Below are 144,179 nucleotides of genomic sequence, written 5' to 3'. Positions count from 1 at the left end.
CTAGCCATATTTTTCCTCTTAACAAATGACTTGCAAAACCCATGGTAGGGAAGGGAAGACTTAAAAGAGTATTTCTCAACATGGTTGGTTCCTCCATTTTTTGAGGCAGCAATATTAAAGGCAATGTTAAAAGCTATAAGCCCTTCTCTGCCTCACTAAATCTCCTCTCTCAGGACTGTGATCAAGTGTTGTCAACCACTCTTTAAATATTTCCCCTCTCTCCTTCCTAGGCAGAATTATTAAACTTTTGCAGTTGTTACATTTATAGTTTTATTCCTGCATGCTTCCCCTCTAAACTGTAAACAGCTTGAAAGAAGAAACACATTATCCTCTTTGTCACCCCAGAATTTATCACACTGCTAAAAGGCGGGGAGAGTGCAAATGTTGATTAGATAATCTATTCTAACTTTTCCCCACACCTATCCAAGGGACTCTTTAGAGCAGTTGTGTTCAAATTTAAGGAGGCACAACAATCACAGGGAAGACTGGTTAAAACACAGGTTCCTGGGCCCTTTCCAAGTTTCTGACTCAGAGAGTCTGGGGTGGGGCTCAAGAATTTGCATGTGTAACAAGTTCTCAGATGATACTGGTGCTGTGTTGGTCCAAGAGCTACACTTAACAGTGATTGAGAGCACCATTAGAAACAGAAATACACTGAGAAAATCCTCATAAACAAGAGATGAAAAAGGTTCAGATGATAAGCTTAAGCATACTTCTCAAACCATCTGAGAATGGGTTTCCCAGATGGCAGCCGGTGGTAAAGAATGTGCCTTCCAATGCAGGAGACGCAAGAGAGACATGGGTTTGATCCCTGAGTCGGGAAGATCCCTGGAGAAGGAAATGCCAACCCACTCCAGTATTCTTGCCTGGGAAACCCCATGGGCAGAGGAGCCTGGAGGGCCACAGAGACATGACCGAGCAGCCACGCCCGCCATGGGTAAGGCATAATGTATGCCTTACATCACAGGCCCAACATAAGCCCGAGTGTTGGAGCATGTGGTCCATGAAAGTGGAAGTCGCTCAGTCCTGTCCGACTCTTTGCAACCCCATGGACTATACAGTCCATGGAATTCTCTAGGCCAGAATACTGGAGTAGGTAGCCTTTCCCTTCCCCAGGGGAATCTTCCCAACTGAGGGATCAAACCCAGGTCTCCCACATTGCAGGCAGATTCTTTACCAACTGAGCTATCGGGAAAGCCCATAGCTTGGCCCGTAAGAAAACACATGACGTTTCACTTAATTTACTTAATCTTTCTTGATTCATTTTATCACTCATAAATAAGTACTCTAATCAGTGTTACTTACCAAGACTCCAACTATGCTGCTATAATTTAAATTATACTAACAATTCAATTCAGTGGTCAGGTAGGAATATAAATCCAGAGGAAACTCATGTACTTCAGACCAAATTCTCTCTCAGAATAAAACAATGATGATAATTTTAAAATACATTCTACTCTTACCCTCTTTTCTTGCGTTTTTCATTTTTTCAGCCTCCTTATCTCCCAGGCACACAAGATAGTTGTGGTTCTTATTTGTGCCAAGACTTTGCAAACCATCACTAGGTACACATTCCTTTCTATATCATCCACGACATTTAGCCAGTTAGTCCCTAGAGAAGATGGTCTGTGGTCCCAAGGCTTCTACAGCAAGCTCTAAGTGGTGATTTCTAATTTTTTTTTTAACTTTTATTGGAGTATAGTTGTTTTACAATGTTGCGTTAGTTTCTACTTTACAGCAAAGTGAATCAGACATACGTATACATACATCCACCCCTTTTTTAGATTCCCCTGCCATTTAGGTCCCCACAGAGCACCTCTAACTGGTGGTTTCTGTACTCCTTTCCTTACCAAGTTTTACTTCTCTGAACACTAAGTCTCCTGGTTTTCATGCTAACCGGCCCGGCAGTGCACCAACGCTGCGCTGCAGCGCCACCTAGCGTCTCCTGCCAGTAGAGACCCAGGGCTCACCAACCCTGGGTGCTCACCACCAGCCCGCTATAGTAAAGGAACTCTGGATTCAGATGAACCCTGCCTCTACAAGAAATTGTCCAGATAAAGTCAAGGAGACCTCCCATCCCACAACAGATTGTTAAACCATTATTTGAAAATGTCTTCAGCTCAAATGTTCACTTCACATTAGGATTTTAACACTGAAGGTTTGTATATAAAACATCTTGCTGGCAAGAGACATTCAACGGTGAGGGTGTGGAAAGAGGAAAACTGCAGGTTGTGGGCCTTTGGGTTCTGCTTCTCATGGCTGTGGCTGTGGCTGAGCTTCGTTGAGAGCTGCAGGATGAAAATCAGCTTGGCCTGGCCGGGGAGCTAGATTGAAATGGAGCCTTCATGCGCCGTGCATTAAGCAAGCAGCAGCCGCATTAGAGGCCGAGGGTCCATTAGCTCTCATTTAATGTTTCTTCTCAAGCAGATAAGTACAGGCGTCAAACACCCCAGGCCTTTTATGACACATAAATCACAGGTCAGTGCCTTCCATGGAGACTCCTGTTTGCTAAGTGAGTAGTTACACCAGGAGCAAGGAAGCAACGCACTTAGAGACCCAGAGGGATGAGTTGACTGCATGGGTCAAGGCCAGGAATTTCTCCCTGCAATTTAATGATTAAAACCTTTCTCCTGCTTGAGAACTGACACATCATTCAGGACCTTCCACAAGCAGCAGCTCACACCAAGAGCTTCCCTTGGTCCCAGTTCTACCATTAACTTATTTCTCCAAGAGTTGGTTTCCACAAGCCCTACTGAGTGGAAACCAGGCTATGAGACCCCATCTCTTGACACCCCACTAATTGGATGAAGGTGGATATTTTTCCATACCTAATCCACAGAATCTCTCTGTTTTCATAATGTACGCCATGAGGCACACAGACAAGAGTGAGGGTGAGGGGTCCATGTTAATGGTGGGTCTCTAAGTGAAGGTCTGTGAACCTGGGCTGCTGAGATCCTTGATCTGCCCTGACTTCTGCCCTTCCTGGGTCTGCCACTGCAGCTTTTCGGTGGATTCCATGAGTTCTGTACCTAAAAGCAACTTGAGTGGATTCAGCTCCTTCTGACTAAAACTGCTTCTGAGAAACCCTGAAGCTGAGGGAGAACACTGATCCAGCTTAGGCTGGGGCTTCTGCTCCCTCCTCCAGAGCCACACTCAGCCCGGCAGTGTACCTGTCATCCAGGCCAAGGCAGGAGATGGGTACCCCGCGGGAGGAGGCGGGGGAAAGGGGGGCTGTGGGGGCCAGAGTGTGGTCTGCAGACTGCTGTCAGCCCTCCTACCTGTTACTGGTCTACAACAAGAAAAGAACAGCAACTGAGAAAAACAGAACTTTTGTAGCAATTTTCCAGAGCAATTTGATGTCTATCGAATCTAATATTTTTCTTTTTTTTAATTTATTTTAATTGGAGGCTAATTACTTTACAATATTGTAGTGGTTTTTGTCATACATTGACATGAATCAGTCATAGGTGTACACGTGTCCCCCATCCTGAACCCCCCCTCCCATCTCCCTCCCCATCCCATCTCTCTGGGTCATCACAGTGCAGCAGCCCTGAGCACCCTGTCTCATGTATCGAACCTAGACTGGTGATCTATTTCACATATGGTAACATACATGTTTCACTGATATTCTCTCATATCATCCCACCCTGGCCTTCTCCCACAGAGTCTAAAAGTCTGTTCTTTATATCTGTGTCTCTTTTGCTGTCTCACATATAGGGTCATCGTTACCATCTTTCTAAATTCCATATATATGCGCTAATATGCTGTATTGGTGTTTTTCTTTCTGACTTACTTCACTCTGTATAATAGGCTCCAGTTTCACCCACCTCATTAGAACTGAATCGAATCTAATTTATATTTTTTAAAAAAGCTTGTATTTTTATTATCTTTGCTTTTTCTTTTTTTCCTAGTATTCTATTTTTATTGTATTTTACCAAAAAACATCAGTTCATAAATGATATGAAATAAAAATAAACAATCTTTCACTGCTGAGAGTCTGAAGGACACTTAAAAATCCCCTTCCATGCTCTGGTCCAGGCCCCCTGCCCATTCAGCTGCCAGCATCTTGCCTAGAGAAGACAGGATTACAATTGTGCCTTTCTCCAAGAAAAAGTGGCAAATTGCAGGCAGAGGCAAAGCCTACTGTTCACATCTGTTCATGAGGAGGGCCCGCCCCTGGATCAGCAGGTCAGAGGCAGGGCCCTAAACATGCTAAGCGCCCAAGACCCAAAGCACGCAGATGGAGTTTGGACAAAGTCTTCCAAGGGGCCCACAGGGCAGGCTGCCCAGCCGCCTCCTGAGCCCCCAGGGCTCTCACTGTTGTTCCGCAGGCCCCCAGGGGCAGCGGCAGGGCTGAGGGCTGCAGGCAAGGGGAAGGCGGCGCAAAATTCCTCACAGCTCTCCTGCTCCCGTTCTCTTTTCGCCTTACAAAAACATTGTTATGATGCAGAGAAAATTCATTGATTTCATTTGAAACTTTTCCCAAACAGGATATGGACGCTCAAACAGATCCTCAGCCCTTGGCAACTGTTGTACGCAGGTGTTTCTTGCAAGTGTCGGGTAGCACGTAGGGCGCTGTGATCCAGGGAGCACGGGGGGTGGCCCAAGACCCAAGGGGCTGATGGCATGGAGCCCTGAGCATCCCTGCGTTCCAGGAATTTGACTCCTTCCCACATGCCTCTCCCTGCCCCCTTGCTCACCTCACTTCCAGCCCTGTCTTCAGTATAATAGGAATTGAGTTTTCACTCTTGTTATTTCTGTAATTTATATGATGAAGACAAACCACAGTCCCAAAGAGAGAAGTTTAACATGCAGTGAACAAAATGGAAGTAAGGAAGCTCAAGTAGGACTGCTTGATAACAACGGGCAAAAACAGGATAGACTTTACCTACACAGGCAAAAACAAATACTTGAGCACTGATAGAGTTGAAGGAAAAGTTCATCAATAAAAATCAGTATACACACACCTTATTTGTTTTATTGAAGTATAGTCTATATGATACAGGATGAGATGGTTGGATAGGGAAAGGAGTACGTCAAGGCTGTACATTGTCACCCTGCTTATTTAACTTATATGCAGAGTACATCATGTGAAATGCCAGGCTGGATGAAGCATAAGCTGGAATCAAGATTGCCAGGAGAAATATCAATAACCTCAGATATGCAGATGACACCACCCTTATAGCAGAAAGCAAAGAAGAACTAAAGAGCCTTTTGATGAAAGTGCAAGAGGAGAGTGAAAAAGGTGGCTTAAAACTCAACTTTCAAAAAACTAAGATCATGGCATCAAGTCCCATCACTTCACAGCAAATTATGGGGAAACAATGGAAACAGTGACAGACTTTATTTTGGGGGGCTCCAAAATCACTGCAAATGGTGACTGCAGACGTGAAATTAAAAGACACTTGCTCCTTAAAAGAAAAGCTATGACAAACAAAGACAGCATATTAAAAAGGAGAGACATTACTTTACCAACAAAGGTCTGTCTAGTCAAAGCTATGGTTTTTCCAGTAGTCATGTATGAATGTGAAAGTTGGACTATAAAGAAAGCTGAGCGCCAAAGAACTGATGCTTTTGAACTGTGGTATTGTAGAAGACTCTGGAGAGTCTTGAACTGCAAGGAGATCAAACCAGTCCATCCTAAAGGAAATCAGTCCTGAATATTCATTGGAAGGACTGATGCTGAAGCAGAAGCTCCAATACTTTGGCCCTTATGTGAAGAACTGATTCATTGAAAAAGACCCTGAAAAAAAAAAAGAAAGAAAGAAAGAAAAAGACCCTGATGTTGGGAAAGATTGAAGGCAGGAGGAGAAGGGGGTGAGAGAGGATGAGATGGTTGGATGGTATCACCAACTCCACGTATGTGAGTTTGAGTGGACTCTGGGAGTTGGTGATGGACAGGGAGGCCTGGTGTGCTGCAGTCCATCGGGTTTCAAAGAGTCAGACACAACTTAGCAACTTAACAACAGATAGTTGATTTACAATGTTGTGTTAGTTTCTGTTGTATAGCAATGCATTTCAGTTATACAAATATATGCATATTCATTTTCATATTCTTTTCCATTATGGCTTATTACTAAATGTAGTTCCCTGCACATACACATCTTTTTAATCCAAGTTTCTAAAAGTAAAATGGAATCAAAGAGCATTGAAGCATGAAGGAATATCTCCAACAAGTAGGAATTTATAAGTAGCCCTGAATCAAAAGTTAAACATATGATCCAGCAATTCCACTGCTAGGTAGATTACATATCCAAGAGAAATGAAAACATGGATATCTACATGAAAATTTATACATGGATGCTTATAGCAGTATTATCCATAATAGCCAAGAAGTAGAAACAACCCAGATGTTCACTGGTAAATGAATAAATAAAGTGTGGTATCTCTATACATTGGTGTATTATTTGGCCATTAAAAGGACTGAAGGTCTTACATGCTACATTGTGGATGAAACTTGAAAATATTATGCAAAACACTAAGTGAAAGAATACAGTCACAAAGGATCACATATTGTATTGATTCCATTTATACAAAGTGTCCAGAATAGGTAAATCTACAGAGACAGAAAGTAGGTGGGTTGTTGCTGATAGCGGGGAAGGGTGAGGGGTGGCGGGATTGGGGGGTGGTCGCTAAGGGGAACAGGATTTCTTTTGAGGCTAACAAAAATACTCTAAAATTGTAATGATGATTGTTCGACTCCGAATACAATAAAAGCTACTGAGTCATACACTTTAAATGGGTGAATTGATGCAACATGTCCATATAAAGAAAGTTACAAAGGAAAAAAAAAATGGAGGTCATTTTCCAAGCAGAGATAAGAAAGGTGGGGTATATCTGGTGAATTTCATCAACCCCTTCTGGCAAGGAAAGGGTTCAGAGAAGACCCTACATCTTGAAGTAACCAGAGGAATTTCTTCACTTTCCTTTGGATCCTCACTGTCACCCCCAAGGCTCCTGCTCCAAGGATTCCCCCTGGGTGTTCTGGAAAGGAGCCCCTCTTTTTCCCCTGTTTTCATAATAGAAAGGTCTGGTAAGCACTTACAGGGTAACCCTCCTAGATATATTTATAATTTTGGATTACAGTAATAACTTAGAACCTTTGAGGCTTAGAAACAATCTCTTCTACTGACTTCTGAGTGTTCCGTGGAGCCCTTCAAGGCTATCCAGTTGGAACAGAGAGTAAGGGAGGGGTTGCCAGGGATGCTGGGTATGCCAAAGCTTTTCAAGAAATTCTGACTTCAAAAGGTTAAACACAATGTTTGGCAGTCTAAAAGATAAACCCTCAGCCATCACAAGGAAAAAATTATCCAGAAAAACTCAACTCTGAAGTTTTTGGTCAAATGACATTTGACTGAGCTCTCCCCAAACTTTACAGCACCACAAGGCCCCCATTCCCTTTCAGTGAGTTCCAGAGAGTGCTTCCAGGCTCTCAGCGGCCTCCCCCCGACCTCTGGACATTTCCCCTAGACCCTTCTCAAGGTCTTGCCAGATCTGATATCCCCCAAAAAGCTCTACAGTCCTGGCTAAGGCACAATCACCTGACCCAGGGCAACAAACAGCTGGTACCAAACAAATCCCCAGCACATGAGTCACCTGGAAAGTCTCCTGAGTCAGGCTCTAGATGAGACTCTCTCTCTACCTTGTAGTGACATAATCGGTGACAATATGTTTATAAAAACAGGCAAGGAAAGAGATCAGAAGAGAAATACAGCTGAGTTTGTCCATCACACCAGCCATATTTTCTTGTCTACAAAAAAAAATGGCACAGTTGAATCCCTAGACTTCCAACCAAAAAGCTGAAACTGTTACATAATGCTAGCTGCTCTAAACTACACCCAACACTACCTAGAAAAACATCTATCAGTTTTCTTGAAATTTACTAAGCCCCAGAGTGATGAAGTTGACCAAGGTAGCATCAAAAGTTCCAGAGGGTCAGTACCTGGGAGGTCTATGATATCTATTTACATTTTTTTCATTTGAATTCTCTCTCACCCAGAGGCCAGTTACTATAAAGCCCTTTCTCTGAGCCTACTTTACTAAATGGTATAACTGGTAACTCAGTGCCTTGCAGAGGTTTTTTACAAACAATAGGCACTTGGTAAATGCCTTGAGAAATTGATGAGTTAGTTCATGAGTTCATGAGTGAATCAATGACCTCAGAAGTAAAATTGCTTTAAAATCTAAACTATTATAGTTTAGTCATCCCAATTTTTATAATTTCTCCATCACCTTATTTAGCACCTTCTTAAAGTGAACATGGGCCCAGTAACATAGAACTTGGAAGGGATCTAGACACTGCCCACTCTGAATAATTCCAGACTTTTGCCTAAACAACATTCCAGAGGCCACGGAAAGAAACAAGTAGGAGGCCAAGAAGAAAGGCATCTGGGGTCTCTATTCCCATTTTTTGTTCACATATTAGGATAAGGCTGCTGCTGCTGCTGCTGCTGCTGCTGTTAAGTCGCTTCAGTCATGTCCAACTCTGTGCGACCCCATAGATGGCAGCCCACCAGGCTCCCCCATCCCTGGGATTCTCCAGGCATGAACACTGGAGTGGGTTGCCATTTCCTTCTCTACAGCATGAAAGTGAAAAGTGAAAGTGAAGTCGCTCAGTCGTGTCCGACTCTTCGAGATCCCATGGACTGCAGCCTACCAGGCTCCTCCATCCATGGGATTCTCCAGGCAAGAGTACTGGAGTGGGTTGCCATTGCCTTCTCTGAGCATAAGGCTACCTGCTATAATAAATAAACCTCAACATTTCAATGGCTTGTCAACAAATAACTTGATTTTTCACTCAAATAACAGTTTGATGAGGGGATTTCTGGAATGCAGGTGGCTCTCTTCCACAGGAACCCAGTCTCCTTTCATCTTACGGTTCCATTATCCCCTAGGGCCACATCCAGGAGACAGGGAAGGGAAGAGAGAGAAGCATCTCTCCTTCTTTATCACCTTGGCCTGTGTACTAGTCAGGGGATTTTCAGGAGTACAAAGTTCAGGCCAGGTAATCAGAAAAATAGGGCCCGGGCCAGGCAATCCAATAGAGACCATTAAAATGGGCAATTACAAGAACTTAAAAGCCAGATAGAGGACATAAGAAAATTCAGATGTTAGCATCAGCAGGAAGTCACTTCCACTCCTAGGACAAAAGGATCCAGTTCACTCACCACTTACCTATTTGAGCTTCAGAGAAGGCTGCTAGGCAACTGAGACATGAAAGAGGGGCTGTTAGTTAAGAGCTGAGACCACAGTGATGTCACCTGAAGCAAAGAGATCAGGGTTGAAATATCCTGTGGTCTCCCTGGCTCCCTCCCTCCAGTCTCCTGCCAGTGCCCAGGCTGGCTGAATCTAGTCAGAGCCAGGGCAGGAGGTCTGGGGAACTGCAGTTTGCAGGAACCAGTCCTCTGCAGAATGAGCAGATCACAGAAAGGAGGAGAAAGTGGATCTGAGAGCAAACAGACAAGTGACAAGCAAACATGCTCCATAAGTAACACAAACCACTGTCACTCCCATTTCATTCATAAGAAGTAACAGGACCACATCAAGAAGCAAGGGCTGCTGGGAAATGTCATCCTGGCTGAACATCCCTTACCAGTAACATAACATAGTGGGCAGTTGGCCATCTCTACCAGTTAGGTTTGAATAAATTTTCAACCCACTCAGCGGCTCCATTTTCACATGAGGTTCATGAGGGACAAAACCACAGGAAAAAGACCCTTGTGACTCTCTAGGCAGTATTATTATTTCTCCCTCCTCACACACCCCTTAGACCTAGAGCACTGGTAGGAAGAGGAGGAGGAGAAACCAGCAACAGTCTCTTGGTGCTCCTAAGGGGAAGGGGCAGAGAGTGTCCAGGCATTCCTGACTCTGTAAATAGGCTGCTGATGGATGCCCTCATGGAACTTTGGGGTGAACTAGGGTATTGAAGAAGTGTGAAGGAACTGGTACACAAGACAGCTTTGGCTCCTGCCCTGTGGAGCATATGGAGTTGCACAATAAGTGCTCTGGAGAAAAGAGATGGAGCCCCAGAATGAAGGAAAACAGATAATCTCGCTCTGGCAGTATCTCAGCCTCCCCGCTTAGACTTCAGCTCCAAACGCTTACTTTCAGGCCAAACTCCTTCTGTCATCATCTTACAGGGGTGCTTAGTTCCTATACTTATACTCCAACCAACATAGAGACTTCCTTGTCTTTAACCTTCAAACACTACAATCCATGCACAGAAACTGCATTTCTGCTGCACTCCTGAACCCCAAGTAGGTAGGCTGAGGCCTCCCTCCACATCAGCCAGCATGGTTCCACTCATTCCTGTATAAATTGGGCTGTTTATCTACTTCTGATTTTAAAAAGTTTGCAAACCTTGAATCTTGTTTAATTCTTCCCTTTGCATGTGAGAAAGCAGTTCAGTGAGAGAAGAGGGACTGCCCCAAGACTGCACAGCACACCAGGAGATAAGCTCAGATCTTCAGATCCTCAGAAAATCCTAGTAAGAATAGTTTCTCAAACACATGTTTCTTGTGAAAAGTTCCTAGAAATTCTCCACCCCTGAAGATTACATCATTGGAAATATTTTCAGTGCCTATTTCCTCATGAATTAAGAGTTCCTTTGGTTACAACAGAAATCCACTGAGATGACTTTGGCCAAAAAGAAGGGCTCCATTACAAGGGGCTAAGAGAACACAGAGCAGGAATGAATCACAGGCCAGGAATACAGCAGGAGCTAGGGATTCAAACAGCTTTAGAAATCTCTCTCCAAATCCTGCTTTGACTTTTCTGTATATCCACTCCATCCTCCATCCTCTTCAGATCAGATTTTTCTACTTTGCTATCCACATGGCAGAAGGCAAGAGTCTACCTCCTCCCAAGGTTCATGCTCCTAGACTGCTAGTTCCACACTTACTCACTTTTTTTAAAATCAGTTTTAACAATGCATCAGTTACATACAATAAAATTTATCCTTTGTTAAATACAGAATTCATGTGTGGGTGTGCGTGCTCAGCTTTGTCTGACTCTATGAGACCCCATGGACTTCAGCCCACCAGGCTCCCTGTCCTGGGGATGTTCCCAGCAAGAATACTGGAGTGGGTATTTCCTCCTCCAGGGGATCTTTCCAACCCAGAGATCAAACCTGCATCTCCTGCATTGGCAGCCGGACTCTTTCACCACTGAGCCACCTGCAAAGCCCACAGAACTCATGAGTTTTGACAAATGCATATAATTATGCAACCACCACCACAATTAAAATATATATATCCATATATATATCCATATCTATCACTCCAATAAGGTTTTTTTGTGCTATTTTCCTTAATATCCTCCCCCATTTTCAGCCCTGGAAATCACTGATCTGTTTTTCTAATATTTTGACTTTTCTAGAATTTTATATAAATACAGTCACTTAGTATATGACTTTTTTTTCACTCAGCATAATGTTTTTGAGATACTTTTCTATTATGAGTATTGGTGGTTAGTTCCTTTTGTTACTCAGCAGTATTATATACCACAATTTATTTATCCAATGTCAATGAAAATGGGTTGTTTCCAATTGGGAGCTGTTATGAATAAGGCCACTGTGAACACTCACATACAGGTCTTTCTGTGGACATATGTTTATATTTTCATTTCTCTTTGGGAAATACTCATGACTGGGACTGCTGGATCATATTTTAAGTGTATGTTACACTTTAAAGGAAAGTCTCAAACTATTTTCCAAAGTGACTGTACCATTCTGCATTTCACACAACAATATGTGAGCATTCCAGCTGCTTCACATCCTTTCAAACCCTTGGCAAGGTCAGTATTTTTCATTTTAAAAGGTATGCCATGGTATTTCATTGTGGCTTTAATTGGTATCTTCCTAAAAACTAATAATGTTTAGCATATTTTCATTGCTTATTTGCCATCTATATCTCTTCTTTGGTGAAGGGTTTAACTCTTTTGTCAATTTTTAGAGGGTTGCTGGTCTGAGTTGTAAGAGTTTTTATATGTTCTAGATATGAGTTCTTTATCAGATGTGTGTTTTGCTAAAACATTTTTTCCCAGTCTGTGGCTTGTCTTTTGACTTTCTTAACAGCATATTTCAAAAATTAATTTTTTATATAAAGTCCAATTTATGAATATTTTCTTATTGTTCTACTTACTGAGTCCCAGCAAAGAAATCTTTGCCTAATTCAAGGTCTTATTCTTTCTCATGTTTTCTTCTGGAGGTTTTAAAGCTTTATGTCAATGATCCACTTTGAGTTCAACTCTTTCTCTCCTCAAACCTAATTCTCTGTGGTGGGACTCTGTGAGCTTGGGTCTGATGTTCATTCCTAAACCAATCTATATGGCCAGAGCCAGGGACACTCTCTGACCTCCCCAGCCTGATCACATGCCTGATCTGGTTCAATCAACAGTGTCCAGGGCTGCAATGCAAAATATGGCTGCCACCAAGTCCCATGTGTTAAGAAAAGGGGTATATCAATAACCAGAGAACAGGGATTTATTAAGACAACCTAATGTGTCCATGTATACTGTAATCTGGCTCTACCCATTTAACATTTAGTATTTTAACCAATTAGCTTGGAATAGTACAAGATTGATTATTAAATGAACAGGTCTTACCAGTATTCAAACACAATTTTCCATATTGCCCAATAAAGTCCTAGTCATTCTTCCATGCCTAATCTACTAAAATATCATCCCCATTGTGAAGCCTTGGGAGACTCCTCAGACTTAAAACATATTTATCTTCCCCAACAAACTATTAGCTCCTCATGTGCAAGAATCTTATCTTGTTTGTCTCTCTCAAAGACTAGTTTAATTCCTGGCACATAATAATTTTTGGTACTTGTTGAATATTGAGTTTGTCCTATAACTCTGTCAAATATTGATTAAATAATGAAGAACCACTAGGAAGAATCTCAAATTACTTTGCAGAATTTTGTATAAGAAAATCGTCACTTGAGATTGATGGCCAATTTACACTCAATGGAGAAAAAAATTAAGGTAGACAATCTAAAATCAATCTCACTCTGACTTTTCACCCTTGCTGGGGAGAAACTTACTTCAAATGCTTCCTTGAAGTCATGATGTACAAGGTTGAGCTGAGGCCCACTGACTAGTTAGCTTTATCACTAAAGAGCCCTGTGATCAACAACAGACAACACTGAAATACAAAGGATCATAAGAGTCTACTACCAGCAGCTCTATGCCAATAAAATGGACAACTTGGAAGAAATGGACAAATTCTTAGAAAAGTATAACTTTCCAAAACTGAACCAGGAAGAAACAGAAGATCTTAACAGAGCCATCACAAGCAAGGAAATTGAAACTGTAATCAGAAATCTTCCAGCAAACAAAAGCCCAGGACCAGACGGCTTCACAGCTGAATTCTACCAAAAATTTAGAGAAGAGCTAACACCTATCTTACTCAAACTCTTCCAGAAAATTGCAGAAGAAGGTAAACTTCCAAACTCATTCTATGAGGCCACCATCACCCTAATTTCAAAACCAGACAAAGATGCCACAAAAAAAGAAAACTACAGGCCAATATCACTGATGAACATAGATGCAAAAATCCTTAACAAAATTCTAGCAAACAGAATCCAACAACATATTAAAAAAATCATACACCATGACCAAGTGGGCTTTATCCCAGGAATGCAAGGATTCTTTAATATCTGCAAATCAATCAATGTAATACACCACATTAACAAATTGAAAGATAAAAACCATATGATTATCTCAATAGATGCAGAGAAAGCCTTTGACAAAATTCAACACCCATTTATGATTAAAACTCTCCAGAAAGCAGGAATAGAAGGAACATACCTCAACATAATAAAAGCTATATATGACAAACCCACAGCAAGCATCACCCTCAATGGTGAAAAATTGAAAGCATTTCCCCTGAAATCAGGAACAAGACAAGGGTGCCCACTCTCACCACTACTATTCAACATAGTGTTGGAAGTTTTGGCCACAGCAATCAGAGCAGAAAAAGAAGTAAAAGGAATCCAGATAGGAAAAGAAGAAGTGAAACTCTCACTGTTTGCAGATGACATGATCCTCTACATAGAAAACCCTAAAGACTCTACCAGAAAATTACTAGAGCTAATCAATGAATATAGTAAAGTTGCAGGATATAAAATTAACACACAGAAATCCCTTGCATTCCTATACACTAACAATGAGAAAACAGAAAGAGAAATTAAGGAAACAATACCATTCACCATTGCAACAAAAAGAATAAAATACTTAGGAGTATATCTACCTAAAGAAACAAAAGACCTATACATAGAAAACTATAAAACACTGATGAAAGAAATCAAAGAGGACACAAACAGATGGAGAAACATACCGTGTTCATGGATTGGAAGAATCAATATTGTCAAAATGGCTATACTACCCAAAGCAATCTATAGATTCAATGCAATCCCTATCAAGCTACCAACGGTATTTTTCACAGAACTAGAACAAAGAATTTCACAATTTGTATGGAAATACAAAAAACCTCGAATAGCCAAAGTAATCTTGAGAAAGAAGAATGGAACTGGAGGAATCAACCTGCCTGACTTCAGACTCTACTACAAAGCCACAGTCATCAAGACAGTATGGTACTGGCACAAAGACAGAAATATAGATCAATGGAACAGAATAGAAAGCCCAGAGATAAATCCACGAACCTATGGACACCTTATCTTTGACAAAGGAGGCAAGGATATACAATGGAAAAAAGACAACCTCTTTAACAAGCGGTGCTGGGAAAACTGGTCAACCACTTGTAAAAGAATGAAACTAGAACACTTTCTAACACCATACACAAAAATAAACTCAAAATGGATTAAAGATCTAAATGTAAGACCAGAAACTATAAAACTCCTAGAGGAGAACATAGGCAAAACACTCTCCGACATAAATCACAGCAGATCCTCTATGACCCACCTCCCAGAATATTGGAAATAAAAGCAAAAATAAACAAATGGGACCTAATGAAACTTAAAAGCTTTTGCACTACAAAGGAAACTATAAGTAAGGTGAAAAGACAGCCCTCAGATTGGGAGAAAATAATAGCAAATGAAGCAACAGACAAAGGATTAATCTCAAAAATATACAAGCAACTCCTGCAGCTCAATTCCAGAAAAATAAATGACCCAATCAAAAAATGGGCCAAAGAACTAAACAGACATTTCTCCAAAGAAGACATACAGATGGCTAACAAACACATGAAAAGAGGCTCAACATCACTCATTATCAGAGAAATGCAAATCCAAACCACTATGAGGTACCATTACACGCCAGTCAGGATGGCTGCTATCCAAAAGTCTACAAGCAATAAATGCTGGAGAGGGGGTGGAGAAAAGGGAACCCTCTTACACTGTTGGTGGGAATGCAAACTAGTACAGCCACTATGGAGAACAGTGTGGAGATTCCTTAAAAAACTGGAAATAGAACTGCCATGTGACCCAGCAATCCCACTTCTGGGCATACACACTGAGGAAACCAGATCTGAAAGAGACACGTGCACCCCAATGTTCATCGCAGCACTGTTTATAATAGCCAGGACATGGAAGCAACCTAGATGCCCATCAGCAGATGAATGGATTAGGAAGCTGTGGTACATATACACCATGGAATATTACTCAGCCATTAAAAAGAATTCATTTGAATCAGTTCTAATGAGATGGATGAAACTGGAGCCCATTATACAGAGTGAAGTAAGCCAGAAAGATAAAGAACATTACAGCATACTAACACATATATATGGAATTTAGAAAGATGGTAATGATAACCCTATATGCAAAACAGAAAAAGAGACACAGATGTACAGAACAGACTTTTGGACTCTGTGGGAGAAGGCGAGGGTGGGATGTTTCGAGAGAACAGCATGTATATTATCTATAGTGAAACAGATCACCAGCCCAGGTAGGATGCATGAGACAAGTGCTCAGGCCTGGTGCACTGGGAAGACCCAGAGGAATCGGGTGGAGAGGGAGGTGAGGGGGGATCGGGATGGGGAATACATGTAACTCCATGGCTGATTCGTGTCAATGTATGACAAGACCCACTGCAATGTTGTGGGGTAATTAGCCTCCAACTAGTGAAAATAAATGAAAAAAAAATAAAATTAATAAAGCCAATGGAAGTTTGTGGGCCCTTAAAAAAAAAAAAAAAGAGCCCTGTGATCAGTAGAGTCCAATACATATAATCTCATGGTATTCTGATTAACAGTACAGGTGTTAGTTTGTTGGCACAGTTACCCAAAGAATAGCAAATATTAGAGGGAAAGTTTGTGGTAATGAACTATAGCAAATGAAACATTATTGAGAATTTACCCCCTCAAAAAGGTGTGGCCTTCAAATAGAAATTCCTGCATAGGACTCAGAGGCAGAAGTTGCCAAGAAGCAAGTAGGAGCTGATCAAGTCAGAGTAATAAGTTTAAATAAAAACTGTTGTTTAAGAAATTTATCTGGACTCTTCAGGTATTAAACATGGGCTAAGGCTATAGCTGTCACACATTCTTTGATTTTGAAACAAAACAATTTCTAAATGTTTAGCATATGTCCTTTAAATAAAAGAATGTGTACAAACATAGAGAAGAAACTTCCATCATAAAATCTTTACATGAATCTTAAGTAGCAGTGAAAGTGCGTATCCTGCCTTCATTTCAAGTGCTAAAGGAAGCTTTCTGAAGGATGCGTGCATGCTTAGTTGTTCAGTCATGTCCGACTCTGTGCAACCCTTTGGACTGTAGCCCACCAAGCTCCTCTGTCCATGGGATTTTTCAGGCAAGAATACTGGAGTGGGTTGCCATTTCCACCTCCAGAGGATCTTCCTGCTCTAAGTATCAAACCCATGTCTCCTACATTGCAGACAGATTCTTTACCTGCTGAGCCATCAGGGAAGCCCTTTGAAGGATATGAATGTGTGAAAGAGCAAGACTTCAGGGTTGTGGAAAGAACAGAGAGCCATCTCTTCCTTGGTTCCCATCATTCTGGAGTCCCTATGCCCCAGCCTTGGTTCCCACGGAGCCCATCCGAGCATACACATGTTTGGGTAATTCTAGAAGCCTTCCTGCATGGGCAATGTTGTGACTGGGTAAACAGGGTGGCCTCTGGATCTCTCCAGCAAAGGACAAATGACTTTGAATTTGAGAAAAACAGATCCATAGGTAACTCAAAAATCTCAAGAGGCAGAGGACAAGTAGAGAAAGGTTTTGTTTTCTTTTTAATTGGGGAGGTTTAGTTCAAATCCAAACTAGATGACTACAGGGAGGGACACTCGGTTTGAATTGGGATAGAAGCTGACAAGAGCCAAGTGCTGTTTCTTGGTGGGAGGAAGAGAGACTTCCTCAAGATTCTGGACTTAATTTTGGACTTTAAGCGTCATCCGAGATAGCAATGTGAACTAGGGCTTAACTCTTTTTTGTGCCCCTTTACGCATGAGTTATGAATTTGTATTTTGTTTCTGTTTCTTATAATTTTTTTTTGCCATTTTGGATTGGGAGGAGTGAAAGGAAATCAATTCTAAGCTAACCAGGCTCATATAACAAATTTTTTAAGAACAGAAAATTTTATACAATTGTTAATTGACTAACTTATCCACCTTCCCTTTTAAAATTTTTTTAGAATTTTTTAAAATGTAGATTCTTACTAGAACAACTGCTATTTTGGAAGTCCATGATGTTTACTAAAATTTTGTTTTAGGATCATTTGTGATTATGTTTTTGTTCTCTCTCATTTGTTTTATGATGTAGATAAATTACTTACAATAGTATTTCTCATACTGAGTTTGGTAGCTCTGAGAGATTTCTAGAAATCAGACCCACTGAACAATCAATAATTGTGTGATGCTGGTGACTATCTCTGAGCTATTTGAATGGGTAAATGGGCACTTCTGCTTCTAAATAAGAAATAGCTACCAACAGAGCTACCTTAAGCTTTCCAACTATCAAAAGTCTTGTTGTTATTCAGTCACTCAGTCATGTCCTACTCTTTGCAACCCCATGGACTGCAGCACACCAGGCCTCCCTGTCCCTGACCATCTCCCAGAGCCTGTTCAAACTCATGTCCATTGAGTTGGTGATGCCATCCAACCATCTCATCCTGTTATCCCCTTCTCCTCCTGCCTTCAATCTTTCCCAGCATCAGGGTCTTTTCCAATGATCTGGCTCTTCGCATCAGGGGGCCAAATATTGGAGCTTCAGTTTCAGTGTCAGTCCTTCCAGTAACATTCAGGGTTCAAAAGTCTTCTGTCTCACACCAAAAAAAAAAAAAAAAAAAAAAAATGTTATGGCTTGAAAAACCTGAGGGGGAGATGTATGCTCAGCCAGAAGCTCTCTTGTTTACTTGTGCAGGCTTTGCATCTGTCCTCTAAAACCCAACTGCAAGTGACTTAACCAAAAGTTTATTTGGTAGAAAGAAGCTTAGTCAAAAGTACTTTAGCTAAAAGAAAATTAATCAATGTGAAAGAGTTTAGTTGATAGAAAAATTCGATTAGAAAATACTGACACCAGTTAGCAATTTTTTATGTATTACTAACTTGGAAGCTACCCTCCATGGATCTCTTTCTTGAGAGTTTTTGAAGGGATTTCTTTTACCTTAAAAAAGTTTAAGTTCATTCTTTGTGAAGCATTCCTTCTCTGTCCTGTTTACGACAGTAAAAATTTGAAACAACCCATCTCTAATGACAAGAGATGAATCCCACATCTGAGCTGCTATTAAAATCCATGATCTCCATCTTTATCTAACAAACTTTCACCTTTTCTTCAACCTACTCCAACCCCACCTCCTATACCCTCACTTTCAACAGATGGCCTTACCTCCTTTTCTACAGAGCAACTAGAAGACACCAGAAGGAATGAAGCCTCACATTCCTCCTCGACCATCTGAGAACTTCATCCTTCTGTTTCAGCGATGGAGGAATCCTGTCTTTATTTGAAGCTAATCCTTCTGTGCTCTGGGACTTACAATCTGTGTTCCTGAGCTTTTTGCTCTCTCTCCTTCTACTCCCATCATTCTTTCTCTATCCTGTGCCATTAATCTCTTCTTTACTCAGTTCAGTTCAGTCACTCAGTCATGTCTGATTCTTTGTGACCCCATGGACTGCAGCACGCCAGGCCTCCCCATCCATTACCAACTCCCAGAGCCTACGCAAATTCATGTCCATTGCATCGGTGATATCATCCAACCATCTCATCCTCTGTCATCGTCTTCTCCTCCTGCCTTCATGCTTTCCCAGCATCAGGGTCTTTTCCAGTGAGTCAGCTCTTCACATCAAGTGGCCAAAATATTGGAGTTTCAGCTTCAGCATCAGTCCTTCCAATGATTCAGGACTGATTTCCTTTAGGATGGACTAGTTGGATCTCCTTGCAGTCCAAGGGACTTTCAAGAGTCTTCTCCAACACCACAATTCAAAAGCATCAGTTCTTTGGTGCTCAGTTTTCTTTATAATCCAACTCTCACATCCATACATGACTACTAGAAAAACCATGGCTTTGAATAAATGGACCTTTGTTGGCAAAGTAATGTCTCTGCTTTTTAAAATGCTATCTAGGTTGGTCATAACTTTCCTTCCAAGGAGTAAGCATCTTTTAATTTCATGGCTGCAGTCACCATCTGCAGTGATTTTGGAGCCCCCAAAAATAAAGTCTGTCACTGTTTCCATTGCTTCCCTATCTATTTGCCATGAAGTGATGGGACCAGATGCCATGATCTTAGTTTTCTGAATGTTGAGCTTTAAGCCAACTTTTTCACTCTCCTCTTTCACTTTCATCAAGAGGCTCTTTAGTTCTTATTCGCTTTCTGCCACAAGGGTGGTGTCATCTGCATATCTGAGGTTATTGATATTTCTCCCGGCAATCTCGATTCCAGCTGTGCTTCATCTAGCCCAGCATTTTGCATGATGTACTCTGCATATAAGTTAAATAAGTAGGGTGACAATATACAGCCTTGACATACTCCTTACCCGATTTGGATTTACTCAATCAGCCTGTAAACAATCACATCACAAGTCTCTTCATCTTCATTCTAAAAAACAATAAAGACTCTCACTCCACATTTCCCTGTCCTTTCAGTCCTCTACTTCATAGTCAAACTCCACAAAGAGTCATCAGCTCTTTCTGGTTCTACCTGCTCTCTTTGCAGTCTCTCCTTACCCTGCCCCAACCTGGCTTTGGCTAAGATCACTACTGCCAATGGCCATCAGATTGTCAACTTCAATGGACACACTTCTGTGTTTGCCTTGCTTGACCTCTCAGCAGTATTGGATACCAACTTTTCCCTTCTTAATAAAAATTCCATTCCCTTGGGTGCCATGACAACTCTCCTTTCTGACTTTTCTTTTCCTTCTATGGCCATACCTCAGTCTCATCTGAGGACTCTTATTTTCCCACCCACCTTTTGAAGACCACCATTTCCAAGCCCATTTGTTCAAACTTCTGCTCTATCTAGTTCCTTCACCTGCTCTCCCTGGGCCACCTCTATCATGAGGACCTTCAGTAGAGCATTGTGGTTAAAGATGTGAACTATGCATTCAAACTCCTAGTTCCATCACTGACTGGTCATTTTCCCTCCTCCAAACTACTCTCTAAGCCTCAGGTTCCTCATCTGTAAAATAGGAGTAACACCACCTTTGCCATAAAGTTATTGTGAGAATCAAATGTGATAATGCATATAAAACAATTAGCATAGTGCTTGGAAATTCACTAATAAATGACTTTCTTAGTATTATCTTGCCTTAAGCTCCAAAACATCTGATTAGATAAAAAGACTAACTCAATACCAGAAATAAGGCCATCTAGTAGTTGATCACAGTGACCGAAAGATAATGCATCTCTTTTCTCTTCAGCTTGCCTTCCGGTTGGTACACAGTCTACCTTGGATGTTTTTCTTTGAACACAGAGGATGTATTTTTTGCCTGATCTCCAGTCCTCTTCCCCTCTGTCCTCTGTCAGGGGTCCAGCTCCTCTCTGCTAGCATCACCTTCACGTGGTCTGGACTGTTGCTGCCTCTCTCCAAAGTGGGCACCTCCCTACAACCTTTCATAGGAGCAGGTCTGGGTTTTCAGAGTCTTCCAAGGGCTCCCACAAACTTATCTCTAATAATGACCACCTCTCATAGCGCAGTTTGATGCTCTGTCATGCTTTAAGATTCTCTCTGCATCTGGGTGAGGATCGGAAGGGATAAAAAGGGTAAAGGGGACAGAGAGGCTTATTCTGTCTCCAAACAATTTTTTCATAATAATAAATATTATAGTATATGTCCAAAGACATTTTATTTATTTTTTAGTTAGTTATGTATTTCCTTGCTGCATGTTAGCTACTCCCTAGTTGAGATGCATTGGCTTCTCATTGTGTGGCTTCCCTTATTATGGAGCACAGACTCTAGGTATGTGGGCTCAGTAGTTGTGGCGCAGAGGCTTAGTTTCCCCTTGGCATGTGGGATCTTCCCAAATCGGGGATTGAACCAGTGTGCATTAAATTGCAAGGCAGATTCTTAACCCCCGGACCACCAGGGAAGCTCCCAGAGACATATTTAGATCAGACATTAACTTGTACTAGACTGTATTCAAACTACAATATAAAATATTTAACAGGCACTGAAATGTCATTATGTCCTGAACTCAATATCCCTGACACTAAATTAAATATTTTTTCTCTCCAAACTATTTCTTCCACTGTGTTCATTTATCCAGAGGTACCTGGATACTGGGAGGTACCAGGAACCTGGGAACCATCCCAAACTCTTTCTTATCCTTTTTCCCCCTTTTCCATTTCTACCTCCTAAATATCACATCACCTATTCTGCATCACTCCTACAGCTACTCATAACCCAGATCCCACCTTGAATCACGCCCTGCATCATTCATTTCTGAATTACATGACCCTCCTCTGAGTCACTATAACAATCTGTGCTTCTCTTTATGCTGATACAATTAATAGCAGGCTGTGGGGGTAATTGTGGGGCCTCAAACACACCCACTTCTATGCTCTCAGTGCCAAGAAGAAGGCCTGACATCCAGTAAATGTGCAATGAATACCTAATGAGAGAAGGGAAAGGGCTTTCCTGGTGGCTCAGACGGTAAACAATCTGCCCACAATGTTGGAGGACCCAGGTTCAACCCCTGGGTCAGGAAGATTCTCTGGAGAAGGGAATGGCCACCTTCTCCAGTATTCCTGCCTGGAGGATTCCATAGACAGAGGAGCCTGACGGACCATGGGTTCACAAAGAATCAGACACGACTGAACAACTAACACACACACACACACACACACACACACTCTAAGGGAAAGATGGAAGGAAGGAAGGAGGGAGGATAGAAAAGGGAAATCAAAGTCAATTACTAATCTTACAACTTTCTCTTCTGAGGACTATTTACAAACTTACATTTTGGGTATCAAAGACTCAGACCTATACATACTCTGCCTCTTCTGTCAGGCTCAGCTTGTTCCGCAGATTAGGGCTTCAGAGTAGTGCGAAATCCCATAAATAGTCATTTACAACTTATGGAGAGAAGGTAATAATTGTCTCTTAATGTTTCTCCTTTACCCTAAGTATTTCCTACTCCAACATCTGTTTTAAGGCACCATGTTTAATTCTTTGGGGTTTTACTGGCCTTCTCCTAAGCTTCCAGACTTGACCATTTTCTTCCTCTTGATTTCTTATTTCTCCACAGGGAAGAATCTAAATGAAGGACAGGAGGCAGAAAGGGAGGGTAGTGTTTAGAATGATTTCACCTGGAATAGTGGAGCGAACACCATCATTGGAAAGATGTAAAGAGAGAACCTCCCTAAACGCTAGGGCAGGCACACAGTATGAATGCCCCTAGGAATTCTAACTCTTTGTCTCTACTTCTCGCTCCTCCTCCCAGCACATCTTTTTGCCTTTCATATTAAAACGATTTTTCATTGAACTGCTTAAAATTTCTCTAGTAAATATCCAACTGCTTTTAGACTATTTATTTAAGGAGCTTTACCACTTTCTTTTGAACATCTGAACAAGTCAAAATTTTTCTCTAAAAAAAAAAAGTCTACAGTGTTCATTCAGTGAGGTACATAAAACACCAATGACCACTTGTCAGAGATTTGGAAGGTAGATTTAGGTGAAATTTGGTATACATTATGATTTGTTCAGCATGAAATTTGCACAATGAGGATACCCTTATAAAAACTGAAACTTACAATGGTAAAGAGAGGCTTCATCACACACATAGCAATCACCTACTAAAGAAGAAAAGCCCTTTGCTTCCAAATATGCCAGCACAAGTAATATCACCATTTCAATACACACATTTTTGCGCCTCAGACACTATCTAAATATTTCCTCTGAGATTTCACAGATTCCCTTTTGCCCCTGGTGATTACAGAATGGTGATCTAGTTCGGATCTGTTCCTATTCTTACACACACACCACACACATACACAATGCTTTTTGCTCACAGACATTGAGGGCATTTTTTCTTTTTTTTTTTTGCTTGTTTGTTTTGTTTTTGGCCACCCCACATAGCTTTTGGAATCTTTGTTCCCTGATCAGGGATCAAACCCAGGCCCTTAGCAGTGAAAGTGTTGAGTCCTAACCACTGGACTGCCATGGAATTCCTGAGATATTTTATTACTAGAGATTTATCATCAATAGGATCTTGGGCACAGACTGCTTTTCAAAGATTTAGTTTATTCTAACAAGTATGAACTTACCCTAATGCAACTGCTGGATCAGATGTCGAACCCCATCACTCTATAGAAATCACCAGTCACCGCATGGCTGCCAGTTTTAATGGCCTCTTCCCAGTCCTCACCTTCATCAACCCCCACATAGCAGCTAAACAGCTGACAATTGCCTCTTTCTTGAAGGCCCTTTGATTTTTGTCTTGGGCAACACCATTCAGAGAGTCCTATTCCTACACAAGCCAAGAGGATATAAATGGTCTGGAGGTTCTTGAACCTAAAATTGCCCAGTTTGCATCCTTGAGCCTCTGTCAGAAAGCAGGTCACGATGGAGTCCTTCCCCATAGAAGAGTCACCCAGAAGGAGAGGGAAGGGTTAATATTCTCATTTTTCAGGAATGAGAGCAGAATGCAGGGATCAAAGGGAATTCCAATTACTATCTCAGCAAGGGAGTCAGGAACACAGATTGGGAATCAAAACCATATGAATTTTTTAAGATTCTCTAAATTTTATGGGTTTGTAAATTGTATTATTCCTATTATATTAAGCAGCAGTGATTAGGAGTAAAACGTATTTCAAAAATAAATAGATAACTAAGAGGAGCTAGTTGGTTGTCTTCAGGGATCTGAAGAGGAATTACAAGAAGCTGGGGACACCACCTCCCTCTGGGGACAGAACCTCTGGGGAGTCAGAATTGGCCATGCCAGCACCCAGGAGAGGAAGGAGGTTGCATGTCTAAGACCTACTGCAAGAAACACAGGAGAAAGCGACAAACCTGTCTGACCTGACAGGAGTGTGTGGGGCTTCTTTGTCTCCTCTGCAAGTTCCTTTTCCCTTACCTTCCCCTAAACGCTTAAGGTTATTAAATCCATAACCCCAGCCACACCCTCTCTCCTGACTCCAGACCCACATACCCTATACACCGCCACAGCCCCACCCCCAGCTCGGCATATGCAAAATGAATCACCACCCTTCCATCCCCAACCCTAACCTATCCCTTCTCCAGGATTCTTGATCTCAGTGGAGGACATTACCAATCTCCCAATCAGCAAGGCTCCCATCTTAAACTGTCCTCCCTTTCCATAAGCCATTGGCCATCAAATCCTATCAGTTAGATATCACGTGCCTCATTCTTTCGCTTCTCATCTCACAGTCCCTTCTTCTCAGGTCCTATAGTCTCTCATAACACTACTCCAATTGCCCCCTAACTGCAGCAGTTTTATCTCCAACCTGTGGCATGTAAGACTTTTACAGTGAATCCTCACCACTCCTGTGAATTTATTTCCATACTGAATTGTATACAGCTTGTGAGTCTGTATTTTTATTGATGATGAGAAGAGTTGAACTTGTCGATTTAAATTTATGGCGTCTAAATACACTAGCATGTGTGAGATAGATAACTAGTGGGAACCCACAGTATACCACAGGGAGCTCAGCTCATGCTCTGTAGTGACCTGTGGGGTGGAAATCCAAGAGGGAGGGGATGTATGTGTCCACGTGGCTGACTCACCTCATTGGACAGCAGAAACCAACTCAAAGTTATAAAGCAATTATAGGCCCCCCCAAAAAAGAATGAAACAATGTGAAGTTCAATGGGAAAAATAAATGTGATTCATTCAAGCAAAAATATGCCTATCCACCCATCATTTTACCGGCACAAACAGAGGCCTGGAATGACATTCACCAGATGTTAACCCTGTTTATTTTTGGGTGGCCAGTTTGGGAACATGTATTACTTTGCTTAACTATTTTACTTGAAAAATAAATAAATCAATCAACTTATGTCATCATCTCTGACCTAAAGCTCTTCTAAATCCCCCATTTCTAATCCCCATGAATCCTTCCCAAAATAAACTTCCCACATCCAAGCCCTCATCTAGGCCCTGCTTTCTGGGGCAACATAGGCTATGACACCATCCAGGCCAGGCCTATGGTCTAAAAAGCCTCAAAGTTACATTTCCCTCCTAGGCACCTAACATGTGATGTGTGATCTAGGGTACCCCAAGCATCCTATAGACTCTAAGGGCCGAAAGGGGCCATATGGGTGGTGTGATCCTAGAAGACAGGCCCTTGTGTCTGCCGAGGCTCTGTTCTGTGGTGGCTATGGCTGAGGTTCCACTGTCCCCTCCCCAGCTCACAGGTGCCAAGCAGTGGGCAGGGGCTCCAGCGGGTCTTCACAAGGCCCCTCACCTGCTGTGGCTGGAGCTTCTCCAGACCTGCTCCTCCTGGCTGGTTATCTTCCAACCTCAGTTCTCTAGTCTTCCTAGAAATCCCAGAAGCCACAGCTGTAACAAGTTCCTTTTTACTAAAATTAGCCTCTGTGATTCTGTTTTCTGAGACTAGGAGTCCAGACCCAAAGCAGTTATTCAGTCTTATTCAATGATATTTGTTTTTGTTCTCATACACAGAGGAAGTCATCCCTTTATACCTAGTGTTGAGCAAAAATATCATATATCTAAAATTTTTCCACTAGGAGATTTTGTTTATAGCTCTTATATTTCTACCTATGAGAGTTCATTTAGATAGCATGAATCAATGCCTTGCCATTCATTATAAAAGCAAGAGTTTTACAAGCCTTGTATATGTAAAGTCCTATTAATACTTAATGTGTTTTAATAATAATAGTTACATTTTTAGTGCCTATTAAATATCAGTTACTTATTTATTCTCAGTATATCTAACTAATCCTGACAACCACAGAAACTGAAGTTCAAATCACACAAATAGTAAATGACAGATTGGGGGTTTTAACTCAAGTCTTTCTGACCCCAAGCCCACGCTCTTTCTCCGGTGCTATGTTCCTCCCTGACCAACAACTCACTATAATCTGAGCCATACATTTCTGATCAGAGCTCTGGCCTCCAGTTCTCACTACATTATCAGTTGAGCTCCCAGGGAAAGTGCTGGGCTCAAGGAACATATGTGCTAAGTCCCCAGAGACAGAGTTGAAGTAAATCAGCAAAATATTCCCCTCAGCTAAGTTGCTGTATTAGTCAGAATTAGGTTCTGCTATAACAGAATAATCCAAAACAATTATAGCTTAAATGAGTTTCTCTCTCTTTCAAAAGGTATAGAGGTTGGCTAGCCAGGGGCTGGAATAGGGCTTCTTCACATTCAGAAACCTCCTTCACATTCAGGGCTTCTTCACATTCAGGTTTCTCTTATCTTGCTTTTCCACTGCAGGTGGCTCCCATTCCCAAGGTGACTTCATGGCCCAAAAAGGCTGCCAACAGGAAGATAAGCATGCAGTCCCTTAAATTGTACTCACCACTTCTTCTAACATCCACCAGCCAGAACTCAGCTAATATGAGTTCCATAGCTGTAAGTAAAGCTGAGAGGTATAGTCTTGGGGAGGGGGTGGTGATAATCCATGTACCAAGCCAAAAATCTAGATTTCTGCTATCGTAGAAAAAGGAGGGGACAGGGATCAAGGCACAGCTGTCAATTCTGTGACCAGAGTCTATGATATAAATGGTCCATTTTGGTTCCTTAAACAATTTTGCCTTTGTTTTGTGAAGGAAATAAGAAATGCCAGTTTGTTTCCTGGAAGAAAAAGGGGAAGGGGTCAATAGGGTTAATGAAGGAGGAATAGGAATAGGAATGAATGGAGGAATAGGGTTAATGAAGACTTGTATTTTAATAATAGATCAGGAGATAAAGATCTAGCAGTTTGTCTGTCACCAACTCAACTTTCCCCATTACCTATTCATTACATTTTCAACTTTTCAGGATATCCTCTCTTTAAAAATGACTCCAACCTCTGTGTAGGACTTGCACTGAAGATTTCCACCAAATCTTAGATGCAGCCTTCCTGCTGAGAGCATGGCACAAACAGGGTGGTTATCTCAGGGACAGAAGCTAAGTACAGGGCATGTGTAATAAACATCTCAGAGAGCCATCATTTCATCTCCATGAAACCATTTCCCTTGACCTTTCCCTTCCTTGTTCTCCACCCTTTATACAATAGAGTCATTCCACTCTTTATGACATAGCTCTTTCATTCATTTATCCATTCATTCTTAATAAACAAGAAGCATATTCTAGGGACTCCCTTAGGGAACTTCACCATCCACCAGATGGGATGAAACCCTGAACAAATCACTGCAGCTAAGTGCTATATAGAGGAATTTCTAAAGCTCTGCAGGAACCTAGAGGATATCTAGGAGATGCTATATCTTATGAGTGGTGGCATATGAGGTGGTTTTTTATTCATCTCTGAAGCCCTCCTCATCCCCACTTCCTTAGCAAGGTGCTGGAAACACAATATTTTCTGAATAAAAAATGTCACTATCCTTGGACATTTGGTTCGCATAATCTTTATGATGAGAATGCAACTGTTCCAGTGTTCTACAGGAGCGCTCAGCCAGAAACGCTGCAACCCTTTCCGGGGATGTTCAGGCAGATGAACGGTAAGTTATTACCTCACCCTACCCACTACACGCTAGTGGTAGAGAACCCACCTGCCAATTCAGGAGACATAAGAGACGTGGGTTCAATCCCTGGGTCAGGAAGAGCCCCTGGAGAAGGAAATGGCAACTCACTCCAGTATTCTTGCCTAGGAAATCCCATGGACAGAGAAGCCTGGCAGGCTATAGTTCATAGAGTCACAAAGAGTCAGACACGACTGAAGTGACTAAGTGTGCATGCATACCCCCTATATACACAAATGTTTCTTTATCTATGCTATTTAAAGATTCTGTAAAGTCATGTACTATTGTGCTTGATCATCCTTACAGTAAATAAGAATAGCTGTCTAAAATGAACTGTCTCTCGTACTATAACTACAATTCATGTCTGATTTTAAAACCTACTAAAATACAAAAACAAAAAGTACAATAAAGACTTCTTTGTAAGTGGCTGCAGTACTTGACATAGGTTCTTTTCTTCCCATTCCTTTGTTAAGATCATAATCTGGTTAAAAAATAACTGGGTTGGAAATGAATAAAATTTCTCAGAAAGGAATTTTTACTACTTTTTCAATATTGGGGAGGCAGGGGGCAGGATGTTTCTACTTGATTTCAATTCATTTTAGCCAATTGTGTTTGTTCTAGCTTTTCTTACAATAATGATTAGTTGAAAAAGTAGATATCTAACAGAAAGGACTTGATTGAAGAAAGCATAATAATATATACAATATGCATATATACAAAAGTTACAAATTAAACTGATTATTATAAATTGACTTTTCTAGTATTTAGTAAAAATATTTTATTTCATGAAAATAAAACAGGTAGAACATCCTAAAAATAAACTAGAAATTTTTTTAAAACCCTGGAATCTTTTCTTTTGATTTACTATTTTAGGGATTTTTTTTCTTTAATACAAAACAACACATACTCATTTCTATAATTTACAAGAGGATAAAAAATGTAAAGATAACCTATAATTATACATAGCAAAAATAACCACTACTAACAAATTGGCATATATCATTTTTTCATGTATATATGCAAAAATGAAATGACTTCAAACTTATTGTTTTATAACTCTCCGAAAATTACAGACTTCCCAGGTGGCTTAATGGTAAAGAATCTGCCTGCTAATGTAGGAGACACAGATTTGATCCCTGGGTGGGGAAGATCCCCTGGAGAAGGAAACGGCAACTCACTCCAGTATTCTTGTCTGGAAAACCCCATGGACAGGGAACCTGGCAGGTTACAGTCCATGGGGTCACAAAGAGTCAGACACAACTTAGTGACTGAACAACAAAAATTACTTTTACCACTTTTCCCTCCAAAAAAGACACTAACATGGTGACATAATTAATGTAATAGCTTATCTTCAGAAGGAGCTTGAAGAAGGCCAGAGGAAGATGTGAGCTCCTGGACTCCTGTGACAGGTCAAGGCTTCATCCTCCAATCAGAGTCCTATATTGTTCTGCGTGGTACATGCTAGAAACAAAGGTTCAGTTCTTCTGAGACTCCACTTCCTTGCCCACAACATGAGGATAATGAGTGTCTCACAAGTAATCTAACAAATGGGGTCAACTTCTAAATGAGCTTTGAGTGGTGGAAAAATATCACAGTATTTTATTACGCTGTCAGCTGCTCTTTATTAGTATTATCATTATTCTATTACCTGGTTTTGAATTTTAAGCTTTCTTTTTTAAAATATCTCTGTTGATTAGCCCTATGACATTCTAATCACTCGTGGACTCTGCTGTTGTTTGTTTCGAAGTTTATCAATTCTAACATACTTGAATAAACATTCTTAAGCCTTTTCAATGGGTGAATTCTCATATGGACAGTACAGTACTTGAGGGCAGGGGTTGAGTTTTACACTGTATTGATACTTCTTGCACAATCTCTCTGCTACCCTGCAAGCCCACATCACAGTGATATTTGCAATGTCCAAGTCCATGGTGGCTTCATAGAGGAATGGGAGGTACAGGCCACTCAGACTCTTGTGGGAAGTTGTCCCAGTGGGAATTGCCAATTCTGGGAAGTACATTTTGCTGCCAGGAAAGATTGCTAAAGCCAGTAAGCCCCTGCTGAAAGTTGCCTGAGGCCATTTCTTCAGTAACCCCTGTTGTTACACAGGACTGAGAAAAAGTCAAAAAATTTACACTACATCACCCTATCCTTGACCTCAGCCTTTATAATGTTGGGTTCTCAGAGCCCACAAACATGGGAACCTTTACTAAAAACATGTCTATGTAATTAAGACGTTTGACTCTTTTTCTACTTTACTAAAAACACGGTTATGCCCTTGTGTAATTATGCCTTGTGTAATTGTTAAGCACGGCAAAAACCAACATGACATTGTAAAGCAATTATTCTCCAATTAAAAACAAATTAAGAAAAAAAAAACAGTGAAATATATGCTAAAAAAAAAGACTCACTGTCAAAAAAAAAAAAAAGAATCATTGTTTTTACCAAGCACCAAGCAATCTACTCATGTATATACAGGATAACCTTCTATAATACAGGCACTGGTCTCCTAAGGATATAAAACTAAACAAGATTTTTTTTCCTCCTGCAACTTTGTATACGTTTCTTTTTTCTTCTAATTCTGATTTTCTTCTTCAAAATTTTTCTTTTCTCCTTCTCCATGAATTCCTCTTCAAAATGAACAGAAGTCACCTTTACTAAGAAAAAATTCTATGAACCATGTGTAGCCTCACTTGGGAATTCACAAGCAGGCCCTGAGATGATGGGGATCTTTCACCCACACTTAGTGATTTTGTGCTTCACAGGGCAGGCAGCTTGACCTTCCGGCCCCCATCTCCTCACTCACAACTATTCAGGACCAGTCAGGGATCCAAGCTTTGAAAACAACAGGCGAGAAAACAGGTGTCTTCCAGAGAGCCTGGTGCTTCCCAGATGGGAGAAGCGATTAAGGAGAACAGGAAGTGTTCTTTGCAAAGCTGGGGACAGACAGAATTGTGCTGTTCTGCTCAAAGTGCCAAGGTCATTATTAAATGGTTGGAAACTATTGTTCATGAAAGTCACTTGCACAAACGTGAAACTCTCTTAATAGCCCTGTTTAAATTTATCTCAAAACAAACGGTTGTCAGTGAAGAGTTGGACTGCTTCCCCACCCTGTTTTAACCACACACAGACACGTCGTTAATCTTCCAGCTCTTATTCTGGGTGCTCCTGAGTGGCAGTGACGTCTCCTCCCTGCCCTGCCCTCAAGTGCGCCCTGAGCCCCCAGAGACCCCGCTTCAAAATACACAAAGGCTGCAAAGGATCCCCACCTTGGAAACTAGTCCCTAAGTCTCCACTATGGAAATTTAGGAACAATGATAAAAACAAAGTTACTAAATTTATTTCTCTCTGGGGTTCTGTGATGGTCCAACACATTTTATTGTAAACTAGCACTTTCCAGTTACCTTCCTGCTCCGCCTTTTTCAGGGTGGAACCTTTAGCGCACTGACCTCATCACCTCCTGCTGGCAAGAGAGTTCTGGATTCCCTAGGTCATAGCAGGGCCCTGTGCAAGAAGCTCCCAAGGTGCTGCCTGTGTAAGGCCTGGTCCGTTATTCACATTCCCTCTCACAGGCTGCATGCTACCGGAGAGCGGTTCCAGAGCCTGGGCCTCCCGGCGACTCCCACCACCAATACCTGGGTCATGTGCAAGGCTCCCAGGGGCAGGAAGCAGAGGGAGGCAAGAGTTTGTGCTTTAAAAAGATCAAAGAGACAACAAAGCCCAAAAATGGCCAAGTGTTCTGATGCCAAAATTTATGACTGTATGCATCATCTGACATTTATAGTCTCCACATACTGGGAGGATTGATGTGTGCTCCCACTCACAGGCTGGAGAGGAACTGGTTCCAAAGTTCCCAAACCCAGTTGCCCAGTGAAACCCACCGGGGTGCTTTCTTTAACCATAAACTCCTAGGTCCTCAGAATGATTAAGTCAGAATTTCCATAAGTGGGCCCTAAGAACTGAATCTTTCAAGCCCTAGCGGGGCCTAGTTGCAGAGTCAGGTCTGAGAATGGCCACACAAGATGGCCTTCTATGTCCCTTTCCCCAAGCCTGAAGACCTGGGTGAGTTCCTGGGTTTCCTTAGAATGCATGGACTGCCCACATGCTCCAAGATACACACACTAAAATGCACTTCCTTGGAAAGAAACAAGAGAACATGAAAAACAGAAACACAAATTCATTCCTAGCATAAATTAAAAACACTGCAGCCTGGTCCTCCACTTCTGCCCAAAATGACTCTTCCCCAGCTCACAGGACATGACTTTGAAAGAAAGTGAGAGAGAGAGAGAAAAGCAGTTAGTTGCAAGGCTGGTACTTGAACCTTGAAATGAGTTCCATTCTATAAGGCTGTGTCACAGCCACGCACCCACTTTGCATGAGCCACTGTCTGCATGGGCATCCCACATAACTCTTGAGCTACTTAACTCTTAACTAAGTCCTCAAGAAATAGCACTGCCTTCTCATCTCCTGCAATGATGGAGAATCTATATGCTTCTCATTTCTCAGGCCCTCCGCCAAAAAGATACTCAAAAAACAAATGCTCTAAACATTAAAAGATTCTAGAAGGGAAGGTAGAGAACTCCACCTCCCTCTCCTCCAGGAGCATATCCTGACCCCACACACACTGTGCCGTGCTCAGTTGTGTATGACTCTGTGACTATAGCCCACGAGGCTCCTCTGTCCATGGGGTTCTCCAGGCAAGAATCCTGGAGTGGGTTGCCATGCCCTCCTCCAGGGGATCTTCCCAGCCCAGGGATCAAACCCAGGTCTCCTGCAATGCAGGTGGATTCTTCACCATCTGAGCCACCAGGGAAGCCCAAAATACTAGAGTGGGTAATCTACCCCTTCTCTAGGGGAACTTTCTGACCCAGGAATCAAACCGGGGTCTCCTGCATTGCAGGAGTATTCTTTTATCAGCTGAGCTACCAGGGAAGCCCAACACACACACTACCTTAAGGTAAATGTACAAAAGACATACGATCAGAAGTTATCTTCATGCCCCATTCCTTGAAGAAGAAATAGAGACAGTGAAATATTTACATTATCCAATTTGAACAATACAAATGGATATCCATCTACAAAACTGATTTTAACCAAAAGCTGTAATAATAGTCATTGTCTAGCCTCAAATGGGTCCATTGTTTTATTCTGTGATAACCACTTGAAAAACAAATTATTTTATAGGCACCTGGCTCATTATGTATAACAAATTAAATCTTCATTTATCTATACACTCCAAACAGTACCTATCCATCGCCATCACTTAAAAACCCATTGCCCTTCTTTCTAGCCTTGTTAATTTCCAAATGCTAATTAAATTTAAACTCATAAAAGTATCTGCTTAGCATGCATGACAAGATCATCCCTCAATATCCATTACCCACTGTATATTCCAGCATGTTTTCCCGCAGTTTCCTATTTGCTTTGCCATCTATATGCCCCAGTTTCTATAGACAGAATAGAGAAATAACCTGGAATTCAATCACTTTCCCATTTTGATCCTACCCAAGTCGTCCCCTTTGCTTGATGCCTTTGTAAGCAACTTTCTTTCTAATTATATCTGAGAAGAATGACTTCCTGATAATAGCACTTAAATATGGAACAGGAGGATGATAAAGAAATTATGGAGGAAAGCTGTATTTCAGCCCCTTTTCACCAGGCCACTACACAAAAAAAGAAGACTTCCAACCTCTGGAGACCTATAGTCACTTACTTATTGCTATAAGAAGGCTGACAGACAGTCTAAAAGTCACAGAGATGATAAATGGCATGTTCACAACCAGCACCTAACATAAAGCATGCAACCATCCCACAGGGGCCTCCCAAAGGCCTGGAGAGGATTCACAGTACCACCCAACAGAAATGATATTCACATTCTCTTTCCTCACTAACATAAGTCCTCACAGCATGCAAATAGCAGAAGAGAGAGAAGAGCTCTGCCTGAAGACGGCTGTGTTCTGCTCAGAGATGTCTCTGCTCTGACCTACCTTTATCAGCTGGAAGGATATTCTCATGAGGACTTACACTGGGCCTTCAGCTGCATCTGGCCCGTGTGAGGATGTCCATGTCTCCATGGTCATGTCAGCAGAGTAAGGGATGTGTTACCACAGGCCCAAAAATTACCCTTTGCATCAGGGTATAATTGAAGACTCTGCAAAGATAAAGACAGGCTGTGGTACCACCACACCTTCTTTCAGCCCAAGAAAAGGTAAAATAAACACTTGAAGTCACAGTTCCACCTGAGAGAGGCTTCCTTATTCCCTCCAGCGTTTTACACAGAGCTTGACAAACTTTTCTATAAAAAGTCAGATAGTAAATATTTTAGATTTGAGAGCCACACAAAACCTCAGCTGCATGTTCTTTTTCTTCTTCTTTTTTTTACAATATTTAAAAATGTAAATCCATTCTTAGCTGGTGGTCCATGCAAAAACAAGGCACAGGTCAGAGTTGGATTATGATCTCTAGTTTGATAACTCCTGTCTTATTATAAAATATAAAGTAAAAAATGTGTGAGTTCTTCAATTCATGTAAAACACAGATTCCTTTTAAAGAAAAAAGGAATCCTTATTGTCCTCTAAGTGCACATCCACAGATGCCTGGGTACCACAAATTTGAAACTGAGATCTTTCATTCCAGACTGGGAAAAAAGACTTTGAGTTGAGTCAAAATAAAGGAGAAAAGTTTGGAAAGGGGTTAAAGAGGACTAGAAAGTTAGACACGAGCATCAGAGGGGATCAGAGAGTTATGGAATCTAACTCAAATTTTGAAGATCCCAGGAAAGTTTATTTGCGCTTTGATTCCTGTTCAGAATTTTGAAAAGTAGCTGTATCATAGATGTGTCCTCACCATAAGTTCATGGGGTGAAGGCAATAGAAATAGACCCAGGGATAACACAGCTATCAAAATTAACCAACAAGGACTTTAAAACACCCACTACAAATGTGTTCAAGAATTTAAAGGTAAAGACTAACATGAAAAGTGAACTTGTGGATGATCTCAGTAGATAAATAGAAACTATTGGGTAAAACAATGTAAAGTCGAGAACTAGAAGATACAGTATTCGAAATGAATAATTCACTGGGTGAATTTTTTAGCATAATGGTCACTACAGAGGGAAAGATTAATGAACTTGAAGATGAGGCAGTAGAAACTACAAACTGAAACACAAAGAAAAGGAAAGCTGAAAAATATCAATGGAGCCTCAGTGACAATATCAAGTAGTCCAATATACTTGCTATTAGAGTCATGAAAAGAGAGGAAAGAAAATGGGGTGATATGATGAAATATATTTGAGTAATACAAAGATATGATATAATGAGTATATAATTCTCCAAATTTGATTTTTTTAAAAAACCAACATATCAACCCACAGATCCAATAAATTCTACAGACTCCAATCAGAATAAAAACAAAACAATACCTATTTACATCACAGAAAACTGTTGAAAAACCAAAGAGAAAGAGAAAAAAATAAAAGCAGCTAAAAAAAAGAAGATGCATCACAAATAAGAGAAAAACAACAAAGATTACTACAACTTATCATGAAACAATGGAATCTAGAAGACAATGGAATGACATCTTTAAAGTCTCAAAGAAACAACTGTGAACCTAGAATTCTATATACTGCAAAAACATTTTTCAAAAATGAAGGAAAAAAATTCAGTCTGAGAGAATTAGTATCCAGAAGCCACATGCTGCATTTAGAAATATTAAAATGATGTCCTTCAGGATGAAAGGAAATATATCAGATAAAAATTCAGTTCTGTATAAACAAACATAAAGTTCCACAAATTAAAAAAAAAGGTAAGTATACAAGGAGCAAATTTTTCTTGTTTCTTAATTTCCTTAAAAAATAAGCCATCAACAGGTGGATGGATAAATAAAATGTGTTTTATATATATAATGGAATATTATATATATATATATATATATATATACACACATACACACAATGGAGTATTACTTAGCTTTAAAAGGAAATGAAATGATCATATATACAACAGAGATGAATCTTAAAAACATTGTGCTACACCAGATAAGCCAGACACAAAAGGACAGATATTGTGTAATTCCTCTTATATAAGATACTTATAATAGGTAAATTCATAGAAACAGAAAGACTAGCATTACCAGGGGCTGTGGGAAGCAGGGTATAGGAAGTTACTGCTTAATAGCCACCGAGTTTCTGTTCAGAATAACAAAACAGTTTTGGAAATAGACGGTGGTTGCATAACATTTTTAAAGTAATTAATGCCACTGAAATGTATATTTAAAAAGTTAAAATGGCAAATTTTTTATATATGTTTTACCACAATTTTTTAAGTAATAATGTAATGCACCAAAAACCAATGAACTCTGTACTTAATATGGGTGAATGTTATAGTATGTGAATTTATATCTCAATAAAGTGGCTTTTTAAAAAAGACTTGTGTATAAAATAAAAGTAACAATGTACTGTGAAGTTTATAACAGGTATAGAAGTAAAAATGTAATACAATAAAAACACAAATGATGGGAGGGAGATAAATGGAAGCTTACTATTCTATGACTCTTGCATTTATGTAAAGTAGAATAATATTAATTGAAGGCAGACTGTGACAAGTTAAGGCGTTATATTGTAATCCTTGGTGCAATCATTAGCATACATACATACATACATAAGTCATGTTGTTGTTCTGTCGCTAAGTTGTGTCTGACTCTGCAATCCCATGGACTGTAGCATGCCAGGCTTTTTGACCTCCACTATATCCCAGAGTTCGCTCAAATTCATGTTCATTGAGTCAGTGATGAAATCCAATCATCTCATCCTCTGTCACCCTCTTCTCCTTCTGCCTTCAATCTTTCCCAGCATCAGGGTCTTTTCCAATAAGTCAGCTCTTAGTATCAGATGGCCAAAGTGTTGGAGCTTCAGCATCAGTCCTTCCAGTGAATAATCAGGGTTGATTTCCTTTGGGTTGACTGGTTGGATCTCTTTGCAGTCCAAGGGACTCTCAAGAGTCTTTTCTAGCACTGCAAATTAAAGCATCCATTTCTCGGCACTCCGCCTTCTTTATAAACCAACTCTTATATCTATACATGCCTCCTGGGAAAACTATAGCTTTGAATATATGACCCTTTGTCAGTGAAGTGACATCTCTGCTTTTTAACACACTGTCTAGGTTTGTCACAGATTTCATTTCAAGGAGTAAATGTCTTTTAATTATGTGACTAAGTGATTTTGGAGTCCAAGAAAATAAAATCTGTCATGGTTCCACTTTTTCCCCTGCTATTTGCCATGAAGTGATGGGACTGGATGCCATGATCTTAGTTTCTTTAAAGTTGAGTTTTAAGTCAGCTTTTTCACTATCCTCTTTCACCCTCCTCAAGAGGCTCTTTGGTTCCTCTTCACTTTCTGCCATTAGAATTATGTCATCTGCCTATTTGAGGTTGTAGATATTTCACCCAGCAATTTTGATTCTAGCTTATGATTCATCCAGCCCAGCATTTCACATGACGTACTCTGCATTTAAGTTAATAAGCAGGGTGACAATATACATCCTTAACGTACTCCCTTCCCAATTTTGAATCAGTCAGTTGTTCCATGTAAGGTTCTGTTAGGTTTTGACTTGTATACAGGTTTCTCAGGAGACAGGTAAGGTGTTCTGTTACTCCCTTCTCTTTAAGATTTCTCCACAGTTTTCTTGTGATCCACATAATCAAAGGCTTTAGCACAGTCAATGAAGCAGAAGTAGATATTTTTCTGGAACCCCCTTGCTTTCACCATGACCCAACGAATGTTGGTAATTTGATCTCTGGTTCCTCTGCCTGTTCGAAACCCAGCTGTACATCTGGAAGTTCTCAGTTCACGTATTGCTGAAGCCTAAAAATTGAAGGATTTTTAGCATAATCCTGCTAGCATGTGAAATGAGTGCAACTGCATAGTAGTTTGAACATTCTTTGGCACTGGAATGAAAACTGACCTTTTCATTTCATTGGAATGAAAACTAACATTTATATAAGTCTTTTATTTTATATCTTCCATAATATTTTTTCTTTTCCATATCATAATTATAAAAATATACAATAGATCTTTTCACCAAGCCCTATACAGACCCTCATAAATCCCTCTAGTTTATCTCAATGTGCTATACAAACAACATTTTCTGTTTGCCAGGAAGTGACAAAAGTTAGGAACCAGTGTAAAGTGAGACCTCAATTCTGAAATAGGAGAAGCTCTGGAAAAGGAATAAAGGATATAAAAGCTCACACACTAGAAGGCAGGTCAGGAGATGGAGAGAAGCCTAGATCAATTGAAAATGTTTGATAACGTTAATACATTTCTAATCCAAAAGAAAGTTTTCAAGTCAACACGAATGCACCATTAGAGCAGCCACACTGCAACTAGCTTCCACACAACCAAAAGGGCACTTTGGGTAGCATATTCTGTCCCTGGCAACCAAAAGTATTCTAAATGATCCATTCCATATAAGAAGGGGAATCTCATAACCTAGGCAGTGGACACACTTGAAAGTTATACTCTCAGGGGCAGCTACTATCAGTAGGAAAAGTTTATTGCTTAAATCAGAGATCAGTCAACTTTATACAAAAAGGGCCTGATCATGAATATTTTAAGCTTTGTGGGCCATGTGGCCTCTGTTGAAACAGTCAGCTCTGCCCTTAGATCATGAAAGTGGCCATAGACAATATATAAAAGAATGAGCTTGGTTGTGTTTCAGTAAAACTATGAATACTGAAATTTGAATTTTGTTTAATTTCCATGTCACTTAGTGTTATTCTTCATTTGGTTATTCTACTCAAGTTGGGCTTCCCAGGTGGCACTAGGGGTAAAGAACCCATCTACAATGCAGGAAACATAATGAAATGCAAGGGCTGGCAACCCACTCCAGTATTCTTACATAGAGAATCCCATAGACAGAAGAGACTGGTGGGACACAGTCAATAAGGTTGCATAAAGTCGGACACAACTGAAGTGACTTAGCACTCAAGCAAAATGTAAAACACATTCTTAACTCACAAGCTGTAGAAAAACAGCCAGTAAGGAGGATTTGCCCTACAATTTGTAATTTGCCAACCGCTTGCTTAGATTCTCATCCATAGATGAGATGCTAGCCCTCTATCACCCTCCTAGGGCAGAAAAGGTAACAGGTCTTCCTGGTTCATCTACAAAGAGGGCAAACCAAGTGGAAGAAAACTCTCTAGACTTCCTCCAAGGCTAACTATGAGTGGATGAGAGAATAACCCAAAAGGAAAAGTAAAGAAATGCTTACTCGTCTTCTGAACTTCAAGTATGTTTGTGATTGGCTACAAGTAAGGTTACGGTCTTTTCAATGACAGACTCTTCCTGGCTTGCCCCTCTAGGCGCTATAGTGTTTAGAGATAAGATTATGGTTGGTGGTTTAGTCACTAAGTTGTGTCCAACTCTTGCGAACCCATGAACTGCAGCCTGCCAGGCTCCTCTGTCCATGGGATTCTCTAGGCAAGAATACTGGAGTGGGTTGCCATTTCCTTCTCCAGGGGATCTTCCTGACTCAGGGATTGAACCCGGATCTCCTGCATTGCAGGCAGATTCTTTACCGACTTGAGCTATGAGGGTAGTGTTTAGAGATAAGATTATAATTCTTTCTTAATCTTGAATATTCTTGCATGATGAGATACATTCTAATCTCTCCACTGTGTGAAGATGTTGAAGGGAAAGAATTTCTTGACTAGTTCAGTTCAGTGCTTGGGGACGAGGAGCCGCGGGAGAAGGTTGGTGGCCCGTGGCATGCAGAGCTGGGGGTCGGGCTGGGAAAGGCCGCTCTCCGCCTTCCCGCCCCGCCCCGGCGGCCCCCCTCCGCGCCCTCCGTTCTCCCCGGTCGGGGGCGCCCCGCCACCCTGCCCCGCCGCGCCCAGTGGCGTCGTCTCCGGAGTGTGTGTCCCTCTTCCCGCCCGGCCCTCCCCGCCACGTCCCTCGAGATTGGGTTCGGGGTGGGGGTGCGCGGAGCGCCCCCTTCCCCCCACCCCACGGGCCTTCGCCCGTGGCGCCGGCCGCGACTGCCTTCCCCGCTCCGGCCGCGGACCGCACGGTGCGTATCCTCCGGTCGCGTCTCGCGGGCTGTGCAGCGTGACGGCTTGGCGGCTCCCCGTCGCGGTGCCGCTTGCCTTGCCCCGTCGCCTCCCGCCGCCGGCCCTAGACCGGTCCGCCTCGGCCGGTCGTCGGTCGTCCGCTGCTATGGGCCTGCCGCGCGGTCGCCAGGCGCCTCCCCACGCGCTCCGAGGCTCGGAGCTTTCTCCCACCCCGCCCCCAGCCACGCCTCCTGCGGCTGGCTGTCGGTTCTCTCGCCCTCTCGCCCCCTTACCTCTGTCGTGTGTCCCCTGCCAGCTTGGCGCCACGCTTCCCGTCGGAGCCCCTTTCCTCTGCCCTGGGTGGTGGGGGGGGTGGGGGGGTGGGTAAGGGTGCCTGGGAACGCGGGGGCGGGTAGGGGGCCCCGGTGGACGGGAAGGGGGCCGGTCGTACCGGTGTGCGACGGGGGGGGGGGGGGGGGGGGGGGGGGGGGCTCTGTCCCGTTTCTGGGGGACGTGTGGGGGTGGTCATCTGGCGTCGGCGCAGACCTCCTGGCGCGGGCTTCCCTGGTGGCTCAGAGGGTAAAGCGTCTGCGAGACCCAGGTTTGATCCCTGGGTCGGGAAGATCCCCTGGAGAAGGAAATGGCAACCCACTCCAGTACTCTTTGGAAAATCCCATGGATGGAGAAGCCTGGTAGGCTATAGTCTATAGTCCATGGGGTCGCAAAGAGGCTGGACACGACTGAGCGACTTCACTTCACTTTCACTTCAGTTCAGTTCAGTCACTCAGTCGTGTCGGACTCTTTGTGACCCCAGTCCTACTCTTTGCGACCCCATGAATCGCAGCACGCCAGGCCTCCCTGTCCATCACAAACTCCCGGGGTTTACTCAAACTCATGCCCATCGAGTAGGTGATGCCATCCAACCATCTCATCCTCTGTCGTCCCCTTCTCCTCCTGCCCCTCAACCCCTCCCAGCATCAGGGTCTTTTCCAATGAGTCAACTCCGCATCAGGTGGTCAAAGTATTGGAGTTTCAGCTTCAGCATCAGTCCTTCCAGTGAACACCCAGGACTGATCTCCTTTAGGATGGACTGGTTGGATCTCCTTGCAGTCCCAGGGACTCTCAAGAGTCTTCTTCAACACCATAGTTCAAAAGCATCAATTTTTCGGCACTCAGCTTTCTTCACCGTCCAACTCTCACATCCATACATGACCACTGGAAAAACCATAGCCTTGACTAGATGGACCTTTGTTGGCAAAGTAATGTCTCTGCTTTTTAAAATGCTATCTAGGTTGGTCATAACTTTCCTTCCAAGGAGTAAACGTCTTTTAATTTCATAACTGCAGTCACCATCTGCAGTGATGTTGGAGCCCAAAAAAATAAAGTATGACACTATTTCCACTGTTTCCCCATCTCTTTTCCATGAAGTGATGGGACCAGATGCCATGATCTTAGTTTTCTGAATGTTGAGCTTTAAGCCAACTTTTTCACTCTCCTCTTTCATTTTCATCAAGGGGCTTTTTAGTTCCTCTTCACTCTTTGCCATAAGGGTGGTGTCATATGCATATCTGAGATTATTGATATTTCTCCCAGCAATCTTGATTCCAGCTTGTGCTTCTTCCAGCCCAGCGTTTCTCATGATGTACTCTGCATATAAGTTAAATAAGCAAGGTGACAGTATACAGCCTTGACGTACTCCTTTTCCTATTTGGAACCAGTCTGTTGTACCACGTCCAGTTCTAACTGTTGCTTCCTGACCTGCATACAGGTTTCTCAAGAGGCAGGTCAGGTGGTCTGGTATTCCCATCTCCTTCAGAATTTTCCATAGTTTATTGTGATCCACACAGTCAAAGTCTTTGGCATAGTCAATAAAGCAGACATAGATGTTTTTCTGGAACTCTCTAGCTGTTTCGATGATCTAGCAGATATTGGCAATTTGATCTTTGTTTCCTCTGCCTTTTCTAAAGCCAGCTTGAACATCTGGAAGTTCTCGGTTCAAGTATTGCTAAAGCCTGGCTTGGAGAATTTTGAGCATTACTTTACTAGCATGTGAGATGAGTGCAATTGTGCGGTAGTTTGAGCATCCTTTGGCATTGCCTTTCTTAGGGATTGGAATGAAAACGTACCTTTTCCAGTCCTGTGGCCACTGCTGAGTTTTCCAAATTTGCTGGCATATTGAGTGCAGCACTTTCACAGCATCTTCTTTCAGGATTTGAAAGAGCTCAACTGGAATTCCATCACATCCACTAGCTTTGTTCGTAGTGATGCTTTCTAAGGCCCACTTGACTTCACATTCCAGGATGTCTGGCTCTAGGTGAGTGATCACACCATCGTGATTATCTGGGTCATGAAGATCTTTTTTGTACAGTTCTTCTGTGTATTCTTGCCACCTCTTCTTAATATCTTCTGCTTCTGTTAGGTCCATACCATTTCTGTCCTTTATTGAGCCCATCTTTGCATGAAATGTTCCCTTGGTAGGTCTAATTTTCTTGAAGAGATCTCTAGTCTTTCCCATTCTGTTGTTTTCCTCTCCTTCTTTGCATTTCTTGACTGGTAGGCAGTAGTAATTCTCTGAAATGGTGGGGTAATCTTCAAGCACAAGGGGGAAAAGTCTCAGGGAAGGTGGAAATAGGAGCTGTACACTCTTTCCCTCCTTAGAATGAGAGTATGGGTCCTGAAGAAGGAAAATTACAAGCCCATCTGAAGCAGTCAGGGGTCTCTGAGGGATGGAGAACTTTTTTGATCATAATTAGAAAAAGAATCAGGGAAGGAAAAAGGGCAAACATATTTCATGAACATAAAGTTGCCAGATTTAGAAAATAAAAATACATTCAGTTAAATTTGAATTTCAGATAAGCAATAAATCATTTTGCATGCAACTATGTTCCAAATTTTGCATCCTGAATCTATCTGGCAACTCTACAAGCTGCAGTGAGGGAAGGAGTTGAGGGCTCTAGCATTTCTGCAAAGAGAGAATTGGGACTTCAGGAAGCAATGGCTTCTCAGGGGCCCCAAATGGCTGTCAGGAGCTTCTGGGGACTCATTACTCATCCCTTTCTAGTTCTGATCTCTTACACCACCCAGCAATGTTCTAACCTTCATTTGGAATAAGTATCTGCCATTTTGAAGAGGCAGCATGTAAGGCTTCTATGCCATGTATACAAAAGCTCGTGGCCCCCAATACCTTAAAGAGCAGAGAAGACAAGACCGTGACCTTAAACTCCACCTGTCCCCTCCTCTGTTCTCCCCGCCCTCCTCTCCCTCCTTTCACACAAGTGTCTACGGAAGGGTGGAGGGACTCTCTCTCTTTCTTGCTCTCTCTCTGCATTTTGGATACAGTCTTAACCAGTTCTTACTTAAATTGCTTCTCAGATAAAGACTTAAAACCCTCAAAAATGTACTACTTAGATGGGTAAATTCCTTTTAAGTTCCCACTGAGTTCCAAAGAACATGGATTCTTTTATCAACTGAAACAAGACTCTCACTTCTACCAGCTCTGAACTAGCTATTCCCAAACTATAAATGTTCAATTACTTCTCAGACAGCAAATGCACATTTTGCTTCCTTATGCTATATTTCTTGTATGGTTTGCATTATCATTTGCTAAATACACTTGGATACTATTTATCTCTGGAAACATCTCTCAGAGCTTTGTGAGACTTCTTGCCCTCTAGAAGCAGCCCAAATAAATCACTGAGTATCCATTTAACACACAAAAAGAAAAAGATTCCAGTTTTCCAAATAGGGCCATTTGTTTAATCTGTTTGGCTGCTAGGTAGCTGTGGAAATGGTGCTGATGAAACTATCAAGCCCTTTAGGTTTTGTCTCTGATGGGAAAATCCAAAAGTTCTTACCATTTCCATTTTGAAAAATGCATGCCTTCTATTCCTTGAACTGAGCATAGCTTAATGAGTCTGTCTACTTAACACATGGGCTTTCCAGGTAGCTCAGTGGTAAAGAATCTGCCTACAGATTCTACAGAATCTGCCTACATCAAACAGATGAGTTTGATTCCTGGGTTGGAAAGATCCCCTGGAGAAGGAAATGGCAACCTACTCCAGTTCTCTGGCCTGGGAAATCCCATGGACAGAGGAGCCTATAGTCCATGAGATCACAAAGAGTCAGACATGACTTAGTGATGAAACAACAACAATAATACCTAATATATAAATTATAAATATTCTTGACATCTATTCATTTTTAAACTTTAAAATTTGCTTTAAATGAAAAATCTAGGACTTTCCTGGTGGTCCAGTGGTAAGATTCTATGCTCCCAATGAAGGGGGCACAGGTTCAGTCCCTAGTCAGGGAACTAAGATCCCACATGTCATGTGGCTCAGACAAAAAAAAAAAAAAAGGTAAAGAAAAATCTATTCCCCACAAAGATATAAATAAAATGCCTTAACTTTCATGCCAACTGGAAAAGATCTCACTGTGCAGAGAGCAAGTCAAATTAAATTTATCATACATCCAAGAGAGAAATCACTGCACTAGACAATTAGAGACCCAAGTTCTAATCCCAGCTTTGTCCACAGTCAAAGACAAGAATTTCTTTCTGTACACTGTTTCTCTCTAGTTAATTGTTAGAAATAAATTATAATTTTATATGATGTATTTGCCTAAAATATATAATATTACAAATATAAATGAAGTCCCCTAGATTTCTTCAATCCTTTCCCCGAAACCCAAGAGACAACCAAAACCCAAGAGATAACTTCTACTATAAACTAATACATATCTTTACTAGGCTGTTTAGCTATGCCATAGAAAATAGATAGTATTAATTTTTGTGGGTCTTTTCACATAAATGTTCATAAAATACATGCAACTCTATAGCTCGCTCTTTTCACTCTATGATACATTTTTGAGATCGATCCATGTTGATGTGGATAGCTCTTTTTTCTCTGAATAATATTTCACCATCTAATAGACCATGTCCTATCTATCCACTCTAGGGACAGTTACATTGTTTCCGATTGTTCTCTATAGAAACAATTTTAATAGATACTAAATTGCCCTCCAAAGCCAGGGATCATTTACCATTCCCACTAGAAGCACAGGAAGCACCTCTTTTTCCACAACTCAACAACACTGAATATTAATAAACTTCATTTTTGTCATACTAGTAGGTAAAAATAAAATAATATCTTGTGCTGATTTTAGTTTGCTTTTCCTCCCTAGCTTAGTGAAGGTGAACGTCTTCTCAAATGTTCTTTAGCCTCTTATATTTTTCTCTTCTGTGAATCCCATGTTTATGTCACTTACTTATTTTTTGTTGGTTTATTTGTCCTTACTGATTTGCAGAGCTCTTAATAAATTCAAGTTATTAATTCATTGTTATACATGTTGCTTTTTGTAACTTCAAAACATAGCAGAGTATCTAACTCTTATTAAGAGGTAATAATTATCTGTTGGTTACATGAATAAATGAATGTTGCATAAAAACCATGCATTGGGCAATCACTCTGTAGCTTACAACAGAGCTATGGCACTTTAACTATTTAGCTGTGAAGAACAGGCAAGTGGGTACATTAAGTATGAACCATTAAATGGAGTACCCTATCGTTTCTAAATCCCCAGTACTTAGGACAAGGCCTTCTATAAAATAGCAGCTCAGTAAATGTTGAATGCATTAAAGACCAGAATGGAAGAAACCAAAAGAAACTCCTCCTTGACCGGGGTAGGGGATTAAGAAGTACAAACTACTATGTACAAAATAAGCTACAAGGATATATTATGCAACACAAGGAACATATCCAATATTTTATAATAATGTAAATGGAATACAACCTTTAAAAATTCTGAATTACTATGTTGTACACCTGTAACTTATATAATATTGTACATCAACTATACCTCAATTTAAAAAAAAGAGCCTCCTTCCTCTTACATGCCTGAGAGATCAAATTTTCCATCCCATAATAAGCTAACAAAAAATTATAATAAAATATGTCATGCAGCCAGTACAGAAAAATGTATTAAATATCTGCTCTGTTCCAAATCTCTTGATCTCCACAGCAAAAATGGGAAATTAGAGCCAAGCAGACACCTCACAAGAAAAGCAAATAAAGACAAAATGAATGCTTCGAGTCACTAGACTCAACTTAGGGAATTCATGGTAAAATCTGACTGCTTCATCCACTGCTTCTTTCCCCTGGGGACCAGGGAAAGGACTGAGGGGCCAGGACTGTGCCTCCACCTTGCCTATCTCTTCCTCTTTCCTCCTCCCTCCTCCCCATCTCTCCATTTCAAATGCTTCCTTCTTTCTCTTTCCAGATTGTTGTTCTTTTCTACAGAGTGTTGATCCCTGGATTTTCCTGGATTGTCATGATTTCTGTTGAAAGACTCTCACAGCAGAAGCAACACCCACATTTATATATATATGTATGTATATATATGTTGCTTTTCTTCTGCTTTCTTGCTCCATCAGGGCTCTGTGGAGTTATTTGGTTTAATTACTTCTGGCAGTTTGCCCATCAAAATGTGCAGTTCTTCAAAGGGATGGAAATGACAGTGAATCTGCCTCCTCCCGAGCAATTGAGGTTTTCCTTTGAATCCTGTTGTCTTGGAAACAAGTGAGTTTCATTGAACATACACCTACCATAATGGTTAAAACATCAGCTAGAGGCATCACTCCCCCACAATCCATTCTCTGTTTTGCCCAACTCAGAGGATGATTGGCTGCTAGACTAGAAACGGGCTGTGAGTGAAGACATCTGGATTCTAGCCTTAGCTCTGAAACTATTCACATGGCTACAGGCAGGTCAAATAACCTTTTTGAGCCTCTATTTCCTTATTTAAAAATTGGAAAAAATAGAACCTCTTCTATCTATCTCAAATTCAATGGGAAGATTAAAAGTGGAAATAGACATGAAAAAGCACTTTGGAAACTACAAAAAGATAGGCAAATATAAGCACATACTTGAATTATTTTCCTCTTGCTCAAAATGAATCATGAAATTTTAGCTCAGATATGTATAAGTTCTGTTTATTATCTTATCCTAATGGTAAAACAGACCACCTTTAAAGACCTAAGCACCTGAGAGCTGAAAATGGTCATCAGTGACAGTAGTTACTCCCTTTGTGGTCCATTCTGCTAAATGAAAAGTAACTCCATGCAGACAGGAAAGCTGTGCCCACTACTGTTGACTACTCAGAGTATAGTACCAGGCACAGCCTAAAGTTACTTCTGTTTTAGTCATCCCTGGCTGCATAACAAGCCACTCAAATACATAGTGGCTTCAAGCAATCCTTTTCTTTTGCTCACAGTTTTATGGATCAGAAATTCAAGGTCTTGCCTGGGGCAGTTCATCTCTGCCATATCCAGGCAGTTGGGGCTAGATGACCCACTTCTCTACATGTCTGAAACCTCAGTGCTCCTTGGCAACTCTCTCTCTCCACTTGGTGTCCCAACCTCCAACACCTCTTCACATGTTTGAGGGCTCTCACCACTATGGTATCAGGGTAGGTCCTTTTATTACATGCTGTTTGACTTCCAAGAGACAGGAAGCAGAAGCTGTTGCGTTGGTTAATGGCTATACCTAGAAATGGCACAGCATCACTTCTGCCACGCTCTACTGGTCAAAGAAGAAACAGGACCTGTCCAGACCCAAGGGAATGGAGAAACAGATTGCATCTCCTGATGGAAGAAAGGCAAGGTAAACCTTGCAGAAGAGTGTAATGTTACAGCTGTCTCTAGGAGACTCTGATATCTCCTTTGGCATTTGTCATCCCTAGCAAGGTATCTCCTAGTTCTGCCACACCAGGATTAATGAAGATCAATAGGTAGAGAACAAGATGGCAGAGAAGTAGGTGAACGTGGAATACATCTTTCTCCACGGATACATCAGGAACACACCTTCAAACACAGAAGTGCATGCAGAACACCCGCTGAGAGCGGACAGGAGGACCTGACCAGCAGAAAAGAATATATAGACCCACGCAAAACTCAGTAGGATGAAGGAACTAGGGGGAAAAACAGGAGTGTTAGGACTGGACCTGCCCTCGACAGGTGGGGGAACTGAAGCAGGGGTCCAATCCCCACATCGGGGCAACGGTCTGAGTCAGAGGAGAAACATTTAAGGCTGAGAGTGAAACAGCGGACCTGTGGCAGCCTAACTGGAATGAGAATCAGACAGTCTTTGTCACAGCCATACATACCCCGGACAGGGATGCAGATCTCCTGGAAGGCACAGCAGCTCTAAGCTGGAGTTTAGGTATTGTGGAGCAATCCCAGGGCGAGGGCTGCTGTGAACTGTGGAGAGATGAATCGAGGGGATGTGAGGAGGAGATTGTGGTGGGAAATGCCTGTGGAGGAAAGCTGGGCAGCCATGGAAGCAAGGGGATACTGCTGCGACGGTGGAGCCATCACCATAGCCTCTCTCCCCCCACACGTCAGCGCTGGCAGCTGAACAATAGAGAGGCTGGCCCATCAGACGCCTGGCACTGAACTACAGAGTAGGACCCCACCCAGGGTGCCCCTTTAAGTGCCTGATGCACCAAACAACAGAGAAGGACCCCAGGCCAGGAAGCCTCTGAGTGCCTGAACGGGCAGAGCTACAGAGAAAGACTGGCCAAAGAGGCCCTCTGATGACCAGCTACAGAGGCTTGAAAAAGAACTCCTGCAGCAGAGGCAGTCGTGTCCCTGCGCACTTGGCGCCGCCAGGGTTCCCGCAAGCCAAGCAGCTGCGCCACCTTCATGCTCAACTCTCCCTGGGGCAGAGCTGCCAGAGGCAAAAAGAAGTCTTGCGCCTATGCATGCAGGGTCACTTTGGTCATGTCCAGCTCTTTGCGACCCTGTAGACTGTGGCCTGCCAGGCTTCTCTGTCAGGAAGGGAGGTTCTCCAGGCAAGAATACTGGAGCGTATTGGCCAATACTGGTTGCCATGCCCTTCTAGAGCACTCTATTTCCTGCTGCCCTAGACGCCAACCCCCCTGAGTACCTGGTGCTGCCAGAACCGCTGTGACCCAGGCAGCTGCACCACCTCCACACCTGGCCTCACAGGGGCAAACCCGAGTCTTCCAGGGCAGCCTCAGGAGCAAACCCCAGTGGACAACCCACGTGCAGAGGTGGAAATAAAACCACAACTGAAACCCAGGGGCAGTGGGCTAAGGAAGAAGACCCCAAACCTTCCCACCAGCTGTACAAACTGCAGATTAAATCCACACGATCAACTAGGCAGACTCTGTGTCTATGGAATATATAAAAGGCCACTGAGAGCTCCCACCAAAGAAGACACACTAGTTCTGCTAGCTGTGGACATTGGAGGCAAGAACACACAGGAGTACGAGCAGATTAGAATCTGAGCTGCCCCCACAGCAGGTCCAGAGATCAGCACGGTGTTGGAGGGCATCCTAGGGAGGTGAGGTGGACTGCAAGGTAAGGAAAGGAGTCTGACAGCAGTGATTCAAGAAAAACACATTTAATATTCTTATGTTTTGACTAGTTCTGTAGATTCTTTGGATTTTTTTTTCTTTTTTTCCCTCCTCTGTTGTAGTTGTCAATTTTACTGGCACTAAGATATCCAATTAGGCTTTTGAAAGTTTTTTTTTTTCTCACTCACATTTTTTATCATTGTCATAATCATTTTTATCATTATCATTGTCATAAACCTCTGCTTCTATGTTGGGCTTTTGCGGTTTTGTGCAGTTTCCCTTTTCTCTCTCTCTCTCTCTTTTTTCTTTTCTCTTTTTTTTAATTTTAATTTTTAAAACCTATTATCATTTTTTGTACATTTATTCTTTCGTTTGCTTTTCCTACTTTCTTTTCCCCTTGCAGTTAACCTTTAATGTATGTAAATTTTCTTCATCTACCTCTATTTAACTTTGCATATCTATTCTTTATTTTCTTTCCTTTCCTCTCAACATTTTGTTAGTTTTATTTTCATTGTTTTATTCCCCAATTGGCACCTTGCTTTTGTTTTGTTTTCCAGTTTGTGCTTTAGTTAGTTTTGTTCTGGTAGATATAATTTTTGGTTTCCTTTGTTTGCTGGGTCAATCTATTGTACTTTATTTTTGTTGGCCTGTTTTGATTTTGCTTATGGGTGTATATGTAGATATTCAGTCACACTTTTTATTGTTGTTATAAACCTCTGCCTCTACGTTGGGCTTTTGCAGTTCTTGGAGTTTTCCTTTTTCTTCCTTTTTTCTATCTTCTTCCATTTTTTTTTCTTTTCTCTTTTTTATAGTTTTAATTTTTAATTTTTTTAAACCTACTATATTTTTTCTACATTTATTCCTTTCTTTGCATTTCCTACTGTTCTTTTCCCCTTGCAGTTAACCTTTAATGTATATAAATCTTCTTCACCTACCTCTGTTTAACTGTGCATATCTATTCTTTCTTTCTTTTCTCTCTTTCCTTTCCTCTCAACATATTTGTTAGTTTTGTTTTCATTGCTTTATTTCCCACTTGGCACCTTGCTCTAGTTTTCTTTTCCAGTTTGTGCTTTAGTTTGTTTTGTTCTTAATGGGTAAGTGTAATTTTTTATTTCCTTTGTTTGGTGAGTCAATCTACTGTATATGTGTTGGACTCTTTTGACTTTGCTCATGGGTATATATGTATATGTATATATTCCATTATTTTAATTATTATTTGCCTGGTTTTGTAACTTCCATTTATCTGGGGGTCATCTTTGGCTTCTCATTTTTGGATATTTGTCTTAATCTCACTTAATGCCATAACAAACCACTTGTTCCTGGCCAGAGATCAAGCCCTTAGCCTTTGGAGTGGGAGCACTGACTCCAAGACCCTAGACTACCAAAGAACTAACCCTACGGAGTATCAAATAGTGAGAACTCACACAAAGGAAACCACTTGAATACAAACCCCGGCTTCACCCAATCACCAGTAGCACCCTGTGCAGGACGCCTCATCTAAACAACAAACAAAACAAAAATATAAACCCAATCATCAGCAGACAGGATTACCACCTCACTCACCCTTGCCCATCAGAGGAAAAACAAACAAAAACTTAGCACAAATCTCACCACAAACCAGTGGACCAACCTTCAGTTCAGTTCAGTTGCTCAGTCGTGTCCGACTCTTCAACCCATGAATCATAGCACGCCAGGCCTCCCTGTCCATCACCAACTCCCAGAGTTTACTCAAACTCATGTCCATCGAGTCAGTGATGCCATCCAGCCATCTCATCTTCTGTCGTCCCCTTCTCCTCCTGCCCCCAACCCCTCCCAGCATCAGGGTCTTCTCCAATGAGTCAACTCTTCACATCAGGTGGTCAAAGTATTGGAGTTTCAGCTTCAGCATCAGTCCTTCCAATGAACACCCAGGACTGATCTCCTTCAGGATCGACTGGTTGGATCTCCTTGCAGTGCAAGGGACTCTCAAGAGTCTTCTCCAACACCACAGTTCAAAAGCATCAATTCTTTGGCGCTCAGCTTTCTTCACCTTCCAACTCTCACATCCATACAAGACCACTGGAAAAACCATAGCCTTGACTAGACAGACCTCTGCTGGCAAAGTAATGTCTCTGCTTTTTAATATGCTGTCTAGGTTGGTCATAACTTGTCTTCCAAGGAGTAAGCATCTTTTAATTTCATGGCTGCAATCACCATCTGCAGTGATGTTGGAGCCCAAAAAAATAAAGTCTGACACTGTTTCCCCATCTATTTCCCATAAAGTGATGGGACCAGATGCCATGATCTTAGTTTTCTGAATGTTGAACTTTAAGCCAACTTTTTCACTCTCCTCTTTCACTTTCATCAAGAGGCTTTTTAGTTCCTCTTCACTCTTTGCCATAAGGGTGGTGTCATCTGCATATCTGAGGTTATTGATATTTCTCCCAGCAATCTTGATTCCAGCTTGTGCTTCTTCCAGCCCAGCATTTCTCATGATGTACTCTGCATATAAGTTAAATAAGCAGGGTGACAATATACAGCCTTGATGTACTCCTTTTCCTATTTGGAACCAGTCTGTTGTACCACGTCCAGTTCTAACTGTTGCTTCCTGACCTGCATACAGGTTTCTCAAGAGGCAGGTCACGTGGTCTGGTATTCCCATCTCTTGAAGAATTTTCCACAGTTTATTGTGATCCACACAGTCAAAGGATTTGGCATAGTCAATAAAGCAGAAATAGATGTTTTTCTGGAACTCTCTTGCTTTGTCAATGATCTAGCGGATGTTGGAAATTTGATTTTTGTTTCCTCTGCCTTTCCTAAAACCAGCTTGAACATCTGGAAGTTCACAGTTCATGTATTGCTGAAGCCTGGCTTGGAGAATTTTGAGCATTACTTTACTAGCATGTGAGATGAGTGCAGTTGTGTGGTAGTTTGAGCATTCTTTGGCATTGCCTTTCTTTGGCACTGGAATGAAAACTAACCTTTTCCAGTCCTGTGGCCACTGCTGAGTTTTCCAAATTTGCTGGCATATTGAGTGCAGCACTATCACAGCATCATCTTTTAGGATTTGAAAGAGCTCACCTGGAATTCCATCACCTCTACTAGCTTTGTTCGTAGTGATGCTTTCTAAGGCCCACTTGACTTCACATTCCAAGATGTCTGGCTCTAAGTGGGTGATCACACCATCGTGATTATCTGGGTCGTGAAGATCTTTTTTGTACAGTTCTTCTGTGTATTCTTGCCACCTCTTCTTAATATCTTCTGCTTCTGTTAGGTCCATGCCATTTCTGTCCTTTATCAGTCCCATCTTTGCATGAAATGTTCCCTTGGTATCTCTAATTTTCTTGAAGAGATCTCTAGTCTTTCCCATTCTGTTGTTTTCCTCTATTTCTTTGCATTGATCACTGAGGAAGGCTTTCTTATCTCTCCTGGCTATTCTTTGGAGCTCTGCATTCAATAGGGAATATCTTTCCTTTTCTCCTTTGCTTTTTGTTTCTCTTCTTTTCACAGCTATTTGTAAGGCCTCCTCAGACAACCATTTTGCCTTTTTGCATTTCTTTTCCATGGGGATGGTCTTGATCCCTGTCTCCTGTACAATGTGACAAACCTCCGTCCATAGTTCATCAGGCACTCTGTCTATCAGATCTAGTCCCTTAAATCTATTTCTCACTTCCACTGTATAGTCATAAAGGATTTGATGTAGGTCATACCTGAATGGTCTAGTGGTTTTCCCTACTTTCTCCAGTTTAAGTCTGAATTTGGCAATAAGGAGTTCATGATCTGAGCCACAGTCAGCTCCCGGTCTTGTTTTTGCTGACTGTATAGAGCTTCTCCATCTTTGGCTGCAAAGCATATAATCAATCTGATTTTGGTGTTGACGATCTGGTGATGTTCATGTGTAGAGTCTTCTCTTGTGTTGTTGGAAGAGGCTGTTTGCTTAGCAGGGCAGAAACCAAAAGGAAGAAAGAACACAACCTTGAAGCCTGGGAAAAGGAGACCTCAAGCACAAAGAGTCCCATACAGGATAAACCCAAGACATATGTTAATGAAACTAACAAAGGCTAAACACAAAGAATATTAAAAGCAGCAAGGGAGAAGAAACAAGTAACATACAAGGGAAACCCTGTACACTTAACAGCTGATCTTTCAGCTGAAACTCTACAGACCAGAAGGGAATGTCAGGACATATTTAAAGTACTGAAAGGGAAAAATCTACAACCAAGATTACCGTACCCAGCAAGGATCTCATTCAAAATTGATGGAGAAATAAAAAGCTTTTCAGACAAGCAAAAGTTAAGAAAATTCAGTACCACCAAACCAGCTTTACAACAAATGTTAAACAGACTTATATAGTCAAGAAATACAAGAGAAGAAAAAAGATCTACAAAATCAACCCCAAACAATTAACAAAATGGCAACAGGAACAAATATATCAATAATTGCTTTAAATGTTATTGGATTAAACGCTCCAACCAAAAGACACAGACTGGCTGAATGGATACAAAAACAAGACCCATATTTATGCTGTCTATAAGAAACCCACTTCATACCTTAAAACACATAAAAACTGAAAGTGAGAGGATAGAAAAAATATATTCCATGCAAATGGGAAGTAAAAGAAAGCTGGAGGAGCAATCCTCATATTAGAGAAAAGAGACCTTAAAATAAAGAAGATTACAAGAGATAAGGAAGGACACTACATAATCAAGGTATCAATCCAAGAGGAAGACATAACAATTGTAAATATCTATGCACCTAACATAGGAGCACTTTAATACATAAGACAAACACTAACAGATACAAAAGGAAAAATGACAGTAACACAATAATAGTAGGAGATTTGAACACCCCACTCACACCAATGGACAGATCATCAAAACAAAAAATTAATAAGGAAACACAAGTCTTAAATGATACATTAGATGAGATGGATCTCATTGATATCTTCAGGACATTCCATCCAAAGGCAGAAGAATACACCTTCTTCTCAAGTACACATGGAACATTCTCCAGAATAGACCACATCATGGGTCACAAATCAAACCTCAGTAAATTTAAGAAAATTGAAATTGTATCAAGCATCTTCTCTGACCACAACACTATAAGTCTAGATATCAGTTACAAGGGAAAAAAGTGTAAGAAACACAAACACATGGAGATTAAACAACATGTTTCTAAATAACCAACAGGTTACTGAAGAAATCAAAAGGGAGATTAAAAAATTTCTAGAAACAAATGACAATGAAAACATGATAACTCAAAACCTGTGGGATGCACCAAAAGCAGTTCTAAGAGGGAAGTTTATAACAATACAATCCTTCCTCCAGAAACAAGAAAAACATCGAATAGACAACCTAACTTTACACCTAAAATAACTGGAAAAAGAAGAACAAAAAAAAAACTGGTAGAAGGAAAGAAATCATAAAGATCTGAGCAGAAATGAATGAAAAAAAAGAAATGAATGAAAAAGAGGTGAAAGAAACAATAATAAAGATTAATAAAACTAAAAGCTGGTTCTTTGAGAAGATAAACAAAATTGACAAACCTTTAGCCAGTCTTATCAAGAAAAAAGAGAGAAGAATCAAATCAACAAAGTTAGAAATGAAAAAGGAGAGGTTACAACAGACAAGGCAGAAATACAAAGGATTATAAGAGACTAGTATGAACAACTATATGGCAATAAAATGGATAACTTGGCAGAAATGGATGGATTCTTAGACATGTTCAATCTTCCAAGAATGAATCAGAAAGAAATAGAAATTATGGACAACCCAATTACAAGCACTGAGATTGAAGCTGTGATCAAAAACCACCCAAAACAAAAACCCAGGACCAGACGGCTTCACAGAATTCTATCAAACATTTAGAAAAGGGCTAATGCCTATCCTTCTAAAACTCTTTCAAAAAGTTGCAGAGGAAGGAACACTTCCAAACTCATTCTACGAGGCCACCATCACCCTGATACCAAAACCAGACAAATACAACACACACACACACACAAAAAAAAAAACTACAGGCCAATATCACTGATGAACATAGATGCAAAAATCCTCAACAAAATTTTAGCAAATAGAATTCAGCAACACATTAAAAAGCTTATACACCATGATCAAGTTGGGTTTATTCCAGGAATGCAAGGATTCTTCAACATAAACAAATCAATCAGTGTGATACACCATATCAACAAATTGAAAGATAAAAACCATATGATCATCTCAACAGATGCAGAAAAAGCCTTTGACAAAATTCAGTACCCAATTATGATTCAAACTCTTCAAAAAATAGGCATAGAAGGAACCTCCCTCAACATGGTAAAGGCCATGTATGATAAGCCTACAGAAAACATTATTCTCAATGGTAAAAAACTGAAAGCATTCCCCCTAAGATCAGGAACAAGACAAGGGTGTCCACTTTCACCACTATTATTCAACATAGTTCTGGAAGTCCTAGCTACAGCAATCAGAGAAGAAAAAGAAATAAAAGAAATCCAGATAGGAAAAGAAGAAGTAAAGCTCTCACTTGTTGCAGATGACATGATACTGTACATAGAAAACTAGAGCTAATCAGTGAATTTAGCAAAGTTGTAGGATACAAAATCAATACACAGAAATCATTTGCCTTTCTATATACTAACAATGAAAAATCAGAAAGAGACTCAATTCCATTCACCATTGCAACAAAAAGAATTAAATACCTAGGAATAAATTTACCTAAGGAGACAAAAGAACTGTAGACAGAAAATTATAAGACATTGATGAAAGAAATCAAAGATGACATAAACAGATGGGGAGATATTCCATGTTCCTGGGTAGGAAGAATCAATATTATGAAAATGGCTATACTACCAAACACAATCTACAGATTCAATGCTATCCCTATCAAATTACCAATGGCATTTTTCACAGAACTAGAACATAAAATTTCACAATTCATATGGAAACACAAAAGGCCCCAAATAGCCAAAGCTGTCTTGAGAAAGAAGAATGGAGCTGGAGGAATCAACCTTCCTGGCTTCAGATTATACTACAAAGCTATAGTCATCAAGACAGTATGGTACTGGCACAAAAACAGAAATATAGACCAATGGAACAAGATAGAAAGCCCAGAAAGAAACCCATGCACCTATGGGTACCTTATTTTTGACAAAGGAGGCAAGAATATACAATGGGGCAAAGACAGCCTCTTCAATAAATGGTGCTGGGAAAACTGGACAGCTATGTGTAAAAGAATGAAATTAGAACACTTCCTAACACCATACACAAAGATAAACTCAAAATGGATTAAAGACCTAAATGTAAGACCAGAAACTATAAAACCCTTAGAAGAAAACATAGGCAGAACACTCAATGACATAAATCAAAGCAAGTTCTTCTATGACTCACCTCCTAGAGTAATGGAAATAAAAACAAAAGTAAACAAGTGGGACCTGATTAAACTTAAAAGTTTTCGCACAGCAAAGGAAACTATAAGCAAAGTGAAAAGACAACCCTAAGAATGGGAGGAAATAATAGCAAATGAAACAACTGACAAAGGATTAATTTCCAAAATATATAAGCAGCTCATACAACTCAATGCCAGAAAAACAAACAACCCAATCAAAAAGTGGGGGAAAGGCTTAAACAGACATTTCTCCAAAAAAGACATACAGATGGCTAACAAACACATGAAAAGATGCTCAACATCACTCATTATCAGAGAAATGCAAGTCAAAACTACAATGAGATATCACCTCACACCAGTCAGAATGGCCATCATCAAAAAGTCTACAGACAATAAATGCTGGAGAGGGTGTGGAGAAAAGGGAACACTCTTGCACTGTTGGTGGGAATGTAAATTGATACAGCCACTATGGAAGACAGTATGGAGATTCCTTTAAAAAACCACCATATGACCCAGCAATCCCACTCCTAGGCATATACCCTGAGGAAACCAAAATTGAAAAAGACATGTATCCCACTGTTCATTGCAGCACTATTTACAATAGGTAGAACACGGAAGCAACCTAGATGTCCATCAACAGATAAATGGATAAAGAAGTTGTGGTACATAAACACAATGTAATATTACTCAGCCATAAAAAGGAACACATTTGAGTCAGTTCTGATGAGGTAGATGAACGTAGAGCCTATTATACAGAGTGAACTGGGTCAGAGAGAGAAAGATAAATATCATATTCTAACACACATATACAGAATCTAGAAAAATGGTACTGAAGAATTTATTTACAGGGCAGCAATGGAGAAACAGACATAGAGAATAGATTTATGGACATGGGGAGAGGGGAGGAGAGGGTGAGATGTATGGAAAGAGTAACATGGAAACTTACATTACCATATGTAAAATGGACAGCTGATGGGAATTTGCTGTATGGCTCAGGAAACTCAAACAGGGGCTCTGTATTAACCTAGAGGGGTGAGATGGGGAGGGAGATGGGAGGGAGGTTCAAAAGGGAGGGGATATATGTATGTCTATGGTTGATTCATGTTAAGGTTTGACAAAAAACAACGAAATTCTGTAAAGTAATTATCCTTCAATAAAAAAAAAAAAGAGAAAAAAATAAAGATCAATAAAGCACCTACTGAGACTTTGACCACTCCCAGACACTATTATCAGACCTTGGTGAATAAGGTCTTCTTCCCAGGAGCCAAAGAAGCACCTAAACAGACTAGATACATGAAACTCCAGTTTGGATCATTCACATTTGGAAGAAAACATGGTACCTCAGGCCTCTCCACATCTAAGCACATTTCTAAAAGTAGCTTCAGCAAAGAAACCAGCCAGATACAAAGAAAAATATCATATCAAGGGTCACATTTTGGTCTTGCTACACAGATTTAACATATGTGTCATCTTGGATTAATTATATAACCTCTCTAGGTCTCAGTTTCCTCATCTGGACAATGTGGGATTTATACCTCTAATAATTTACCTTTCAAAAATTGCTGAAATTATTAAATTAAATGATGTATATAACATGCATTTTAGTTATAAATCAGTATAAGAATGTCAATTATTAAATCAGAAAGACAACAGAGGCAGATACTGGCTTTGCCTCTTCATGGATGTGTGACTCTTAGGGAAGCTTACTTAAACATTCTGTGCCTCCATTTAATCTTCAAAGTCTGGTTTGGCATGCCAGATTTTAAAAATGTATCACAAACCAGAACTTCCCTAGTGGTCCCATGGTTAAGAATTATCTGCCAATACAGGGGACATGAGTTTGACACCTGGCCCAGAAAGATTCCACACGCCACAGAGCAACTAAAACCCTGCACCACAACTACTGAAGCCTGAGTTCCCTAGAGCCCATGCTCTGCAACAGAAGAAGCCACCACAAATGAGAAGCCCACGCACCACAACTAGAGAGTAGACCCTGCTAATAGCAACTAGAGAAAGCCCATGCACAGCAATGAAGATCCAGCACAGCCAAAAGTAAATAAATATCACAGATCAGAAGTTAAAAGGAAAAATGCCAAACCATGCATCAAGAGAAAATAAATGCATGTTGTAAGCACTATGGGATAGACTTACTGGTGTGGTTTTCATTTAAAATCTTAAGCCAAACATGGGATGGCTAATAGAGTAAAATATATCTTCCATACAGTGACTGAATACTCATTGGAAGGACTGATGTTGAGGCTAAAGCTCTAGTACTTTGGCCACCCGATACGAACAGCCAACTCATTGGAAAAGACCCTGATGCTGGGAAAGATTGAAGGCAAATGGAGAATAGGATGACAGAGGATGAGATGGTTGGATGGCATCACTGATTCAATGGACATGAACTTGGGCAAACTTTGGGAGATAGTGAGGGATAGGGAAGCGGGGCATGCTGCAGTCCATGAGGTCACAAAGAGTCAGATGCAACTTGGCAATTAAATAACAACAGTGGGTGAGTAGGGGTCTGGAACCAGACTTCTGGATTTAAATTCTAATCTCTCCTTTGAACAGTTGTGTGATCTAGTGCAGAATACCTAACTTCTGACCTCTATTTCCTCATCTCTAAGATGAAAGTAATGATATTATCTACCTCATAGGGTTGTTGTAAAGATTAAATGACTCAATGCTCTGAAAACAGTATGTAAAAACATAATAAGAATTAGTAAATTTTAACTACTACTCTTCATCTCAGTCATTTTATGTCTGCTGTATAAAAGCTCAACTCCAGTGTCAACACTATGACAGCACACCTCATCAAGAGGGTATGAACATATATATTAATCATAGAATTGAGATTTATTAAGGCACATGGCAGGACTCTCAAGCAGGTGCAAAATTGCCTGAGAGAACAAGGAAAGAAAACAAATCTTGATTTTTACTGAGTTTCACTGTGTTTGGGGAGGGGAAGGGTAGCCTAGGATGTGTGTTCCCATATGAGAAAAGAGACTGTCTGTCACCCATGCCAAAGGAGGCTGCACTTTCTTATCAACTTTCCCAGATGTCTGGCACAAAGGGAAGAGGGACAGGAAAGGCTTAAAAACTGTCAGAAGTTAAATAGTATCAAAAAATGGTTAGACTCCTCATTTTAACATCATAAAGATCCTTTATATTTCTTGTAAGCATACAACTAAGCACATGGAAAAGATTTTGTCAGTGGTCACCTTTGTAAATTCTATTACTAGTTTTAATAGTTTTTTAGCTAATACTGATGGGTTTTTAGAATAGACAATTACTCTAACTATAAATAATAAGAATTTTCCATTTCTAAAAAATTAATTCAATAAAATTCAGGTTACAAAGTTAATATACAGAAATTTGTTGCCTGTCTATACACTAACAAGTACTGAACTCAATATGTCAGCAAATTTTGATAACTCAGCAGTGGCCACAGGACTGGAAAAGGTAAGTTTTCACGGCAATGCCAAAGAATGTTTAAACTACAGTGAGTACAACTGAGCTCATTTCACATGCTAGCAAGGTTATGCTCAAAATTCTTCAAGTTAGGCTTCAGCAGTACATAACCGAGAACTTCCAGATGTACAAGCTGGGTTTAGAAAAGGCAGAGGAACCAGAAATCAAATTTCCAACATTCGTTGGATCATGGAGAAAGCAAGGGAATTCCAGAAAAATTTCTACTTCTTTGATTAACTAAAGCCTTTGACTGTGTGGATCACAACAAACTATGGAAAATTCTAAAGAGATGAGAATACCAGACTACCTTACCTGACACCTGAGAAACCTGTCTTCAGGTCAAGAAGCAACAGTTAGTATCAATGTATGACAAAACCCACTGAAATGTTGTGAAGTAATTAGCCTCCAACTAATAAAAAAAAAAAAAAAATGAAAACCTAAAAGACCGAATATTTATTATCAGATAAGTAATGTTGACATGATTTTAATAAATGAGTTCAAACTGGCAAAAAAAAAAAAAAAAAAGAAGCAACAGTTAGGACCTTACATGGAACAACCAACTGGTTCAAAAATTGGGAAAGGAAAACATCAAAGCTGTATATTGTCATCCTGCTTACTTGACTTACATGCAGATATATCATGCAAAATGCTGGGCTGGATGAATCACAAGCTGGAATCAAGATTGTTGGGAGAAATATCAATAACCTCAGATAGGCAGATGACATCATTTTAATGGCAGAAAGTGAAGAGGAACCAAAAAGCCACTTGATGAGGATGAAAGAGGAGGGTGAAAAAGCTGGCTTGAAACTTGAATATTCAAGAAACTAAGATCATGGCATCTAGTCCCATTACTTCATTGCAAATAGAAGAGGGAAAAGTGGAGGCAGTGACAGATTTTCTTTTCTTGGGCTCCAAAATTACTGAGGATGGTGACGGCAGCCATGAAATTTAAAAAGGCTTGCTTCTTGGAAGGAAAGCCATGACAAAGCTAGACAGCATATTAAAAAGCAGAGACATCACTTTGCTTATAAAGCTTTGACATACAGTCAAAGCTATGGTTTTCTCAGTAGTCTTTTACAGATGTGAGAGTTGGACCATGGAGAAAGCTGAGCACCAAAGAATTGACACTTTCAAATTGTGGTGCTGGAAAAGACTCTTGAGAGTCCCTTGGACTACAAGATCAAACTGGTCAATCCTAATGGAAATCAGCCATGAATATTCATTGGAAGGTCTGATGCTGAAGCTGAATCTCCAACATTTTGGCCACCTAATTCAAAGAGCTGACTCTTTGGAAAAGACCCTGACGCTGGGAAAGATTGAAAGCAAAAGAAGTGGGTAACAGAGGATGAGATGGCTAGATAGCATCACCAACTCAATGGACATAAATGTGAGTGAAATCCAGGAGATAGTGGAGGACAGAGGAGCCTGGCATGCTGTAGTCCATGGGACAGCAAAGAGTCGGACACAACTTAACAACTGAACAATAATAATAGCAAACTATCAGAAAGAGAAATTAAGAAAACAATCCCATTTATAATTGCATCAAAAATAATAAAATACCTAGAAATCAATCTAATCAAAGAAGTAAAAGAGTTGTATTCTGAAAACCATAAGACATTGATGAAAGAAATTGAAGATACACAAACAATTAAAAAAATATACCATGCTCATGGATTGAAATAATTAAAATTGCTAAAACCATACCACTTAAGGCAATCTACAGATTCAATGAAATCCCTATCAAAATATGAAAGCCATTTTTCACAAAACTAGAACAAAGACTCTTGAGAGTCCCTTGGACTGCAAGGAGATCCAACCAGTCCATCCTAAAGGATATCAGTCCTGGGTGTTCACTGGAAGGACTGATGTTGAAGCTGAAACTCCAATACTTTGGCCACCTGATGTGAAGACGTGACTCACTGGAAAAGACCCTGATGGTGGGAAAGATTGAGGGCAGGAGGAGAAGGGGACAACAGAGAATGAGATGGTTGGATGGCATCACCAACTCAATGGACATGGGTTTGGGTAAACTCCAGGAGTTGGTGATGGACAGGGAGGCCTGGCATGCTGCGGTTCATGGGGTCGCAAAGAGTCGGACATGACTGAGCGACTGAACTGAACTGAGAACAACTCTAAAATTTGTATGAAAACACAAAAGACCCTGAGTAGCCAAAGCAATCTGGGAAAAGAAGAACAAAGCTGGAGTTATCACAATCCTTGATTTCAAACTATGCTATAAAACTGCAGTAATCAAAACAACATGACACTGGCACAAAACCAGATATAAATCAGTAGAACAGAATAGCAAGTCCAGAAATGAGCCTAAGTTTACATGGTCAATACTCTATTACATAAAGGAGGCAGGAATATACAATGGGGAAAAGACAGCCTCTTTAATCAATGGTATTGGGAAGCTGGATAGCTGCATGCAAAAGAATCAAACTGGGCTAGTTTCTTACACAATATACAAAAATAAACTCAAAATGGTTTACCGACTTAAATTTAAGACCTGACCATAAAACTTCTAGAAGAAAACAGGAAATACATTCTTAGACACTGGTCATAGCAATATTTAGGGGGTTCTGTCTCCTCAGAAAACTGAAACAAAAGCAAACATAAATAAATGGGACTACATAAAACTGAAAAACTTTGCACAGTGAAGCAAACTATCAACACAACAAAAAGACAACCTACCAAATGGGAGAAAATATTTGAAATGATGTGACCAATAAGGGGTTAATAACTAAAATACATAAACAGCTCATACAACTCAATATCAAAAAGCAAACAACACAATTAAAAAATGGGCAGAAGATCTGAATAGATATTTTCCCAAAGAAGACATAAAGATGGCCAACAGGCACATGAAAAGATGCTCAATATTTCTAGTCTGCAGAGAAATGCAAATCAAATCCATAATGAGATATCACCACACACCCGTCAGAATGGTTATCATCAAAAAGACCACAAATAACAAATGTTGACAAGGATGTGGAGAATAGGGAACCCTCATGCACTTTTGGTGGGTAAAATGGTGCAGTCACTGTGGTAAACAGTAGAGAAGCTCTGCAAAAAATTAAAATATAACTTCCATTTGATCCAGCAATTCCCTTTCTGGATATTTAATCCAAAGATAAAAAAGATATACACACCCCAATGTTCATAGCAGCATTATTCACATTAGCCAGGACATGGAAACAACCCAAGTGTCCATCAGCAAATGAATGGACAGAGTCCACACACACACACACTCACTCACATATCACAATGGAATACTACTCAGCCAGAAAAAAAATAAAATTTTGACATTTGCAACAACATGGATAGACCTAGAGGATATTATGCTAAGTGAAATAGGTCAGACAGAGAAAGACAAATAATGTATATTATCACATATTTAGAATCAGAAAAGTAAAACAAAGCAGTGAATATAACAGAAAAGCAACAGACTCACAGATATAGAAACAAACTAGTGGTTACCAGTGGGAGAGGGAAGGAGAGGGAACAAGATAGGGGTAGAGGATTAAGAAGTAGAGACTACCATGTGTAAAATAATTAGCTACAAGGATATATTATACAGCACAGGGAATATAACCAATATTTTATAATAACTCTAATGGAATATAATCTGTAGAAATTTTGAAACACTATGTTGTACACCTGAAAACTAATATTGTAAATGAACAATACCTCAATTTAAAAAAAAAATGGCAAAGGTATTTATATAAAACTAAAATTTTATGATAATAAATAAAACAGATGTTAGAGACGTCTGACAATTCTTAGGAGTGAAATGGCTGAAAAGAAGTTCAGAAGCCAAGCTCAGATTATGATATATCCATGCATTCATGTGCAGAGTAGTGCATAAACCTGAAATTTTAACAAAAATTTCCAAAGGTCATTCTGGGGATACCAGCACACTTAATGGAATGGCAAGCACTATTATGGCAAGGAAAGTCCATGCCTTGTCCACAGAAAATGGCAAATGAATGGAAGATAATGACACTAACCAAGAAATAATTCACCTGTATGGAAATACATAAAACTGACAGAGGAAAGTGATTAAAAAAAAAAATTCCAGGGTGAGGACAAATTAGAGGGACATAGATAAAATATTTTGATGGAGAGTTTGGAATACTGCAAAATTCTTAAAAGAAATAATTAAACTAAGAGAGATCTAATAGAGTAAGTTAATTTAATAATAACTTTGAAAAAATAACTTCAAAATAAACTAAAATTTGTATATATTAATTAATAAGCAAGCCATGAAGATTTACAGCATAAGGAATATGGCCAATAATATTATAATAACTTTGTATAGGAACGGGGGTTACTAGATTTATTGTGGTGATCATTCCATAATGTACACAAACATCAAATCACTATGTAGGAGACTTTCCTGGTGGTCCAGTGGTTAAGAATCAGTCTTCCAATGTAGAGGATGTGGGTTCTATCCCTGGTGGGGGAACTAAGATCCCACATGCCACAGGGCAACTAAACCAGCATATCACAAGAAAGATCCCCCATGCCTCAAGCAAGACCCGATGCGGCCAAATAAATAAATATCTAAATATATATATAAATAAATACTTTTTAAAAATAACTATGTAGGACACCTGAAGCTAACATACACTGTACTTTATTTTTTACATTTATATTTAAATTATATCTCAATTTTTTAAATTATTTATTTATAAATAAATGAGGGAAAAAAGAATGATCTTAGTTTGAGATTGACTTTTTATACCATATTACAATGCACAAAGTAAATAAATAAGTTCAATAATATTCACTTGAACAAGAAATATTCTATTTATTTATGGAAAATTTCCATCTATTCTTTCAGTTTATTAATAGATATTACCAGAAACAAATACTAATTTGTATTCTGTTTGTGAAGTATATCATGATAGACTTACATTTTAAAAATTTGTTATGATCTTGAATTTAGAATTTTCCATAAATGAATAGAATGTTTCTTTATTCAAGTGAATATTATTGGACATAGAATATGGGAAACTTGGACTTAAATCTTAGCTCATTTTATACACTAGAGCCAAAATTTAAGACCCTAGCATATTATTCACTAGGACCAAAATTGAAGAGAATTTTCTTCTTTGTACCATATTTCAGGTGAGGGGAGAGCTAAAGGAGCAATTTATTTTAGATCTTTGTATAATCTATTGTGGGATCCAAGTAAAAGTTTCTAATTTTTCATTTCTAACTATTCTAGGACTCACTTGAAAGATGTTCATTCAGATTCTTACAGCCTGCATAAAAGTATTCTAAAAATTTTACTCCTTCTCAGTCCACAGTATTTTAAAAGCTACCAGCAATTTGTCTTATCTTTTCTGTTTAACATAAAAGAGGCCACTTCAGTCAACATAAATGTCATGAAAGTGAACTGAGGATAGATACAATTTCCTGAAGGCCAGTTGAAGTCCATAGTATATGGCAGATTTTTAATCAGAAAGGTTGCTTAAAAGTGTCCTTTCTAAAATAATGGAGGCAATTCTCCAAAAGCCCCCACATATTCAGTCAGCCCCCTCCCCTTCCTCCTCCTCATGGTCTTTAATCCTCTAGAGTTCCCTCAACTTCTCTGAAATGTGAAGAGGCTGGGAAGGTTTATTCCTCTGCCTAGGAATAAACATTCAGGACAAATGTGGTTACATGCAAATGCTTATAACACCTTCAGTGGTTTTGTGATGGTTAGTTTCATGTGTCACCTTGACTGGGCTAAGTCTTAGGGGGATCCCAGGGCCCCCAAACTCCAGGATCTAATGCCTGATGATCTGAGGTGGAGCTGATGTAATCATAACAGAAATTAAGTGCATATAAATGTAATGCAGTTGAATCATCCCCAAACCATCGCCCCCTCCAACTCCTGGTCTGTGGAAAAATTGTCTTCATGAAACCAGTCCCTGGTGCCAAAAAAACTGAGGACCACTGGACTAAGGAATGTCCAGATAGCTGATAAAACATTATTTCTGGGTGTGTCTGTAAGGGTGTTTTCAGAAGATATTAGCATTTGATTTGGTAGACTAAGAAGTCCAGTCCACTGAGGGTCTAAATAGAACAAAAAGGCAGAGGAAGGGTGAATTTGCTCTTTCTGCTACAGCTGGGGTGTCCATCTTCTCCTGCCCTCAGACACTTGCTTCCCAGGTTTGGACTAGAACTATACTTGTTTCCTTGGGCCTCCAGGTTATAGAAGCAGATCATGGGATCTCTCAGCCTCCACGATCATGTAAGTCAACACTTCATAATAAATCTCTTTACATATATATATATGTATATATATATATATATATCTCCTAATGGTTCTGTTTCTCTGGAGAACCCTGACTAAATACAGAGTTCTCGAGCAAAAAATATCTGGCCACCTAAACTGAAGAATAAACATAAATAGGGGCCACTCAAGGCAATCAAATTCAGTTTCTTACTTCACAGTTCTCTTGGCGAGGAGGTTTAGAATAATCCTGTTCTCTGCCTACACAGCTTCTTTTTCTCCACATTAAAAATATGGGTAAATCTTAAACTCTTTTGTAAAGACATTCTTAATTATAATAAGATGAAATAAAGTGTGTATAACAGTGAACCTTCTGAGGCTCAGCAGTAGGGAAAACAGCATCAATAAGGGGTGGTTTTGGTGCAGAGAATCTGACTCTCGTTTTTTAATACACATGGAGAGAACAGGGGCAAAATCTCAAAACCCGGGACTCATTGAAAGCCTGCATCACATAGGATCCTAAGCAAAGACTCCAGAGCAAATGCCAGGATACAAATCCCAGCTCCACCACTTCCTAGCTATGGATCCTTGGGAAAGTTATGTAACATGATAGCATTGCACTGTTCATCAAAATCAAGTCATACTAATTTATTCATTAGATTGATATTATTCATCATTTGCCCCTCCAAACTTGTTCTCCACCCTTCACACCCTAATCTGTGCCTGAGGAGGCTGACTTGTATAGCTTACATCAATGGACACCCTTGCCTCTGGCTTGTAGTTGGGCTCCATCAGTAAGAGACACTGGAGGAAACTAGAGCATGGGAAAACGTAAAACACATGAATTTATTCTCCCTGGGTTGTCAATAGTTGCACTCCTCTACTTAAGGCAGTAGACCCTGTTGGGTAGCCCTCCTTGGCGGCCGTGGTTGGCAGAGAGTTCTCTCTGATAGAAGTGGGTCTCAAGAGTTTCTGGTAGCCATTTCCAGCTCAAGCACAGGAGTAGCAACTGATTCCCTTTAAACCTGCCCACAACTTTTTAAATCATCTCATTATCAATCTTCCCTTAACTTCCCCATCTGTGCCATCTGACTCTGACTGATACACTGGTTTTTCTCTACTTCCTGTTATGCGGGAGGATTGCAGCCAAGGTTCTCCTGCCTTCCTTAGATCAATTCCAAGCTCACAGCAACAGAGAGCAGTTGGACCTGTCTCTGCTCTCCCTTCAACGTTCCCTTTGCCCTGAGCAGCAGTGGCTGCTCCTCCAGACTCAGCCCAGCAACTGATTCAAATAAAAACCCCAGAAGCCAGGATGATGGGAAAACAGCATTTGAAGTAAAATTCTCCAAAATCTTCAGCTTGGGTGTCACGAGGGTCAGGGATGGAGCAGGGGCTAATAAGAGCCTCAAATTTCCAGTAATGTGTACAGAGAATGAATATGAGGCTCAGGGAAGTTCAATAACTTGCTAAAAATCACATGGCTAGTAAATGATGGTGCACCAGAGTTGGATCACAGAACTGGCTGACTTTAAAGTAACATAGGCCTCATGGTGGTCTGGGATTAAAGGACTCAGAAGACATCTACCAAATATTCATTGTCAGGGACTCAACTATTTTGTAAACCGTAACACTTTTTTTAGTTAGGATGTTTTCAGCAGAAAACCCAAGTATCAAGGCTTAAATACAGAAGTCTGAGGTGAGGCAGCTACAGTATGGGGCACTTGTGGCTCAATGTCAGGGTCTGTCTCGGTTCTACCTTTGGGTGCTTCTCCTGGCTTCCTTCCTTGTGGTCAGAAGAAATAGTCACCAAGGACCAAATCCTCACAGAGCAACATTCAGAGCAGAAAAGAAACCTCCCAGTTGCGACCCTTCTTAGGAGGGAGAAAATCTTCTGAAGTTTCACAAGAGGTGTCCTCTTATATCTCATTGGCCAGTGTTGGACTTGATGCCCACTCCTGAGCCACTCACTGGCACATGTGAATGGATCACTAGGATTGACTTGGATTATTCATTCATTCTCTCCCTGGAGCTAGAAAGGGCCCCACTATCTCTGGGGCATATGGCCACCCAGTACCTTAGCAAACTGGGGATCTTTGGCAGGGAAGGGATGGAGTGCTGTTGATGGGCATACAACAGTGTTACTACATCACTACCTTCTTCCAAAGAGGTCCCAGTTACTTGCCTTAATTTCCCTGGACTTTGTGTACTGTTGATATCTGAGACATTGAGTTCTCAGAGAGAACAGAAAAAGCCATCCAATGCATTTCTCATAACTAACAGTGATGAGTCAACTATGTAATGAAGCAACAATGAAACTAAATGAAAGGGACAAGAAAAAAATTATAATCAAACATGAATTTTTTTAAGAAGCTATAGTAAAGCAGGCAGAACACAAGCTACTGGAAGGGCTAAGAGGCGCTAAACCCAAAAAAGAGCTGAAATTCCCACATAAATCTATGTAGACTCTATGCCTACAGGACAGGCATGGGAGAAAAACACTTCTCAGGATCCATATAGTCTGTCCAGGTGTGGTCTGCTCATTATAAGCCAGATAGAAAATGTGAACATATAGAAAGCAAGAAAAACATGAAGCTATTCTATATTACAATTATATTCAATTAAATTCAATAAGCACTAAGCATCTACTAAGCCCGTCAATATTTCAAATAATACTCAGGAGTACCAGGTGTGAATCAGCAAGGTTTCTGCCTTCAAGGAGCTTATGATGAATAAATCACAGACTTACAGATAAAATTCACTTTAAGCAAATTGGTTTCCTCAATGGACTTGCGGTGAATTTATTTTTTTTTTTTTCTTGCGGTGAATTTAATATGGCTAAATGACTTTGGGGAATTGATCTTCAACAAATTGATCTGCTGCCCATGTGAGCAACTAACTTCGAAATGTCATAAGTGGTATGGAAAGAATACAAATTAGTTGCTTTGGGAGCTGAAAGGTGAGAGCAAAGAATTTCTAAAGGGACAGTTGAATGGATCTTGAGGCGTGAGTAGGAGTTTAACAGATCTGGAGGGGACAGAAATTGTGTGACACGGAGTGTAGTACCCAGGCTTGTTTTCTAATATCAAATCCCAAGGTTCAAGCAGACACTGTCCCCATGCTCCCTCACATTCACAAAAAAAGTATTCTCGTTCCTACTGAATTTTCAGAAATGACTGTTGTAGTTCGCCAAAAACAAGGCCTGCCAAACTAACCCAGCCATCTTCTTTTCAATGCTTCCATGAGACCCACTGTTTGCTTCCCTGTTTGCCAACCTAGACCTGGCCTATTTGCCCCCACCCCCAACAAAGTCAAGAGAACACAGCTGACAATCACAGACACTTGAGAATCTTCTTCAGACTATCAACCCCTGCCCAGGCCAATCAAAGACCATAAAATTGCAAAATCTAATTATTCCCTCATTTCCCCAGTTTGAGGAAAGCCCTTCTTGAGCCACATCTGGGATTCCTCTTCCCAGTTGTTCTGGTCATAAAACAATTATCTCTTAAAGGGAACAGGTCCTTTAAAGAGAAACAGTCCGCTCTTAAAGTTATTCAAATAAAGTTTGGTCTCTGTGGCCTTTTATCAGAGGAGGTACATGGCAACCAAATTTGCTAGCCAGATTTCTGAATATCTGGCAGTCCATCATGTCACTCAAGTGCATCATTTTTTTTTCTAAATGGTTTTTTTTTTCTCTTTCTCTGTTTCTCTCTGCATTGGAGCCTCCACCCATGAAATTGAAAGATTTCTAGTAGAAATTCCTTTGTTGCATCAGCTTTGGAAATATGGATTATAGTATTCTGTGAAAAACATTTATTACCCTGAACTGTGACTCAGACATTGTTGCATTTCTGGGGTTATAGATTTTCTTTCAGCTAAACCAAGGCTCTAAGTCACAGTGACAGTTGTAATGTGTGTAATACCACAGTACCAGATTCTATTACACACATATTTTTGCTAGAGGTTTACGATGTTAAAAATATTTCTTCTTTTTTCCAATACCTTTCTGTACCTGTTGTGTAAATATATTAGAACCTATAACACAAAAGTCAATTTCCAGATGAAATGTGCACAACAACAGCAGTTTGTCCTTTAAAGAAAAAAAAGAGGGGAATGCTGCATACAAGCTAATGATATTCAAGTACAATATTGAATTGTAATAAAAGATGAATGAGAAAAAGTGTGTGTCATTGTGAGGGATGGAGAAGGTTACAGAAAGCTGAGGCCATGAAAGGATTTATCATGGATGTTGCTGCAGGCATTGTGTTGAAAAATCTGCAGACCTATTTGCAAGTGTATTTTATGGGAAAATAGAGCAGTCTACTGAGGGAAGAATTTCTAAAGATTATCTTTTATACAAGATTAAGATAAAACTTAAGAAATATGTGAGAGAAATCTCAACCAGTTCTCGAGGGAGTGGAACTTCAAATTCATCAGTAGGTCCTGACAATTGCATAAATGCAGGAAGAGGTCTTGTTGAAGTGCCATTGGTTCTGTAATTTTTCAAGGTAACTGAAAACAGGCACACATGGAGAAATGAAGTGGACTTAATTAGCACACCCACTTGCAAAGCCGTAATCCTTTAGAGAGTCATGCCAACAAATCCTTCCACTTTTCTTTAGAATCCAAATTTTATTTAACATACACAACAGTTCTCCTGAGTATTTAACCATATTTCTCTTTCTCCTAGAAGAATTCAGTGTAACTAATTCTTTTATAGGGGGAAAAAAATCTGATGGCAGTTGACTTAAATCATCTAAGGCAGAGAGTGAAAATATAGCAAAACCAGAGATATTTTAAATTGCCTTCTTTTGACTACATTTTAACTTCTTATACTTTTCTATCTTCTGCTTAATAATACAATACAAAATTAACTGAGTTTCACTTGATCTTCTATATTTATGTACAAGTGGTGAAAGATAAGATGCTCTAAAGGAGACAGAAGGAGAACTAGAAGACAGATCAGCCCAGTTAGCACCATACCTCTCCATGAGTGATGACGTCCACCTCAGATTTTTTCTCCTCAGTCACAGAAAGAGCAATTATGATGTTGTCCAATTTCAGTTCACTCAGTGATTACCGAAAGAAAATTTTGAGAATATACAAGTTTTAGGGTTTCTGTGGTGTTTAGTTTTGGGTTTTTGGCAGGGAGGGGTGGAGGACATTGGAATCTAGTATCTTACTGTCTTGTTTCAAATGTAAGTCTAGAATTTAGTAAAAAGAAAAATATTAAAATTTCTGTAATAACAATCTAGTGTCACCAAAATATTTGTACCCTTTAATGTAGTCATTCTACTTTTGTGAATCTCTTCACAGAAAATGAACCAACATACAAAGACTCAAGCACATATATTATTAATATATGCAAGGCTATTTCCAATACAAAAGGAGGAAATAAATCTTTTAGTTACCAACTCAATAGCCAAATTCATCTTCTTAGCTCCTTAGTAGTTTACTTAGGTGGCAGTGGCCAAATCTGAGAGGGAAATCATAATTAGTCCAAGAACTGGCATGAGACCAGTTCTGGAGAAGCAGATGTAACAGAAAGTATCCTTAGAGGGAATTCCAAAGTAGAATTACTAAATCAAAGTCATAAATATTGTTAAAGCTCTTAAAACTTGGCAAAGTTTTCCTCTTCTCCCCCTCTTCCCCACCCCAAAAAGGCACATATTTTTAAAAATCTCTTTTCTATTTGCCCCCTTGTTTCTGGCATTGGTTTCAAGTATGTAGGGACATTAACCTACTCTGGTTTGGAACCATGGCAGCCATCTTGAAACTATTATAGAAAATCCTGATGAACCACAGAGATACCAATTTACCACCCAGATTAACCCTAGGACCACCTATGTTCAGACTGCATTTCAAATCACTCTAAATAAAATACATCTGTGTAAAAAGATATAACAGCTTTTCAAAATGATGTTTATGAAGCTTTTTGACAAGATGGGAAAGTTGATGATATAACACTAAGTAAATGAATAGCAGGTTACAAATCTGAATGCATAACGCACTATCAGCCATGTACAAATATATATAGAAGAAATTGGAAATAAACAACACAAAATGTTAAGAACATTAGTCTCTGAATGGTGGCATCATAAGCCATTTATCTCTCTGCTTCTTTGTGTTTTTCCAAATTTTATACAATCAGTATACAGTCATCACTTGGTACCCTCAGTCCTAGTCTTGGTTCTAGGACCTTGGCGGAAAGCAGCATTTGCAGATGCTCAAGTCCCTTATATAAAATGATTTAGTACTTATATTGCATCTACTATCAGAAGACAGAAAGTCAAACAGAAAAGATTCCTGTGAGTTGAGAGAATTAAACTGAGAAATTATATAAAAACTCAAAAATAACACCCAGGGTAAATATGGCCAAGTATCATTTTCTAGCCTAAGGGCATACATTCTGAACGTGTTCAAAGCCCTCATTTACTTTGTAAAAGAGAAGGAGGAAAAATTTTTTAATTAAGTACAATCCCTGATAATCAAATTATCTAATATCAGCAGTAATAGAACTATCAGAAATTTTTTTCTTTTAGAAACATAAAACAGATTTTATTAATTTCACAAAGGTAACTCTTATTCTTTGTAAAAACATAACACAGCAAGAATCTCAAACAAAACAGAATATATTGTAGAAGTGAAAGCTTCCCACCACACCTGTCTTTGAATGTAACCACTGAAATTAAAAGATGCATGCTCCTTGGAAGAAAAGCTATGACAAATCTAGACAGCATGCTGAAAAGCAGAGATATCATTTAGCCAACAAAGGTCCATATAGTCAAAACTATGGTTTTTCCAATAGTCACGTATGGATGTGAGAGGTGGACCATAAAGAAGGATGAGCACCAAAGAATTGATGCTTTCAAACTGCGGTGCTGGAGAACACTCTTGAGAGTCCCTTGGACAAGCAAGGAAATCAAACCAGTTGATTCTAAAGGAAATCAACCATGAATATTCATTGGAAGGACTGATGCTAAAGCTGAAGCTCCCATACTTTGGCCACCTGATGTAAAGAGCCAACTCATTGGAAAAGACTCTGATGCTGGAAAAGATTGAGGGCAGGAAGAGAAAGGGATGACAGAGGATGAGATGGCTGGATGGCATCATCAACTCAATGGGCATGAGTTTGAGCAAACTCTGGGAGACAGTGAAGGACAGGAAGCCTGGTGTGCTATAGTCCATGGGGTTGCAAACAGTGGGACATGGCTTAGCGACTAAACAACTGCCACTGTTAACAGGTCAGTGTGCATTTTCCCAAACATTCTGCTAGGGCATATGCAAACTTTTTAAACAAACATGAGCTGTTACTATGTAAGCTTTTACAAAAGTTGCCCTTTTTTCTCCTTGGCATTATGTTGTGGACATTTTTCTCTCTCTGCATATAAGATGACCTCATTCTTTGTAATGGCAGCATGGTGTTCTATTGAATGGGAGTACCACAATTTATTTAATGGACATTATGATTGTTTAGAATTTTTTTCTGCTACTGAGGTTTGAAGGAGCCTAACAATAATACTCTGCTCTCCATTTACCTGTTGTATTACAGAATAACTGAAAGATAAAGACACAGGTTTCAGATATAGAAATATCATTTTCATTACTGATTAAGTGAATTCTGAAGAACGTGGCTTAGGCGTGAGAATCTAATGCATTTACTAGTAAGATACCCACAGTCATCATAATCTAACTTAAACCTCAAAACTACCAGTTGCCCCACAAGATCAAAAGGAGATGAGAGCTCATGCAGCTCAATTCCAGAAAAATAAATGACCCAATCAAAAAATGGGCCAAAGAACTAAACAGACATGTCTTTAAAGAAGATGTGCAGATGGCCAACAAACACATGAAAAGATGCTCAATATCACTCATTATCAGGGAAATGCAAATTAAAACCACGATGAGGTACCATCTCACGCCGGTCAGAATGGCTGCTATCAAAAAGTCTACAAACAATAAATGCTGGAGAGGGTGCGGAGAAAAGGGAACCCTTTTACACTGTTGGTGTGAATGCAAACTTGTACAGCCACTATGGAGAACAGTGTGGAGATTCCTTATAAAACTGGGGAAAAAAAAACAACTGGAAATAGAACTGCCACACGACCCAGAAATCCCACTGCTGCGCATACACACCAAGGAAACCAGAATTGAAAGAGACACGTGTACCCCAATGTTCATCGCAGCACTGTTTATAATAGCTAGGACATGGAAGCAACCTAGATGTCCATCGGCAGACGAATGGTAAGAAAGCTGTGGTACATATACACAATGGGATATTACTCAGCCATTAAAAAGAATGCATTTGAATCAGTTCTAATGAGGTGGACGAAACTGGAGCCTGTTATACAGAGTGAAGTCAGTCAGAAAGAAAAACACCAATACAGTATATTAACGCATATATATGGAATTTAGAAAGATGGTAACGATGACCCTATATGCGAGACAGCAAAAGAGACACAGATGTAAAGAACAGACTTTTGGACTCTGTGGGAGAAGGCGAGGGATGATTTGAGAGAATAGCATTGAAACATGTATATTATCATATGTGAAATAGACCGCCAGTCCAAGCTCAATGCATGAGACAGGGTACTCAGGGCCGGAGCACTAGGAGGACCCTGAGGGATGGGATGGGGAGGGAGGTGGGAGGGGGTTTCAGGATGGGGGACACATGTACACCCATGGCTGATTCATGTGAATGTATGGCAAAAACCACTACAATATTGTAAAGTAATTAGCCTCCAATTAAAATTAATTAATTTAAAAAAAAAAGAGAGATGAGACTACAACCTCGCTGAAGGTGGCTGGATCCAAGCAAGGGGAGAGGGTGGAAGGGGCCAAACGGAAATGCTCAGCATTTTATACCAAACACACAAAGAAAAACCTTCACTCCTTCCCAGGGTTGACATAAGTGAGAACATGGGGCAAAAGGCCAGGTACACTAGTCTGGGAAAGGTCCCTCTACAGGTAAACATGAAGCCAGGTGACAGGATGCCTCTGCTTTCACTGTCCCAAGCTATTAAAATGACAGTGACTATCTTTTTACAAATAAATTTGTGCTATTATTTGAGTTTTGCTGTAGGATAAATTCCTAGATATCCAGATAAAAAGTGGGCCTATTTAAAACCTACAAAAGTATTCCAAAATCCCCTCCAAAAAGGGGGAATTAATTCACACTCCCACCAACAGAGTATGAGTGTTTATTTTGCCCCTCCTAGCCAACTACCCTCAATATTTTTAAATTTAGCAATGTATTATATAACAGATTGTTGTCATTTTCATGCCTTTGACTACAATGAAGTTGAACATTTTTCATAAAATTTACTGGGCACTCATGTTTATTCTTTCGTGGCTGCCTACTCAGGAATGTGCACTTGTTTTTCTAGTAGTGATATTCTCTTGTTTGCACTTTTCACCCTCTCTTGGCCAGTCTTCTTGCAAACAACTGTACAGATTTATTGAAATGTCCAGATGGCATTATAGGTAGTACCTCCATGAATGAATTCAGGTTTTCCTGGAAATACAAGCCAAGCAATATTCTTTGGCTTCGATAAAACTACATTCTAGTGAAGTTATTTAAACAATATGGACAGGAATCTAATATTAAATGCCAAAGTGTTACTGGGAATTAAGAGGTCACATTTGAGGTATAGCTCTGTCATTTAATAATCTGGGTTACCTGGGGTAATCCACTAAATCTCTCTAAATTCTATAGGCTTCTTCTATCAGATGGCAGTAGAATGAAAATAACTAGGTCCTTTTATAGCAGCAGGACCCTGTGTACAAAAATGTACAAAGGCAAAAGTCAGAATGACTCTGTGCAAAGTCAAAATGGGAGACCGCTAAACCCTAACTACATGGCCTCCAGCCTGTCCCGTGTGGTAGCCTCTGATATATTCCCCATGGAATGCATACAACCCCAGCAGGCCCAGCTCAAAATATCCCTAGGACAGGTTTCATAGTCTGTGAGGCTCACGTCAAATGAAAATGTGGCCTGGAGGTCCAGTGGTTAAGACTCCAAACTCCCAATGCAGGGGGCACGGGTTTGATCCCTGGTCAGGAAACTAAGATTCCACATGACACACAGTGTGGCCAGAAAGAAAGAAAGAAAAAAATGTGGGGCCATTTGTTTAACAATTATTAAGAATTTCAATGCCAACACAGGTCCATATAGTCAAAACTATGGTGTTTCCAGTAGTTATGTATGGTGAGAGTGACCATAAAGGAGGCTGAGTGCCAAAGAATTGATACTTTTGAACTATAGCGTTGGAGAAGAGTCTTGAGAGTCCTTTGGAGATCAAACCAGTCAATCCTAAAGGAAATCAATCCTGAATATTCATTGGAAGGACTGATGTGGAAGCTCCAATACTTTGGCCACCTGATGCAAAGGGCTGACTCATTGGAAAAGATCCTGATGCTGTGAAAGATTGAAGGCAAGAGGAGAAGGGGACGACAGAGGATGAGATGGTTGGATAGCATCACTGACTCAGTGGACATGAGTTTGAGCAAGCTCTGGGAGATGGTGAAGGACAGGAAAGCCTGGCATGCTGCAGTCTATGGGGTTGGAAAGAGCTGGACATGACTGACCAACAAAGAATTTCAATGTGGTTATAGCAGAGCATTAAACTAAGTGCATTGTGGAACCTTGTACTACTACATGGGAAGCTGGGCTGAGTATCACCGCTGCTGGGTCTAAAGGTGCATTGGGCCCAGACTCTGTGGAGCAGCGATGCCCAAGGCACGTCAGGTATGGGCACGAATGAGGGGAAGTTAAGTGGACCCCAGCATCAGAAGGGACTGAGGGCAGGCAGTGAACTGTAGGAAACCTGGGTCCTGGCTTGTTAGGAGGTTAAGTAAACTATCCTGTCCACGTCACACTGGTGCTCCATCATCCAGGAGCCTTCAGTCAATCTCCTTTAAATGGACTCCAGTTATGCTTCGTACTTTTTTTCCTAATAATTATTTCTTTACTTAATTTTTGTGGTACAGGGGCTACTCTTTAGTTGCAGTGCATGGACTTATGGCTGTGGCCTCTATTGTTGCAGAGCACAGGCTCTAGGTGAATTACTGGAACAGCGTTTTTTAGAATTATATTTGTGAATATATCTTTCAGAATTTATGTTAGGTAATCACTAGGCCCAAAGAATGATCCACACAGGCTATTATAGCAAATGACTTCACTCTTAGTGAACAAAGATGTAACTGCCATTATTGTGGATAAACTTTTGCTTATATTTGAGATTAGTCTTTTAGAACAGATCCCCAGAAGTAAGAATACTGGGTCAAAGGTTTTTTGGGTTTTTTTTAATGTAAGGCTCTTAACATTGGGTTGGCCAAGAAGTTTGTTCATGGTTTTCCATATGATGTTACAGGAAACCCTGAAGGAAATCTTTGGCCAATATATACTTTCTATCTGCTTTCCAAAAAGGTTTTTATCACTTAGCACTTCACCAATATATGAAGAAACTGCTTCATCTGTACCACAGCAGTATAGGATATCCTCATTCCATCATCTTTCCAGTTTGATATGTGAAATGGTATTACATGTATTAAATTTGGTTGCTTTTAAGCTATCAGTAAAGTTGAACATTTTAAAAGGCTTATTTGCCATGTGTAGATCTTTGATCAATTGTCTTTGTCCTTGAGTGTGTTCTTAATTTTTAATTACTGACTTCTAAGGGCTTTGTATACAATTCAAGATAATAAGCATTTGTCACTCTATTTATTGCAAATGTTTTCTCCAGAAAATGTTATTTTATATATCTCCAAATTTTAATTAAGCACAAACTATCCATTCCATTGGTTCTTTCCTTTGTGATCAAGAAATTATATCCAACTCCTATATTTGCTATATAATGCTATACCCATCACAAAGTTATAGGACAGATCTTTTCAACTGTATTTAATTTTATTAATTTCAATAATAGTGAGTTGTCAAATATTGTCTATATTTAACTTAATTTTTACATTTCCAGATGTCTTTTTGAAGTAAATTAACAAATTGTAACGAAATTTTTCTATGCTATTTTGCATCTCAGTTGTATTTTTTTTAATGAAATTTGCTTTAGAAGAATGAAAAGAGGAGGCCTCCCTGGTGACTCAGTGATAAAGAATTCTCCCGCCAATGCAGGAGACACGGGTTCGATCCCTGCAGTAGGATCCCACATGCCACAGAGCAGCTAAGCCCGTGTACCACAATTACTGAGCTTGTACTCTAGAGCCACAGGGTTGCCACAACTACTGAAGCCTCCATGTCCTAGAGCCCCTGCTCTACAACAAGAGAAGCTACTGCAATGAGAAGCCCATGTACCACAACTAGAGAAAAGTTCAGGCAGCAATGAAGACCCAGCACAGTCAAAAAAATAAATAATTAAAAAAAAAAAAAGAGATGTCACAGACTAGGAGAAATATTTGCAAGATAAGCTGATAAAGGACTTATATTCAAAATATATGAAGAACCCTTAAAACTGAGCAATAAGAAAACAAACATCCTAATTTAAACATGAGTGAAGGATCTGAACAGACATCACACCAAAGAAGATATATAAATGGCAAATAAACATATGAAAAATGCTTAACACTATATTTTATTACGGAATTTCAAATTAAAACAAAATACCACAACATGCCTATCCAGTTCAGTTCAGTCACTCAGTCATGTCTGACTCCGCGACCCCATGGACTGTAGCACTCCAGGCTTCCCTGTCCGTCACCAATTTCCAGAGCTTGCTCAAACTCTTGTCTGTTGAGTCGGTGATGCCATCCAACCATCTCATCCTCTGTCATCCCCTTCTCCACCTGCCTTCAATCTTTCTCAGCATCAGGGTCTTTTCTAAAGACTCAGTTCTTCACATCAGGTGGCCAAAGTACTGGAGCTTCATAGCTTCAGCATCAGTCCTTCCAATAAACACTCAGGACTGATTTCCTTTAGAATGGACTGGTTGGATCTCCTTGCAGTCCAAGGGACTCTCAAGAGTCTTCCCCAACACCACAGTTCAAAAGCATTAGTTCATCGGTGCTCAGTTTTCTTTATAATCCAACTCTCACATCCATACATGACTACTGGAAAAACCATAGCTTTGACTAGACGGACCTCTGTCAACAAAGTAATGTCTCTGCTTTTTAATATGCTGTCTAGGTTGGCCACAGCTTTTCTTCCAAGGAGCAAGCGTCTTTTAATTTCATGGCTGCAATCACCATCTGCAGTGATTTTGGAGCCCAAGAAAAGAAACTCTGTCACTATTTCCATTATTTCCCCATCTATTTGCCATGAAGTGATGGGATCGGATGCCATGATCTTTGTTTTTTGAATATTGAGTTTTAAGCCAGCTTTTTCACTCTCCTCTTTCACTTTCATCAAGAGGCTCTTTAGTTTCTCCTTGCTTTCTGCCATAACAGTGGTATCATCTGCATAACTGAAGTTATTGGTATTTCTCCCTCCAAACTTGATTCCAGCTTGGGCATCATCCAGCCTGGCATTTCACATGATGTACTCTGCATATAAGTTAAATAAGCAGGGTGACAATATACAGCCTTGACATACTCCTTTCTCAATTTGGACCAGTCTGTTGTTCCATGTCCAGTTCTAACTGTTGCTTCTTGACCTGCACACAGATTTCTCAGGAGGCAGGTCAGGTGGTCTGGTATTCCCATCTCTTTAAGAATATTCCACAGCTTGTTGTGATCCACAGTCAAAGGCTTTGGCGTAGTCAATAAAATAGATGCTTTTCTGGAATTCTCTTGCTTTTTCTATGATCCAATATATGTTGGCAATTTGATCTCTGGTTCCTCTGCCTTTTCTAAATCTATCTTGAACATCTGGAAGTCCTTGGTTCACATACTGTTGAAGCCTGGCTTGGACAATTTTGAGCACTACTTTGCTAGCGTGTGAGAGGAGTGCTATTGTGCAGTAGTTTGAACATTCTTTAGCATTGCCTTTCTTTGGGATTGGAATGAAAGCTGACCTTTTTCCAGTCCTGTGGCCACTGCTGAGTTTTCCAAATTTGCTGCATATTGAGTGCAGCACTTTCCCAGCATCATCTTTTAGGATTTGAAACAGCTCAGCTGTAATTCCATCACCTCCACTAGTTTTTTCCCTAGTGATGCTTCCTAATGCCCACTTGACTTCACGTTCCAGGATGTCTGGCTCTAGGTGAGTGATCACACTATTGTAATATAGCATATTATATTATGTAATATATACTATATAACACATTATACCTATATACATTTTATAGTATAACATATATATAACATATTATATTATGTAACACATTACATAATATAACCATAATAACAGACCCATTAGAATGGCAAAAATCCAAAATACTGACAACACCAAATGCTAACAAGCATGCGGAGCAATAAGAACCCTCATTCACTGCTGGTGGGAATATAAAATGGAATAATTATTTGGAAGACATCTTGGCAGTTTCTTACAAAGTAAACACAGTCTTATTGTATGATCCATCAATCATGCTCCTAGGTATTTTCCCAAATGAGTTGAAAACTTACATTTACAGGAACCTACACAAAAATGCTGCATTAGATTTATTGATAATTACCCCAAAATTGGGAGTAAATAAGATGTCTTTCAATAGGTAATGCCTGGGGAAAGAGTATACTGAACAAATAAACAAGGGCAAAGACCTAAGGTGGGAATAGCATGCTTTGTCAAAGGACCAGAGGCTAAAGTGGTGGGAAAAGGTAAGTTAAAGGAAGTGAGATCAGAGAGACAGCTAGGGCCAACGCACTTAGGCCTGGGTCGGGACTTTGGACTCTAAGAGTGATGGATGGGCAGCCACTGGAGGGTTGAGCAGTATCGTGTTAGGACTGATTTACATTTTAACTGGGTGACTTGGGTAGCTATGTAGCAAATAATCTACAATTCCTGCCTCCTCCTGTGAATGCTTGTGATGTTGTGATTTACAATAAAAAATATTCATTTAGTCTCTGTCCAACTCCTGGCATAGGAATTTCCAAGGTTTTTGTGATAAGAAGGATAACAGTGTCTGTTTTTCTTTTTACTTATAACAAGGTCCTTTCAACAATATATCAGTTTGTGTTAACAACAGGAATTTGGGCAAACCCCTAAGTAACTCAAGGATGGAAACTAGTTGCCAAGGGAACCAACCTTGATTAGAGGGTTGGAACTTTCAGGCCTCCCCTCCCCCACCACACCCCAACCTCCAGGAAGAGAGGCTAGAGCTTGAACTCCAACACCAACCACCAATGACTTAATCAATCATTGTCCCCAAAAGGTACAGGGTCCAGCAGACTTCTGGGTAGACACATGGAGATGCAAGGGGAGGACTCAGTGGGAGACTGCAGGGGACTCTGCACCCACCCCCACACCTTACCCTGTGTTTTCCTTCCATCTGGCTGTTCCTGAGTTAGGTTGTTGTTTAGTCACCAAGTTGTATCCAACTCTTTTGCGACCCCCTGGACTATAGCCCTCCAGGTTTTGTCTGTGGGATTTCCCAGGCAAGAATACTGGAGTGGGTTGCCATTTCCTCCTCCAGGGGATCTTCCTGACCCAGGAACCAAACCCACATCTCCTGTGTTGGCAGGCGGATTCTTTACCACTGAGCCACTAGAGCAACCCCCCTGAGTTATACTCTTTTGTAATCAATCAGTAATCTCGTAAATAAATATTTCCCTGAGTTCTGTGAACCTCTCTAGCAAATCAATTGAAATAGGGTGGTGGGAACCTTCGATTTATGGCCCGTCAGGCAGAAGCACAGGTGATAACCTGGATTTGGGATTGGTATTGGGCAGGGGAGTGGGGGTGTCCTGTGGAACTGAGCTCTTAACCTGTGGCATCTAATTCTAGCTCTAGGTAGATGGCATCAAAATTGAGTTAAACTGTAGGACAACCAGGTAGTGTCACAAAATTGCTTGATATATGTAAAGTCCACCCATCTGGTGTCAGACAGGCTGTGGGTGTGGTAGTGTTATAGGAGTAAAGGAGAAACACTCAAGAGGACGTTTTTAGCTTTTTCTTACAAGGCCCTAGGATAATTCTCTCCTCTTGAGTGTGGGCTGGATCTAATGACTTGCTTCTGACAAACAGCATACTGCAAAAATCATGTCGTTTCCAAGATTAGGTTACAAAAGACTGTGCATTTCTTCTTACTCACCCTCTCTCACTTGCTCTCCCCTTCAGAGCCCTCTCTGAGGCGAAGTGAGCTGCCAGGTTGGGAACAGCCCTATAGGGGCCCATGTGACAAGGACTGACATTTCTAGCAAATAGCCAGTGAGGACACGAGTCCTTCTAACAGCCATGTGAGTGAACTTGGCTGTGGATCTTCCCCCAGTGCAGTCTTGGGTTTTTTGTTTGGATGGGGAGGGGGGGCCGGTATTTTATTTCATTTTATTTATTTATTTTTTTTTTGGCTGCACCTGGGTTTCCCTCATAGCTCAGTTGGTAAATCATCTGCCTGCAATTCAGGAGATCCGGGTTCAATTCCTGGGTTGGGAAGATTCCCCAAGAGAAGGAAATGGCAATCCACTCTAGTATTCTTGCCTGGAGAATCCCATGGACAGAGGAGTCTGGCAGGCTACCATCCTAGGGTCACAAGAGTCGGACACGACATAGCAACTAAACCACCACCACCAGGTCTTAGTTGCTTGCAGGATCTTTTAGTTGTGGCGTATAGGATCTAGTTCCCTGACCAGAGGTTGAACCTGGACCCTCTGCATTGGGAGCAAGAGTTCTAGCCTCTGGACCACCAGGGAGGTCTCCCCACCATGCAGTTTTTAAATGACTGCAGCTCCTTCAGTGCCTTGATCACAGCCTTGAGAGAGACTTTTAGTCAGGGGACATAGCTAAACTGTGCCTGGATTCCTGACCTCAGAAACAGTGAGATACTACTTGTCATATTAAGCCTCTAGATTTGGGGTAACTTGTCAAGCAGCGAAAGACGACCAATATAGAGGGCAAGTTTGAGACCCAGAAGACCAGGTTTGTAGGACATAGACATGGTCCATCCATCCTAGTAACAAGGGTGGTTTGGACTAGCACATAGCAGTAGCGGTGGTGAGAAGCAGTTGAAAGGAAGATAATTTTTGTAAAGTGCTTGGCGCTTAGCAGACACTGAACAACTATTCACACCATTTCTATTCCTTGATAAGAATTACTCTAAGCAAGACTAGAATTTCTGGAGGAGACTGAATTGATTGATCATGTTTGGGAGATGCCATGATACACTAATACAAAATACAGCAGAGTCTCAAAAAGTATCTATATACTTGTTACAGGTTCAACCGTGTCCCTCCACAAAAGGTAGACACAACTCAAACCCAAATATCTCATATTGAGTCTTTATTTGGAAATAGGGTCCTTGCAGACATAATTAGTCATGATGGGTCACATGTGGGCCCCTAATCTACTTTATCTGGTATCCTTATAAGATAACAGCCGTATAAAGACAGACAAAGCAAAAAAGCCATGTGAAGATGGAGACAGAGACTAGAGTTATACTGCCAGAAGCCAAGGAACACCAAGGTTCAGTGGTCACCCTCAGAAGCTAGGAAGAGGCAAGGAAGTATTCTCCCCCCAAAAAACTGTAGATGGAACATGACACTGCCAACATTTTGATTCTGGACATCTAGCCTTCTGGACTGAGAGAATAAATTTCCATTGTTTGAAGCCACTTGATCTGTTACTTTGTTACAGAGGCCCTATGAACTGATATAATATCTATAAATGAAAGGTCTTCCTTATTCACCACCACTTCACTAGGTCTGAAAACACTGGAGTCAACCATGTCATTCTTTAGTACCAACACAGCCCCATATTCATAAAAATGGTTAGGAAACACTTGGTCCTTGGTGGCAATGATGATGGTGATTTACTCTCTTTTGTTGTTTCCAATACACATTCCGTGCTGAATACACCAGAAATCCTTCCAATTAATGCTGATGGGTGACCAGCCTCTGGTTCCCTCCATGGGAAATGAGGCCACTGAGAGGAAGTTATCAGTAAGGGATTTATGTTTTAGTAGCGTGTTTAATTATGATACAGCCACGACTGTCTCTTGCACAGGAATTTAGCATTCAAGATTTACAGCTCTTAGCACAATTTTTGCCTTTGTTTTCTCAAAGAGCCATGTCACGGTTTTACTGGACTAGCAACCTTTTTTCTATTGTGTCAGGCTGCCCCCTACTGTTTTGGTCTAGTAATCTCATCCTGGCTGATACTGTTTTGAGTTGGTTTTCAAAATGTGTATTTTCTGCCAAGGTCTGTAAACCTGCCCACTCTCATGCCCCAAAGAACACAGACATTGGACTGGTGGGCGTGAGGGAAGGGAGTTTCTTTTCTTTTAATAAAACCACTGAAGAACAACAACAACAAAAAAAAAATATATATATATATATGATACATATGTGTTTGTTTCAAAACACTTTGTCTGACCAGCTTAAGCTTGCAAGAGAAATTAAGTTTCTGAAATCAGAGAAGATCAGATTCTTTTCTTTCTTATTTCTTGACGGCGGCAAACATCTTCAAGAGATATCCTTTCTTTTCGTGATACAACAGCAGGGAAATTTTTTTTTTGAGAGAGAAGCTGATGAAACTTTAACTAATCCAACCAGCCAGAGGAAAGCAATATTACAAAAGGGGCCTCAAAGGAAAGGTGGGATTTCTTTTCCGCTTCAAAGGCGATGATGTGCAATGCTGAGAAGGCAGCCTGCTTGTGGGGGGAGCTCAGACTGCCACGGACACTCAAGCCCAGCCTCTTCTCCGTGGGCCTCCCCAGCCAGCCCACTGCTCAGCATGTGGACAGGGCCAACCCTTAGCCAGGAAGAAAAGTGACAGACTCATACGTATCCCATGGGATATATCAGTAAGGAAGGAAAGAGGGAACCTGAAATCAGCGTTTGGGCTTTAAAACACAGATCTATTCTCAAGGTATTGGAGGGGGATGTTGGGGGAGAAGAAGGATCCAAAAGCAAAAGATAATAACTGAGAACAAACCCTGTCCTAGTGGTTTAAAAATAAATAAATAAAAGGTATTGCAAAGCAGCTTCCCTGTTTCCTGATCTTTTTCCTTTTTCTTCCTCAACCCACATTAGTGGTACCCAGCCCTCCCTCCAGGGCTTTCCATGGATGACTGGCTAACATGTGTGTTAGCCAGAGCTGTGCTTCTGTGTGACCACAGGCAGCCGCCTTCTACAGATTGGTGGCATTTTGGCCTCTACAGTAATCCTATGACTGGCTCTCAGCAGAGTCTGGTTTCCTGTGACCCTGGTCACTACTGAGGCTTAGTTCGGCTTCCCCAGCCGCCTGCACACATCTTTCCTCTCTCTGCAGCTGCCTCGTGCCCTCCCCTGTCTGGACTGGAAGCCTCTGGCAGGGACAGGGAAGGGGCATCCTTTCACTTTGCTGGCACCAATAGGCACTCCTGGCCCAGGCCTGGAACAGTGCTATCTCCCAGGGCTTGCAAAGGACAGTAAGAGCTGGGGGGTGAGGTAGGGCTGAGGATGGGGGCGGCTGCCACTGGAGGGCATTTATTATTGCAGTGTGCCAGCTAAACCCATAACCTATTCCATAAAAGTTTTTTTTTTTTTTTTTGTATCTCACATGGGCTGAGAGATAGCCCAGCTGCTATCTTTGGCTTGCCTCCATTTCTTACTCCCATTCATAAAATCTTTAAAGAAGGCCATGTGCTGCTTCGTCACAGAGCAGATCAAGTTGTGCTCCATTCTGGAATGAACTAAATGTCCACACAGGTGGCTGGAGAGGCCATGCGCAGTCTGTCTGTCCTCTCTAACTCTCCCTACCTAGCCATCCTCCACTGTCAACCAATAAATCATATGCTCAGCCTCTCTGGAGACCCAGCCAGGCCAGGAGCTGGGGGGTCACAAATGCTCACTAAGTTTCTGACACTTGTGGGCTGAGCATTCACAGCAGTCTAAGAGACTCATGGCTGATGGCAATTTTGCCGAGGCTCAAATTCAAACACTAAATCCCATGACACTAGTATTTGGGAGCTAGTCGTTAATAAGAGAGCCTAGCTAGCTCTGTCAGTAACCTTAAAAACACATTATCATTCTTTTCTTAATTTTCCAGGAACTGTATAAATTGCTTGCTATACATCATTTCATTGAACCATGATTAACCCCATTTTATAGATGAGAAAACTAAGATTCACAGAAGTTAAGAAATTTTCTCCAGATAGTAGTCAGTGAGATTGAGCAAGACCATAGAGCTAGTACATATGATTGAGTAGATAGATCACATAGCTCAGTAGTGTGATGTGAGCCAGTTCATACGACTGAGATCCAAGAGTAAGGGTAAGTCAGAAAGATCACAGGCTTGCTGGTGAAGAGTTGGGCTCCAGATCTGTCTTACTGTGAAACTCAAGCAGTTACTCATCTGAATTCTGCCTCCTCTACCATTCTCTCCTGACTTTGGGCATGTGGCAATGAATAGGACGCCACAGAATTTTGTTACCATGTGGAAAATGGCCCTAGGTACTGGAAATACCTTTGGTGAACATTGAAAAGATTATGTGATTGTGGTTTAAGAATACACAAGGATTACACTTGGCTCTGAATAGAAATACAAATCTGGAAAAGGCCCAGAGTCTGGTTTAAAACAACTCTACTTTCATGAATTTGAGAATTTTTAAAGATGAGGGTGCTAAGGTTTTTTACATACACAGAGAGAGAAAGAGGTCAAAATATTATATACATATTAATATCTATATATATGGATATCAGTATACAGATAAGATATATTTCTGGCTCTCAGAAATATAATAGCATCAGCATAGCATGAGAAAGAAAAATGAAAGCTCAATTATGCAGTGATGACTGTGCACTAAAGGCGTTCGGGACTAGAAGTGTATTGAAGCCTTTGGAGCACATGCCTGAAAAAGAAAACGTGAGTGAGGCCTTCAATGATGAACACAGTTTAGGTGGCTGGAAGGGAAAGGAACAGCTTTCAGGTGGATGAAACAAACTAAAACAAAACTAAGAGGAAAAAATGAGCATAACACACATGGGAAATTTTAATCAAGATTATAAGCTCCCTGGGGGCAGGAAGGTGTCTTCGCTTTTTCACAGTTCTAGCTCCAGAGACACAGCACATGATGGACACTCAGAAATTATTAGTTGATGAAAGAAGAGGGGAAAGAAAATAAGGAGAGGAGCAAGAGAGAACTCAAATGAAAAAAGACAAGAGAGACAGAGCAGAAACGTCTGACCACAGAAGAAGGTGTGTGTTGGAAGCAGAGAGAAACAAGGTTGGTAAGGTTGGGTGGAACAGAGAGGGAAACGGCCTTGACCAAAGTCAGGACAAAGAGTCTGATTTAAAGTAATGGGCAAAAAAAAAAAAAAGAAAAAAGAAAAAAAATAAAATAAAGTAATGGGCAACAGACCTAGAAAGCAAACTTATGGTTGCCAAAAGGGAAAGGGAGTGGAGGGAGGGATAAATTAGGAGTTTGAGATTAGCACATACACGTACATGTATAAAATAAAAACAAGGACCTACTAAATAGCACAGGGAATTCTACTTGATATTTTGTAATAACCTATAAAGGAAAAGAATCTGAAAAAGAATAGATAGGTAGATAGAAATGTAAAAAAAATTAAGCTGCTTAACTTCTCTGAAAGTTTCTCTGAAAGAAACTTCTCAATTTCTTCATCTGTAAAATTTAGCCCACTTCATAGGGTTGCAAAAGAAATTAGATGACATAATGTATGTACATGCACTCAGCACAATGAGAACTCAATGAATTGTAGTTTGTTATTATTGTTATTATTGTTACTACTACCATTTACCATTTATTAATATGAGAATTAGCTAACTCAAAAATAAATCCAACTACAATTCGTTCAGAGTGGTAAAAAAAAATCACCACACTTTAATATAGTAGTTGAACATTTGTTTATTATCCTGAACAACAGAATATGTATCTTCTTTTCATAGTTGAGAGGCCCAGAAAGGTGTGAAAACTAGAAACTAAGAGCAAAAAGTAAATGGAAAACTTGAGTTAATTTCATATTCTTCAACCCCTTAAGGTTCGATCATTTGAGAAGCAAGCATAGGACAGAAGTGTGTCTGTGTGTGTGTGTGTGTGTGTGTGTGTGTGTGTGTGTGTGTAATACTGTCCAACAATCTCCCTGTCCTTTCAACCTCAAACAACCTATGCTCCTGAAGCACCCAGAGGTCAGCACCCTGGGAAAGGCTGGCACCTTTCTTTAGGAAACGGCCCTTCTCCATTTGTTTTAGGAGAATTAGTAGGGAGGAAGTTGTTTTTCTATTTTGTATGTGTGGTAAAATGTCTTTTCTGTTATGAAATAATGATAATCATACATAGTAGATTTTAAGTGGTGTTACATGGCAACCCTAAAAAAAGAAAAAGAAAAGGCCATTCCACTGTTTCCCCTCCAGATGTCCTTCTGGCACTTTATACATCTCTCAAAAGTTGAGGCACACATGTTTTCCTTCTACAAAAGGGAATATCTAGGCATGCAGAGCCTAGGCCACCCCGAATCACTGTCCTAACATCCTTTGCAAAATTCCTCCATCTTCTCAAAGTTTCGCCTTTTTCCTGTCTTCCCACAGCTCCAGTCCTATCAGAGACAAATTCTAGAGAGCCACACTGAGAATGCAGGTCTTTTTCAAAGAGTTACTTCGACTTAGGCTATAAAAAGCAGTCAGAGACATTGAACGCTAAATATTTGAGGATGGATGAATGGTTAGAGGAATAGAAGGAGGGGAGAAAGCTCCTTAAAATCAACCACTTCATCTGACAAATCAAGAAAATTCTCTGTTATGGGGAAAGAGGCATGAAAAGGAACAGTTGAATTGTTAAAAGCTAAATCTGGATTTCAAAGAGAAAATTTTTTTATGAAACTAAGGCAATCTCATTGCAAAACACTCTATTTTCCAAAAAAGAATAAGAAATAAAATCTCCCAAACTTTTGACTCCCCAGATTGACTTCCTAGAAGTAACCATGCTTTGTATTAATATCTTCTAATACATCCTCCTAAGAATTGTCCTACATTTAAAAGAATATAGGTGTGCATATATGTATATAAGTACGTGTGTGTGTGTAAATCTTCTTGAATTATTTCTAAACCTATCACTGAAAAAAGTTTTTTTTATTCTGATTTTTTTAAAAAAGCTTTTTTATTGAAGCATAGTTTATTTATATTGTTGTGTCAATCTCTGCAGTACAGCAAAGTGATGCCAATACATATAGACGTTCTTTTTAAAGTCCTAATTCTAAAAGCAAAACTTCTACCTAACAAGAAGTAAAAGCCTTACACAGAACAATCTCAGGCCTTCACAAGAGTCAGCAAAAGTCCAGGTACTCTGTGAAACAGAAATAATCAAATGCTTCAAAATATTTAATTTCCTATTCCAGGAATGTGAAACAGGTGTAATTAAAATAACACTATTTTAATTAAGTGACCTCTCTTGACCAACCATCTGTGAATAATTCAGATTTCCTCCTTATTATTACTGTAAAATTAAAACGAGGTCATATAAACAGGAAGATCCTCTTTAACTATCTTTAAGCACCAGCAATATATATTTTCCACCAGTTAAAATCCTTAATGATACAAAAAATCTGTCAAGCATAACTCCCCCAATTCATTTGCCTGAAACCATCAATATTTTATCATGCACTTGCAGTTGGCTTTAATTTAACAGTCCAGGTTACTAATCAAACAAAACACCCAAGTCATTAAAAGTTAGCGTGCCATTTAGAAAGTGCATTTCACGTTTATTAAAATATCTTTCATGCAGCCATTAGAAACCTAAAGTTTTAATTACAATCAGATATTTAGTTCTACTCCCGTTATGCATTTGGCACTCTCTTGCAACTGCCCTGATTAATCTTCCAGACCAAGTTCATCCATTACCTCCTGAAATTATTTTCCTGTCAACTTCAGAATTCATCTTTCTAGCCCACCCCCTACAAAGAAGCAAAATGCATTTTAAAGGTGTATAAAATAACTACCCAAAAGACGACTCATTTAAAAGATTTCATTTCAAATGTAATTTATCCGTCATAAAAGACCAAAGAGGTATCATTCAGAAAGACAAATTGAAATTGAAAATTAGCTCTTCATGTCTTTATTGTCAGGTTTCATTATTTATTTTTCTTTCTAAAGATCAGAAAAGCTCAACAAGCATTTTCCTACAATTTTCTAACTGGGTGATTCAATTAACTGTTATTTTTCTTTAAGCTTTTCAGTCTCCCCTACTTATTCCTGCCCTGGCTTGCTCTAAAGTTCCATGAAAGAGGAATCAATATCTTTTAATGATACAAATGAACTTATTTATAAAACAGAAACAGACTTACAGACTTCAAAAACAAACTTATGGTTACCAAAGGGGAAACACAGTGGGGGAGGGATAAATCAGGAGTTTGGGATTAACATACACACACTACTATATATAAGATAAATAACCTACAAGGACCTACTGCATAGCACAGGGAACTCTACTCAATACTCTGTGATAATCTATATGAGAAAAAAATCTCAGAAAGAATTAATATATGTATATGTATAACTGAAAAAATGTACTATACACTTGAAACTAACACAACATTGTAAATCAGCTATACTCCAATAAACTTTTCAAAACTAAATTTTTTTCAAATAAAGTTTGATGAAAGATTACTGACATATAAAACATCAGATTCCATATATAATCTAGATCTTGAGAATTACAGCATTGAGATTCTCCATTAGTCACATTTGCTGCACACTAAAAAGACATTTTAGATGAGATTTCGAGCAAACAGCAAGTATACTCACTTCTAAGAGTCACGCCAATGAAAACTGTGGGACCTGCAATTGAGATGAAGGCCCCCAGTTACACAGGTATGAATGGAATTGAGAGTCTATTCAAAAAACAATGTGCGTGCTTAGTCACTCAGTCATGCCTGACTCTTTGCAACCCTTTGGACTGTAGCTGGCCAGGCTCCTCTGTCCATGGGATTTTTCAGGCAAGAATACTGGAGTGGGTTGCCATTTCTTTCTCTTAGGGATCTTCCTGACCCAGGGATCGAACCCATGTCTCCTGTGTCTCCAGCATTGCAGGTAGATTCTTTATCCACTGAACCACCAGGGAAGCCTTTGGGATATCCTTTAAAGACTAAAAGCATCTTACGTCTATCAAGCTATCTCAAACATAAATCCATAAAAGCCATGTGCATTTGTGATAAATCACTTTAGTCATGTCTGACTCTTTGCAACCCCATGGACTGTAGCCCACCAGGTTCCTCTGCCCATGGGATTCTCCAGGCAAGAATACTAGATAAGTTACCAGAGAATCTTCCCAACCCAGGGATCAAACTCGCATCTCCTATGTTGCCTGCATTGGCAGACCCGTTCTTTACCACTGGCGCCACCTGGGAAGTCCAATAAAGGCCATAATTCTAAATAATATAAGATTATGTTAAATATGGACTTCCAAGTGGCAATAATAGTAAAGAACCCACCCGCCAACACAGATCAGAGACACAGGTTCTATCCCTGGGCTGGGAAGATCCCCTGGAGGAGAGCATGGCAACCCACTCCAATATTCTTGCTTGGAGAATCCCTATGGACAGAGGAACCTGGCAGGCTACACTCCATAGGGTCTCAAAGAGTCAGACAAAACTGAAGCAACTTAGCGTGCAAACATCATCAGTGCCTGGATTAGGGTCCAGTCATGTTCCCTAGGACTTGTGTTCCACATCACTTGATTCCATTCTCTGAACCAAGTTGCCTTTTTCCTAAGAACTAACCTGTGGTTGTAGTTTAGTAGCCTTCTTAATAGCTTCTTGCCCACTGAAATTTAAGAGCTCTTTTTATTTTGAATTATCTTTGTCCCTTTCAGTCAAAGTTGATGGAGTGTCCATCAACTCAATTCTCTTAAAAACTTTGTGGGATTTCTATGAATTTCACTGGAATCCACTTCATTAAACAAAAGTCACACTGACAAATCTCTTTAAATATATTTAATCTCTTTAATTCTCTGTCTTGGGCTGAATCAGAGTGATTCATAATTATTTTGCCTTGGGCTGAATAATTAGAAGTCTTTTTTCTAGTTCTAGACTTATTTTAAATCTTTCTAGAAGATTAACAAAGGGTCTTACAGCCATATTATTTATATGATCTTACTTCAAAGGTCTTTTGCCAATGGAGAGGAAGGGAATGAGAAAGGTTTATTTTCAAACCCATTAAATCCAAAGTCCTTATAGTTCCTTTAAAAATTATTTGAATACTGCAAAAGTTCTTTTTTTTTTCACACTTAAGTCTCTCCATCCAAAACTTTGGTGGCTCAGTCAGTAAAGAATTCACCTGAAATGCGGGAGACCTGGATTTGATCCCTGACTTGGGAAGATCCCCTGGAGGAGGGCATGGCAACCCACTCCAGTATTCTTGCCTGGAGAATCCACATGGACAGAGGAGCCTGGCAGGCTACAGTCCATGGGGTCGCTGAGAGTCAATGACTGAGCAATTAAGCACAGCACATCCATACCTTATTATCAGTGGTCCAAAGAAACCAACTGGCACCTTCAGTATGCTGCCAGTAAATCTCTTGAGCCAAACCCACCAGTTTGTCAGGTTGTTCTATTTTTCCACATTACTGCAGACAACAATATTGTCTAACTTTCCTCCATTACACAACAAGGATCACATTTTCTCCAACCTCCAAAACCAAATTTCTCCCTCTTTCCAGGATTCACCAGCTTTTATCTTCAATGGTCTTCCAGATTTTATCAATAGGCTCCTCAAGGCCTTCTAGCTTCTGCTTACTGCCTAGTCCCAAAGCCATACATTTCAGGGTTTTAGTAGAGAAGCACCCCACTTCCAGGTACCCAATTCTAATTTTCTATCACACCATACACTGAATAACTTAAGACAATAAGCTTTATATTTTATGAATCTGTGAGTCAAGAATTCAATCAAGACTCAGTTGGACAATTCCTTTGTTCCACATGAAATCAACTGCCATCAATGAGTCACTGGGTGGTATTCAGCTGATGGGCTGGTTGGAAGGTCCTAGATGGCTTCATTTGCATGTTTATAGCCTTGGTGGAGATGGCTGGAAGATTGAGTTCAGCTAGGACTGTCTTACACTGAGGCCCTAGCATGGTGTTCTCAGGGTATATGGACTTCTTACATGGTGGCTCAGGATACTTAGAGAAATTTTTCCTAAAAAGGGGAAGTAGAAGTTGCCAGTCTCTTATACTAGAAACTGGCACGTCACTTCTACTATATCCTATTGGTCAAGCAACCATAGAGCCCAGATTTAAGGAGCAGAGACATAGATTTTACCTCTCAGTGGGAGGAGTGGTCAAAAAAATTGCAGACATCTTTAATCTATGACAAATACTATGAGCTAGGTGTTCTCATTCTCATTCTACAAAGAAAACTGAACTTAGAAAGGATAGATCATTTGCCCAAAGTCATATAGCTATGGTAACACTAGAATTCTAACCTAATCATCTATCTCTATGGAAAAGTAAATAAATTACCTAACAACTCCCAAAAAGTAGTGATTAAAATAGCATCATGTTCTGGAGAAAAAAGTTATATGCCTATGTGGCCCAGCTGTCCATCAGCTCAGGATACAACTTCCTCTCTTCCTTTCATCCCTGCTCTCAGGTTGATTTATACAAGTTACACTTCATGAATGTTTATAAAAGAACAAATGATCACATACTACAAATGTCTTAGAAAAGTAATGTCCAAGTCCATTTATAAAGGTACATCTGACAAATCCAACCTGATAGTATGATCTCTCAGAAGTGGAGGATATAATGAGACTAATACTACTCTTCTGGACCAACATGGGAGAATTGTTTGCTGAGGATGAAGTAACAGGAACCTTGGGGAGCAAGGGACTTTGTCATCCTGGAAATGATGAACATTATGGAAGGGAGAGCTGGTATAGTCAGAGGCAAGCCCTCTTGCCCTATGGCAGGAAGAAAGCATAGCTGTGGGACCATAGTCTGTGGTCCTAACAAGAGGAGATTTTGCAGGAAGGATGGGACTTTCAACAATAAAATTCAGACCTAACTTCCAGAAATTATTCCTGGAAAGGAAAAAAGAGAGCAAGGATCAATGTGGCTACATACAAAGTGTCCTAGCAAGTTCAGATTTAGAATGTACATACCATGGACAGGGTCAAGGGACTGACGGTCAAAATTACATGCAAAATTTGGCACAGATCAAATGGGAATTATGTCAGGAAGGCTGAAGCCCAGCATGAAGAGAAAGTGAAAGTTAAAGTCCCTCAGTCCTGTCTGATTCTTTGTGACCCCAAGGACTATTCAGTCAGTGGAATTCTCCAGGCCAGAATACTGGAGTGGTAGCTGTTCCCTTCTCCGGGGGAATCTTCCCAACCCAGGGATCAAACCCAGGTCTCCCACATTGCAGGTGGATTCTTTACAAGCTGAGCCACCAGGGAAGCCCCAGAATGCACAAGTGATGCAAAAGACAGTAAAGAAAAGTAAGATTTTTTTGTGATTTTGTTTGGGGCAGGAACATGGAAGATGTAAATCTGTCAAGTAGAGACTATGGTGTGATAGCAGATCATAGAGAAAGTAGAACTGCTCAACTTCTATTTTGATTCTTTTCTTTAAAGAGAATGGGCATCTGGCTGTAAAGAGAAGTATAAATATTGAAAAAGCTGAAACCCAGGTGGAAGAAATGATGTTGAACAAAATTCTCATTTTCTCTCAAAAATGAGTTCATCTCTTCCTAAGAATCCAGTATAGTTGAATAGATGAAGAGTTGGGACACTGTAAATGCAAGATTCTCCTCTGCACAATTTAGGCTGCCAATGAAAACCTGTGCCAGCCAGCTCTCGGAGTGCAAGGCTCAAAGCTCCACACAGGTGTGTCCCAGGAATCTGTATAGATAATAGCAGGAAGGCAGAATCCAGTGGGGCTTGGATCAAAGAGGCTTGTATAGTGATTGTTAGCTGGTACAAAATTTCTTTGGAGGTAATGGAAATGTTCTGGAATTAGTGGAGATAGTTTTCACAACCTTGTGAATATATTGAGTTGGCCAAAAAGTTTGTTTGGGTTTTTCTGGAAGAAGTTATGGAAAATCCCAAACAAACTTTTTGGCCAACCCTATACTAAAAACCCCCCTGAATTATATACTTTGAAGGATGAATTTTATGGTATATACATTATATCTTAATTTATTTTGAAGAATACATTATCACATTTTTACCAACCTCAGTACCAAGTTTCTTTTCTGTGTCCACCTATCCAAAATTTTAAAAAGCTAGTGACCAGCACACATCCTTATCAGTTAAAGAACAAAACCAAAGTCTATTTTGAAAGTTCTTATTCTTTGTGACTGATGACAAAACATACAAACAAAACAGTTTGCTTTTTAGTTTTATGGGGGAAAGTAAAGGAATATAACCAAATCTAGCACATTTTTTAAGAAAGCATTTTGTGCTAATTTTTTTTTAAGCAAAAAAAAAAAGAGAGAGAGAGAAAGATGGAATCACAACTGTGGCAATATTACACTAAATTGCCCATCACCAAAAAACTAGATGGGATAATAAATTGGCTAAAATAGTGAGCCCAGTTCCCCGCTAACTCTCTAGGAACCAACTGCACATACAACTGTTGAAAGAGAGATAAGAAAGAGCTAGAATGGGAAAGTCTTAGTGACTTTAGCAGCGATAGCTTTAAAAGAAGCAGCAGAATGATGGAGTTGCTGTGATATGAATGCATCTGAGTTATGAAACCTAGAGTCCAGTCTAGTCTGGGGGAGGAAGGATAATGGTCCCACTCTAGTCTATGTGGATCAGAATATCTAGAGCAGCAGCCTGGAAGGGAGGAGAGTTGGGAGAGAAGGGATACATGTACATGTATGCCTGAGTCCTCTTGGCTGTTCACCTGAAACCACCACAGTACTGTTGATTGGTTATACCCCATTACAAAATAAGAAGTTTTGAAAAAATTTTTTAATTTCAAAAAAAGAATATCTAAAGCACTGTATGCCATTCTGAGTGCCACTATCACAAAGGATCACATGCAAATTAGGACCTGATAGAATACTAAAGGTCTGACACCATGACAGAAGTTAAACCTTTAAAAGGACAGATACTATTTAGCTTAGGAAAGAAAGGGAAAAAGAGAAACCAAAAAGTTCTCTTTTTTAAAAAGTATCAGAAAGACTCAGTTTTTTGAATCTTCATGACTCTGATTAGCAACATCTCAGAAAAAGAAAAAAGCTAAGTTTGCCAAACATTTGAGGTCTGAGTTGAATAACCTCAGACGAAATAAGTACATAACCAGAAGTCACAGTTAACTGATGTTACAAATAAATGTGAAGGAACAAGAAAAATGGGGGCCTTCACTTAAAAGTGGAAGTAGAACCTGGCCGCAGGGAGAAGGAAAAGGACAGTCAATAAAAACATACACTTGGTCATTCCTCAGGTATGTCCCAAAGGTCTGTATTATTTAAATGTCTCCAGATGGTTAGAAGACAATTTGTCCAATCCAAAAAGCCCATGAGACATTTGGTTCATAAGACAAGTTGTCTGTGCCAAAAGAACCTTGAAGCTTCAGTTCAGTTCAGTTCAGTCACTTAGTCATGTCCAACTCTTTGGGACCCCATGGACTGCAGCACACCAGCGCCACCCGGTCCATCACTAGCTCCCAGAGTTTACTCAAACTCAAGTCCACTGAGTCAGTGGATGCCATCCAACCATCTCATCCTCTGTCACCCCCTTCTCCTGCCTTCAATCTTCCCCAGCATCAGGGTCTTTTCAAATGAGTCAGTTCTTCACATCAGATAGCCAAAGTATTGGAGTTTCAACTTTAGCGTCAATCCTTTCAAGGAATATTCAGGACTGATTTCCTTTAGGATGGACTAGCTGGATCTCCTTGAGAGTCCAAGGGACTCTCAAGAGTCTTCTCCAACACCACAATTCAAAAGCATCAATTCTTCAGTGCTCAGCTTTCTTTATAGTCCAACTCTCATATCCATACACGACTGCTAGATAAACCATAGCCTTGACTAGACGGACCTTTATTGGCAAAGTAATGTCTCTGCTTTTTAACAAGCTGTCTAGGTTGGTCATAACTTTTCTTCCAAGGAGTAAGCGTCTTTTAATTTCATGGCTGCAGTGACCATCTGCAGTGATTCTGGAGCCCAAAAAATAAAGTCTGCCACTGTTTCCACTGTTTCCCCATCTATTTGCCATGAAGTGATGGGACCGGATGGATACCATGATCTTAGTTTACTGAATGTTGAGCTTTAAGCCAACTTTTTCACTCTCCTCTTTCACTTTCATCAAGAAGCTCTTTAGTTCTTCTTCGCTTTCTACCATAAGGGTGGTGTCATCTGCCTACCTGAGGTTATTGATATTTCTCCCAGAAATCTTGATTCCAGCTTGTGCTTCATCCAGCCCAGCATTTCTCATGATGTACTCTGCATATAAGTTAAATAAGCAGGGTGACAATAAACAGCCTTGATGTACTCCTTTTCTGATTTGGAACCAGTCTGTTGTTCCATGTCCAGTTCTAACTGTTGCTTCCTGACCTGTATACAAATTTCTCAAGAGGCAGGTCAGGTGGTCTGGTATTCCCATCTCTTTCAGAATTTTCCACAGTTTGTTGTGATCCACACAGAGGCTTGGTTCTATCCAAAACATCCATGAATATAGTTGGTCCATTACAAACAGTTTTGGACAGAACCAAATATCAAGGACCTTCTGGCATAGACCAAATGTCTTATAAATGTTTTGGACAGAACCAAATGGTCCTACAAATATCAAAGACATTCGGGGGTAAATCAACATCTTATGAATGTTTTTAACAAGAGCAAATGTCCTTCAAGGACCCAAATAATTCTTAGTCAGCCAGAACAGGATTAGTTTTACCACCTGATATTTGGAAACCACTCTTCTAGAGAGCACTGTGATCATGTCACATATGTCCTTAAAAATCCTGTCGTTCCCTGTAACTGCCAAAAATAAAATTCAAAAATCTTAACTTGACTTCCAAACTCTACCCAGGATGACCCAGTTCTACTTTTAAAATTTTATCTCCCATTCCTTCCCATCACTAGTCTTGCTCTCTAACCAAACTCCTATATCTATTACTCACCCAGAATACATCTCTATTTGCTCCCTCTGTACATCTGTTTATTCCATTCCCTCCACCTGGAACACTTGTTCTGTTTGCATCCAACCAGCCATCACCAAATCTTCTATTCATCCAACCCACCTTGAAGCAAAGGATCAAAAGTCTATTATGAGTTCTTTTTTGGATTATTCCATGCTAAAAGTATTCTATCATCAACATCCCTCTCAACTCTCAATCATTAAGTTACAACTTAGGTCTCAGTTTATCTGTAAAACTATAACTATCAACTTCATAGGCTTTTTTGAAGATTGAATTTATATATGTGAAGCACCTAGAACAGTGTAAGAATATATAAGCTCTATAATTTATGATTATTCTTATTAGTTGTATGATTCTTTTTACAGAAGGAAGTTAGTATGACAAATCATAGTCTCTACCACTACAGTTGGTCCTGAAGCTATAACTGATACCACTCATTATGATTCTCTGTAGTTAATTCTAGATTCCTCTCCCTGTGGCTAGCTACTGCTGGTTTAGGTTGCTTGCGTGCTGGGTAACATAGCCAGTAAAGGTATTCTGGCAGTTACCAATAGTGTATATTTCAATACATTCAGGAAATGGGAAAACAACCACAGGGAGGGTCCATGAATCACCTGGAGCCATTGTGAGTTAGTTTCGATTTGTCATCTGACCACCATAAGCCCCCACGTTGACTACCAGGCCTTGCTAGCATTTTACTTCCCCAGAAATTAGGATTAGTGCAGAGCCAGTATCTAGTAAAACCCAGAGGTCTTTTCTCAATGCACGTTTACTCTAGCAAATAGACACCAGTCCCGTTAGGGAAGTTCTTGAGAGAAGATTTACAGTATATGCTTGTGGTAACAATACAAAGTCCTTCCCAAGGTGACGCAGCTGCCCTTCAATCAAGGAACTCTGAGTCTGTGAACTGGCTTAGGTCTGGAAAATGGGTGAATGGCCGCGACTCTCCATTGTGGCAATTCAGACCAGGTTGCTGACCAGCAGATGTGGGGTTTGTATTGCTGTTGCTTTCTGCTGTATGAATGTAGCAATATTCTAGAAGAATGCCCACCCCTTTCATTCATAGTTACACCACAATCACTTGGCTTCTGTGGGAGAACCCTGTGGACAAGAACCTTCTAATTACCAGTCACCCTCTTACCCTTACCTGTAAAGTTTACTGAGTGACCTGGAGCTGGTTCACAGCAAACAGCCTGCTGGATTCCTGCGGCAACGTGTAGAGGAGTGAGTACCAACGGGCCTCTGCCCACTGCTAAGTAGCCACACCAACAGGGAAAAAAGAAAAAGAAAAAAAGTGTGCCAAAACCAGAAAGAGAAGCTCTTCCCTCCCCTAAGCTGTGCAGTATCCCTCCAGCACCCTCCATTGTGAAAGCCTAATATTGTACCAGATGAAAAGGAAAAATGATTGCCTAGTCCAGCTCCAAAATCACAAGGCCAGAAAAAAAGTGGATTTGGAGCTAAGAGATAATAAGCTGATAACTAGCACATATGCTCAGTGCTCTGAGACTTTGATCCCTTGTTTGATTCTATGCCGAGGTAGTTCTGGCCTTTCTATCTCCTGCAGTGTATGTTATCACTCTTTCCAAGCTTCCAGGGGCCATCCAGCACCATACTGAGACTGGCTTCAAGGGCCCTTGCCAGAACATTAAATCTTGAACCACAGGCAAGTATATTCATTGTAGCAAACTCTTGCCTTATTTAACTCTATAATCTGTACACTCCCAGGCCATCACTCTCAAAACCCAATCCCAGGTTAATATACCAGTATTAGCATTATTATGTGCTCAGCCTCTGGTTCAGGGAACAAAGATTCCATAAGCCACATGGCATGGTCAAAAAAATTTTAATTAAATAAAATTTAAAAGAAAGATGTGGAACACACACAAAAATACATATACAATGGAGTATTACTCAGGCATGAAAAAGAATGAACCAATGCCATTTGCAGCAACATAAATGGACCTAGAGATTATCAAGTTAGAGAAAGGCAAATATCATATGCTATCACCCATATGTGGGATCTAATTTTTTAAAAAATGATACCAATGAGCTTATTCATAAAACAGAGATACTTACAGATATTGAAAATAAACTTATGGTTACCAAAGGAGAAACTGTGGGAGAGGCATAAATCAGGAGCTTACATTAATATACGCACACTATGATATATAAGATAGCTAACTAACTAGGACTGTATAGCACAGGGAACTCTACTCAATATTCTGTGATAACCTATATGAGAAAAGAACCTAAAAAAAATGGTTATATGTATATGCATAAAAAAATCACTTTGTTGTATACCTGAAACTAATACAACATTGTAAATCAACTATACGCCTATAAATTTTTTTTAAAAATTCACCTTTCAACCCTTCAATTATCTTCTAGACCAGCTTTCTACAAATAGTTGGCTCAGTTTTTCCAAATTCCTGTAGCTACATGGAAGGAAATATTTCAAAATACTCATTTTTGTCATCTATAAATAGTAGAATACAGAATGATTTTGCTCTTTTTTACATTAGTCTGTGTTTTTTCCAAATTTTCTACAATGTATATGTATTACATCTATAATCAAAAAGGGCAAAAACTGCTGGACTGGATTTTTTTTTTAACCTCATCCCAATCTTCGATCACTAACACCTTCTCAATATCTCTACCTCAGCCCTTCCTGCTAAATAATCTTTGAAAAGATAAAGTATTGCTAGCATAATATAGCTAAGCAATGAGGGCCAGTCACTATCAGCAATGGAGAGCTTTATTATCTTATATTTTATTTGCCCTGAGGAATCTGAAGGCCCTTAAAAAGTCAAGTGCTATTTCTCCAGGGTGAAACTGGAACCCTGGAGGGAAGACTACCAATTTTGTGGGGCAGGAGAGGAAAAAAGGAGATCCACCCAGGGTGACTCTCTAGATGGACTGTTGCACAAATCTCTGCAGAAAGTTAATAAAATAAAAATTGGTGCCCTCATGTGGACTTGGTACACAATCATAAATATGTACTTATATTGATCAATCAGCTATTGCAAGTGTAAATAAGGAATAAAACAAAGTATCCACAGTCTGAACAATCATATGATAAGTAACAAATGAGTGTCAAAACAATAAGTGTCAGTACTGTATAGCACAGGGAACTCTGCTCAATGTTAGGTGGCAGCCAGGATGGGAGGGGAGTTTGGGGGAGAATGGATACATGCATGTGTATGGCTGAGTCCCTCTGCTGTCCACCTGAAGCTATCACAACATTTTTCATCGGCTATACCCCAATATAAGATTAAAAGATTTTAAAAAATAAAACATAATTTTAAAAAAAATGAGTGTTAAGGAAGACATCTGATTCTCTTTTCCTATGATCATCATCTTCCCTCTCATCTGGCTTTTATGTATTTTAGAAACCAAGCATTTTGCTAGCATATGTGTGTGTGTATGTGTAACATACATATAAAAATGGGACACTTTTGAAATCACTGCTCTCCTGTTAAGTCATATCCAATCCTAGCCTGTGTCAATAGACTACAATGAGCATCACCCTAGCCTACACATGTCAGGTTTCAAATAATCACAATAAAGGATAAAACATTCCTCTGTCTTCTAGTAGGGCTACAAATAATCCTCAAAATAATCATGTTGAGACCTTCATTAATTTATTTTTCACATTAATAAAAAAAAGCTTTGATAATTTTCTTCATTCTGATGTGACATATTCTTGGTTCCAAAAATCCTTTCTTGTGATTAACTTCTCTCTCTCCTGTGATCATGAAGCCCATTTCTCCTTGTTCTATTCTTCCTGTGGTGGAGAGTAACAATTGCTTAGCCTTTTCCCCAGAAGCACTTCATTGTTAGAGTCTACCATGAGATTACTTATCCATTCTTTAAACAAAGTAATCCATGTTTATGTGACCCCCTCCTCAAACATTTCATTTTCCTATTCCAATCAAATTTATCGTTTCCCTTTTAATCTACTCCAAAAGAAAATCTGTCCTCTAAACCAAATCAAATATGTGAAGTTCTGGGTGATTTCTAAGCATCACACATTCCCTATTATAAATGAAGGAAATACAGAATTGTAAAGGGATTTCTTTCATGTCCTGGAACATATGGCTATGCTGAAGCAGACTGTAAGAACTGTTTTTTTTTTTTTAGCACTGGACAAGTAAAACAAGGTATGCCGTTTGTGAAAGCCATTGATACTTGGTAAAATGGCGCCATCTAGTGCCTACATCTGCAAGAGAAGGGTAGGAAGAAAACTGGAAATCAATTACAGTGCAAAATGACAACTCCAGAAACTAGCAGGGCCAAGGCAATTTAATAACAATAGGTCGATTTACTCCAGGGACCATAATTCTTAGTCTATTGACTGGGTCCCTGGAGCAGCTTAACAACTAATACAGCCTTTTTCCAGGGAGAAACACACTGTTCTGAGTGTGCTAGAGAGGCTTACAAAGAGGACAAGAAACAAACTGCAACTACTTCATGCCCGGCACTGCTGTAAGCGTTTGCACCCTTCCTCTCCGCCCCCATATAATCATGACATCATCTTATAATGCAAGTATTATCACCCCCATTTTACAGATGAAAAACTGAGGCCAAGAGAAGCCAAAATCTTACCTTAGGTTTCAAACCCACTTTCTCTCTTTTGCACTACCCCTAACGCACAGGAAAACATCTCAGCTCCCTTTCCTATGCATCATTCTCCACGTGGAAGACCGGGGAGACACTGCCGCTCCAGTACTAGCACCAGGGAGTCCACACTGCGATGTACAACTCTGCTGAAAGATGCCAAAGGGGCAATCTGAAGACATGGAATGAAGAGGACAAACACTGGACTAGCATAAGGACTGGGCAGCAAAAGCATTTCCTGTAGCCCAGTTTGAACATCATTTTTTTGTTGCCGTTATTTTTGTCTGCCTTTAAATCAGTAGCTCCTGGCTGCCAGGGGCTACACTCTTGATATGTCACGCTAAGTTGCTTCAGTCATGTCTGACTCTTTGCAACCCCATGGGCTGTAGCCCACCAGGCTCTTCTGTCCATGGGATTTTTCCAGGCAAGACTACTGGAATGGGCTGCTATTCCCTTCTCCAGGGGATCTTCCCAACCCAGGGATAGAACCTGGGTCTTCCACACTGCAGGCAGATTTTTTACCATCTGAACCACAGGGAAACCCAGAGTATTTAAAGGTATTACATTTTCATTCATGTATGATACTATATTTTAAATTCAACCATTAGATCTACTTGGTAAATGAATCAATGAGGCCATTGGAAACAAGTATAGAAAACAGTAAGTATATTATCATTATAAAAAGAACAATGATGAGCTCCTGATATAACAAGGATAAAATACGTAAAAATAGAAATAAGAGACTTCCCTGGCAATCCAGTGGTTAGGACTTCCACTGCAGGGGGCACAGGTTCTAGCCTGATGAGGGAACTAAGACCCCACATACTTCAACTAGCAACTAAATATCCCACAGGCTGCAACTAAGACCCAGTACAGCCAAATAAAAATAAATATTTCTTAATGCAGTGAGTTCTTTAAATTTTATGGAAAGTTTTTGTTGATTTGTTGTTTCCTCAAAGAAATATCATGAAGTATAGTTGCATCCAGGAAAATTTTCTTGAGAATTCTATTCTAACGATTCTATTCTATTCTATTCTAATTCTATTCTACTCTAATATAAACAAAAAAAAAAATTAAAGGAGTTTTATATTTCTTCTAGAATACATGCATACACACTCTCAATTTTGATGACCAGTAGGCAACTGTAAAATATTCTCAAGTGAAAGAAAATCTTAGCCTGATACATATTCCAGCCTGTTTAAAAAAATAAACTAGTATTCTGTAAGGAAGTTAATTACATTGAGTATCTGAAGTCTTCCCAATGAGTCAATAACATCTTCCAATAGAATCCAAGCTGTTTCACTCCTAGGTTTGTCATAGAATCTCTATATAGCAAAAACTCACTTTAACTCTGTGGGCCTTCCCCTCATGTTGCAGGGGCGTTGGAGAATAGACAGGGTCTAGAACGTGGAGCTGTGCATTTCAAGTGTGAAGGTGAGCTCATAGCTCTCATCAGTAGAATAGAAGGTGTGAGAGGTTTCAAACAAATAATCACCTGTGCTTATCTATCCATTCTCGAAGTGGGTGTCTCTGTTAAAAAAAAAAAAAATTCTCTCTCTTTCTGTCAGCCCTTCAAGATGCTGAAGGGGAAGAAGGCGGCCCTGGCTCCCGCTATGGTGAAGAAGCAGGAGGCCAAGAAGGTGGTCAACCCCCTTTTCGAGAAAAGGTCCAAGAATTTTGGCACTGGACAGGACATCCAACCCAAAAGGGACCTCAACTGCTTCGTCAAATGGCCCCGCTACATCCAGCTGCAGCAGCAAATGGCTATTCTCTATAAGCGGCTGAAAGTGCCTCCTGCAATTAACCAATTCACCCAGGCCTTGGACCAACAAACATCTACTCAACTACTTAAGCTGGCCCACAAGTACAGTCCAGAGACAAAGCAAGAGAAGGAGCAGAGGTTGCTGGCCCGAGAGGAGAAAACTTCCAGCAAGCTGCCCACCAAGAGGTCACCTGTCCTTCGAGCAGGGGTCAACACTGTCACCACCTTGGTGGAGAACAAGAATGCTCATCTGGTGGTAATTGCTCATGACATGGATCCCATCAAGCTCATGGTCTTCCTGCCCACACTGTGCCGAAAGATAGGGGTTCCCTACTGCATCATCAAGGGGAAGGCCAGGCTGGGGCGCCTGATCCACAGGAAGACCTGCACCATCGCGGCCTTCACACAAGTCAACTCGGAGGACAAGAGTGCCCTGGCTAAGCTGGTGGAAGCCATCAGGACCAATTACAATGATAGGTATGACAAGATCTGCCACCACTGGGGAGGCAATGTTCTGAGGCTGAAGTCAGTGGCTCTCATCGCCAAGCTGGAAAAGGTGAAGGCCAAAAAGCTGGCCACCAAACTGGGCTGAGTGTGCACCACTGAGCTTTCTGTACATAAAAGTAATAAAAGATTCTTTTAAAAAAAAATTCTCAAAACCCCTGCCTAAGCTTCTCTTGTTTAGCAATACAGCTTTGCCAATGAGCCTAAATTAGGATGGCTGATGTGGAAGGACAAAGGAAACCATGACACAGGGGTATGAGAATGTGTTTCTTCAGGCAAAAGCAAATCATTCAAAAGAACTGGCACAAAGGGTGTGATCACTGAAAAGGTAGACAAGGGACAGATTGGCATGAGTGCTAAGGAAGTATACACTTTAGATTCTACTTCAGACTAGTGTTTCTCACATATAAGTAGCATAAAAGGAAAAATATTCTCACAGATCCTGTCTTGACTTAAATTCTCTTTAAATATCATGGCAGACACTGTTTATAATTCCCTTGTATTTGTTCTCACCATCTTCCTCTTAGTTAATAGAATTCTTCAAATTTTACCTCTAGCCTACATTTCCCAGCCTCCCTTGCAACTGAGGGATCAAATGACCACATTTCTGGCCAATGAGAAGTACATGGAAAGAATGTCTATACCATCTGGGTCATGTTCTCATAAGGAAGCTACTTGCCCCTTTACTTCCTGTCTACTCCTTCCCACAGGCTGGAAATCCAAAGAAATGCTGACAAACCAGCTTCAGCTTTGTGAATGAAGGCAATATTCCTGGACCTAACTGCTTACCTGTGCTCTATGTGACCAGCAACGTCAGCATCACCTGGGTGTTTGTGGAAGTGCAGAATCAGCCCAAACCAGGCCTATTGAGGTTGATTCTACAGTTAAATAAGATCTCCAGGGAATTCCCTGGTGGCTCAATGATTAGGACTCTGTGCTCTCACTGCCAAGGGCCCAGGTTCAATCTCTGATTGGGGAACTAAGTAACTTCAAGCCAAGCAGCACAGTAAACATATATATACATACACACACACACATACACACATACACATATATATTCCCAGGTGATTCATATTCACATTAATTTTGAGAAGCACCAATCTAGGAGAAGGCAAGAGGAACAAACTAGTAGGAAAATGGGTCTCCAGATGACAATGCTACAGTACTGGACAACTGACTACCTCAGATGTTTATGAGAGAGTGGACTTTCTACATTTGCTTAAGCCACCTTTTTTTTTAATCTCTGATCCTACATGCAAATTATATTAATATATACAAATATAAAACATGGCATAAATACCCATCCATATTTTTTAATATAAATATATTTATGTATTCCTTTTAAAACCACACACCTTGGATGAAATGTGAAACTACACTCTTCCAACAGAAACCATACAACCTGCCTCCAAACATATTGAAGCTCAGGTTCTTTATGCCTCAGCACAGAAGGAATTCAGCAAGAGGCAAAGTGATAGGCAAAAAGTACACTTATCAATATCCTTTGTAAAGAGGTTGCAGGAAAATGGGAGAGGATGGTCACGTACTAGGTCTTGGGTGAGTTCCTGAGGGTCTTGGCTTCAGGCAGGAAAGGATTCAAGAGCAAGCCATATGTTCCACAGGCAGAATGTGGCCCATCTCAGGTGAGAGCTGCCTGGAAATATGGGATGGTTAGATTTTATGGGCTGGGTAATTTCATAAACTAATGACTGGGAGGGCTTCCCTGGTGGCTCAGTGGTAAAGAACCCACCTGCCAATGCAGCTGCTGTTGTTGTTCAGTCGCTAAGTCAAGTCTGACTCTTTGTGACTCCATGGACTGTAGCACGCCAGGCTCCCCTATCCTCCACTAACTTCCAGAGTTTGCTCAAATTCAGTGATGCTATCTAACCATCTCATCCTCTGCCCCCTTCTCCTTTTGCCTTTCCCAGCATCAGGATCTTTACCAATGAGTCTTTCCAGGGTCTTTCCCAGCATCAGGGTCTTTTCAAATGAGTCAGTTCTTCGCATTAGATGGCCAAAGTGTTGGAACTTCAGCTTCAGCATCAATCCCTCCAATGAATATTCAGGGTTGACTTCCCTTACAATTGACTGGTTTGATCTCTTTGCAGTCCAAGAGATTCTCAAGAGTCTTCTCCAACACCACAATTCAAAAGCATCAATTTTTCAGCACTCTGCTTTCTTCATTGTCTAACTCTCACAACCATACAAATTGTCGATGCAGGAGACAGGGTTTCAATCCCTGGGTTGGGAAGATCCCCCAAAGGAGGAAATGGCAACCCACTCCAGTTGTCTTGCCTGGGAAATCCCATGGAGATAGGAGACTGGCAAGCTAAGGTCCATGGGGTCACAAAGAGTCAGATACAAACTTAGTGACTAAACAACAAATGAGTAGAAGGATTACGTCAACTGCTTGGGGAAAGGTGTGGGTATTTCTAGGACCTGGGACACCATCCACATTGTGGACTTTTACCGTCTGCCCCAGGACTGTCAGGTACCTGTGGGTATGTATTTAGTATATGCTCTTGTATTACTGAGCTATGGTTTTCCCAGTAGTCATGTATGGATGTGAGAGTTGGACTATAAAGAATGCTGAGCACCAAAGAATTGATACTTTTGAACTGTGGTGTTGGAGAAGGCTCTTGAGAGTCCCTTGGATTGCAAGGAGATCCAACCAGTCAATCCTAAAGGAAATCAGTCCTGAATATTCATTGGAAGGACTGATGCTGAAGCTGAAGCTCCAGTACTTTGGCCACCTGATGCAAGGAACTGACTCACTAAAAAAGACCCTGATGCTGGGAAAGATTGAAGGCAGAAGAAGGGGATGGCAGAGGCAGAGATGGTTGGATGGCAAAACTGACTCAATGGACATGAGTTTGAGTAAGCTCTGGGAGTTGGTGATGGACAGGGAAGCCTGGCATGCTGCAGTCCATGGGGTCGCAAAGAGTCAGACATGACTAAGCAACTGAACTGAACTTGTATTATAATGAGTGTATAATGAGGCTCAAGGTATACAGGAAGTCAAATCATCCACTACCTTGGACTTAATTGGTTCTAACCAGTTTTTGTCGTATCCTCAATGGCTATGTTATTCTTTTAAAGGTTGTGCCCTGTCCCCTTCCCTCCTCACTTTGACTTTATTTGGTACCAACACCACTACTAAATCATATATGCAATATTGGTTTTAGCTGACCTGATTACATGCTGGTCCAGAGCCATAAAAAATTTTTTTTAATTATAAATGAAATAAAAACAAACTATAAAACCAATAAAAATCCAAATGAACAATTGTTTTAATATAATGAAATGGATGATGTTTTTCTGCTAGAACAAAGTCACTCTTCACAACATAGCAATGTACTGAGGCTTTCAGACAAATGCTCTTGAGTTTGGCAGGTTTGTACTACCACGTATTTTGTAAGAACTCAGTTCTGTTAGAACTTGACTCTGTTTGAAATACTGTCAGCAATTAATAGCACCAAAGGCCATGAACAATTAATAGCACCAAATGCCACATCATTTGACTTTGCTTCGCTTAAGTGTATCACTTAATATATTGTTACCTCTTTTCACATTCACCCAGGACAATTCAAGAAGCACTACTTAACACCAGTAATTTTATAAATACAATTGCAAATACAGCTTATAAGACTCTCACCCAAACCAAGAGAAATAAAACTTATTTTTATACACAAAAAAACTACAAAAAATGTCTATAGCAGCTCAATGTAATAGCCAAAAACTGGAAACAACCCAAACATGTTTCAACAGGCAAATGGATAAATGGATATATACTGCAGTACAGTATATAACACAATGAAATACCTTTCAGTAACAAAAAAGATGCATTGATATGTATAACAACTTGAGTGGATCACAAATGCATTATTCTAAGTGGAAAAAAAATTTCAAAAGCTTATATGGGACTTCCCCGGTGGTACAATGGATAGTAACCCACCTGCCAATGCAGGGGACACAGGTTCAATCTCTGGCCCGGGAAGACTCCACATGCTGCAGATTAAGCCCATGTGCCACAACTACTGTGCACGTGTGCCCTAGAGCCCATGAGCTGCACCTACAAAGCCCAAATGCTGCAACGACTGAAGCCCGTACATCTCACATCTGTGCTCCACAGCAAGAGAAGCCCATGCACGGAAATGAAGAGTAGCCCCCATTTGTCTCAACTAGAGAAAGTGCGTAAGCAGCAATGAGGACCCAGTGCAATCAAAAAATTTAAAAAGAAAAAATTCTTATTAAAAAAGTTTATATGTAGGATTTCATTTATATAACATTTGCAAAATGACAAAGTTATAATGAACAAATCACTGTCAGGCGTTAAGTTTTAAGGAGAATATGACTAATTATAAAGGGATGAAGTCACAGACTTTCTTTTATGCAATGAAATAATTTTGTCTCGTAAATATGTCAGTGTTAACACAAATCTACACATGTGATAATATTTTGTAGAATTAGGTCCGTCTAGTCAAGGCTATAGTTTTTCCAGTAGTCATGTATGGATGTGAGAGTTGAACTATAAAGAAAGCTGAGCACCAAAGAATTGATGCCTTTGAACTGTGGTGTTGGAGAAGGCTCTTGAGAGTCCCTTGGGCTGCAAGGAGATCCAACCAGTCCATCCTAAAGGAGATCAGTCCTGGGTGTTCACTGGAAGGGCTGATGCTGAAGCTGAAACTCCAATACTTTGGCCACCTGATGCGGAGAGCTGACTGATTGGAAGAGACCCTGATGATGGGAAAGATAGAGGGCAGGAGAAGAAGGGGACGACAGAGGATGAGATGGTTGGATGGCATCACCAACACAATGGACATGGGTTTGGATGGACTCCGGGAGTTGGTGATGGACAGGGAGGCCTGTGTGCTGCAGTTCATGGGGTCGCAAAGAGTCGGACACGACCGAGCAACTGAACTGAACTGATATACCTGAAAAAAAAGAGAGTGCATATAAAAACTGGTGAAATCTAAATAAAGTCTGCAATTGAGTTAATACCAATATCAGTTTCCTGGTTTGATAATGAATTGTAGTTTATGTAAAATGTTATCATTAGGGGAAGCTGAATATAGAGTATACGGGAACTCATAACACTATTTTTTCCACTTCTCCTAAATCTAAAAGTACTTCAAAATCAATATTTTTTATTGTAACCTAATAACATAAACCAATACAGAACATCTTTGAGCTTTTGGATTTTAGCCGATCCAGACATGACAGGTATCAAAGGAATACCCAGAGAAAGAAGAATTTAGAAAAGGAAAGAAAAATGCACCTTCAAAGAGAGCAAGGGAATCAGACTTTAGAAGGACTGGTTCATCAAGTAAAAAACACAAGAAGGACTTAAAAATTCACAGGATCACCAAGGCTACGAAGTTTACATTATCCCTTCATGATAAGAAAGCAAAAACTTACTCACAAGACAACTATATTCACAATGCTCCTGACAATCTCCAGCCAACAACACAGCAAAAATTGGAGAAAAAACTATTTGGGGAGGAGTCTAGGATTGTAGGAAACATTCAATATTTTATTAGTTGGGAGATCAGACCAGTCAGGGTGACTCTGATTTATCTCAGGGTGTAAAGTTTGTTGTTTATTTTTTGTTTTTACTGTGGTAGGTGAAAAGTATAGACACACTGCAAGCAGAGCAGGTTTTGCTTTTGGGCAGACACCTGTGATTTTCTAAAAGCAGCTGCACTTCAACTCCTGGCATCTCAGTGACCAGGACAGACTATTTTCCTACACCACCTTCTGTGACCCCACTGGGCCTGAGGCTGTGTCTACTGTTTCCCATAGAACATCTGCACTTGAAAGATGGGGTAAACAACGAAACATTACTGAGCCTTAAAAATGAATGAAAATTTCACATTTGACTAACATAAAAACTACCATGTTATAAAGTCATGTATCTCTAAAGGCTAGATTATGATTATATGAATGAAAATCAGTCAGTTCAGTTGCTCAGTCATGTCTGACTCTTTGCAATCCCATGGACTGCAGCACACCAGGCTTCCCTGTCCATCACCAACTCCTGGAGCTTACTCAAACTCATGTCCATCAAGTCAGTGATGCCATCCAACCATCTCATCCTCTGTCATCCGCTTCTCCTCCTGCTTTCAATCTTTCCCAGCATCAGGGTCTTTTCTAATGAGTCAGTTTTTCCCATCAGGTGGCCAAAGTATTGGAGTTTCAACTTCAGCATCAGTCCTCCCAATGAATATTCAGGACTGATTTCCCTTAGGATGGACTAGTTGGATCTCCTTGCAGTCCAAGGGACTCTCAAGAGTCTTCTCCAACAACACAGTCCAAAAGCATCAGTTCTTCACCGCTCAGTTTTCCTTATGATCCAACTCTCACATCCATACATGACTAATGGAAAAACCATAGCTTTGACTAGACAGATCTTTGTTTGCAAAGTAATGTCTCTGCTTTTTAATAAGCTGTCTAGGTTAGTCACAGTTTTCCTTCCAAGGAACAAGCGTCATTTAATTTCATGGCTGCAGTCACCACCTGCAGTGATTTTGGAGCCCCAAAAATAAAGTTTCTCATTGTTTCCATTGTTTCCCCATCTATTTGCCATGAAGTGATGGGATTGGATGCCGTGATCCTCATTTTCAGAATGCTGAGATTTAACCCAGGTTTTTTACTCTCCTCTTTCACTTTCATCAAAAGGCTCCTTAGTTCCTCTTTGCTTTCTGCCATAAGGGTGTATCATCTATGTATCTTAGGTTACTGATGTTTCTGCAGGCAATCTTGATTCCAGCTTGTTTTTCATGCAGCCCAGCATTTTGCATGATGTACTCTGCATATAAGTTAAATAAGCCTGGTGATAATATACAGCCTTGACGTACTCCTTTTCCAATTTGGAACCAGTCTGTTGTTCCATGTCCAGCTCTAAATGTTGCTTCTTGACCTGCACACAGATCTCTCAGGAGGAGGTCGGTGGTCTGGTAATCCCATCTCTTTAAGAATTTTCGACAGCTTGTTGTGATCCACATAGCCAAAGGCTTTGGCATAGTCAATAAAGCAGAAATAGATGTTTTTCTGGAATTCTCTTGCTTTTTTGATGATCCAATGGATGTTGGCAATTCGATCTCTGGTTCCTCTGCATATTCTAAATCCAGCTGAAGATTTGGAAGTTCACAGTTCACATACTGTTGAAGCCTGGCTTGGAGAGTTTCGAGCATTACTTTGCTAGTGTGTGAGATGAATGCAATAGTGTGGTAGTTTGAGCATTCTTTGGCATTGCCTTTATTTGGATTAGAATGAAAACTTTTTCAGTCCTGTGACCACTGGTGAGTTTTCCTAATTGGTTGGCATATTGAGTACAGCACTTTCACAACATCATCTTTTAGGTTTTGAAATAGCTCAACTGGAATTCCATCACCTCCACTAGCTTTGTTGATAGTGATGTTTCCTAAGGCCCACTTGACTTCACATTCCAAGATGTCTGGCTCTAAGTGAGTAATCACACCATCGTAGTTATCTGGGTCATGAAGATCTTTTCTGTATAGTTCTTCTGTGTATTCTTGCCACCTCTTCTGAATATTTTTCTGCTTCTGTTAGGTCCATACCATTTCTGTCCTTTATTGAGCCCATCTTTGCATGAAATGTTCCCTTGGTATCTCTATCTTGAAAAGATCTCTAGTCTCTCCCATTCTATTGTTTTCCTCTATTTCTTTGCATTGATCACTGAGGAAGGCTTTCTTACCTCTCCTTGCTATTCTTTGGAACTCTGCATTCAAATCAGTATATCTTTCCTTTTCTCCTTTGCCTTTCACTTCTCTTCTTTTCTCAGCTATTTGTAAAGCCTCCTGAGACAACCATTTTGCCTTTTCGTATTTCTTTTTCTTGGGGATGGTCTTGATCACTGCCTCTGTCCATAGTTCTTCAGGCACTCTGTCTATCAGATCTAATCCCTTGAATCCATTTGTCACTCCTACTGTATGATTGTAAGGGATTCGATTTACTGAGCATGGCCTGGCCCATCAGAACAAGACCCAGTTTCCCCCTCAGTCAGTCTCTGCTATCAGGAAGCTTCCATCAGCCTCTAATCCTTATCCATCAGAGGGCAGACAGAATAAAAACCACAATCACAGAAAACAAAGCAAACTGATCACATGGACCACAGCCTTGTCTAACTCAATGAAAACTATGAGCCATGCCATGTAGGGCCACCCAAGACAAACAGGTCATGGTGGAGAGTTCTGCCAAAATGTGATCCACTAGAGAAGGAATGGCAAACCACTTCAGTATTCTTGCCTTGAGGACCCCATGAACAGTATGAAAAGGCAAAAAGACAGGACACTGAAAGATGAACTCCCCAGGTCGGTAGGTGTCCAATATGCTACTGGAGAAATAACTCCAGAAAGAATGAAAAGACAGAGCCAAAGCAAAAACAACACCCAGTTGTGGATGTGACTGGTGATGGAAGCAAGGTCTGATACTATAAACAGCAATATTGCATAGGAACCTGGAGTGTTAGGTCCATGAATCAAGGCAAATTGGAAGTGGTCAAACAGGAGATGGCAAGAGTGAACATTGACATTTTAGGAATCAGAGAATTAAAATGGACTAGAATGGGTGAATTTAACTCAGATGGCCATTATATCTACTACCATGGGCAAGAATCCCTTAGAAGAAATGGAGTAGCCATCATAGTCAACAAAAGAGTCCGAAATGCAGTACTTGGATGCAATCTCAAAAATGACAGAATGATCTCTGTTTGTTTTCAAGGTAAACCATTCAGTATCACAGTAATCCAAGTCTATGCCCCGACCAGTAATGCTGAAGAAGCTGAAGTTGAATGATTCTATGAGGACCTACAAGACCTTCTAGAACTAACAACCAAACAGATAGATGTCCTTTCCATTATAGGGGACTGGAATGCAAAAGTAGAAAGTCAAGAGATATCTGGAGTAACAGGCAAATTTGACCTTGGAGTACAAAATGAAGCAGGGCAAAGGCTAAGAGTTTTGCCAAGAGAACACACTGGTCATAGCAAACACCCTCTTCCAACAACACAAGAGAAGACTCTACACATGGACATCACCAGATGGTCAATATCAAAATCAGGTTGATTATATTCTTTGCAGCCAAAGATGAAGAAGCTCTATACGGTCAGCAAAAACAAGACTGGGAGATGACTGTGGCTCAGATCATGAACTCCTTACTGCCAAATTCAGACTTAAATTGAAGAAAGTAGGGAAAAACACTAGACCATTCAGGTATGACCTAAGTCAAATCCTTTACAATTATACAGTGGAAGTAAGTGAAAATTTTAATAATTGTATTAACTGGTATAACTTTTTATATCAAGAACTTTGACTTGTATGGCAAAAACCATCACAATATTGTAATTATCCTGAAATTAAAATAAATAAATTTTATAAAAAGGAAGAAAAAAAGAACTTTGACTAATTATTTGACTAATTTCCTATTTTGTTGCTGTTGTTCAGTTGCTAACTCATGTCTGACTTTGTGACCACATGGACTGTAGCTTGCCAAGCTCATCTGTCTTCCACTATCTCCCAGAGTTTGCTCAAATTCGTGTCTATTAAGTAGATGACACTATCTAACCAGAGAAGGCAATGGCACCCCCTCCAGGATTCTTGCCCGGAAAATCCCATGGACAGAGGACCTTGGTAGGCTGCAGTCCATGGGGTTGCTAAGAGTCAGACATTTCTGAGCTACTTCACTTTCACTTTTCACTTTCATGCATTGGAGAAGGAAATGGCAACCCACTCCAGTGTTTTTGCCTGGAGAATCCCAGGGAAGGGGGAGCCTGGTGGGCTGCCGTCTTTGGGGTCACACAGAGTTGGACACGCATGAAGCGACTTAGCAGCAGCAGCACCTATCTAATCATCTCAACCTCTGCCACCACCTTTTCCTTCTGCTTTCAATCTTTCCCAGCATCATGGTCTTTTCCAATGAGTAAGCTCTTCTCATCTGGTGGCCAAAGAATTGGAGCTTTAGCAATAGTACTTCCAATGAACATTCAAGGTTGATTTCCTTTAGAATTGACTGGTTTGATATCCTTGCAGTCCAAGGACTCTCAAGGGTCTTCTCCAGTCCTATAATTTGAAATTATCAATTCTTCAGCCTTTAGCCATCTTTATGATCCAACTCCCACATTTGTACATGACTACTGGAAAAACCATCAGTTCAGTTCAGTTCAGTCACTCAGTCGTGTACGACTCTTTGCGACCCCATGAATATCAGCACGCCAGGCCTCCCTGTCCATCACCAACTCCCGGAGTTTACTCAAACTCATGTCCATTGAGTGGGTGATGCCATCCAACCATCTCATCCTCTGCTGTCCCCTTCTCCTCCTGCCCCCAATTCCTCCCAGCATTGGGGTCTTTTCCAATGAGTCAACTCTTGGCATGAGGTGGCCAAAGTACTGCAGTTTCAGCTTCAGCATCAGTCCTTCCAGTGAACACCCAGGACTGATTTTAGGATGGACTGGTTGGATCTCCTTGCAGTCCAAGGGACTCTCAAGAGTTTTCCCCAACACCACAGTTCAAAAGCATCAAGCATTCGGCGCTCAGCTTTCTTCACCATCCAGCTCTCACATCCATATATGACCACTGGAAAAACCATAGCCTTGACTAGATGGACCTTTGTTGGCAAAGTAATGTCTCTGCTTTTTAATATGCTATCTAGGTTGGTCATAACTTTCCTTCCAAGGAGTAAGCGTCTTTTAATTTCATGGCTGCAGTCATCATCTGCAGTGGTGTTGGAGCCCAGAAAAATAAAGTCTGACACTGTTTCCACTGTCTCCCCATCTATTTCCCATGAAGTGATGGGACCAGATGCCATGATCTTAGTTTTCTGAATGTTGAACTTTAAGCCAACTTTTTCACTCTCCTCTTTCACTTTCATCAAGAGGCTTTTTAGTTCCTCTTCACTTTCTGCCACAAGGGTGGTGTCATCTGCATATCTGAGGTTATTGACATTTCTCCCAGCAATCTTGATTCCAGCTTGTGCTTCTTCCAGCCCAGCATTTCTCATGATGTACTCTGCATATAAGTTAAATAAGCAGGGTGACAATATACAGCCTTGATGTACTCCTTTTCTTATTTGGAACCAGTCTGTTGTTCCATGTCCAGTTCTAACTGTTGCTTCCTGACCTGCATACAGGTTTCTCAAGAGGCAGGTCACGTGGTCTGGTATTCCCATCTCCTTCAGAGTTATCCACAGTTCATTGTGATCCACACAGTCAAAGGATTTGGCATAGTCAATAAAGCAGAAATAGATGTTTTTCTGGAACTCTCTTGCTTTTTTGATGATCCAGCAGATGTTGGCAATTTGATCTCTGGTTCCTCTGCCTTTTCTAAAACCAGCTTGAACATCTGGAAGTTCAAGTTCATGTATTGCTGAAGCCTGGCTTGGAGAGTTTTGAGCATTACTTTACTAGCATGTGAGATGAATGCAATTGTGTGGTAGTTTGAGCATTCTTTGGGATTGCCTTCTTTGAGATTGGAATGAAAACTGACCTTTTCCAGTCCTGTGGCCACTGCTGAGTTTTCCAAATTTGCTGGCATATTGAATGCAGCACCTTCACAGCATCATCTTTCAGGATTTGAAAGAGCTCAACTGGAATTCCATCACATCCACTAGCTTTGTTCATAGTGATGCTTTCTAAGGCCCACTTGACTTCACAATCCAGGATGTCTGGCTCTAGGTGAGTGATCACACCATCGTAATTATCTGGGTCGTGAAGATCTTTTTTGTACAGTTCTTCTGTGTATTCTTGCCACCTTTTAATATCTTCTGCTTCTGTTAGGTCCATACCATTTCTGTCCTTTATTGAGCCCATCTTTGCATGAAATGTTCCCTTGGTATCTCTAATTTTCTTGAAGAGATCTCTAGTCTTTCCCATTCTATTGTTTTCCTCTATTTCTTTGCATTGATGGCTGAGGAAGGCTTTCTTATCTCTCCTTTCTATTCTTTGGAACTCTGCATTCAAATGGGAATATCTTACCTTTTCTCCTTTGCTTTTCATTTCTCTTCTTTTCACAGCTATTTGTAAGGCCTCCTCAGACAACCACTTTGCCCTTTTGCATTTCTTTTCCATGGGGATGTTCTTGATCCCTGTCTCCTGTACAATGTCATGAACCTCCATCCATAGTTCATCAGGCACTCTGTCTATCAGATCTATTTCCTTAAATTTATTTCTCACTTCCACTGTATAGTCATAAGGGATTTGATTTAGGTCATACCTGAATGGTCTAGTTGTTTTCCCTACTTTCTTCAATTTAAGTTTGAATTTGGCAATAAGGAGTTCATGATCTGAGCCACAGTCAGCTCCCGGTCTTGTTTTTGCTGACTGTATAGAGCTTCTTCATCTTTGGCTGCAAAGAATATAATCAACCTGATTTGGGTATTGACCATCTGGTGATGTCCATGTGTAGAGTCTTCTCTTGTGTTGTTGGAAGAGGGTGTTTGCTATGACCAGTGTGTTCTCTTGGCAAAACTCTTAGCCTTTGCCCTGCTTCATTTTGTACTCCAAGGTCAAATTTACCTGTTACTCCAGATATCTCTTGACTTCCTACTTTTGCATTCCAGTCCCCTATAATGAAAAGGACATCTATCTGTTTGGTTGTTAGTTCTAGAAGGTCTTGTAGGTCCTCATAGAATCATTCAACTTCAGCTTCTTCAGCATTACTGGTCGGGGCATAGACTTGGATTACTGTGATACTGAATGGTTTACCTTGAAAACAAACAGAGATCATTCTGTCATTTTTGAGATTGCATCCAAGTACTGCATTTCGGACTCTTTTGTTGATCATGATAGCTACTCCATTTCTTCTAAGGGATTCTTGCCCATGGTAGTAGATGTAATGGCCATCTGAGTTAAATTCACCCATTCCAGTCCATTTTAGTTCGCTGATTCCTAGAATGTCAACATTCACTCTTGCCATCTCCTGTTTGACCACTTCCAATTTGCCTTGATTCATGGACCTAACATTCCAGGTTCCTATGCAATATTGCTCTTTACAGCATCAGACCTTGCTTCTATCACCAGTCACATCCACAACTGGGTGTTGTTTTTGCTTTGACTCCATCCCTGCATTCTTTCTGGAGTTATTTCTCCACTGATCTCCAGTAGCATATTGGGCACCTACCAACCTGGGGAGGTCTTCTGTCGGTGTCCTATCATTTTTCCTTTCCATACTGTTCATGGGGTTCTCAACGCAAGAATACTGAAGTGGTTTGTCACTCCCTTCTCCAGTGGACCACATTCTATCAGACCTCCTCCTCATGACCCGTCCGTCTTGGGTGGCCCCACACAAAACGGCTTAGTTTCATTGAGTTAGACAAGGTTGTGGTCCATGTGATCAGATTGGCTAGTTTTCTGTGATAATCATTTCAGTGTGTCTGCCCTTTGATGCCCTCTCGCAATACCTACCATCTTACTTGGGTTTCTCTTACCTTGGACATGGGGTATCTCTTTACAGCTGCTCCAGCAAAGCGCAGCCACAGCTCCTTACCTTGGACGAGGGGTATCTCCTCACAGCCGCCCCTCCTGACCTTGAACATGGAGTAGCTACCATAGCTTTGACTATATGGACCTTTGTCAGCAAGGTGATCTCTGCTTTCTAATACACTGTCTAGGTTTGTCACAGTTTTCCTTAGGAGATCCAACCAGTCCCTCCTACAGGAAATCAGTCCTGAACATTCACTGGAAGGACTGATGCTGAAGCTGAGACTCCAATACTTTGGCCACCTGATGCGAAGAACTGACTCATTTGAAAAGACCCTGATGCTGGGAAAGATTGAAGGCAGGAGGAGAAGGGGATGACAGAGGATGAGATGGTTGGATGGCATCACCAACTCAATGGATGTGAGTTTGAGTAAGCTCCAGGAGTTGGTGATGGACAGGGAAGCCTGGCATGCTGCAGTCCATGGGATTGCAAAGAGTCAGACACAACTGAGCAACTGAACTGACGGACTGACTGACTACTTCAGGTGTGAGAGGGCCAAATCCAAACTCAAAAACAATCCAATAAATGCATCGTTTCCAAAAATATATTAAATAATGCCATTTGCAGCAACATGGCGGGACCCAGAGATAATCATACTAAGTTAAGTCACAGAAAGAAAAATACCATATTATGTCACTTAAGTGGAATCTTAAAAAAATGATACAAATGAACTTATTTACAAAGCAGAAACTGACTCACAGACATAGAAAACAAACTTACGGTTACCAAAGGAAAAAAGTAGGGTAGGGAGGGATAAACTGGCAAACACTATTATATATAATATAGATATTAACAACAAGGACCTATTGTATAGCATAGAGAACTACATTGAATATCTTAAATGACCTACAGTGGAAAAGAATCTGAAAAAGGATAGATAGACAATCAATTCAGTTCAATCTTTCAGTCTTGTCCAACTCGTTGCAACCCCATGGACTGCAATCTTTCCTAGCATCAGGGTATTTTCCAATGAGTCAGTTCTTTGCATCAGGTGGACAAAGTATTGGTGTTTTAAATGTGTATAATTGAATCCCTTTGCTGTATACCTGAAATATTGTAAGACAACTATACTTCAATTAAAAAATAAGATTTTTTTTTAATTTTAAAAAGTCAAAAGAAAATATGCAATCATGAAGAATGCAACCAGTAAACTACAGGACTTGGTACTCTTCCAGGTAAAGCCTAGAACAAATTATTTAATGAATGAATTGTGAGAACATAAAATAACAAAGCAGCTAATTTTCATATGAAAGGCACTGTACCAAGTGCTTTCCATATGTCATTATGCCATCTCATCTAATCCTTACCACATGCAGTAGGCATTGCTCTCACTCAGTAACAGAGCTGGGACTAGAACCCAGGGACCACTAACTCCAGAGTTTACATTCTTAAACAAACACTATGCCCTCTTTACACAAAGGGATACAGTAATTCCTGGGATCCAGCTTGGATTTACCAAGAACAAGCCATGCCTAAATTTTATTACTCCTTTAAATGGAACTTCTAAACTAACAAACCTGAGAAGTAGGATAGATCCCATTTCAGCAAAGAATTGACAAGACTTTTATTATTGAAAAGAATAACTCGCTTGAGATGCAATCCTGAAGAGAGGCCACGGAGGATGGAGATAATCAGGTGTTGGAATGCGATAGTGTAAACTGAAGCTTCAGATGGAGGGCAGCAATGGATTTCTCCATAGGGTGTCCAAGTATCTTGTGAATTTTTCCCTATACTTGGACCCCAGCAATGAAACTCTTTCACACCAGTCCCCAGTTTGTTGTTCAGTCGTTCAGTTGTGTCCACCTCTTTGCGACCCCAAGGACTGCAGCACACCAGGCTTCCCTGTCCTTCACCTTCTCCAGGAGCTTGCTCAAACTTCTGTCCATCAAGTCAGTGATGTCATCCAACCATCTCATTCTCTGTTGTCCCCTTCTCCTCCTGCCTTCAATCTTTCCCAGCATCCAGGTCTTTTCCAATGAGTCAGCTCTTCACATCAGGTGGCCAAACTACTGGAGCTCCAGCTTTAGCATCAGTCCTTCCAATGAATATTCAGGATTAATTTATTTTAGGATGAACTGGTTGGATCCCCTTGCAGTCCAAGGGACTCTCAAGAGTCTTCTCCATCACCCCAGCCTCAAAGCATCAATTCTTCAGCCTTCTTTATGGTCCAACTCTCACATCTAGACATGACTACTGGAAAAACCATAGCTTTGACTAGATGGACCTTTGTTGGCAAAATAATGTCTCTGCTGCTTAATACGTTGTCTAGGTTTGTCAGATTTTCTTCCAAAGAGCAAGTGTCTTTTAAATTCATGGCTGCAGTCACCATCTGCAGTGATTTTAGAGCCCAAAAAAATAAAGTCTGTCACTGTTTCCATTTTTTCCCCATCTATTTGCCATGAAGTGATGGGACCAGATGCCAGGATCTTCATTTTTTGAATGTTGGATTTTAAGCCAGCTTTTTCATTCTCCTCTTCCACCTTCATCAAGAGGCTCTTTAGTTCCTCTTCACTTTCTGCCATAAGGGTGGTGTCATCTGCTTATTTCTCCCTGCAATCTTGATTCCAGCTTGTTCTTCATCCAGCCTGGCATTTCCTGATGTACTCTGCATGTAAGTTATATAAGCAGGGTGACAATATACAGCCTTGATGTACTCCTTTCCCAATTTGGAACCAGTCTGTTGTTCCATGTCTGGTTCTAACTGTTAATTCTTGGCCTGCATACAGGTTTCTCAGGAGGCAGGTAAGGTAGTCTGGTATTCCCATCTCTTGAAGAATTTTCCACAGTTGTGATCCACACAGTCAAAGGTTTTAGCATAGCCAATGAAGCAGATGTTTTCTGGAGTTATCTTGCTTGTTCTATGATCCAACTGATGTTGGCAATTTGATTTCTGGTTCTTCTGCCTTTTCTAAATCCAGCTTGAACATTTGGAAGTTCACAGTTCACGTACTCTTGAAGCCTGGCTTGGAGAATTCTGAGAATTACTTTGCTACATGTGAAATGAGTGCAATTGGGGTGTAACAAACTATAGCACAACTAATCCTGACCTCAAACAGATGGCCTGGAGAGACTTGTGAGAATATTCCACCAAGGAGGCAGCAGAGAGCAGCAGGTGGCTCCAAGCAGAGTCTGTCCCCCAGGGCCAACTCAGTCCTCAGCCAATGGCACCCAGGTAAGGCCCAAAATCTCAGAGTATGCAAACACAGAGCTTCAGAAACTGCCCCTTCTTAGTCTCACTTGACCCAACTGCACCACCACAACAAATGATACTGCCAAGGCAAATGGCTGGAAAAGGGAGGTGGCAGGAAAAAGCAATTTAGTATTCACAGATTGAGGGTCAAGTTAGGGAGAGGGCAGGGCTTCACTTGCTTTAACACAACTTGTTTTTCAGGTTCTGAAAAGTTTCACCCTTTTCAGCTTTGCTTCACATCCATGACTAAAGGAATTTTAAATGGGAGATTTAACACAGATAAATGTATCCTAAGAGATTTGCTTCAAAAGGCTCCTCTTGTCTCTCAAACCTGAAAGCTCAGAAAGAAGCTATGAGGCTATGGAGCCTGAAAGTGAAGTTTCCTTCCTGTCCACCCAAACTCTTAAAGGCCACGGAAAGATTTGCTTTAAGTTACAGATTCCTGGGCCCCAATCACTCTTCAGAGCATCCTAACTTTGAGAATCCTGAAATTTAATAACTGTTGACACCTGAGCAGTGGACGATGATGTGTGAGTTGAAGGACCCAAGAATTCTAGGTCATTGTGTGTACTTTAAAAATATTCACAACCTAAAAACTGTGAGTTATATTTTATTTGATAGGAATTTTTTAGGACTTCAAACCCAGGAGATAGCATCTCAAGTAACCCTGAGAAAACTGCTCCAATGAGGTGAGGGGAGGAGCCAGGTTACATAGAAGTTTTGCAACAAAGGACAGGTAGTCTGAACATCAAACAATTATTAATTAAAGAAAACCAGGTATCCCAATTTAAGGAATTTACTGCTTTTCTATGAATGGGAAGATGCAAGAATCTGGGCTCACTGGAATCACTCCTTTGATATGCACCTCAGCTATCTGGGCCCAGTATCCTGTGTCTTCACATCCTGAGCTTCCTCAGAGCTTTCCCTGATAGCTCAGTTGGTAAAGAATCCACCTACAATGCGGGAGACCTGGGTTCCATCCCTGGGTTGGGAATGATCCCCTAGAGAAGAGAAAGGTTACCCACTCCAGGATTTTGGCCTGGAGAATTCCATGGACTGTATAGTCCATGGGGCCACAAAGAGTCGGACACAACTGAGCGACTTTCATTTCACATCCTGAGCTTCCTCGGGGCTCACCTCAGGAAGTGGGTGGAGTCTGACGGCTGCTAGATGGCAGGTATTCTTTCCTTCCTGAGTTCCCTCAGGGCTCACCAGCTCACCATCTGTGGTGGCTGTAATTACTAAGACTGTAACATCCTTTGTTTACTGATGTGGCAAGAAGTATTCCATTTCTCAACTGTTACATTGGTCAACAATATTAGGCCCAGAATGAGGGCTCTGACCTGCTAGGAGCTCAGATTTGAATCCAATGGATGATCCCACTTGTACAAGAAAGCTTCTTATGACTACAGAACAAGGTCTCCCTTCAACCATATAGGAACAGACTTCAGTTTGCCAGGACCACAGTTTGTCCTTATAACAGATGCCTGGAAAACTTTACTTATATTGGAGTTTTAAAATGGCTGGGGAGTGACCTGCATATAACCTAGATAACTGCAGTTTTCCTCTTTTTGGTAGATCAACCTCACACAAATCTCGTGTGGAATCTAACAAACCCAATTCCAAAGGCTCTCCCAGTGAAAAGGTACTAACCACCCCCTCACATTTCTCTTTCCCTCCCCCCTCAACCAAAATCCCCTTAGTCTAGCCCAAAAAAGTCACCTTCGACTAAAAGGTAGTTCTCTAAGGAAAGCTGATGGCCCCCACATTTAAAACTACTGCCTCTAGCAATTCAAAGGCTCTAGAAGTTAAAATTAACCCCACAAGCAATTAACCCAGTTCAAGTGACCTCTGGGAATTTGGCTATTTTTTTTTTTTTTTAATCTGAGGTAATTCAGTTCCAGTATAGGGGGAAAAAAATCTTTGAACTAAAATCCATAATCTCCAACATTCCTAATTTTTTATATTAATCAAGACTCTATTCATCCATATCTCAACCAGAAAGTAAGAAGGCCAAACTAAATAAGTCTTCCCACCTTAATCTTTCCACGGATTTAATTTTAGATGATACCCAGAAGCTCTTGGATCTGTCTATTCAATTTCTTAGAGCAACTGGACTACCAAGAAGACCTCCTACGTTAATCTGACCAACAGTCCAGAAAGATTCTTCTGGCAGTTTTTCTCAACAATCTTCTCTCATTATAGACACCAAGGGAAAGCTGCACATTATTCCTATCTAGTCTTTAAAACAAAGGTGGCTGAAAAAGAAAAAAACAAAGGTGGCTGTAGTCTACTGGCGGCTCCCAACAACAGACACAGCCCAAAGTAGACCCAATGCTAAAGGTGTGAGGGCCTCCAGGGCCATCCCATGTGAGAACTCAGGATTCCTCCCAGTTCAAAACTCCATAGAGTTTCTGAAGCACTGTAAGCATTGGCAGTGGGGGTGGGGGAATCTCTAATGCCGTTTGTGGCCTTCAGGCATGTAAGAGCTGTGGGGGAGGGGGGTTGAGACTTTTTTTTTTTAAACCCACATGAAATCACTGTGGCATCCAGTTTCTATTCACAAAGAAAAAGCTCCAGTCCGTCTTTTAATTTTTCTGAAACATTCCTGACATTACAGAACTAAAGTGAAATGTATTAATATTCCACTCTTACATTTCCATGACAAACAAAAAAAGAGAAGCTTATAAAACTAAATATGGATCTCAGCATTAACAGCTGAACAGAGAAAGGAATTAAAATGCTTTAATTAAAAAATCACGAGTGGATGATAAAGTGTGTAGAAACTGAAAATTTACAAACTATTTAAAACCTGGAATTGCTGACTGTTCAGAAACTACACAGATGGATCATGGGTGGTGGTGAACAGCAGAAAGGGATTATGGATGAATCTGCATTGTTCTAACTGCTCCCCGAGACTCTTAATAACAAACGATTTAAGACCCTTAAAGTTCTCACTAAGAATAAGAATCTTCTAGCCAACTAAACTTCCCACTCATCCTGTCAATTAGTTTCCAAATGAATCATTTGTAACAGCCCATCTGGGAAGCATGTCCTGATGACACTCTCATTGAAAGGCTCCTGAGTCCCCTCAAATATTTTCTTGACTATTGTTCCAATCCGGCCTGCTGAGCCTTGGCTGTACAGTCTTTTGGTAACAGGAACCAAGACATCCTCACCATGCAGCTGGTTCCTGGATAAACATTCCCTTCCCTTCCTCAGATGCACTAGAATAAGAAGCCCATAAATCTTCCCATTAAGGATCAGCCTGCTACACCTTATCTCAGTTCAGATTAATTAGGTCAAATAGATGGTATTAATAAATCAAGACCTGTAGAATCACAAAACCTTTAAACGCAAAAAGAATTGGTTGCATTGTTTTTCCTAACCCTCAGAGTATTTTGGAATCTGCTCTTCAATGCTTTAGAAATCCTGCAATGTGGCAGAATGAGGACAAAAATGCAAGTGTCTTGGACTTCCCTGGTGGAGCAGTGGGTAAGAATCTGCCTGCCAATTCTTATCCCCATATCCAGGGGACATGGGTTTTGTTAGGTAGTTAGAATAGGGAAAAGGAGTCCAAAATGGTGGTGGGAACAAAAAAACATGTAAAAAGAGGAGCCAAAGCCTCTTCTCTCTCTCTCTCCCGTGACTCACTCTCTCGCCCCCACCCCCCGCCCCTCACTCCCTCTCTCTCCTCTCCCACACGATGGGGCGCTCTTCTCATCCCGTCTTTGGATCGAAGTGCCCTCACACCTCGAAGATGGATTTTGCTGCTATCGTCTGTTAGAAAAAACGCCGCGGGAGGAAAAAAAGCCGCCTCTAAGGACCGGTGGTAAAGGCCTTTATTAAGCGTCGCTCTCGGGCAGAACTCCCAGGGGCTGGTGAGTGAGGAGACAAAGGGAGTCTGCAAGGTATGAGGGGTGGGGAGGGGTTTTATAGTCCGGGCCGGTGTCCAGGCCAGGTCTTTTCATATAAGGAAGAAAGCAAGGGCTACAGCGGTGGTCAGTGTCCGAGGGCTCTATGTTGGTACCTGATTGGACCAGGCTGCAGGGGGCCAGCCCCTGGAAGTTTAGCCAGCCTCCGGAATTTGCCTTGCAGCACTTTCCCGGGGGCATGCCCCGACCTTTCATCTAAATAAATAGAGCTGTAACACTGAACTGTAACAGTGATTTATTTAAGAGCTATAACACGGTCTGTCCTCTGAGAGCTATGACCCGCCGAGGGGCTTTAATGTCCGTCACTCCAAATCTTTGTTGTGACGAGACAAAGAACCGAGGAGCATACACTCGTGACATTTATGGTGCCGTGACTCGGATAAAACCTGGCTGAAACAACCTCCACGCGGAAGAGGCCAAGCGCAGCAGGAGCCCGACTCAGCAAAGATCCCCAGGTAGAAGCGGAACCGAAGAAAACCCAGCACAGTGGAAGGCCCGTCGTGCTGGAAACCGGGGCAGCGGAAAACGAACTCAGCAGAAAGCCTACACAGCTCAGGCTCAGATTCCAGAAGACCTTCGGTTAAGGTAGGAGGTCCTCGCTCCTGTGGCTGGAAGGACATGCCTAACAATTACAATCTCTCGTTTCTCGTTTCCTTGAACCCCCCGCGAACAGGCAGGCGGCAGTGGGTGCAACTGAGGGACTCTGGAGAGGCTACTCTTCAGTATGTCCCAAAGGCAGTATCTGCTGAGCCCCTATAGTGGTTACCCAAGCTGGTGGGGGTTCTTCTGTCCTTACTCTTTGTGCCAAAAATCAGGCCAATGGAAACTGAGCACCGGTCAGATATCTAGCAAATTTTCCAGTAGGCTATGAAGGGGATTCCTTGGCACGTTTTCCCCACTGCTTTTTCCTCTTTTCCTTCAGCTCTTTCTCCTGGGACGCGAACCCGACCAAAACCCAGGATGCCCGGCTCAGGCTCTGAGGTCTTGTTGCAAAAATTCAGTGAGACAGAGTGATAAGTGGGAGGTGGATTTGTTAGGATTCAGAGAGAAGCACAAGCTTCAGGGTGTGGACCATTGCTGAGGGCAAGGGTTCGGGTCTTGGAATGCAGCCTAAGTTTTGCGAGAGCAGGGGTTAATTCATATGCTAATGAGTGGGAGGATCATCCCAGCCATTGGGGAACCACTCACTCCTCCCTCTGTTGACCGTGCCTTAGAGCTGTTCTGCCACCTCTGGGTGTGTCTTTTGGCTTACAGATTGGGGATTAAGGGTTGCTCAATTTGACTTGTCATCTTGGACCCAATTGACTTTAATCAGTTTACGTTATGCCCTTGTGCTATGTCATTCTTCCAAAGGTTGTGCTCTGTCCCCCACCCAGCCTTTTCCTTCCTGTTTCATGCTCCTTTCCTCAGCCCCATCCGGGCCCACAATGTTGCCTCTACAATCTTCTAGAGGGATAACCAAAAAAATAGCTGGCCTCGGGAGGAAATTACTGTATAATATCCAACCCCTTAGTCCTACCTAGCATTGGTCACACTGGAGATCTTGGGGACGCCTAAACTCCAGTCCGGGGGTCCCAGGAGGTCATCACGCCTTGACCTGCCTAGGGATCTGGTCCTCAAAAGGTTGTCACGCCTCAGCCTTTCGGGGATCCGCTAGTCCCAAGGGTCCCAGGAGGCCATCATGCCTCAACCTGCCCGGGGATTTGATCTCTAGGAGGCTGTCATGCCTCAGCCTGCCTGGAGATCTGCATCCTGACCCGGGGACGCCTGGCTCTTAGGTTGCCACAGTACTGGGTAGGATAAGCTTCAAAAAGCCTATTCGTTTTTTCTTTTCCTTTTCCTCCCTAACATGACTGTTTTTCAGATGGGAAATAACCAATCCACTTCCCAGCAGATGCCCTTGAGATGCATCCTTGATAACTAGACCCTGAACATACTAGGGTCTTAAAGGAAGCCTGGAGGTATGCAACAGGGCTTCACATGTCAAGCGATAGATACCCAGTAGGGGAAACTGCAGTCCCCTCCCCCAATCCTAACTGGAATTATAATGACCCTGAGCACATCTGGAAAAGGGATCATTTTCTAATCTGTATAAGGCAGGACTGAAAGCAGCCCAGCAAAAAGTAATCAGCTATACCCGGGTCTCAGCAATAACTCAGGAGTCCAATGAGAACCACATTGCCTTTCTAGAAAGGCTAAAAGAGGCCCCCCAAAAGTTTACCAATTTGGACTTAGACTCTTACGGAGGACAGGTGGTTTTAAAAGACAAATTCCTGTCCCAGTGTGCATCAGATATCAGAATTAAGTTACAACAGCTACAGCAGCAGGACTCTGCTGCCTCTCTAGATGAGATGATCCAGACAGCCACCAATACCTTTTATAACAGAGAAAGGAGAAGGAGGCCAAGGCCCAGGAGAGGGAGAGAAGGAAAGAGACAAGGCATGCCCAGATGCTGGCCGCCCTCCAGGGGAGCCCTATGGCACACCCCGAGCCCTTGAATGACAAGGCACGAGGCAAATGTCTAATCTGTAGACAGGCGGGGCATTGGGCCAAAGAGTGTCCTAGTGACAAGTCTCCTAGAACAGCTTGCCACAAATGCCATCAACTGGGACATTGGGTGGCACTCTGCCCTCGGGACCCAAGAGCCTCAGGGTCAAGCGCCAAGCCTTCCCTCATGATGGTTCACGAGGACTAAAGAGCCCGCTCCAGTCAGCCCGCCTGTCACAGATAACCGTCACGGGGCTGGAGCCAAGGGTGCAACTGGATGTGGCAGGTAGGTCCAAGAATTTATTGGTTGACACAGGGGCTACCTACTCTGTCTTGATCTCCTACTCCGGAGCCTTCTCCTCCCAAACCTGTACCATTTTGGGTGCTATGTCCATGAAAGAGAGGGAATAGCCTTGGGAGTGTTAACTCAAAGGTTGGGATCTGAGCCCCAGCCTGTAGCTTACTTATCCAGGAGACTTGATCCAACCGCCCAAGGCTGGCCCCCCTGCCTTCGAAAACTTGCAGCTATTGCAATCATGATAGAAGATGCTTTAAAACTCTCCTTTGGGGGCAAACTAACTATTTTTACCATCCACCAAGTAAAACAACTCCTAAATGGGAGAGGCCATTTATAGATGTCTGATCAAAGAATCCTCAGATATCAAGTAATACTGATGGAAAATCCAGGCCTCACTATATCCCCTTGTGAGGTTCTTAACCCAGCCACCCTCCTACCTACCCTCGAGGGCTCTCTCCCCTTTCACTCCTGTCTAGAAACCTTGGACCACTGGACAAAACCCCGAGAGGGATTGTCAGAAGATCCTCTGATCAATCCTGAAGAAATCTGGTACACTGACAGAAGCAGCTTTGTCTTGGATGGAAAAAGAAGAGCTGGATATGCAGTAGTCTCCAATTTTGAGATCATAGAGGCTAAGCCTCTGCCACCAGGTACTTTGGCCCAATTAGCTGAGCTCATAGCCCTGACTCGAGCTTTAGAGCTGGGAAAAGGAAAAAGAATAGCCATTTACACTGACTCCAAGTATGCCTTTCTGGTGCTACATGCACATGCAGCTATTTGGAAAGAAAGGGGCCATTTGACCACCCGAGGGTCCCCAATCAAATATGGTGATCAAATCCTTAGACTCTTAGAGGCAGTCCATCTGCCCACTGAGGTTTCAGTCTCCCACTGTAAAGGACACCAAAAAGGGAGCACAGAACCAAGGGAACCACAAGGGAACCAAGCAGCTGACCAGGCAGCTAAGAGAGCAGCATTACAAAACCATGACCTAATAGGGGTTGCCACCTTAGGTCCACAGACTAACTTGCCAGAAACTCCTTCACATACTGAAGGTGAGACTCTTAAAGCTAAGAGTGAGGGCTTTCAAGAAGATCTTATGGGGTGGCTCCAGAAGGAGGGGATCCTTTTTCTGCCTGGGAACCTCCAGTGGAAGTTGGTTAACTCCTTACATGCCACCACTCATTTAGGAGAAAAGGCCCTCCAAAGATTACTAGATAGGTCTTGCAGAGGAACAGGCTTCCAGACAACTATAAGACAAGTGGTCTCCTCTTGTCCCACTTGCCAATTAAACAACCCCCAAGGAGCTCGAAGACCCCAGCTGGCCCAGCCCGTCCAACAACGTGGGGCCTATCCAGGAGAGGACTGGCAGATGGACTTCACCCAGATGCCAGTTTCTCAAGGGTATAAATACCTATTAGTCATGATAGATACATTCACAGGATAGATTGAAGGCTTTCCCACCCGAACTGAGAAGGCTGAGGAGGTGGTGAAAAAAAAAAAAACTGCTCCATGAAATCATTCCAAGGTTTGGTCTGCCCAGGTCATTACAAAGTGACAATGGGACGTCATTTTCTTCTAAGATCACCCAAGGAGTCTCTAAAGCATTGGGCATTACTTATTATCTCCATTGTGCCTGGAGGCCTCAGTCTTCAGGGAAAGTAGAAAGAGCCAACCAATTCTTAAAATCAGCAATAAAAAAGATAACCCAAGAGACCTCCCTGGGATGGAAGGAGGCTTTACCAATAGCTCTCCTCCATACCCATATAGCCCCTAAGGAACAGGTTGGTTTTAGTCCTTATGAGATGCTATATGGGAGACCTTTTGTTTATGTCAATGACCTCTTCCTAGATCCAGAGGTTCAGACCCTCCAGTCTTATACCATGGCCATTGGGCAATTCCAACAGGATATACACTTGTGGGGTATGAACCAGGACCCAAAAGACTCTAAGGACTCACCACTATATGCTCCAGGGACTCAAGTCCTAATTAAAGTCTGGAAAGATGTGTCCCCAAAGGCTCAACTCCAGCCCACGTGGAAGGGCCCCTACCCTGTAATACTTTCTACTCCCACAGCGGTCAAGGTGCCAGGACATGACTCCTGGATTCACTACTCACAAGTCAAGCCATGGAAGAAAACAGAAGAGGACACTCAATACACCTGTGAGCCCCTGGGAGATCTCAGATACCTATTCAGAACTACAAATGAGTGCCCTTCTAATAAACAACCCCAAAATCTGGTCTCTGGGGATAAGATTTCTCAAGACAGCTCTAAAGAGCCAACACAGCTTGGCAGAGATTGTACTCCAAAACAGACAGGAGATAGATCTTCTGGTCCCTGAACAAGGAGGGACTTGAGCCATCCTGGTGATGTAAATTTAAAATTGGCTAATGCCCCTACTAGTCCTTGTTATGCCATACTGATGCTGCTAATGACTGTTCCATGTACTGTCAATTGCCTAACCTGTCTTGTCTCTGCCCAGGTCAAGCTATGACATGCAGCGCCAGTTCAACAAAGATATAAAACTACAGCCAACCACAGAAAACATCAGTCACCCTTAGATGGACACCGCTATAAGGACTCTGAGGCCTGAGACTAGCAAGAGGGGGAGGCCCAATGCCCCTCGCCATCCCAGTTCAGCAGGAAGTACCCAGAGAGACCTCAACGCCCCTATTCCCAAAGAATTGGGCCTCCCATCTCTTGAGGGGGGAATGTTAGGTAGTTAGAATAGGGAAAAGGAGTCCAAAATGTCGGTGGCTAAAAGACCTGGAAGGGAAAGCCCGCGAAAATAGAACAAAGGAAGGTCCGAGGACTGGAGTGAGAACCTCAGGTAAAACAAACAACGCTCCTGCCTAAGCCCAATTTGTATAGGACAGGCCCAGGGGGAACAAAAAAACATATAAAAAGAGGAGCCAAAGCCTCTTCTCTCTCTCTCTCCCGTGACTCTCTCTCTCTCCCCCCCTCCCCCCCTCTCCCTCTCTCCCCCCCTCTCTCCCTCTCTCTCCCACACGATGGGGCGCTCTTCTCTTCCCGTCTTTGGATGGAAGTGCCCTCACACCTCGAAGATAGATTTTCCTGCTATCATCTAAATAAATAGAGCTGTAACACTGAGCTGTAACAGTGATTTATTTAAGAGCTATAACATGGTCTGTCCTCCGAGAGCTGTGACCCGCCGAGGGGCTTTAATGTCCGTCACTCCAAATCTTTGTTGTGACGAGACAAAGAACCGAGGAGCATACACTCACGTGACAGTTTGATCCCTGATCTGGGAAGAATAGCATGCCACAGAACAACCAAGCCCATGTGCCACAGCTACTGAGTCTGCATGCTGCAACTGCTGAAGACTACATGTCTAGAGCCTGTGCTCTGCAACAGGAGAAGCCATCTCAGTGAGAAGCCCTCACACTACAATAAAGAATAGTCCCTAATAGAGAAAGCCTGCACAAAGCAACTAAGACCCAACGCAGCCAATAAAATAAAGTTAATTATTTTTTTAAAAGAAATGCAAGTGTCCTGATCACCAAGCCAGGCTCCCATATCATCCATAAGTTACTGAAGATCTAGTTGGTCCAAGATTTCTGGCCTTTTTCTTATCCTGATTTCTGACACAAAATTGTGATAATTGTGATAAAGAAAACATAATTTATCATGTTACATCCAGTTAACAAAAGTGAAACCACTTTTAAGCTATTTGTGGGTATTTCTTTCATTCATTCATTCAGTGGTTCAACAAATATGTATGCCAGGCTCTAAAGAGACATCAGAGAGTGGACAGACCTCTGCCACTAGTGGAGGAATCTGGACAAATAAATTGGCCATGATAATATAACAAGATAACCTGGTGATAAAGGAAGTTCAAAAGGGGCACAGTAAATTCTTATTCAAGCCAGTGGGTCAAGGGAGAAGAGGAATCAACTGGGGAAAGACCTGGTGGTCCAGTGGTGGTCCAGTGGTGGTCCATTGTGCTTCCAATGCAGGGGGCACGGGTTTGATCTCTGCTCAGTCTGAAACTAAGATCCTACTTGCCGCAACTGAAACCTGATACAACCCAATAAATATTTGGGGGGGAAAAAGTAGGGAAATCATGATACCAACTCATTTTTCAACAAAATCTAATAATCTTAAATAATAGAAATTGTGGAGTGAATTTTGTGTATAACTTTAATAAGAGGGTTGGTATTTTTTATTATTTAAAAATCAACTTTCCTTTCCTTATCCACATCATTGAAGGACTTTTTTTTGGAGGGGGGGAAGGGGGGCCATGGGGTGTTTGCTTGTTTCTTTTTGGATTTTTCTGGCCAGGTCATGGGGCTTGTGGGATCTTAGTTGATACTTTAGACCGAGTTGACAATGATTCTTTATCCTCTAAACTTCCTTCTAAGGCAGGCTAAGATTAGGGTTAGACAAAGGTTTTATTATTCCTACAAGCAACTTTTTGAGAGTTAAAACAATGTAAACTTCTTCTCTGGAGCATTTTCCCTCCTATCAGCAGATAATAATATGCCACTGAAAACCAGCACTGACTTTTCTTGAGGGAAACTTCACCTCAAGGCCCATCTCACCTGCTTTGATAACTGCTTCCAAGAAAAAGAAAATCCTGTCAACGTAGTGGGATCACAGACACAAGGAAAGAAACATTAACCATCTTATTGATTTCTGAGATTTGAAGGCTATTAAATTTTTTCTCTGTTGACAGCTTGCTGCTGCTGCTGCTAAGTCGCTTCAGTCGTGTCCGACTCTGTGCAACCCCATAGACGGTAGCCCACCAGGCTCTGCCGTCCCTGGGATTCTCCAGGCAAGAATACTGGAGTGAGTTGCCATTTCTTTCTCCAACTTAGGAAGACCCAAAATAGCAAAAATCCTTTCATCTGGCATGCCAACTCGGATTGCTGCATGGCAGCTACCTGAAGCATTCTCCTGGGAAGGCTGAGGATTTGGTGAGACAACTCAGGTGCTCTGGTAATGACCACTGTGATCATGGAGGCCACCTCTGACACAAGATAAGAATTTGCCCTCCAGGAGGTAAGTCCTATTACAACCTACCCTGAGGCAAGTACATCCAGCAGAATTAACTAGAATCATTTGGCAAGGATGGATGACCAACAGTCAGGGCAGAATGGGAATAATTCTGGTGGCAAGGAATCTGTTCCTGAAGCTCTTTGCTAAGTCTGGGTAGCTGATTTTATGTCTTTAAGTAGATGGGGTTACTGAATCCCAGCTGGGGAGAATCTTATCCTGCTGTTTTATAGCTAAAACATGGAAAAACATCACAGAAGTTGTGATTCAACAGATTGGAGCTGTAGACTTAAGGTTTGTACATATATAACTCACTTTTTAAAACTTAATTAAAAATAATCCTATCAGCTGCGGATGATCAGCCTGTGTTGGAGTCAATACTTACTGAGGGTCTTGTGGTGATGCAGTTCACTCCTCTGTCTCCACTGTCCTGTCCAGTGCCTGGTACTAGCAAGCAACCAATACATAGGAGTTGAATAAACAAATAGATGCTCCACAAGAGGAATTCTTTTTATGGTTAAAGTAACCAATAACACTTGCTTTTGCACTTTTACAGACCCAAATTCTCTTTGCTGGACAACAAGGTACAAAGTCTTAAGGATCTCGAAGTAGTCCAAAAGCCTTGAGCATGTTCAATGTTTCATTTCTGAGAAAAACTTACCTTCCCCATAGCCATCTAAATCAGTCAATGCACACTTGTTTGTCTGTTTGGGCCTCCCAGCGTCCATTTCCTCAGCTTTGGTCTCAATTCCCAGTTTTCCCCCCGAGAGCCCACCCACTCTGGGTCCCCAGCCGCCCGGAGGAAGTTCACTCCACTGCCCAGCATTACAGTGAATGTGTGTCCCACCTCAAGGCAATTAGCCTGGCACATTCTCCAGGCCACAGTGATTTCCTCAGTGGAGGAAATTATTTGCTAGGCTCATGGGAAAGAGAAGCTTTCTCTTATCCTCCCCAAGCCTGAGTCAGAAAGATGGGAAGTTGAAGATTCCAGGGACAGTTACACAGAGCCTTAGGAGGGGCCAGCACAGAGCAGAACCAGAGGGGCATCCTGCACGCATCACCTGAGTCCTGACTCAGGTCTCACCTGAAGCAGCTTTACCTGTGGCCTTCTCAGTGACAAAAGCCAATGAACTCTTTTGCTTTGTTTCTTTATTTCAAGCTAGTTTGTTTGGGACCTGCAGTTATTCACAATAAGAAGATTCCTAACCTGTGTATCTTCCACCAAGCAAATATGAGTGAGGACATTGGTCTGACTTCTCCACCTTCATCAAAATATTGATAGGTGCATCTAAGGCAGACAGAGATGCTTTACTCCAGAGACTGAATGATCAGCATCCTGACCCTCCTGGGAGAGTTCAGTTGTGACATTATCTAAAGGTCCCCTTAGTTATCTGATATGTGAAAAGCAACCATTCTCAGGAGGTCTGAGGTGAACTATATCAAAGGTGTCACAAATGTAGAGTAACATGGTTGAAAACCGTGATCTAAAAGGACACATCCTGTTATCCTGGGGTCTCTTCCCTCTCTACCTCTCTTCTCTTCTCTTCCTCCTCTAGACCCTTGGTCTTCTCCCAGTTGGTCTGTCCCACACTCCTGGGGGGGGAGTGTGGTGGGATCTTACTAGGCTTCACTGGAGTAGCCTTTTCCACCTAGAATGGAGCGACCTTGGAAAATCAGCTCTTCTGTTGTTTACATGGACTGTCTCATAACTTCAACGCATTATTATGTTCCGGAATATTCTGTGGTTTCCTCTATTTCACCAAAAGTCTCCTCCTCCTGGGGAGGAATAAGCTAAAAGAGGAAATCCTGCAGTGCCTCTTAACAACAAGCAGCTGGGCCTTTACTCTAAGAAACGAGATCAGCTCCTCGTGCTGCTGACGGGAAGCCCTTCTCAAACACTGCTGTGCACACAGCCCGACCCACCCGCGAGCGACTGACAGGAACCCTACCTAGGTCAATTGACTCCAGGGGCACTCGAAGGTCACGGAGGGCCTCTTCCTCTCTCACCGAAACAGAGAGTGTTAGGCTGCTTCTGGACCAGGAGGATGCTCTGCCTCCGAGTCAAACAAAGGTCACATCTTCCAGGTGCAGGCAGCCACAGTAGCCAGGTTCTAAGTGGGAGAGGAGGGAAGTTCTTACCTACTATTTCTGCACCCACTCCCTCCACAGGGGCCCCTTATCAACCTGCTACACACCTCTTCTGCCTGGATGTAACAATCTGCTTTTCACCTTGCTCTGCTATTCCTGGGCCACACAGCAGAGACTCCGGACCATTTTGTCTGAGGCTTGAGATAACCAACATTCTATAAGTGTTCTCCATAGAAACAAAATCCATAGCAGGGATGGGTGGGTGGGTGAAGGTGTGTCTGTCTCTGTGTGTGTAAGGATGGGGGTGGGGAAGAGAAAGAGGATGGCTCGGAGCAGAGGTGGGGAGGGGATCTTAGAAATTAGTTCACATGATTATATGGTTGTTTTTCACTAAATCATAGTCAACTCTTTGCAACCACAGGGACTGTAGCCTTCCAAACTCCTCTGTCCATGGGATTTCCCAGGTAAGAATACCAAAGTGGGTTGCCATTTCCTTCTCCAAGGAATCTTCCTGACCCAGGGATTGAACCCTCATCTCCTGAATTGACAGGCAGATTCTTTACCGCTGAGCCACCGGGGGGTCCTCACATGATTATAGGGACTGGCAAATTCAAATAGGGGGCGAGCTGGCAATTCCAGCAAGAAGTTGATGGAACTGTAAGTAAGATGGAAGTCCTCTTCAAGGGACCTGAGTCTTTTCTCTTAAGGCTTTCAGTTGATTGGATGACACCCACCACATTATGAGGAGTCATCTACTTTACTCAAAATCTACCAATTTAAATATTAATCAGAGCTTTCAAAAATGCCTTCATAGGGACTTCCCTAATGGTCTAGTGGCTAAGACTCCATGCTTCCAATGTACAGAGCCCAGGTTCGATCCCTGGTTAGGGAACTAGATCCCACATGCTGCAGCTAAGACTTCTCATGCTGCAAATAAAAGATTCCACATGGCAGAAGACCCACCTGGCACAGCCAAATAAATATGTTTTAAATGCCTTCATAGTAGCATCTAAACTGATACATGACCAAGCAACTGAGCACCAGAGCCCAGTCCAGCTGACACAAAATGAACCATCACAACCTGGGTCGGGGAGGCTGGTGGCCACAGAACCTCTAAGTGAGAGAAAGGAGTGCATCCGCACGGGTGCACCCCTCCCCAGTGGAAACCCTGAAATCCTTCAAAAAGCAATTTGGAAAAAGGAGGGGGAAGGGCAAAGAGTGGGAGCTCCACAGCAGTAATTGTCTAGAAGGGCCAAGCCTCACAGTCAATATTATTCTGAGCACAACACCCACTTTCTTAAGCCACTGGATAAATTCTTCATCCTCTTTAGGTTTAGGCAATTCAATTTAGTATCATATAAATTGCTCACGAGAGACAAAAAATTACTTCAAATAAATCTAAAGCTTCACACATACATCACTTCAATTCATAATATTATAGTAATATTAGTATTGCAATTTTGCAACTGTTTTAATTGCAGAACAAAGCAAATAAACAAAACATATTGATGCTATTAGAAACCAAGATTTTTAGCATAAAAGAGATGCACATATAAAATAAAAACAGAGTTAATGGGGAAAAAATCCTGCAATGTTAAATTGGAATTGTCAATTCAAATGCATGATTATTTTCTTTAGTGAGTTTTCTACCTTTGCCCACCAAAGGGAACTAAAAGCAATGACTTCCCAGTATCAATGAGCACCACTAGCATGCAGACCTTGGTTTTTAAAAACTATTCCTTATTCAAAAGCATGAGGGCTCCTCAGAGAGATGGCAGATTCCAGGGCTAGGTCAGAGAACATACAAAATGAGCCCAGGACATCTTCTGCCAGAAAGTAAAAAGTACACCAACACCAATGGGGTTATCACCAAGAAAACACTGTTCGGCAGTATTGAATAAAGTTGAGTACATGCTATGAACAAGCAATTCCACTGTTAGGTATATGTTCCCCACCTCCAAAAACAAAAAAAGCAAACAAAACTCAACAATATGTTCACCCAAAGACAAGTATCAGAATGTCCATAGCAGCACTGTTTTAATAGAACCCGGAATCAGCCTAAATGCCCACCAACATTAGAATGGATAAATTACAGGAGGGATGAAAAAGAACTACAACTACACACACCATAGATGAATCTCATGAACATGATGATGAACACAGAAGCCAGACACATAAACACACTATATGCTCTATGATCCTATTTATACAAAGTTCCCAAACAGGCAAACTGATCAAGTTTAAAAGTAAGACTCTTAGTGGTTACTCTTGTGGGGAAAGATAGGAAGAGGGTGTGATGGAGGCTCCTGGGGTAATTGCATTGTTCTGTTTCTTGATCTGAGAACTGGTTACACAGGTGTTTGCTCTGGGAAATTTTTGAACTATAGACTCAATCTTTTGTATATTTCTCTATGTAATTCAATTAAAGTTTTTTACTTTTAAAAAAGCCAGCTTGAAGGGGCTCCCACAGGCCAAATTTAGTATACTTGAATATCAAAAAGGATAATGATTGTAGCTGGTTAGTAAATAAAAATACTTGTGTCCAGGGAAGGTGAGAGTATGAACAGGACAGATCTTCTTTACAAAAGAAAGTCAAATAAATGTGGAAGTGATACCAAAACTCAAGTCCATGTGCTCGTCACACAGTGAGGCCAAACATACCAAAACTTTGGAGTTTGGAACAGAGAAACGTATGTTGTAGGGCCCTGCAAGGAGATGGGTGGTAGCTCATGACTTAAAATTCCAAACTCCCCAAAAACTTTCAGCAAAGCCCTTTTCTAGGAAAGGTGACAGAGGGGTGTGGTTAGCTGCTGCAAACTTGGTATCAGAGACTTTGTTCTGGAGGTCAGATCATGGTCAAGGAATGATGTTCTCGTAAATCTTTACCAAACGAATGTTATTCCCTGTTCTGACAAGAAAGGCCAGGGTCCCAAAGCACAGCTTTGTCCTTCTGAGGTCCCGGTCCTGGCTGAGGAGGCAGATCTCAGCTGGCAGCTCCCTCAGGCCAGGTCCCCAGACCCTGCACAACTGTTATCACTGAGGGAGCCAGGCGCCCAGGACGCAACCAACCCTTAGGTTCCTCAGGCTGCCCAAATGGTGGGGGCCAGGGCCCATAGACTGTGTCCTGTGCGGACTGCCATTGCCATTAGGTCAGAGGTGAGGAGGGGGAAGAGGTTCACCACCGCCTCAAGGCCTGGGCCAAGGCCAGTGGGTGGCCCTAGCAAGTGCTCTGGAGCCCTGCAGGACACAGCCTCCAGCCTGTCCCCTGGGCCCCCACAGCACACCTGCTGCCCTGAGGCCAGGTAAGCTGGAGAGAAGGATCCACCTCTTACCTCACTGTCCACCTGAGGACCACCACTCCACTGCTGGGCGACTGTTGGCTGAATCCTCTCAACTAACAGTCTCTCCCTGACAGCTGGTTGCTTGTGGGCGGGGCTCACTGCAGTGCTGACCAATGACTGAGCAGGACCACCAAACGGTCTCTGACAGTTAGTTGCTTGTGGGCGGGGCCCACTGCAGTGTCGACCAATCACTGAGCAGGGCCCCCACAGGTCCAATGGCAACCAGAGTTGGATGCGACATAGTGGCACCACAGCAAGGGCTGCAGACTTAGGGCTGCACTCTGCCATACTCTGTTACAGAAAGAAAGACAAGATTAGATCACCATTTATACTCACCCTCCACGTAATACTTGACAGAGGTTAACAATCACCAGTGGCTAAAACCATTGGATTAAAACTTGTTAGCAGCACCAAGGTATCATCTCAGGGACCACTTACCTCTGGAAACAGGGGCAATAGTACATTTGCGATGAAGAGGTGATGCAGAGGTCTGGTGTGACCACCTTAATCCAGTGATTGAAAACAGCATCACAAACAATGGAATACTGTGACATTGTGTGCCTCCTGATAGGATGCAAATTAAACAAAAAAATAATATAAGGCAGTGGGTCTTTCTGGCTGTATTAAAGTCACCTGAGCAGATTTCAAAACTCCCAAAGCCTAGGCCACACTGCCAGACCAAGTATATCAGAATCTCTGGGGTGGGCCCCATGTATCAGTATTTTTTAAAGCTTCCAAGGTAATTGCAATGTGCAAAGTATTCCAGACAAAAAAATGTATAGACTGAGTCTAACTTCTAATTTATAGGATCCACAGGATAGAGCAGTGGTTCTTAGTGCTGACTACTTAACCAGAATCACCTAGAGAATTTTGAAACCAGGGTCACCTGAGCTTCAACTCCAGAGATTCTAATTTAATTGGTTTAGAGTGGAACACAGGCATCGGTATTCTCTTTTCTTGGCTTTAAATTTGATTTAAATAATTCCAGTGAGAACAGAGTGGGCCAATTAATCCCCCTTCCTTGTACTGTCAATTAATCGAGACAGGTGGTTCCGATGTGCAGCCAGGGCAAAGAATGACCAGGACAGAGGAAAAAATGAACATCATGAGGAAACAGAAATCTAGAATGTGGGACATTTGTACAATCACTAGCATAGATTCTTCAAAAGGTCAATGTCATAGGAGAAAAAAAGAGGGAGAGGAACTAGTCTACGTTAAAATAAATACCAATCATTTAAAAAAGTAATTTTTTAAGTTGTAGATGGGGAGGGATTTAAACATTAAGTTGATTTTATTTTTCTTCTTCATTAAGTTGATTTTAGAAGGCTTTCTTAGTAGGTATAATGACATTGTGGGTCTGAAAACAAATATCTTTTTTCTTAAGTGATGTATGTTAAATATTGAGAAGTGATGTGTCATAATGTGTATGCATGTATCCATGCTCAGTCGCTTCAGTCCTGTCTGACTTTTTGTGACCCCATGGACTGTAGCCCACCAGGCGCCTCTGTCCATGGAATTTCCCAAGCAAGAATACTGGAGTGGGTTGCCATTTTCTTCTCCAGGGGATCTTCCCAGCTCAGGGATCAAACCCAGGTCTCTTACATCGCCTGCACTGCATGTGGATCCTTTACCCACTGAGCCACCTGAGAAGTCTATCATAATGTGTATATAACTTTAGACTTCTGGTACTAATGTTGGGCTGCACCCTGCAGGCCTGTAAGCCTTGTAACTGTCCAGCCAGGAGACCGAAGAAAATGCCTAGAGACAGTGACAGAGACACTAATGGCTTGTTGGATAGCTAATCTTACAAATTGGAAGCAAAAAGTCCTGGAGAAACACTCCACCATGGGCAGAAGGCAGGACACAGCAGAAATCTTCTCTACTCGAGGAAGAAGAAGGCTACCATTTCCAGGGGGGAACTGACATAACTAACATCAGGCTAGCTCATCAGTCACCAAGGAAACCAGTGGCTGGGGCAGGGGGCAATCACATAGGTAGTTACTCAATAAGCCCTAAGATCAAGAGGATTGGGAAGGAACCCGCCTGCCAATGCAGGAGACATAAGAGACAGGGGTTTGATCCCTGGGTTGGGAAGATCCCCGGGAGGAGGAAATGGCAACCCACTTCAGTATTCTTGCCTGGAGAATCCCATGAACAGAGAAGCCTGGCAGGCTACAGTCCATAGGGTCGCAAAGATTCAGACACAACTGAAACGACTTATCACACACACACTTGAGTAGGGTGTAGGTGAAGCAGAGACTGGTCGAACAGGGGATAAACAAAGAGCAAGAGAACAGCCATCCTGAGTGGCCTGATCATATAGCTAATCTCTCAGTTTTCCTGAATGTTTGAAATAGTTTATATAAGAAAATGTTGAGGAAATGGGACTGTTGCCCACACTGTGTGGTGTGCAGGATCTCAATTCCCCAACCAGAGATAGAACCTATACCCCCTGCAGGGGAAGCATGAGTCTTACCACTGAACTGCCAGGGAAGTCCCAATTTTTTTAACTAGAGATTTAAAAAAAAAAAAAAAAACAACCTACTCAGCAGTCCTTGCAACTTCCATCTGTATTAGCTCTCTCTTGAGAATTCTCCAGTAAAAACAAAACTCACAACTCAACCTTACACAACCAACCTCACACCCCACCCAACAATCAAAGCTGTATTTCTCAACCTTTGCCCACTCCATTTCTCCTATTCAGTAGGAGTTATCTGGGAAAGATCTCTTACTCAAATGAGCTTGAAAAATGCTGGGTTATACCAGGTTTCCTTGCTACCTGATGTCTCATAAATCTTAATAGATTAACCTGCATTGGCCATTGGGGTCAGGGAAGAACTCTTGCCTGGTAAAACATCAATTCTTAATGTTTCCAGCCCTTTATGGACAACAGACACCTTTTGTTCCAAAAGATCTTGTAGGTGAAATGTCCTACAAGCATTTAGGGAAACACTAGCATGAGACAACTTCTCCCTCATTTTCCAACTCCTCTATCTTTGATTAACCAAAGAGCCCCTGGACTTCCAAATGGATCTTAATGGCACATTGGCAAACAGATGAAGATTTATCTCCCAACAACTACAATTTCCTATTCACCAAAATACTAAATTTTTTTCAGGAACCTATTTTCTCAAATGTTTATGACTGTTCTATGTAATTTCTATGCAAGCTTTGCTTCAAATGCACTCAAGGTGTCTGCTTTAAAGTATGAATTCCTCTCTCTCCTACACTGCTGGTGGGAATTTAAGTTCGCACATCCACTACGGAAAACAGTATGGAGGTTCCTCAGAAAACTGAAGATAGAGTTACCATATGATCCAGCAGTCCCACTCCTGGGCACACACTTGGACAAAATTACAATTCAAAAAGATACATGTGGGACTTCCCTGGTGGTCCAGTGGTTAGGACTATGTGCTCTCTCTGCCAAAGGCCTGGGTTTAATCCGTGTCAGGGAACTAAGCTCCTACAAGCCATGTGGTATGGCCAAATATATATATATACATGCACCCCTATGTTCATAACAGCACTATTCACAATAGTCAAGACATGAAAACAACCTAAATGTCCATCAACAGATGAACAGATTAAGAAGATGTGGTACATGGGACTTCCCTGGTGGTCCAGGGACTGAGACTCCAAGCTCCCAATGCAGAGGGCCCAGGTTTTGTCCCTGGTCAAGGAACTAGATTCCACATGCTGCAACGAAGAGTTTTCCATACCGCTAAAGATGCCACATACTGCCAAAAACAAAGACCCTGTGTGCCACAACTAAGTCCCAGTACAACCTAATAAATAAATAAACATTTTAAAAAGAAGATGTGGTGTGTGTGTATATATATATATATATACACACACACAATGGAATACTACACAGCCATTAAAAAAGAACAAAATAATGCATTTGCAGCAACATGGATACAACTAGATATTACCATACAAAGTGAAGTAAGTCAGAAAGACAAAGACAAAAAAAAAAAAAGATAAAAAAAAAAAAGAAAGACAAAGACAAATATCATATAGCATCACTTACAAGTGGAACCTAAAATGTGGCACAAAGGAACCTCTCTACAAAACAGACTCACAGATACAGAGAACAGACTTGTGGTTGGCAAGGGAGACAGAGGCAGAGAAGGGATGGATTGGGAGTCTGGGGTAAGCAGATCCAAACTATTACATTTAGAATGGATTAAAAACAAGGTCCTACTGTGTAACACAGGAAACTATATCCATCTCTGCGTACATACCATAATGGAAAAGAATATTTTAAAAAACAGTGTATATATGTGTATAACTGAGTCACTTTGCTATACAGCAGAAAATCAGTACATTATAAATCAACTATACTATAATAAAAAAAAATTTAATATTTAAATAAATGAGTTCCTAAAAGACCACCCCATGTGGCCTCTTCCATTCTGCATCCAGGATGTCACCACCCACCACAAAAAGAATATCTGTTGATACCCAAACAGCAAGAAAGAAATGGATAAGGACTCTTGTCCATGGTGCCCCCACCATCCCAGTCTCCATGGTATGGTGGTATCCCAGTATTCCCCCCTCAAGGTGTGACCCTCTCAAGGTGTGTGTTATGATCACAGTTGAGGTTCCTAAGAGTCAGAGAGCCTACGAGGCTTGTGTGTGTGTGTGTGTGTGTGTGTGTGTGTGTGTGTGCACGCGTGTGCACGCACTCAGTCGTCTCTAGCTCTTTGTGACCCCATAGACTGTAGCCTGCCAGGCTCCTCTGTTCATGGGATTTTCTAGGTGAGAGTACTGGAGTGGGTT

The 144,179-nt window shown here is 41.1% G+C and overlaps 1 protein-coding gene across 2 annotated transcripts; it reads left to right on the top strand.

The window, feature by feature from the left end:
* Positions 1-40,071: 40,071 nt before the first annotated feature.
* On the top strand, positions 40,072-105,636 carry LOC122455329 (60S ribosomal protein L7a-like). Of its 2 annotated transcripts, none has more exons than XM_043490392.1 (2): positions 40,072-40,139; positions 104,851-105,636. In XM_043490392.1, exon 2 carries the CDS (start codon positions 104,860-104,862, stop codon positions 105,634-105,636), a length of 777 nt encoding a protein of 258 aa, XP_043346327.1. In that variant the 5' UTR covers positions 40,072-40,139; positions 104,851-104,859. The 2 variants fall into 2 exon arrangements, with proteins under 2 accessions (XP_043346327.1, XP_043346328.1); XM_043490393.1 differs by lacking the exon at positions 40,072-40,139 and adding an exon at positions 99,819-99,889.
* Positions 105,637-144,179: the final 38,543 nt, after the last annotated feature.

This window comes from Cervus canadensis, chromosome 17 (assembly GCF_019320065.1).
Source record: "Cervus canadensis isolate Bull #8, Minnesota chromosome 17, ASM1932006v1, whole genome shotgun sequence".
NCBI lineage: Eukaryota > Metazoa > Chordata > Mammalia > Artiodactyla > Cervidae > Cervus > Cervus canadensis.
Note: the sequence above shows the minus strand (reverse complement) of the source record. Positions and strands in the feature narration are given on the sequence as shown.

Coding starts and splice junctions, on each gene's coding strand:
- LOC122455329 (XM_043490392.1), top strand. CDS start 104,860: ATGCTGAAGGGGAAGAAGGCGGCCCTGGCTCCCGCTATGGTGAAGAAG.